The sequence below is a fragment of the Coregonus lavaretus genome, assembly GCF_964263955.1.
Source record: "Coregonus lavaretus genome assembly, chromosome: 13".
NCBI lineage: Eukaryota > Metazoa > Chordata > Actinopteri > Salmoniformes > Salmonidae > Coregonus > Coregonus lavaretus.
In genome coordinates, this window is record NC_140000.1 from 20,090,131 (window position 1) to 20,230,229 (window position 140,099).

A 140,099-nucleotide genomic window follows, 5' to 3' on the forward strand; every position below is an offset into this window, starting at 1 on the left:
AAAATTTATATTTGCCATAATAAAACCATAATAAAAATAAACCATAAAACAGTTTATATTTGCCATAATAAAACCATAATAAAAATAAACCATAAAACACAATATACAATATAAAGGACATGAATACATTAAATACATTGTCTGACATTTTGGCTAAAGGCCTGGTTTGGAATTCAGCATGTAGATATAGCTTTTGAATTCAGCATGTAGATATAGCTTTTGAATTTATGGTGTTATTATATGACCATGAATGCTCAACGACACATCGTGTTCCCTCCAGCTCCAGATATTTTTAAAGGTCTGTCTCCACCAAAAGCTCCTCCCAATAATCCTTGAAGAACATGACATTGGAAGAGTTCTGACAAAACTGCTTTAGCCCAGGCCAGATACTGGGGTGCACATAGGTATAGAAGATGAGATATCCACTCAAGCATGAGAGCAGGTTTCTAAGCTGTGCCAGGAACACAGCACAGACTGAATAAAGGCTGTGACCAAAGATGTTGTTAAAATGGAGGGCAACGTGGTGGTAGGGCACTGGGTATGGTATGGTGCAGAGACTGAGGGCATTGGGCCTGAGTGGGCAGTCTCTACCCAGGTCAGCCCCCTCCTGTGAAGCACTTCCAGGTTGGCCTCCACCAGGCAGTAGGTTTGCAACCACATTTGTGCTCAGCACTGCTTTTTCTTCCTCTGCTTGGCTCAGAGTCACTGGGTTGAAGGCCTCAGCCTTGTACTCTTGTTCGAGTCTCTGTTGTAGTTCCTCAAGGAAAGGTCCTATTTCACCTACCTCACAAAACAAACAAAGAATGCCCTGCCACAGACACAATAGATGCGAGGCAATTCAAGTGAGTAGGCTATTTCAGCTCATGATACATTGCATGATGCTTGTCCATACATAGAATGAATTATAAATAACAGAACTAGAGAATATGTTATATGTCAAATAACTGGACCTCAGAACTGTGGCCATCAAGGACTGCAGTTGTGCACGTCCCTGCCTTATACAAACCACACTGGCATGCGAGCTACGTAGGCCTACCTCTTTGGCCAACAGGCGATATCTGGACAGTTTTTCAGACGATGAGTCGTCTCCTCGGCACAGTCTTCCGGCAAGTGACCTGTGGAAAGTGACTGCAGACATAATCTGTCATATGTCTCTGGATGGCACCAGTAATCCCCTGGCCACGCACACTTGGAGCCACCCAAAACCCTTGCACCACAATGGTCTCCCCAACATCCACCAGCAGGACAGACTAACGCCACCTACAGGGTAAAGGGAATGATAGAATTTCACAAAGGTGCATTCAAGATCGCAACATTTGGCTGCCGTTTCCATTGTTGATCAATCAATCAACTACAAAGAATGGTGAGACAAAAATATCAGTGCCTATTGGAAGTAGATGAGGGCAAAGAGAGCAGTGAACACATACAAAGATTGACTCACCACCCTGCTATCCATTTTTGCAAGGAACACCAACCGACCAGGCTCTTCCAACCATGTAGTCCAAGCCATCAAAACTGCTTTGAGATATCCATGACCTTTTCAAAGTCGCTCTCGAGCCAGACAGAACTCCAGACCGTGTGACATACTTTCAGATGTTGCCTTATCTCCTGGTTTTGCTCTATCCTGCAGCAAAAACGTCTCATTAGAGAATGTTGCCAAAAGTATAGGCCTTTGCACATTTTTGTTGCTGAATCTGCGAATGAAAACACAATTTAAGAACTCAATACAATAACGTAACTGATCCTTTCCAGTATTTCCAGTTTCATCTCTAATTCACTACTACCTTGTGCCTCCAAAGTATTCACACCCTCTTCTGTTTTTTTATTGGTAAATTGCCCTGCCCAATCAAAGGCGCAAAGTGGGAGGGACTTCGGAGTTATTTGACGCTTATGAACTGCACAACGTCGGTGTAAATGTACTGATTTATAAAAGAGACATGTTTTTGCATTATGGCATAAGTAAGATACAGAGAGAAATCCACCTACTCTATCAGTTAGTGATTTTAGAGCCAACGGTTACGCTTAGGCGACGCACATGCGCCGTGTTAGTATGGTTATTCGCCCTCGGGTATGATTGACATAAGAATTGCCAGCTGGATTTTCGGGAGAAATGCGTCTGACACTGGTTGATCTTTAAACACTACTCGTCTGCATTTTTCTACTCACGTTGGGCCTACTATTGTTGTAATGCACTTGAAGTAGACCTATATATATTCGGAAGAGTCATCGCTTCTGAAAACAGCAGCAGACAAGTAAGTTGTTTGTGGTGACATGAGGCTATAGTCGGAGAGTACAATGTAACTCTTGTTTATCCGGCTTGACAGGGAAGGGAATCCTACACACGTCGAGGTATAGTGTCAAACTCAACATCTAATACGAACCAAGAAGTCAATCGTTTACGAATGTTGAATTTTAATGGTTAACTTTATTGAAGTTCCGCCATTTAATAGAGTGAGATCATTATCTGAACACTTGGCTGAAATATGCAGGCAATAGCCTACAATATATAAAACATACGTATAGACAGACTATAGTTTATTATAGACTACTGGTGTGGGTCACGTGCTATTATTATTTCTGCTAGCCTAACTAGTAGGCCTACATATTAAATATGAGGCCAAAAAATGGTAAGAGTTGTGATTTTATGAGGGGTACAATTGCTATTGAGAAAGCCTATCAGTTTTTAATGCAACTGTGTGTGTGTGTGTGTGTGTGTGTGTGTGTGTGTGTACCAGGATGCTGATATCCTCTTGCGAAAGGACTCCCACTGATCAAACAGTAATAATAGAAATAGCTCCACCCTTTAACAGCTCTCTGAGCAGTTGCCACACCTTCTTCATACTTTATAAATCTTCACTTACAACAACATAGATATGAGTTTCAAACACATCAATAGCAAAGAGTTGTAATATTGACAGTGCAATAAGAGAAGTACTCAAAAGTGAACTGAATTTATAAATATTTTGTAATACTTCTAACTGCTGTTTTGTTTCTTCTAGGACATGGATGTAGAGAATGGAGAGCTGTTTTTCGGACACAAGGAGGACAGTATGACAGGGGAGAGTTGGGGACTGGAAGGGCCATTTTCTTGCTCTGATGTCATCTATGCTGGCTCTGAAAAACCCCTGGATGAATGCACGGTAGACCCCCAAAGTGTACGGATGGTTTCCCAGTATGACTAGTTGTACAATATAGTGAGCCAAGTTGTAAAGACCTGGGGCTATATTTACTCAATTTTATTTATTAATACATTATTAACATGTAATAATGTATTATACCCATTTGCTTAAAGTATTACAACATTTCTCTCCATATGTTACAGGGTCTAAACGATAGCGAGCCAGAGGATGTGCTTTATGCCATCAACCCAAATGACGTCTTCCCTACCAGAGCCCCAGTGGAGACCTCCTCAGAGAGCGACAGTGGCATCTCCGAGGAACCCTGCTCCGAGAGCCCCTTTGCTGCCACAGTGGACCCCTCTCAGGCCCCTGCAACTATCTATCAGGTGGTCTATGACATCAGCACCCTGGCCAACATCAAGACGGAGCCAGAGCAGCATAGTGTCGATGTCATTTCCATAGAACTGGGTGAGTGTGTGTGTGTGTGTGTGTGTGTGTGTACACTAGCACGCGCATCTGTGTATGTGAGTCCATGTGTCCATGTGCCATGTGCCTCCCGAGTGGCGCAGTGGTCTAAGGCACTGCATCGCAGTGCTAGCTGTGCCACTAGAGATCCTGGTTCGAATCCAGGCTCTGTCGTAGCCGGCCGTGACCGGGAGACCCATGGGGCGGCGCACAATTGGCCCAGCGTCGTCCAGGGTAGGGGAGGGAATGGCCGGCAGGGATGTAGCTCAGTTGGTAGAGCATGGCGTTTGCAACGCCAGGGTTGTGGGTTCGATTCCCACGGGGGGCTGGTATGAAAAATTAAAAATAATGTATGCACTAACTGTAAGTCGCTCTGGATAAGAGCGTCTGCTAAATGACTAAAATGTAAATGTAATGTGTGTTGGGTGGGAGTTTACTCTCTTTTCCTATGTCTTCTGCTACAGATGAGTGGAGTTCTCAGATGTTGATCTCGGAGTCCTGTGTCGTCAACGAGTTACCCCTAGTATCTGCTGGGAGATTTGACCATGGTCACCTTTCTACCCCCTCAGCTTCCACCTCCAGCCCCACCAGTCCAGACAGCCCGCTGGTGAGACTTAAAAGGGGCAAATTTACTCTAAAATCAGCGTTTGTCAGAATGGGGAAGATAGGCACAATAAGAAGATAGTGGGGAAGGGGGATTGTTAGTCTGAGACCCCAGGTGGTTGTTCAAGTGTCTCTTTTTGGGATTATGGCGGTGTGGATTATAAACACAATGTCCTCTTCTCCTGATCAGCTTTACCCCGACCTCACGCTGACTGAAGAGGAGCAGAAACTGCTGAACCAAGAGGGGATCTCTCTGCCCAACAACCTGCCCCTCACCAAGGTCAGACACTCGCACAGTAGATGGTACACTATTCTATGTACCCCAAAGTCATTACTCCCCTGCTTGCCCTTGGATTACATTACTTTTGCATGACAACTTTGACATGACAAATGACTTCGTTGTATATTTTATTTATTTATTTATTTAGCTCTGAGTTGAATTGCATCTAAATGTACTGGACTGAATTCCCTTCTAGGCCGAGGAACGGATTCTGAAAAAAGTTAGACGCAAAATACGCAACAAACAGTCAGCCCAGGACAGCCGTCGCAGGAAGAAAGACTATGTAGACGGGCTGGAGAGCAGGTGAGGCCTGAGGCTTCTAGTAGGCTCCATGAAAATTGGACCCACCATATAGTCCATGGTGGATAACCTCTATAAACAAGTCACTTGCATTTCCTTACCATTTTCACTTGTGGTAGAACAGCGAGGCATGTGCAGTAGGAAGTCCTCACAATGTGTCCTTCTGTTCTATTCTGCCACTGAGTTATTGTTGACCCTCCCCAATGGGGCGACACTGTCAGACAGTAGGAATACTTTTCTGTCAGTGACCCTTGGTATTGTCTGTGTCTCAGGGCAGTGGCTTGCTCAGCCCAAAACAAAGAGCTGCAGAGGACCGTGGAACAGCTGGAGAAACACAACATGTAAGTCAATTGGCTAACATCCCCTTTTTGCACTGATGATGCTCAATGATGATGTTCGTGTCTTGTTTGTTCAGGTGTTTTTATAATATCTCCATGCACAGGTCTCTCCTGGCTCAGCTGCGCAGACTACAGTCTCTGATCAAGCAGACGGTCACTAAAGCAGCACAGACCAGCACCTGCGTCATGGTGAGATCAACATGTCTTTCCTCCATGCCTTTGGGTACTTTCAGGGTGATCTTTAAAAAAGTGAATTGAACGTGTGTGTGTTTTTTCCAAACAGATTATCATCTTCTCTCTGGGCCTCATCATCTTCCCAAGTTACAGCCCCTTCCACTGGGGTGCCACATCCATAGAAGAGGACTATACACCAAAAGGGGGTTAGTTATCCAATTAGGAATTTATAATAGATTTTTCTTCTGAAAACTATGAAAGTTAAATAGCCTTCCCTCTTCTTTACCATTTCAGTTATCTCCAGAAACATCCTCACAGATCCTGCTTCATCTTTGCAAGCTGCTGAGGATGTGGACAACCATATCATTCAGCCTGAGTCCCTACCCGTTTCCCGTGACCTCAGTCAATCAGATCCCCCGGATGCTTCCAGAATACTAAAGCAACCAATAGAAAGTCCAGAAATCACTGACATTGAGGGTGTGGCCCTGGAGGAGAGCCAACCAGGGAACAGCTCGACTCTGGTTGACGGGCAGACTGAACCCCTGGGCCTGGTGTCAGCAACAGGAAAAGGGAGCACAAGCCTTGACCCCACCAAACCAGCCCACGCTGATGAGATGTAGACAGTGTTGATGAACTAGTTTGACATTCCATTTGCTTTATTGTGCTCTTCAAAGCTCCTTGCATTCGTTATGGACAAGTCCAATATGCTGCCCCATTACCACATTGGTTTTCAACCAGACCCCTTTGGGTGCCTTAAATGCCTAACCATTGCCTTACTCTTTTTTTGTGCTGTGGTGCAAGCAAGGTTTAATCTGGGATTCGGTGGAATGGTCCTCAAAATGGGTTACATTTTTTTTGACTGTCTTGACTTTTCTATTTAAGTACCACTTCTTAATGTTTGTATGGTAAAGGTTTCAGTACATTTCCAACTTTGAACTCCGAGGAGTTAGTTAGCACATCCTGTGGGAAGGATGAAGGTTGTTAGATTGTAGCTGGAAAAACACCACAGATATGTATATATTGTTTTGGCTATCCATACTTTAAGCAGGTCTTGGTGTACACCACACACACACTCATTGAAAGTGAGCCTATACCGATGTATTATGTTCTGGACTAACTACCTACTTGTGTGTACAGTAACATGTTTGTGAAACTGCCTAGCTAGTTTCTGACTGGCATCTGTGCTCAATGTAGTTTGCAGCTCTCATAACTGAATGCTGAGAGACTCATTTTGCACTGTAAGCAAACTGTCATATCTTTTGCGTGTGCTTAAAAATGTCCTTTGGCCCTCATTCGGTTAAGAGATAAACAGTGTGTACAATCCAAACGTCCTTATCTTAAGCATGACATTGTGGTCCAAATGTACACTCTTCACAGAACTTGCTATCCTAATTTTAGTGGTTTCTGGTATCCTATTTTATGTGCTTTACTTTATATTTATTAAATGGGAACAATACTGTTTTTGCTTTATAGTAATTATATAGCCTACCTGAAGTTTGACTATTCAGAGCATTTAAGAAATCCATGAAAACATTTAGTGGGTCAGGTAGTCCACAGCAGTAAAAACTGGTGATATTCTTCCCTGTGTTTTGCAAGCCCTACAGTATGTGGAAACTCTGAAATACTTTTGGCCACATGGTATCAATTCACTTGATCAGCAGCTTACAAGGGAATGGGTGGAAATGCAGAACAAGCATTATTTCAAATGGTGGCACAATTAAGTTCTCTCCACATTGTTCAGGGTATTGACCAAGTACACTATGGAGTAGTAATTACAACCACATTATTAGCACGTAAATAATCACCAAAACATCAACAGCAAATTCAGTGGTGTTGCTTAAAATGATAAGCAGCACTACTTTGCATTATTTATCTTTGCCAATTAGTTTAGCATGGCCCAGTGCCCCAGGTGGTTGGAGATTTCACTTAAAGATGGCCTCCAGCGATTTTGAACTTTTACTGTTGAAAAGAGATATCCCAAGTATAAATGCAGTAAAGTACACACACTTGAGGGTGAAAAAATAACGTTTTGAGCAAAATATTGTTTTTTAGGCACAACTGCAAACTTTAAGGAGTAGGGCATTCAAGGAGTTGGTCTAATGGGAATCCGTGATGTCATCGGCCTCCCCCCTTGCTTTAGAAACAAGTGCTGTCACGACTTACCTGGAGCCCCTATTGAGATGTGCCTTTTGTTATGGAAATCAGGTGTTAAGTGAGATGACAAGGAGCCTGAAGTGCCACTTTAAGGACGAATTGAATGGTCTAAAATGTGCAAACTCTGATCACCCAGGGCACTGGGCCATGCAAAACAAAACAAACCCGCCCATTGTGTCACACATGGCATTCTCATGGTGGACCCGTCATTGGTGCATGCAAACGCTCTCACACTTTAGCCACGCCCACATATAATTCACTAACCCGTACAGTAGGTGGCGGCAATACACCTTATATGATGTAGTCTGCCATAAAATCCAAAGAAGAAGAAGCCACTGTCAAGGGTCGTTGGATGACTCAGAACACTTTCGAGTCGAGGAGTTTACTGAGGACGCACGTCCAAAGACCCGCAGATCAGATTGCGACATAATGGGCGCAGACAGCCAGTAATTCTCGGAGGAGAAATGGTGTCCGTAGACAATGCAAGAACTAGATGTATGTCAGGAGAAATGCAGTACTATCATAAGGAGAGTTATATTGGAATACGGAGGAGGAATGGAGGGGAAAAGAGGCATAGGAGGTCTAAGAGAGAGAGAGGGAGGAAGAGGGTGGGAATGAGAATGAGTATGAAAAATGTATGCACTCACTAACTGTAAGTCGCTCTGGATAAGAGAGTCTGCTAAATGACTAAAATGTAAAAATGTTAATGAGTCAGTTAAAAATGGCGGGGAAAAGGGAGATTGTTAAAGCAGAATGGTAGAAAGTTTAAGCAGAGTGAGTTGAAGACAGGAGGAGAAATGGAAGTGAATGAGGGCGAGGTATTGGAGGTGGTAGGTGTGGTGAAGTTATCGGAGCCCGAGGTTTGCACCAAGGGTCAGGATAAAGAGGAGGCTGTCCTTTTGGCTGATCCATTTGTGGTTTCAGGGTGGGTGAAAACAGAGTTGGGTGCTGTGGAATCGGTGAGGGTAACCAGAAGTGGTCTAGTGATAATTGTTTGTGTTTCTGCTGGTCAGAGGGAGCAGGCGCACCGTGTTAAACGAATGGGAGCAAGAGATGTGAATTGTTTTGCTCTCAAGAAAAGGGCGCCATTGAAAGGCGTGATTACTGGGGTAGCAGTAAATGTGAAAGCTGACCAACTGAAGGGGAAGATTCCCAGTGTTTTTGATGCTCGTCGTTTGGTACGACGCAGACAGGGCTGAGAAACAGAAGAGTCATTGTCTGTTCTTTTGAGTTTTGATGTTGAGTCTTTGCCTGACAAAGTGATGTTAGGATATATAAGTTATCCGGTACGAGCTTTTGTGCCAAATACATTACGTTGTTACAGGTGTCAAGCTTATGGGCATGTGGCAGCAGTGTGTAGGAGGGAGGTGTGAGAAGTGTGCAGAAGGGCATGAGACAAAGGAATGCGTAACATTGGGGAAAGTAGTGGTATGTGTTAATTGTAGGGGTGCCCATGGGGCTGGGGATCTGAAATGTCCCATGCGAGAGAGGCAGGTTGAGGTTTCCAGGGTTAGAGTAGTGCAGAAGTTGTCATATGCTGAGGCAGTGAAGAAAGTAGAGGAAGATTGGTCAAGGGGGAGGGATCCTGAGAGGAGTGGTGTGAGTAGTAGACCTATACCAGTACAGTGGGATAAACCAAAAAGTGATATATGTTTCAGTAAGATTGGATTTTTGGCATTTATAGCAATGGTTATCAACTGTACTGCAGGGATGGAATGTAAGTCGCAGAAAATAGAGGTTGTGGTGGCAGCTGCAGAGAGGTATTTGGGTGTGCGAGACTTGACATCAGAAGAGTTACAGGGTGTGTTAAGTGGCGATGTCCTATCATTTCAGGCTGTTGGCCTGAAGTAGGACTAAATAGATTTAAATAGTGGAGTATGTTTTTTTTGTTTAAATCAACAAAAAAAATTGTGAGTGTAGTGTTAGATGGTAAGGTATTATAATTATAATTATTATAGTATTTATAAAGCAAAGTATAAGGGAGTTATACTCCAGTCTAGTCGGTGGTGGTAATGCAACATTTATTGGATGCCAACCGCTGATAAACCTCATCGAAGAAGATGGTGGAACTGGATGTTCTGTTTGAATCAGATGGGGCGTCGAGTGGAGATGAGAAGGATTGGATTCAATGGCGAATATGAAAGGAAATAAGAGAAGTAAAGTGGTAGTAAATCCAAGCCTAGTTCTGATTATTCTTTTGGTCGGAGTGAGGGTTTTGGATTGATGGAGTTACCTGGGAGATCCATTTTAAGTCTATGAAAATCGTGGATGCGTTGGAGAAGGTGGCGTTGGTGAGAGTAACAAGAAGTGGGCTTATTTTTATTTTCTGTGCATCAGTAGAAACGGAGCATGCTCTGCGCTTCAAGAAGATATCGGATTTGAGTGTGTGGATCTTCGAAGCAGGGCGCCTATCAAGGGGGTTATGTCTGGGGTGGCGCTAGAAGTGAATGCAAAGGATATACGTGAAGAATTGGATCAAGTGGTTGGTGCACACCATCTGAGTGGAAGAAAGGAATGGTAGTAGGAGTAGAGACACCAGTGGATATTCATTGTCAACAGAGGGATCCTGACATGTTGCACGTGGACTCTGTTTGCACGTGGACTCTGTAGCGTTTATTGCATTGGTTATCAACTGCACAGTGCAAACAAAGAGAAAATCTGAGAAAATAGGCATCTTTGTGAGTATGGCTGAATGTTTTTGGGGACTTATGGATTTTAGGCATTACAAGGAATCCTGTCAACTAATGCTTCATCCTCATAGGCCCCTGAGGCTGTGTAGGGATGTTATTTGAACTGTGACTGAAGGAGTGGGATGGTTTTTTTATTTGGTTATTGTATTTTGTATGATGTCGGGGTCCCCCCCACACACACACCTTTCCCGCAATATAATATTTTTGTTTCACTACCACTTAAAGTCAACGGTAGTTATTCCTGTAAATCCACCATGGCTACTCCCGCCTCCAGTAGTTGATCTAGAAGTGTTGGAGAGACTACAGAAAGATAGGGAGGGTGTTGATCCATCTGATTTCTTTAATAATAATAAGCCATTTAGCAGACGCTTTTATCCAAAGCGACTTACAGTCATGCGTGCATACATTTTTTTTTTGTGTATGGGTGGTCCCGGGGATCGAACCCACTACCTTGGCGTTACAAGCGCCGTGCTCTACCAGCTGAGCTACAGAGGACCACAACTGTGTATCAGGATTTTGTGGCCATTTACACAGATGGTTCAAAAGATCCAAGGACAGGACGTACTGGGTCAGCATTTGTAGTGCAGGAATGTGGGGTGGAAGTACGGAAACTTATTACAGATCATCTGGCTGTATATATACGGCGGAGCTGATGGCCATACTGTTGGCCTTGCAGTGGGCGGAGGAAGTCAAACAAGACAGAGTAGTTATTTGCTCTGATTCATGTGCAGTGTTAATGAGTCTCCAGTCCTTTAGCTCACGTAGCAGACAATACCTGCTTTATGAGGTGCTACAAACCCATGGCAGGATTAAACAGATGGGTATACAGATAAGATTTACTTGGGTCCCAGCCCATGTGGGGGTGGAGGGGAACGAGGCAGTAGATGAACAGGCTAAACAAGCACTTAGTAGTGGGGATGTTGATGTTAAAGTTTCAATGAGCAAGGCAGAGGCAAAAAGTCTGATATACAGTGATGGTGCAGAGGTGGCAGGAGCAGTGGGATAGAGATAATAAGGGAAGGTATTTATTTCAAGTACAGAGGAAAGTTGGGGAGGGGAGGACGGCAGGAAGGGACAGAAGAGAGGAGGCTATTTTTACAAGATTAAGGGTGGGACACAGCCAGTTGAATAAGACATTAAATGTGATAGGAAAGCATCCAACAGGAAAGTGTGATTATTGTCAGGAAACAGAGACCGTGGAGGATGTATTGCTACAGTGTGGGCAGCAGGGACGGCCTGTTCAATAGGGCGATATGGGCGACGCACTGCCAAACGGGAAAAGGAAGGGATTTTTTTTCTAATCAATTATATCACGGCAACAGTAGTTATCAGTGTTGTAATCTGATCTGACTGCCACTAAATGTCAAATCAGGCTAAAGTCGTGCTTCAAATGGCCCCGCCCGTTTTTGGGCGATTTCAGTCAGGTTGAAAATCGCCCAGAAGTCTCTCATAGCCTGTCATGTAAAATCTATTTTTTTCAAATTTCAAAGCTTTCAATACATTCTCTATGGGTGTCTGTGGGCTTGCACTTACGCGCTTTCGTCATACGTGACGTAACCATGAACGTAACTAAGCAAATAGCGGCTAGCAGCGTCTCTTTGCGACCTGCAGTGTGGCGTTATTTTATGTTTTTAATTTGTACACTTAGTTTACAAACATTCTGCCAACCATGGATTTCGAGTGGTGGGTTTTGGACTGATCTTGTTGATCGTGTACATACCCGCTACGAACGGACTAAATAATGAAAACGTTGCTGGCAGCGGAATCCAATACAGAGACTTGGCTGGATGACAGAGTCCCGGACAGAGAAGTGGAGCCGGCCGGCTTCACCCTGGTCGGAGCGGACCTCGATCTGACAGTCACAGGGAAAATCGATCCTGGTAAGAGAGCGACTCTGTACCCCCGAGCCCCGACATTGAACTGCTTTCTGTGTCACTGTGACCTTACTATCTGCCCCGTGAGTTCCCCCAATTGTTTGTTACCGTTGTGTACTGTTGATAATCACAAGTTTACTGGAGAACTGAGACCAAGTAGAGACTTTGGACAGGGTGGATATGCACAAGATTTTAGTCAGACCAAGCTATAACATTATATATTTACTACGACAGTACATTCAACCAAAAGCTAATATAACAAAGGCATCAGAGATTATTTATAATCTGTCACAGAAACTGGAATCCATCTCCCCAGATCAGTCAATAAATGCTTCTGGTATTGACTTATATGCTGCCCCTGTCTTCATGTTGTTGCTGGACATATCTTTTTTAAAATGTGTGTAGGTCACCTAAATCATCAGAAAAATTGCCCCTCCTGAGAATTTTTTCAGGAGCCGCCACTGGTGGGCAGTATCAGAGGGAAAGAGAGAGGATGAGATCTAGTATGAGGGAGAAGGGGATACAGGAAATTAGTTTAAAGAGTATATTGAGTATAACGTCATTAGAAATAGTCTCAAATATTTTGTTATCTTTTTTAAGAGCAACGGGGCTGGCAGGTAGGATTTAGTTTCTCCGTCTCTGGCCCACACTCCAGTACAGTAGGTGGCGGTAATGCACCACAACGTTGGATGCCAACCGCCGATAAACCCCACTGAAGAAGAAGCAGAAGCCACTCCCACTAGCAAACAAACGCAGCAGGGTAGAACACTTTTAGCTGTAGAAGTGCACATTTTCAATATCGATTTCAAGGAAGTTTCCACAACGTCTCACACAATGAGGTAAAGATACATATTTTTACACGTATGTGATTTAGATAGCTTACAATAATAAATCAACAAACGCATTTCACCACGCTAAAACACTAGTTAAAACTTTCGCTCGAGGTGTTCTAGCTAGCTAACGTTAGCGCCGTAAGCGTAACGTTACCTCGTGTGGTATACAGAGTTTAGGGGACTTGCTAGCTATTGTGCCAGAGCACGCCCCTTACATGTTTATTAATACACTTTGAACGTCTTTTAATGTTACATCATACGTTGCTTTGCGTTAAACCCTTTGAATCAAGTTTATGAATGTGTTGTCACTTCTTAATTTGCCAGAGGCGAGAGGGGTCGAGGCCGTTTTGGGGCTCGCGGTGGAGGACCTGTACCAGGGTAAGCTCCTTCTGAACACCACACTGAACATTACAAAGGGTGCGCCCTCATTAATGTTAGAGGTAAATTATATTTCTAATCAAAACAACTCAGGGAATGCATTGAAATTCGAATGCATTTGGCTTTTAGTAAATTCATCTGGAAAATGGCCCTGTGTTTATAGCCTGTATGATCTCCTCCGTTTGTAGTTTTCGCCTATTTATCCCTCACATCCCCTTTGACCTCTACGTGGTGAGTATGCTTGTTCAATCTTAAAGAAATGCTGTATGTTGATGTATTGAACCTCAAAGTTGTGGTTAATATTCCCATCCTTGAGCTTCCACACTTCGTTCTCACCATCCTGCTCCACAGCACTCTTTAGATGCAGAGTTTCCTTCTACTCGAGATAGTTGGACTGATGGGAAGATGTTGCTACTTACATAATACAACATAATGACTGAGATTATATTTTTACCATCATTGTGTTAATAAATATATATTTCCCCTTGTCTCAGTGTGAAATGGCCTTCCCTCGCCTGAAGCCGGCCCCTGACGAGACAGCCTTCAGTGAGGCCCTACTGAAGAGGAACCAGGACCTTGGCCCCACCTCTGTTGAACAGGTCTGTGACTAAGCACACGTGTTTACATGACCGTTTACTATTTTAGACATGCTCACAAGTAGCAGACTGTACAACTGGAGTAATTCATGTGAGGTGGCCTGACCAGACAGTACAGCACCAAGCACTTTTTTTAGTTGTGTGTCTGTAATAAGCTGGGAACAATATCACATTTACATTTTAGTCATTTAGCAGACGCTCTTATCCAGAGCGACTTACAGTTAGTGAGTGCATACATTTTTCATACTGGCCCCCCGTGGGAATCAAACCCAAAACCCTGGCGTTGCAAGCGCCATGCTCTACCAACTGAGCTACAGGAGGCCACTTATGTTGTTAATGATCGCTTTCCTGCCCAACTAGATGTGCAGGCACTGCATTGCATCAACCAATGGTTGCATGCCAAGTCAATCGACAGGGCATCAGATTGCTATATCATATGATGTGGTTAGTTGATATGTTATATACTGTAATGGGAATTTCCATGTGAACAAAAAGGAAAGCAGTATTGGATAAAATATATCAAAAATCAATCTGGTTTATTACAAGTTGCAAAGGGCAGACACCTCCAGAACAGGCAGCAGAGAAAATGTCTAACAGGCCTTCTCTGAGAAGGCCCTTATATATTAATCACACAGCACCGAATGTTCTGTAAACACCAGCCCGAGAGGCTTGTAGGAAGTCACAACATCAGGGTTGTATATTGATTACGTCTTGCAACGGAAACCGTTTACCTTTAAGCAGCAAATGGAACGAAATGAGGGATCTACCTGAATTTGTCCCAATAGAAACTAAATTTCCATTTGGAGTAAACGGTTTCTGTTGCAAAACATTTTCTGATCCAACCATTTTATGCGAATAAAGTACGTGACGGATAAAAATGTCACGACAGGCCTGATGGAATTACGCTAGACAAGGTGGGATGTTTTTGTGTCGGTTAAATTAAGTATGCAAGATATGGTGGTGGAAATGCCTTTATGAGCAAATATTGATATAATAACCATCATATCGAAGTAAACTGGGAGTCACGCAATGATCTTGTGTGTTCCTCTCACTACGACTCGGGAAAGCATGCAGTTTATTAGGCTACAGATGAAATAAGTTATGACGAACTTCACAGGGTGGTGAAGTGCACAGTAGTGCGCTTGATGTTCCTTTCTAAGAATTATTGAGGGTCTTATTCTGATGACATGATGATCGATGCTTGGCTGCCGTTTGACAAATGAATTTATCTCTCATCGTGTAGGTAGACTACCCGGACTGTATCTGCGAGCTGTTGTCTAGAGCGCACGTGCCAAGATCAGAGATTCGCTATTTAACGCAACATTTCTTCTTACAAAACCATCAGTAGAGTTGAAAATGAGATGGAAAACCATTGAACTTGTATCTTTTTGTTCAGTACATGGGAATTGAACCAAAAGTTATTTTTATGTGCACTACGTCATCACGCACAGACTGTTATCCGCAACAAGTCAATTTGATGGAAACACATCTCTGGTGAGAAAATTGGTTTTGTTTTTATGCAGTTTTTGCTTAAATCTGTCGCCAATCGGATGGAAGCATAGCTACTGTCACAGATATATTATCAGTGTCCTCGAATCCAGTCTGGAGCCAAACTTTACACAACATTCCATACTTGACAGACATTTTATACAGGTCAAAGGTAAGAACATTAATTAAATATGATACTTAAACATCCATGGTTAACTCCTTTTCACTTCCCCAAGGGAATGCATCTGTCTGCATTTCCCCGCAGATACAATCATGTTTATTACATATCAATCCATATCAACAGTAAATCAAATACAGGAAAATAGGCGTTGTAAGATCTGGCATGTGTCTGCAATGTTTTTGGGCAGGAACTGTTGTGGCAGTGATGCGGATTGCAAGTGCTCAACAAGTTGTGTGTTTTTATGGCAGTTTGATTTCAGACACTTGGTGGCAGCACTGCTCCAAAGTTTTATGGCGCCGTATGTGTTACTTCACTCCAGCTGTGTGCTTCATAGACCAGTGTTTCTTAACCTGTTTTGAACCAGTGTCTAGGATGACCGCAATTAAACTAGCACATTAGAACTGCCATCAGACAGCAGTTTTACCCTTTCTCTCTTTCTTCTAGTCATCCATCTTGTCACTGGTCACCAAAATCACCAACGTCATTGACAACTTCATCGTTTCAGCTGGGGCTGATGAAGTGGTACGTACTACAGTGTCACATTTTGATCTCTTACCAGAGAAATAGTTTGGTAAATCCACAAATGCAGGGATGAGGGAATGCCAAACAAGTTAGTTGAGTTGAATGTGACATTGTTTTCATTCAAACTCTAGGAAATTGAGGAAATGAGACAGGTGGGCTCCTACAAGAAAGGCACCATGACAACAGGACACAATGTTGCTGACCTTGCTGTCATTCTCAAGATATTGCCTTCTGGTAATTTTTTACCTAAATGCATTTCCAATATCACTATTACTTGATACACTATTACTTGATAATCACTACTCGGAGGAAATGGGTTCGTGGATGGAATAGTAATTTGACTTTCTCCCAGTGGAGACAGTGACAGCTCTGGGAAACAAGGTGGTGGAGACCCTACGCACACAGGACCCTTCAGAAGGTAATGCACGTCACTTTTCTTTACATTATCATCAATCTTTTCACATACATCGCCCCTCAGATCTGATGCAATTATGCACGATTTTAGGTCTGTGTTTCCAAGATTATGACATTTGTATTCTACAGTATATGTTTAAATATGTTTCCCTAGTACTCTCCATGCTGCCCAATGAGACAGGCTTTGAGATCAGTTCGGCCGACGCCACCGTGAAGATCCTCATTGCCACCGTGCCCCACAACATGCGCAAGCTAGAGCCGGATGTACACAGTACGTACAGTACAGCAAGGATCAACAGTCACGCACTTACGATGGACAGGGGCGATGAAGGGTGGATGGAGGCAGCCAGAGATATGGGGATGGTTTAGCTGTTAACCTTTCACCTCTACTGTCTGTACCCTCTGATCAAAGAAGTCAGCAGCTGAAATATTGTTATTATAGTGGACATGGGGGACTAAAACATCAATGTCAACAGGTTTAGCCAGATATATTGATTGATTTTGGCTGCCTCCCTTCTCCACAGTCGATATAAAGCTCCTGCAGAACTCCCTGGCTGCAGTTCGCCACGCTCGCTGGTTTGAAGAGAATGCCTCCCACTCCACGTGAGCTGCCACTGCGAACACACACCCACACTTGGCTTCATCAGTAGTTTTTTTCTTCTTCTTAATGGTCAATTTTGGAATGAAAAGAGAACAATGGAAATATTGTTGATGTTAAATGTACCTATCCAAACATATCAGTTTGTGTCTTGAGTGTGTGCGGTCTGGTTCTGGCCTATCAGGGTGAAGGTCCTGGTCCGTTTGCTGAAGGACCTGAGGACCCGCTTCCCAGGGTTTGAACCCCTAACCCCCTGGATGTTGGACTTACTGGTGAGCCCCATGCACGGCTTTCTGCATACAACATACACTCAATTTATCGATTTATGTCTGTCCTGACCCTATTTAAGCAAACTGGTTGTCTTCATTGGAAAGTTTGTGTTGAACCTGCATAGGTGTAAAAAGCACTCCCATATGTTAGCCAGTGTGTGTGTGTCCTCATTACAGACTTCAGTGTGGGTGTACTATTTTGATTTACTGAGCCTCATGTAGTATGCCTGCCCCTGACAAGCTTCATTTGGAGGAGAGGTTTTGGTCTGCTCAGCAGTTGGATACGCACTCAAGGGTCTCTAGGTGTAATTTATTACCCAAGCGAACTGCACTTTACGTGGCCAAAGAAATGGCCAGCCCTGCTATTTTAGCGTTGACACAACAGTCAAAATGCACAAGATGCTGCCTGCCTGCTAAGTCTGTTTTTCCGTGGTGAAAATGTTAGGTTTCTCTCTCTCTGTCCAGGGTCACTCTGCAGTCATGAACAACCCCAGCAGACAGCCACTAGCCCTCAATGTGGCCTTCAGGCGGAGCCTGCAGATGCTGTCATCAGGGCTTTTCCTGCCTGGTTCAGCTGGGATCACAGATCCCTGTGAGAATGGACACTACCGTGTATTCACTGTCATGAACCTGGAGCAACAGGTACTTGCCTACTGGCCTCTCTCCATATCCATTATATTTAAATGTTTGTTCATTTAGCAGATGCTCTTATCCAGAGCAACTTACAGGAACAATTAGGGTTAAGTGCCTTGCTCAAGGGCACCTCGCAGATTTTTCTCCTATTCGGCTCTGGGATTCAAACCAGCAACCTTTCACTTACTGGCTCAACACTCTTAACCACTAGGCTACCTGATCCTGCACTTTCTGAATGTAATCTTGAATTATTCTGTTTGAATTCAGTTTTTTTTGCTTGTCTAAGCAGTAATCTGCAAGACTGTAGTCGTGGCCTAATTTGTAATACTAGGGTATCAAACAATACATTTGCAGTGTGTTCTCCACATTATACCAAGATGCTGACCATAATATTTTCTCTGTCCAGGACATGGTGTGCCTCACTGCTCAGACCCTGGTGAGGTTGCTGTCTCATGGCGGCTACATGAAGATTCTTGGTCTGGATGGAGACGCTACACGTAAGTCAACTCACCTGAACATGGGGCATTTACAGCAACTTTGTTAGTGATTAAACTTTCTCCCCCACACACGTTTACCTGTTCGGTCCTCTCTGGTCAGATCTGGTGATGGAGTCGTCCACGTGGGATGGAGTGACAGTGAAGCCTTCTGAGAAGGCATATGAAAAGATGCCTGAGTTGGAGGATGATGGTGATTGTGATGGTGATGGTGATGCAGAAATGGAGAGCATGGATGCTAAAGAGGGCATGGACGCTAAAGAGAGCATGGACACTAAAGACTAATTGTGGTAAAGGGCTTTTTTCAGTTTGTCATTCGACTGTGTTGAATGGTCCCCCTCTGAGGAGGGATGAGGATTTATTTTTTATTTTTGTACGGTCTCCTACCTGCGCCCAGTTTAATAAGGGCTTGCTTTGTTTTCAGACAAACCTGATACTAGGGACACAAGGTGTGGCTTCCAATGTTTAATGTTTCATCATTTCATATCAAGTCTTGTTAACATAAATTGAACTATTTTCTCTTGGCTTATTGTATGTCAAATATTTTGATTAAATCAAATGTTTTATTGACATTTCTGATTTCTGTTGTCACTCCCAATTGATGGTGCTCCAGTGTACAGTTTCTCTGAGCTGGCTGTCAAAAAGAGAGATCATGTCAGTTTGGTATCTGAAGATACTGAGCAGCCAGTGGAGACAAGACCATCTGGACTATTTCAGACAGCGGTGGTGTTGTCAGTAATAACTGGGCTTTAATCAATGAACCCAATTACGGAGTCCCTTGACTGCAGAACTGCAAAATGTCAATCAGTTAGAGGAGCTGTGAAGGGAAGGGGAGGCTGCTAGCGCTCAGCAATTAAAACCCAATGCTGGCTTATAATTCAGGTGTTCTCTGGCTAGATGGAGATATTGATCGAGCCATGGCTGATAGAATATCATCTATTTTGTTTGTTATGATGAGTTTTCAGATGAGTGGACAAAATACTATGCTATTGGTATGAAATCTTGAAAGAAGTATGTCTTAGCTCTTTCGTAAGCCGTTAAACTCCAGGATTTATTCTACCCCACATAGTGAACAGAGCTTTTTCAATATTTTAACTTTTCCTTGAATAATTCAGCTGAATAAACATGCCATAGTTATTGTTGATTCTCCAGCTGACTAACCACATCATCTTCAAATGGAATGTTGCAAGTTGCAACTGTGGTATTGGAGTACTTGTCCTCAGACGGCAGAGGTTTAAACTTTTGCATCCTTGTGAGTGTTTCAACCATTCTGAGAAAAAACATAGCTGGATAGACTACTTTTGTATCAAAATAAGAAAAGTGTTTGCTCAATGTCAGTGGTACCAATTGTTAATAATTGGCTCTTGGACCTTCACTATGGTTAGCTTTTCATAGGGCTGTTGATTTGCGGTATCCTTTTACACACGTACACGGGTTGAAAATGCCAGATTTGGACACTGATAAGTGTCTAAATTGGAACGCAGTGGCTATACAGTAACATGCTATACGTGCCATCAGTGCTCTGGCTCTGCGCTTCACAGTTCTATGGGTTTTGACAGACAGCCGTTCTGAATTTGAGCGCAGTGCAGGTCAAGATGTTGCCCACATCCCTCCCGCTAATTGGGCATCTTTTGAATTTATTTTGCCATAATGTATTTTGAAAGATGAGACGTTGAGAATTATAATAAATACAGCTTTGATGTCATACAAGCAAGCCAAACACCCGTGAGTATAAATGGGCACTTCACATTACCATGTAAAACTCATGTAATATACAGTGTCAATGTTTTATGATCGCTATGTTTGATGTACAGTTACAAGATGTTATTGCGTTATACCCTGGGTTGTACTGAACAGAATGAGTCCATGTTTGTTGTATTGTGAAGAGAATATGCCCCGGACCACGCATCTGAATGCACTCATGACTCCATTCTATGCTTACCAATTACAACCTGCTTCTCTGAATTGCCTTGTGAAAGCCTAACACTGTAAGGTTATTTTATCATTTTGCTAGCCATGATTGCAATAGAACAAGCTTTCAAATTATGCCCACCTGAATCAGATTGCGATTTATAATGGGCCGTACTTTGATTGCGTAAACAACAGTAATTGTGAAAAGGCTATCCCGTTACTATGGCACTGCCTGCTGTAGCAGAACCATTCTGATTAGAATAGAAAAAAAGTAAAATAACTGGAGGCAACAACAACAACAAAATCAAAACCCCTTTGTCGTTTTGAAGCTGATATTTGATGAGCTAAATGAGTGTATATAGGCCTAGGGCTGTGACTGTCATGGAATTTTGGATGACGGTTATTGGTCAGCCAAATGACCATGGTCACAATTATAATCATGTGAATAGTAACAAACATATATATATATTTAATACGCACATTCTCTCCTCCGTGCTGCTGTAGGGAGGGGGTGTTACCTAGGCAACCAAATACTTGTTTGCTACAATACCTTGTTTGTTTCAGCAAGGCGCAACAAAGTTTCATCATATTGCAAAGGGTCAGTGTTACTGCGGAAACTGACTCAACCGCCTGAATCTCCGGCCTTCAGTCAGCTGTTCTTTATTTTATTTATGACCGTTATTTTATTTTCATGACGGTCTTCAACCATAATCGTCGGTTACTCGATTATACTGTAATTGTGCCAGCCTGTAAATAAAATATCTGATGCTTTTCAACAAACAAACAAAAAAACGGACATCTCATCCCAAGCTTTTGAAAATGGCGGTATGCTATCATCATGGAGCCGTGACTGTCCTCGTACATACTAGCCTACATTCCTGTTTCCATCAGGTTAGGTCTCAAACATTCTGTAATGGAATGAAAAATGAATGCTTTGGTTCAAGTACAATTTTTCGCAAAGTTGATTATACTACTATTTATTTTGTAGTGCCTGCTGGTTTTGTGACCCTAAATTAGTTTCTTAAACTTAAAACTGAGTCATTTATCTTTTTTATTTCAAAAAGTAGGATATCTTTCCAATCTAATACAAGAGTTACTGATGGTCGTGTTATTGAGTATAGTGTGAAATGTGTATTCTCATAACAATACAAAAAAAATCATGCAGCACACAAAGAAGATGAGAGAATGTCAAATTCACTCAACAGCAAGCATTGGCCTCATGCCATTCATGTTTTATTCAGGGACACTGATGAGCATTCAGGGACACTGATGAGCATCTTGCCCTGAGCCGATGGGGAGGGTATAGAATGTGCATTTAGCTCACAACTTGCTGAGTCAGATTGAGTAAACTGAGTCGTTTTTTCACTCGGGAACTATTTTCTTCCCTCCCAGTCCTGTCGGCAACAGTGAGACGTAACAGAAACCTCATTTGCAGCAGGGAATACTGGTGTCGCAATGCCATATTCATTTTGCCAACGAAGTAATCTGTTCATGCTGCACAAAATGCACCTTATATGAGCTTATTTTGTGGTGGTCTTCTGGAAAACGGCCACCCACAACTTTTATAACATGACATCTTTAGTCTTCCACTGGCAGCCCGGTGAATGTGAGATGGTTATTTATATAGATCTAATTAATTACATATATACTATAGATATCTTGGCTGTACTGGGGGGTACTCCTATTTATCCTAAAATAGCCCAATACTGGAAACAACAGTACATTAATAAATGCCAAAGCCGCACTTAGTTTTGCTTAGCATGGAGCCCTGAGGAGTGGTGCAGTAACCTGTTGTTGGGTACTCCTTCCTCTGCTTTCCCTGATAAGGAGAGAGGGCTGCAGGGCTAGAGGGCACCAGAGAGAAAGCTGACATTTATATTTTAGTCATTTAGCAGACGCTCTTATCCAGAGCGACTTACAGTTAGTGAGTGCATACATTTATTTATTTCATACTTGACCAACTCCCACACTTTGTTAACCCACTAATGGGCCTCCCTCCCCACCACTTACCCTTCCCTTGCACGGACTTCTCTGTTTTAGCAAAACTGAGGAAGGAAATATAATGCAGGAACAGGTAGATAAAAATTGTGAGGAAAATCAACAATATTAACCATAGATTAAAATGAAATGGTATTCATAAATAGCTAGGTTTCCATCCAATAGGTGAGAGATTTTCATGCAAATATTCTAAAATCTGCATAAAGAAAATATGCGCATTTTCCCACCAGTGGTGTGTTTCCACCAAACGGACTTGTTGCGGATAAAATATCAGTACGTGATGACCTAGTGGACCCAACATTTACTTTTTCACTTACGTTTTCATGTACCGAATAAAAATTGAAAGTTCAATGTGTTTCCATCGCATTTTCAATTCTACTGACAGTTTTGTCACAAAAACTGTTGCGTTAAATAGCAAATGTGCCTACTCTTGTCTTGACACGTGCACCCTAGCCAACAGCTCGCAGATACAGTGCGGGTAGGCTAGTCTACATAATGAGATTATTATGGATAAGAGCAATTATGGATATTATGTCTCCCGAGTGGCGCAGTGGTCTAAGGCACTGCATCGCAGTGCTAGCTGTGCCATTAGAGATCCTGGTTCGAATCCAGGCTCTGCCGTAGCCGGCCGCGCCCGGGAGACCCATGGGGCGGTGCACAATGGCCGGCAGGGATGTAGCTCAGTTGGTAGAGCATGGTGTTTGCAACGCCAGGGTTGTGGGTTCGATTCCCACGGGAATAAAAAAAATAATGTATGCACTCACTAACTGTAAGTCGCTCTGGATAAGAGCGTCTGTTAAATGTAAGAGCAAGAATAGTTTTATTTGTCAAATGGCAGTCAAGCATCGATAATCATGTCACCAGAATAAGACCCTCGATATTTATTGGAAAGGAGCATCAAGCTCATCATCGTCCGCTTTCACCACCCTGTGAAGTTCTTCCAAATGTATTTATTCTGTAGTTTAATAAACGGTATTGTTTCCCGAATCATAGACCACCCGCCATATCGTTGCGTGACTCTAAATTTGCTTTGATATCATTGTTAGGCCTATTATATCAATATTTGCGCATAATGGCGTTTCCACCGCTATTTCTCGCATACTTAATTTTACAGACACAAAAAGATCCCACAATGCCGAACGAACAAATTATCTGTCGGCATTTATAAAATTGTACCCAAACTTCCTGTTTCCATCAAATCTGTAATGGTCCTCTGTAGCTCAGCTGGTAGAGCACGGTGCTTGTAACGCCAAGGTAGTGGGTTCGATCCCCGGGACCACCCATACACAAAAATGTATGCACGCATGACTGTAAGTCGCTTTGGATAAAAGCGTCTGCTAAATGGCATATTATTATTATTTTTTTTATTCGGTATGTCTACTCGCATAAAAACTGTGGATGTAAACGTGCTTACAGCGACAGAGGAAAGCACATTCATGATTTCGCTAGTCTGTAGTGGAACAAGACAAGGTTTTCTTGTTCCCGGTTGGCTCTGATTTAAAGGTCATGATTAAATATTAAATATTCAGTAATCAAGCAAGTGGAAAGGGTATAAAGAAGCGTCTGCTAGACTGTGCTAGCACAAAATACAGTGCCTTGACTTTTTCCACATTTTGTGTTACAGCCTGAATTTAAAATGGGTTAAATAGAGATTGTTTGTCACTGGCCTACACATTTGTCACTGGCCTACACATAATACCCCATAATGTCAAAGTGGAATTATACTGAACAAAAATATAAACGCAACATGCAATAATTTCCACGATTTTTCTGAGTTACAGTTCATATAAGGAAATCAGTCAATTGAAATAAATAAATTAGGCTCTAATCTATGGATTTCATATGACTGGGCAGGGGCGCACCCATGGGTGGGCCTGGGAGAGCATAGGCCCACCCACTTGGGAGCAAGGCCCACCCACTGGGGAGCCAGGCCCAGCCAATCAGAATGAGTTGTTCCCCACAAAAGGGCTTTATTACAGACAGAAATACTCCTCAGTTTCATCAGATGTCCGTGTGGCTGGTCTCAGACGATCCTGCAGGTGAAGAAGCCGGATTTGAAGGTCCTGGGCTGGCGTGGTTACACATGGTCTGCGGTTGTGAGGCCAGTTGGACATACTGCCAAATTCTCTAAAACGACGTTGGAGGCGGCTTATGGTAGAGAAATGAACATTCAATTCTCTGGCAACAGCTCTGGTGGACATTCCTGCAGTCAGCATGTCAATTGCACGCTCCCTCAAAACTTGAGACATCCGTGGCATTGTGTTGTGTGACAAAACTGCACACTTTAGAGTGGCCTTTTATTGTCCCCAGCACAAGGTGCAGCTGTGTAATGATCATGCTGTTTAATCAGCTTCTTGATATGCCACACCTGTCAGGAGGATGGATTATTTTGTGCGCAACATTTTAGAGAAATAAGCTTTTAGTGCATATGGAACATTTCTGGGATCTTTTATTTCAGCTCAAATTAATAAAAAATGAAAAGCTCAAATGTCTTGAGTCAATAAGTATTCAACCCCTTTGTTATGACAAGCCTAAATAAGTTCTGGAGTAAAAATGTGCTTAACAAGTCACAAAAGTTGCATGGACTCACTCTGTGTGCAATAATAGTGTTTAACATTATTTTTTGATTGACTACCTCATTTCTGTACCCCACACATACAATTATCTGTAAGGTCCCTCAGTCGAGCAGTGAATTTCAAACACAGATTCAACCACAAAGACCAGCGAGGTTTTCCAATGCCTCGCAAAGAAGGGCACCTATTGGTAGATCAGTAAAAATTAAAAAAGCACACATTGAATATCCCTTTGAGCATGGTGAAGTTATTAATTACACTTTGGATGGTGTATTAATACACCCAGTCTGTCAGCGTCTGGGTGAAGTGGTGAAACGGAATCAGGCGCAGGACACAGAACTGAGAAAAGTATGGCTTTACTAAACACAAAGTAAACCATAACAAACCCTCCACGCAGGGAAGAGCAAAACAACAGCTCAACAGACGACGTAACAATGAACAATCACGCACAAACCCAGGAGGGAAAACAGAGGTAATATAGGGAAACCAATAAGCCTAATGAGTAACAGGTGTGAATAATAAAGACAGGCCTAGTGTGACACAGAAACATCGATCGGTGGCAGCTAGTACTCCAGTGACGACGAACGCCGAAGCCTGCCTGAGCAAGGAGGAGGGGCAGCCTCGGCTGTATCCGTGACACAGTCACTACAAAGATACAGGCATCCTTCCTAACTCAGTTGCAGGAGAGGAAGGAAACCGCTCAGTGATTTCACCATGAGGCCAATGGTGACTTTAAAACAGTTACAGAGTTTAATGGTTGTAATAGAAAACTGAGGATGGATCAACAACATTGTAGTTACTCCACAATACTAACTTAAATGACAGAGTAAAAAGAAGGAAGCCTGTACAGAATACAAATATTCCAAAACATGCATCCTGTTTGCAATAAGGCACTAAAGTAATAGGATAAAAATAAATGGAATAGAGCTAAGCACAGGCAAAATCCTATAGGAAAACCTAGTTCAGTCTGCTTTCCAACAGACACTGGGAGACAAATTAATCTTTCAGCAGGATAATAACCTAAAACACAAAGCCAAATATACACTGGAGTTGCTTACCAAGACAACATTGAATGTTCCTGAGTGGCCTAGTTACAGTTTGGACTTGAATCATCTTGAAAATCTATGGCAAGACTTTAAAATGTCTGTCTAACAATGATCAACAACCAACTTGACAGAGCTTGAAGAATTGTATAAATAATAATGTGAAAATATTGTACAATCCAGGTGTGCAAAGCTCTTAGAGACTTACCCAGAAAGACACAGCTGTAATCACTGCCAAAAGTGATTCTAACGTATTGACTCGGGTGTGAATACTTACGTAAATTAGATATTTCTGTATTTCATTTTCAATAAATTTGCAAAAATTTCTAAAAACATGTTTTCACTTTGGCATTTCATTATGGGGTATTGTGTGTAAATGGGGGGGGGGGATATTTAATCAATTTTGAATTCAGGCTGTAACACAATGTGGAATAAGTCAGGGGTTATGAATACTTTCTGAAGGCACTGTAAGTGTGGATATGTTCTCAAACCACAGCCTTGGAGGGTAATTTAGGGAGTGAAGAATTCTGGGTGAGAATTCAATAATGAGTGTGTTAGATATAGGGGAAATAAAGGGAAATATAGAAAGAGGAGAGAAGAGAGAAGTGTGTGTTAATAGATTACAACTGTTGCATCCTGTTAAGTTGTACTTTCTCTGCATTTTACATGTGCTCTGTCCCTGCATGTCTGTAAGTGGGCAGGGCAGAGGCAAGGGAAACCGACATGGCACAGCACTGGTTTAATCTTGGCCACAATTTTATTTATTTTACTCATTTAGCAGACGCTCTTATCCAGAGCGACTTACAGTTAGTGCATACATTATTTTATATTTATCATACTGGCCCCCCGTGGGAATCGAACCCACAACCCTAGCGTTGCAAACACCATGTTCTACCAACTGAGCTACATCCCTGCCGGCCATTCCCTCCCCTACCCTGGACGACGCTGGGCCAATTATGCGCCGCCCCATGGGTCTCCCGGTCGCGGCCGGCTACGACAGAGCCTGGATTCGAACCAGGATCTTTAGTGGCACAGCTAACACTGCGATGCAGTGCCTTAGACCACTGCGCCACAAGGGAGATAAACCACTTGGTTCAAAGCCAGTTCACTGGCAAATGTGATTTACGAGGGGCATCTCCCTTTCTTGTTTTTCTCCAACTCTATAATGATTTTTTTATTTGCCAAAGGAATTTGTTGAGTTTATTGATCTGTAAACTGCTGTTGGGTAAGAGGGCATAGAAGAGAGGAAAGATAAGCCCTAGAGAAAGAATAACACAAAAATGTGAGGGGGAAGGAAGACACTGGGCTCCCTGCCTGTGCCATTAAACCCCTACAACTTATCCAGAACGCTGCAGCCCGTCTGGTGTTCAACCTTCCCAAGTTCTCTCATGTCACCCCGCTACTCCGCACACTCCACTGGCTTCCAGTTGAGGCTTGCATCTACTACAAGACCATGGTGCTTGCCTACGGAGCTGTGAGGGGAACGGCACCTCCTTACCTTCAGGCTCTGATCAGACCCTACACCCAAACGAGGGCACTACGTTCATCCACCTCTGGCCTGCTAGCTCCCCTACCTCTACGGAAGCACAGTTCCCGCTCAGCTCAGCCCAGTCAAAGCTATTCGCTGCTCTGGCACCCCAATGGTGGAACAAGCTCCCCACGACGCCAGGACAGCGGAGTCACTGACCACCTTCCGGAGACACTTGAAACCCTACCTCTTTAAGGAATACCTGGAATAGTATAAAGTAATCCTTCTACCCCCCCCCCCCCCCCCCAAAAAAAAGTGGTTGTCACACTGGCTATCATAAGTTGAATGCACCAATTTGTAAGTCGCTCTGGATAAGAGCGTCTGCTAAATGATGTAAATGTAAATGTAATTGTGGTGAGGAAAAGACTATGCAGGATTCTACAGCTCTTCAGGGAACAGAGGAAGGATTAGAGCGGCCACAATGTTCATGGCTTTCACATGGGAATGTACATTCTGTAAATTTTTCACTCAAAATTGCATTTTGCTTCACCTACACAGCTTGCTTCTAATGAATATATGTGTGTACGGGGCCCTAGCTTTATTTAAAATAGAATATCGGAAGGAAATTACTGTTATAATCTGCCCACGCCAGATCTCAAGAAATGTCTCTCTGCTATTACATATGCCTGATGATGAAGGAATGGCAGCAGATTGTCAGTCAGTCACCAAGCAACGCTTTTGTCCTGACACACAATGAAGATGGGTGGAAAGCATTTTTGAAAAGGTATGACGATCACACATTTTACATGAGTGAGAGTTATGACTTGACATGCACACAATAGGGAAAGGGGGATACCTAGTCAGTTGCACTCAACCGAAATGTGTCTTCTGCATTTAACCCAACCCCTCTGAATCAGAGAGGTGCGGGGGGCTTCCTTAATTGACATCCACGTCATCGGCCCCCAGGGAGCAGTTAACTGCCTTGCTCACCTTGCCGGATCGGGGTTTCGAACCAGTGACTGGCCCAACGCTCTTAACCGCTAGGCTACCTGAGGCTGAGAGAAAATGTTGCAGTTTTAAAGCTAATAGCCTTACTGATTTAAAGCTAATAGCCATACTGATCCCACGGTGAGGGATTCAGCTCAGTGGCAGTTTGACCATGAACTACTGCACCAATCAGTGAGGTCAGGTGGGGTAGAGATTGGGCGCTCATACAGCACAGCTTGTGCCTGCTGTCTCACGCCTTCAGACATCAGGGCTGGATTACCGAATGGTAATCGTAGGTCGGGGGCCCCCAGATAGCATATAATAGCAAAATGTGTAGCATTGCAGGAAATTAGCTTTAAAACTACAAAATGTTCTCTCAGACTCATGGCAAAATGAGTAGAATAGCAGGAAATGTACTTTAAAACTGCAAAGTTTTCGCTCAGCCTGATGGTAAAATGTAAAAGCATGAGATGAGCTGTAAAACAGCACTTTTTTTCTTTTAAAGCACAACATTTTCTCTTAGCCTCATGACAAAATGTGAGGAATAGCATTGTAAAACTGCACATTTTTCTCTGCACCATGGCAATATGTGTTGAAATGCAGGAAGTTAGCTGATTTCCTGACCCCCTCAGTGGGCCCCTGGAGGTCATTGACCCAGTGCCCCAAATGCCTTAGTCTAGGGGCCCTGATCATGGCCTTCACATGTCACAAACAGTTGCTCTCAGAAAATATATTCGCCCACTTCATGAGTAAGGTTACCTGCACACAATGAGATTGTTGTGGATAGTCAGATTAATATAATAGTTCAATTAAAACGTTAAATTAGTTAACCTATATGCTTTGCAATAACGATTTCCCCTAATAATCCTGTTTACATGGACACATCTGAAATCAGACTACCTGATGGCACTCTGATAAATGCAGAAAATCGCCACTCAAAATAAACGTTCTACCACAGCGACCGTGTTATTTTTGGGAAGCATATTTGATTCTGAGTTCGGACATATAAAGTTTGTATGTGAAAACTACTAAAACGCATACATTCAGTTCTTCCGAACTCACTTCACTCGCGCTAAAGAGGGAGGCTCGCTCGGCTGGTGTTGGCACATCCCCAGATCAAATACACAGCTTTAACGCCGATTTTCATGACTACATGTCCTAATAATTCGAAAGATTGCTCAGAAAACCTGGTGTTTTAATCGGCGTAAGTTTACTTCGATTTTGACCTTACGCCGATTAAGATAAACAGAGTAAGGTGTTTACATGACTATTGCATAATCTGCCTACTGCCATAACCAGTTCAATATATAATTATTACTGTACATGTAAACGTACTGTGTGTGTGCAACCTGATATACATGTTCAACCCCCGATATTTTAAGAGACAAATGCATGCACTCAACAACTGCTATAATTTCTCTCAACATAGACTGTTGGACATGCTTTTAAATACAGCTCATCTATGGTAGAATAATTTACCACTGTGCTAATTGCTTGAGAATAAATATTTGTATAGATCCACTCCTCCTCTCTCCCGTTCTCTCCCTCTCCTCCCTCCGGCTCCAGTGGAAACGAAAGCCTGCCCCTCCTGTGTCTGAGTGAGACACACACACACTTTCATACAAGCACATACACACTATTCCAGCGTCAGGCAGTCAGTCTCTACTCGGACTGGCCAATGCTGCATCAGGCTAACCATTGCAACACTGAAATAGACAGACAGAGTACAAGGAATACTGGTATGAGACCAGACATACACACACAAACAACAGGGGGTCACAAACACAGGGATGTACAGCTGTGTGATGAGCCGGACACACCCTCAGACCAGACGAAGGGAGGCATAGTGTGTGTGCGTGTTTCTTTGACCTGTGGCTGTAGAGGATTGTCCGGGTGTGTGACGGCACACTGCTGTCGTCCTCTCCTTTTCCTCTACCTGATGCTGTGGGATTTCCTAACCCTGGAGTTCAACAGCTGACCCATGCAGGCCTGGAATCAGCTTCCCTGAGTTGGGGACCTGCAACAGTGCTAAAGGTGTTGAGCTGTGCTGGTGCTTTGCTAGCCTTTCCTTGGAATATTTTCAAATTCAGGCAAAAAGTTACATCTTCTCATGCTACAACTATGAAACAACATGCACCTTCTCTGCAGAGATAGGCTACTATGTCTGACACAGCAAATCATCAAGGACTGTCTTTGCTTAGCCTAAAATAATTGAATCAGGAAAGCCAAAGTCAACTGTGTCCAGTCTGTTTACTTTGGTAATAAGAGGTGGGAGCTAGCACATCTCAAATGACTGACTGTGGCTGTGTATTCATTCTGTGATTCTCCAATCAATTTTTTTTCTGGTTTCTTTGTGCGCAACTAAAAGGGAAAAAACTTAATTGACGTTTTCTTTTGTAGATATCCCCAGGTTTTGTGAACCACGCGTTGCCTGTTCGCGGGTTTCGCGTGCGCATCAGCACCTCTGCGCAAACACCAGCTGATATTTTCCTCAGTAACTGACAGTCACACATGCCAAGACCTCGGCATAAACCAGAGCTGGACATGGAGGGAGAAAACTCAATTTAAGGTAATTTTATTGTATTTAGGCAAATGTCAAATATGTTTTTGTAGCTGCAACACATTTTAATTCATGTTAAATTATTTCGGCTACAGCCAGACAGTGCACCACATGATTTCCCAAAGGACTTTTGAGTGTATGCTATTATGTGAGCACAAATATTTAGGCATAATATAAGGCTAATAGCTTTACAAAACCAGGTATACCGTCCTTATAACGTTTTAAGGTTTTGTTATGTATACATTTAGACGTTTTAAATCTTTGTTATCTACTAGAAAAAGCCTTTATCTGATTTCAGACATCCGTTTTATCATAACCCTAAGCATCCTATTACTCAATTGTTTATGTTTTTGATAAGATACTTTATAAACAAGATGTAGCCTATAGCTTCAAATGAATCAAAGTAATTGCCCTCTGACTCAACACTGTTAGATCTAGCCTACATACATGTGAAAATGGCATGCAATCCACCTTCGATTATTGCTCCATTGTTTAAGTATTTGTTGGTGTACCAGGCTTTGATGCTAAACAAATCTCAATGAGTGCAGTTAAACAGTTAAATCAATGCATATCTTGTCAGGTGCAAGCTTAATGGTCTACCAGTTTGATAACAGCAACTAACAACCATGTAGTTGTCTAGGAAAGTTCACCTTCACTATAACTTACTAAAGGGAGCTGTGTGACAAGTATTTTGTCACACACGTTGCTATTCTTCGATGCATGGTTAATTATTACGTTTATATTCTCAAATTCTGAGTATAAATCTGATTTGAGGGGACAGAACTGCCCATGTTAAACTTAGTAACTCCAGTCTGGGATAAGGGAGTCACTCTCTCATAGATGTTCTATAGCATGGCAGTGCAAAGGCCACTCAAACGTGACATGAAGAAAATTGTTTGAGGGAATTCAGCTGTGACGAAGCAAAACAGCTCTTTGAACAGAGTTGAACAGACATGAAGAGACTCCAACCTGAGCCTTTCATGTGTGTGTGCAAATGTCTCCCTATATCTCCCTCTTTAGCTCAACAGGATAAATAATTAATAAAGACGTTATTCAGCAGCCTAGCAGGATGAGGATGGAGGGAGAGAAACTGTTGCTGGTTCTTCTTCTGCTGCTGGGCGTTTGTCTCCAGTGGGTCCAGTCTGGCAAGTCCTCCCGGCACCGTGATTCACACCGACACCCCAGAGAGCACCGGGACCATCGGCAGCACCGAAACATCACGCTGGCCATCATCCTACCACAGAGGAACACTGCCTACCCCTGGGCCTGGCCCCGTGTGGGTCCGGCTCTGGACCGAGCCATCAACACCATCAACGCTGACCCGGCACTCCTCCCTGGTCACCACCTGGGTTACGTGTTTGAGAACAGCGAGAACGAGGAGGGCATCTGCTCCGAGTCCATCGCCCCACTTATGGCTGTTGACCTCAAGTTCGCCCACGACCCCTGGGCCTTCATCGGGCCGGGCTGTGACTACACCTCCTCCCCAGTGGGCCTCTTCACCACCCACTGGGACATCCCCATGGTAACGGCGGGCGCCCCAGCCGTGGGCTTCAACGGCATCAACATGTACCCATCCATCACCAACACAGGCCCCACGCACAAGAAGCTGGGCAAGTTCGGCCTCCATATCTGCAAGCACTTTGAGTGGAAGGAGCAGGTGCTGCTCATGTTCAGTGACAACAAGAAGGATGACCGGCCGTGCTACTTCGCTGTGGAGGGGCTCTACACAGAGCTGCACGTGAACAACATCACCTCGGTGGACCTGGTGTTTGAGGAGAACACTGGACCAGTCAACTACTCTGACCTGCTCCACAACATCAAGCAAGATGGCCGAGGTGGGTCCCGATATTCACTACACTTTATTCACAGCTTTATATTCTACATATTGTGAGAGCAAATCCAATAATGTTCAGTGGGGTGGCACAGTGTCTTTTCGTATACATTTCTCCCTGGAACTTATTTCATTATGGTTAGGCTTGTCAGCCTAAGAACAGCCTAAAAAGAACATTCTTGGAGCATGTTATTTATTCAGCCTAAGCCCTCGTGACATAGATTTATTTGAATTTGTTGACACAGCTGTACAAAAATAGCTAAACTGTATGTGCTTGTTTTCACATTTACGATTGTGTGCGTGTGTGTGTCTCACTTATTACCTATGAGATTTGTTGGCTCCTGATTCGTAGCAGCATGGCTTGTTAAGCGTGGATATTAGCTTTTAATCCTTACTGCAGGGCATGGTCGCGCCGGCAGCCTGAGCAAGAATTATGAGCTCAATCGATGCTGTGCAGACTAGACAACTCACTGCTGCAAATGGCCTGTCCCCAGGACAGACAGAGATAATAAGATCTGCATCATTAGATGATACAGCAGTTTTATGGACCCCCTCAGATGTTTTCCCGCACGTCATGTATTTTGGTTCAGTTTACCCTTTTGCTGCCTTTGAGGAAATGGGCACAGTGAGTACAAGGCAAATATCATTAATTGCTACTCCAATCTATCACTTTCTTTGCAAAGTCAAGTGAGTCAACAAATAGATAGATAAGCCTCTCGATTGGTTCCCTATGAGCTTCCCTCTCCCGTTCCCACACGGGTATAAAAACATCTCCAGAGAAGACATTTATTAACAGAGGTCAAGAGCCATGCAACCTTATAAGGGAGCTGCAGTCAACATATCAGATCTGTAGGTATTTCCTGCTAAACAGACTCCGTTATTGGTCTAATTACCCTGGCCCTTTGCTTTTTGTTGTTCTGCAGTTTATCATATTTAACCAGAGGTGAGCAAATTATGGACTTGGTCAAATTAGGGATTTGTTCAAACAAAACTGGTCATCCATGTTCTGGAACAGATACTAAATATGAGTTTCTGTTCAACAAGAAAGCATGTGTGACTTACCATGTAGTTTCTTTATGTTTTCACACTGTGAACTTTGTTGTTTTGGTTACATGGATCCAAATGTGTGCTTTATGGAGGGCCAGAAGACTGTTGTCTTTGGCTTATTTCAAATTCACAGGCAACAGGGTTTGATTGATTAGGGCTTTTAGTTAAGGTTGTCTGACTGAGATCTGGTAGAATGGCCACACTAATTGGAAAAAGGACATGAGACCAGAGCTGATTGTAAAGCTGTGTGTTTCGATGGAGTGCAGTTGACCTGTGTGTGCAGACCTTATGAGCTGTTTTATGTATTTAGGTTAAAGGGGCAATCTGCAGTTGCTACATCCATGTTTGGACTTATAAATTCATGATATGTACCCATTGATTCTTGAAGAATATAACTTATAAATGCCTCATGAGCTTAGTCCAACTGCCGTACCCCATTAGAACCCACAATACAAGCTTGTTTTACTCTAATGTTTGTAAACAAAGTAAATATAAATTATATAGCCTCAAAACTTGGTTAAATCTATTATTTTGATATCATGGATGGTCAGTCCTTGCATCCATAGCTCTGTCTATGAATTTAAGAGTGGTTACATTTCTCCAGACCTACCCTCAGCTTTGTACCGAAACAGGGGCCGGAGACGACTTTATTGTTTTAACTACTGATTGCCACTTTAAAGTGTCTGTTTAGCATTAACAGTCGGGAAATGTTTAACCCAAAGACTGTCGTAGACATATTCTTTTTATTGCTCATACACCTGCCTGTGAAAAAGCCATCATAGGGGATGCAACGTTTCAATAAATATCATTAATATCTGAGTAAAAAGGCTGTTTCCTGAATACAACCTCCACCATGGCCCAGTTAGGAATCAAAAGAAACTAAACTCCCACGGTATTTATCAGCAAATCTCCTATGCTTGAAACAACCATTTGTACAACTCCATTTAGCAGAATACCCATGGAAGAGTTATAGTGGAAATATGACTGACGAGAAAAAACGAAGTCATAAAGTAGCAAGTGGAACAGTATATGGGAGTACAAAAAGACTTCCTGATTATGTTTCTGATTGTAACTCTGTTCTGTCAAAGCACACAATCAGCAGCTGATTTACATGTTGTTGTGGTAGTTGTCAATTTGTTTCAGAACAGCAGATGGTTTGAGGATCAGATGGACCTGCTTTATATTAAGATTTCATGCATTGCTCTTCTCCATATGTAGAAACTATTTTCACAGCTCAGAGACAGATAAAACCACAACACCAACACTCATCTCAACCTATAGTTGGAGAGAGTGAGGGGCAGGAGTGCTCAATGTGCAAAAGAAAAGGTGTATGAGTGTATGTGGTGTGAAAAGATAATGTAACACCCCTTCCCCCCAGTCCACCATAACACATAGACACACATCTATCACACTCACCAGCAGTGCTGTGACCTTTTCCTCAGCACTCATCAAGAGAGAGGAAGCCTTTCACAATATGTCCCCCCACCTCACCACCCCCTGCCGCCATCCCCAGGGACCAATAAATAAATACGCACACCATTATGATGAGGAAATGACGCCAGAGGTGGTTTGCATGCTGCAGGGACCTCAGTCTGTTGTTTGGGTGCATTCATTGTCTCACCAACTGTTGCTTTGCTCAATTGCCCCTTTTACTGAAAAATAACATGGCTTAGATTGTTTTGGACTGGTTTCATTGTTGCTTCAGGGGCCTTAACAATAATCCAGGAGAAAAAGACTGAAAGTGTGGTCTCTCATATCTCTTTGTGTGTGTGTGTGTATGTGTGTGTGTGTGTCTACACCCAAAAATTAAAATGTTTTAGATATCTCCTGATGTGGTTTAAGCATTGTTGTGGACTTAGAACAGAGATGGGCAACTGGCAGCCGCATTTGAAGGCGATCGGATCAATCCCCCCCCATTATTTTTTTTTTTTTGGAACTCAGTCGAGGTCTCAACTTACTGTTGCAAATTAGAATACTATAATATGGTGCAATTTCGAAATATGGTTGTGGATCAGCAGTTTTTCTCTTGTTTTGTAATTCACTGATAGTCAGTCAATTATTATTATTTTATTTTTTAAATTCATTTAGCAGACGCTCTTATCCAGAGCGACTTACAGTTAGCAGACGCTCTTATCCAGAGCGACGTACAGTTAGTGAGTGCATACATTATTTTTCATACTGGCCCCCCGTGGGAATCGAACCCACAACCCTGGCATTGCAAACGCCATGCTCTACCAACTGAGCTACATCCCTGCCGGCCATTCCCTCCCCTTCCCTGGATGACGCTGGGCCAATTGTGCGCCACACCATGGGTCTCCCGGTCACGGCCGGCTACGACAGAGCCTGGATTCAAACCAGGATCTCTAGTGGCTTAGACCACTGCGCCACTCGTCAGCTAAAATAATTTTAGATTGCTAAGTTAGTTTAGCGGTCAGCTATCTAAATTTGTTACACATGGATGTGGGTGTGCAGACCCGTAAGCAACCTGCGTCCCCTCATGACGAGTTCAGATTTTTTGTGGCCCCCACCCCCATCAAAGTTGCCCATCCCTGACTTAGAACATCCAGTTTTGTTGTTTTTGTATAATAAAAAATTGATTTTGAGAGTGAAAACCTGAAAATAGGGAATACAAAATGGAGAAAAAGGAATTTGGGAAAAACTAAACGGAATTAGGCAAAAAATGAAACAGATTTTATAGGAACCCTACAGATGCGCTGGGAAACCCCTTGAGCTGATTGAGCACTTTGACCCCCTGTTCCAGCTCCCTTCAAAATAGGATCCTTACCAACCCACCACCGCTACACTGCAGGGAGCAGGATGGAGATGGTGGTGCATTGAATATAGTTTAAATAACTAAATGTTGGTAACTCATCATAGAACTTGTAGAAGAGCTAAGCCCAGTGGACTGGGTGGGTGTACATGGGGAGTGAAATTTAATAAGGGGCCATTTGCTGAAATGTCAACAAGATTTTGTCAGCAACAAAACAAAAAAAATCAGCCTTTTGTTTCCCCCAAGAGTCCTTTCACTAGCACAGCATTTATCAGATGCAATAAACATTACCATAATTACAATAATTTATCATTATGTTTTTATGAGATAATCTTATACAGAAAGGAAGAGCTGATTCTTGTGAAGGATTTCCTCCAGTCCACTGGTCATACATATTTTAACAGTCGACTGCACTTCTTGTCAGTTCTTTTGGTGTTAATTCCTTAAAATGTACCTGTTAATGTTATTTCCTGTCAGAAATAATTTTTCTGTGACTAACAAATCGCTGTCTCTGTGATGGTAGCATAACAGTGTTGCTTCCGTCCCTCTCCTTACCCCAACCTGGGCTCAAACCAGGGACCCTATGAACACATCGACAACTGTCACCCAGGAAGCATTGTCCACAAAAGCCGCGGGCCCTAGCAGTCACTAATTGAACGTCATTTCACATAGGCTACAGTAGGAGTAGTTCTCCTCTGAGGAGGTAGGTCCACATAGACTAATCAATTAATGCTGTGTGTGGAAGGAGCATAGTTTATTTCAGGACAGCTCTGTTTGGTTAGCTGTATTTAACATCTGGAGTAGTAATCTTCCCCACATCTTGTGTGTGTGTTAGTGTGTCTGCCATCTCTATCAAGCAAAAAGCAACCCAATTGACTGCACGAAAAGAAAAGAGCAACAGCCAAAAACATTAGTCAAAGTCTACTTTGTTGAAATGGTTGGACAGAACACAACAAGACATTTATCAATGTCGTAACCTTTTTGCACAATATTTGGTATTATGAAAGACCAGATTGGTTCTTCTTTAATTTCAATCAATTTGGGGCATTTATCAACCTATATTCACACACAGTCCTGACCTGAATTTAAAGTGTCTGAGGTGACATAGAAAAAGTGTGAAAGTGACTTTTCATTTGGACTTTGATATTAGCAAATGTATTTGAGCAAAGGTCAAATGAATCACTAAATCATGGACCCATGCGGACACTGCTCTCCCCTTGCCATCTCCGCCCTACCTCCATCTCGCCCTTCTCTTTGCTCTCCTCACCCTCACCCTCCCCTTGGTATGTTAATCAGTTCTATTTTGGAACGGCTGTTCTAATCAAGGACAGTGTAGCTCCACAGGGGGTTCAGTATCAGTCCCATTCATCTTATTGATGAGAAACTCTCTCTTCTGGCAAAGCCATACAGTAAAGAAAATCACTTCCAAAGAGAGACGATCAAGTTCTTCTTTTCCTTTTCCCTAACACTACACACACCCACATGCCCAGTGATTACATAACTTGTATAGCTTAGTGAGAGTACAGTATGTGAGTAGAAAAACCATACACTGCGTATCCAAAAGCAATCAAATCAAATCAAATCAAATTTTATTTGCCACATGCGCCGAATACAACAGGTGTAGACATTACCGTGAAATGCTTTCTTACAGCCCTTAACCAACAATGAAAATGACAACAAAAATAAAACAACAACAACAAAAAAGTGTTGAGAAATAAAGTAGGGAGGCTATATACAGGGGGGTACCTGTGCAGAGTCAATGTGCGGTGGCACCGGCTAGTTGAGGTAATATGTACATGTGGGTAGAGTTAAAGTGACTATGCATAAATAAAAACAGAGTAGCAGCAGCGTAAAAAGATGGGGTGGAGGTGCAAATAGTCCGGGTAGCCATGATTAGCTGTTCAGGAGTCTTATGGCTTGGGGGTAGAAGCTGTTGAGAAGCCTTTTGGACCTAGACTTGGCGCTCTGGTACCGCTTGTGAGATGTGTTGTTACCTACCCTTACCAACTGGGGGTGGCCCGTCAGGAAGTCCAGGATCCAGTTGCAGAGGGAGGTGTTTAGTCCCAGGATTCTTAGCTTAGTGATGAGCTTTGAGGGCACTATGGTGTTGAACGCTGAGCTGTAGTCAATGAATAGCATTCTCACGTAGGTGTTCCTCTTGTCCAGGTGGGAAAGGGCAGTGTGGAGTGCAATAGAGATTGCATCATTTAACAGAGTAGCAGCAGCGTAAAAAGGATGGGGTGGGGGGGCAGTGCAAATAGTCCGGGTAGCCATGATTAGCTGTTCAGGAGTCTTATGGCTTGGGGGTAGAAGCTGTTGAGAAGTCTTTTGGACCTAGACTTGGCACTCCGGTACCGCTTGCCGTGCGGTAGCAGAGAGAACAGTCTATGACTAGGGTGGCTGGAGTCTTTGACAATTTTGAGGGCCTTCCTCTGACACCGCCTGGTATAGAGGTCCTGGATGGCAGGGAGCTTTGCCCCAGTGATGTACTGGGCCGTACACACTACCCTCTGTAGTGCCTTGCGGTCAGAGGCCAAGCAGTTGCCATACCAGGCGGTGATGCAACCAGTCAGGATGCTCTCGATGGTGCAGCTGTAGAATTTTTTGAGGATCTGAGGACCCATGCCAAATCTTTTTAGTCTCCTGAGGGGGAATAGGCTTTGTCGTGCCCTCTTCACGACTGTCTTGGTGTGTTTGGACCATGATAGTTCGTTGGTGATGTGGACACCAAGGAACTTGAAGCTCTCAACCTGTTCCACTACAGCCCCGTCGATGAGAATGGGGGCGTGCTCAGTCCTCTTTTTTTTCCTGTAGTCCACAATCATCTCCTTTGTCTTGCATGGCTTATTAATCATTAGTTGAGGAAATGTACAGCACCCAATTGCTTGAGGAGATAGGAGCACTCAATTCATCCCAATGGGATTACCTGTCTATAAAGAAAGGCCTATACACAGTTCAAAGAATATTGCACTACCTGCGAAAGGGAGGGGTGATTTTCAATTACCTTTCATGGTGGCAGATCTTTGTAGAGATTGTAGAAAGTGTTGATGAGCGAGAGAGTTTTGGCAGTTGAGCTTGTTATCCCAGTGTTAAGAGGGACCTGTAACTCTGTAGGGTTGTTGACATCACCCTTGCCTCGACATGACCCCTTCACCCCATAGCTTGGACTTCCCAAAAGGGGTGACGCAAGACCCTGGAGCTTCCATCTCTTCTAGCTCACCTCCTCCTGTCGCCATGGTTGCCGAGGCAGAAGGTGGCCATGCTGAACTAAACTAGCCACAAGGCCGTGCCCAGCCTTTCCCTTTCCTCCCCCTCAGCCCCCTCGGCCCTGTCCATCTGGCATTAGTTAAACATTTATATCCTGGAGAGGCAAGGAGAAGGAGGGGAGCCAGACATGTAGGCCTATAGTTTGCCTTGGAGCCGGGGGGAGATGGTAGTGGTGATGGGGGTGGTTGGTTTTAGATTTGTTGGTTTGCATGAATACACACAGACGAGTCAACACACATTGAGTTATCTTGGTGAGTTCAGGCCTGCTGTTCATCACAGGTGGAGTCTGGGGTCCTGGGAGGGACGGAGGCTGCTTCTTCCGTAATGGTTCAGCTTTGAACAGACTCATATCCTAGTTTAACATCTAACAAAGCTTTTTATTGTTAGACATTGTATAATTGGATGTTTGCTGTATGATGTTGGATATACACTCTTAGAAAAAAAGGTGCTATCTAGAACCTAAGAGGGTTCTTCTGTTGACCCCATAGAATAACCCTTTGAAGAACCCTTTTTGGTTCCAGGTAGAATTTTGTGTGTGTTTGTATCAGTATATATCCATCTAAAGCTTTTGAAATTGCCTTTTGTGTCATCAGATAAACAATACCATATTTCTGGTCAGATCCCTGCAGGCCTAAGCTGCGATACAAGAAGCTTTTGCTGATCTCATCCCACCTTCCAAGAAGGCCCTATTGGGTTTGCTTTGTGTGCTGTGGCTATGATGGCAAATGAAGCCAAACATAAATTCAGTAGGAATGGGTTGATAGTAGCCACAGTCTAAAATAAGTATAGTATCTCAATAGTGTTCACTTAGAATTCTAGTTTTGATTGGATTGTCAACTAACGTGAAATGAACCAACATTTTAACCATGCAATTGGATTTAGGTTAAAAGTTGGGTGAAAAAAATACAAAAAATCCCGAAATACCTTTACGTTGATGACTTTTTGCAAAGTAGTTTGTTGAAAGGACGTGAAAACAACGTTGATTCAACCAGTTTTTGCCCAGTGGGATTGTGACTGCATGGACCCATAAGGGGGTCACTTGGAGTGAAGTACACAGACGATACTGGTACATCAAAGATCCTACTGGTGCATTTCTTCTTGTTTAATGTGGCATCTTCGGGTCCCCATACACTAGTCTTCTTGCTTTCATCCAAAGATCCCAATAGGTATGCCCAGCAGCAATGTTTCTAGGTAATATCCCGCATAACTACGTTAATTGGGATTCACTTCCACTATCTGCATATCGCAATTTGTAATTGTAATGCAATTAGATCATGTAATGTTTAATCAAGAACCAGGGAAGTCTGCTGTCTCTGTCACTTGACTGTGGAATTGTCTATGTGTGTTCAGGAGGAAGTTGACAGCTCCTACATCACAGTAATTCAAAGACTTAATCAAGTGTCTTTGTTTCTCTGGAATGTTTTAGGAGATTACACGGACACAGTGGGATTGGTTATGTTATCCCTCACCAATTCCTAGGAAAGGAAGAAGTTGTGTGTGGTTGTGAGAGACAGAGTAAAGAGTGCTACAGAATTCAAAGCGGAGAACATACATCCGTGACTTGATAACAGCCAATTAAATTAAGTTTGTAAATAAAAATAAATAAAAAGGTCAGTCTGTCGCTACTGAAGTTAAGAAAAATAAATGAAGGTGGAGGGAGAGAAGGAAATGGAAAAAGTAAAAAATGTTCTTATTCCTTCCTTTCATCACCCTCACTCTCCTCCTAACACCCCCCTCATCTCCCAAATTCACCTTCTGCTAACCTTCTGTGAAGGTAAGAAAATCAAACAGGATGGTGTGACAGACATTCTATTTGCTATCTCCGCCTCACTCTTGCTCTCTCACCCAGTCGTCATGGTATCAGCTGGGCTGTCCACAGTGTAACCACTACATCATCAACTCTTCTGAGGTTGGAAGTTCAAAGGAAGTGTCAGACCGCCTGAAGATGATAGTGGAAGCGTGTGTGACTTTGCACTTATCAGGCATGAAAGGTATGTAAAGATACAGTGTTTGCTCTGCCTGGTGCCGGGATCAGGGGTCAGGCCTGGGCTTTGCCCCCTTTTCCATCCACTCATTTTGCACATCGGGTCAGCATTCATAACAAAAGCAGGGGTGTCAACAAATGTTATATATCTTTGTGCCACTAGAAGTTGAGTGTGGCACCAAGCCACTGGTGGCGCCATTGTTTGGAGGGTATCCGGATGAAGATGGAGTCTCACCAGAAGGAGGGCACTCAGACCCTTCTTATACTTGTACGTCTCCTGAGTCCAGGGAGACCAGGGAGATCCCTTTTAGTCCCCCTAGGTTTGTTGGTTTGGTTCCACTGCTCACTTCCCGACCAGGGCCATTAAACCCTGAAACAATAGAGCCGCCAGGACAGGAAGTGCGTGCTACAGGAATGTCATCACGCCCCTGGAGACTTCCTGTGCCACTCTTCCACTCCACACGGTACCAGACCAGACCACAATAAACTAGATAAGACCCTAAGTAGATCATAACACAAGAACCCATCAGACTAGACCAGCCCAGAACACAATACACTATGACACGTTAGAATAGACTAGACTCTGTAGATTTGACCAGACTAGTTCAGCCTAGACCTAACTGTACTAGAACAGGCCACACAGGATCACAGCAGCACAACCTGCCTATGGGGTATAGGGCTAAAGGGTTGTTTTTGGACCAGGTAAAACTAACACAATGGTGCACAGAGAATGCTGAACACGGTGTGACACCCACACACACTTACAGTGTGCTGCCGTGGCAGTGCCAGGTACTTGGCAGCCTGCAGTAATTACCCAGGCTAATGAAGGGTCTGACCGAGGCAGTTAGCCTCTGGCTGGGAGCAGAGCTGATCATAGCTAATAGAGCCCTGTTTCAGATCACTGTCTCTGACACACCGCCACAGGCACCACTATACCCCAGCACAATTAGCCTGCGGGCTAACACTGAGTGTCCCCCCTCCTTTCTCTCATTACCCCTATTTACAGTGTCTTCAGAAAGTATTCATACCCCTTGATTTATTCCACATTTTGTTGTGTTAAAGCATGAATTCATAATGGATTAAATAGATTTTCTCTCTCACCCATCTACACACAATACCCCATAAAGACAAAGTGAACAAATTTTTTGAAATTTAAGCAGATGTATTGAAAATGAAATACAAAAAGATCACATTTACATAAGTATTCACACCCCTGAGTCAATACTTTGTAGAAGTCTTTTTGGGTAAGTCTCTAAGAGCTTTGCATACCTGGATTTGTCTTGAAAAAATTATTCAAGCTCTGTCAAGTTGATTGTAGATCATTGCTAGACAGCTATTTTCAAGTCTTGCCATAGATTTTCAAGACGATTTAAGTCAAAACTGAAACTAGGCCACTCAGGAACATTCAATGTCATCTTGGTAAGCAACTACAGTGTAGATTTGGCCTTGTGTTTTGGGTTATTGTCCTGCTGAAAGGTGAATTCGTCTCCCAGTGTCTGTTGGAAAGCAGACTGAACCAGTTTTCCTCTAGGATTTTGCCTGTGCTTATAGCTGTATTCCGTTTATTTTTATCCTAAAAAAACTCCCTAGTCCTTGCCGATGACAAGCATACCCATAACATGATGCAGCCACCACCATTCTTGAAAATATGAATAGTGGTACTCAGTGATGTGTTGTGTTGGATTTGCCCCAAGCATGTTTTGCAGTATTACTAAAGTGCCTTGTTGCAAACAGGATGCATGTTTTGGAATATTTGTTATTCTGTACAGGCTTCCTTCTTTTCAATCTGTCATTTAGGTTAGTATTGTGGAGTAACTACAATGTTGTTGATCCATCCTCAGTTTTCTCGAATCAGAATCATTAAACTCTATAACTGTTTTAAAGTCACCATTGGCCTCATGGTGAAATCCCTGAGAGGTTTCCGTCCTCTCCGGCAACTGAGTTAGGAAGGACGCCTGTATCTTTGTAATGACTGAGTGTATTGATACACCATCCAAAGCCTAAATAATAACTTCACCATGCTCAAAGGGACCATCCAAAGCCTAAATAATAACTTCACTATGCTCAAAGGGATGTTCAGCGTCCATTTTTTCTTCTTCTACCAATCGGTGCTCTTCTTTGCGAGGCATTGGAAAAACCTCCCTGGTCTTTGTGGTTGAATCTGTGCTTGAAATTCATTACTCGATTGAAGGACCTTACAGATAATTGTATGTGTGGGGTACAGAGATGGGGTAGTTAAATCATGTTAACCACTATTATTGAACACAGAATGAGTCCATGTAACTTATTATCCGATTTGTTATTTTGACTCCTGAACTTATTTAGGCTTGCCATAACAAAGTGTTGCTCTGTTTAAATGATGCCTTTTAAGATGCTTGTTGAATACACTTGAAAGAAAATTGACATATTACCATACATGCTAAATTGCTCATTCATTTACAATATTGTTTTTATTCCTACATGTATTAGACAGGTCTATAATTTTAATTCAGGACCTTTGGTTGTTGTGTGTTTTGCAAGAAAAAACTATATTTTACCATATGTGCAATAACTATCATTACACTCCCTATGTCTTTACTCTCTTCTTTTTATAACCCCCCCTCTCTCTCTCTCTCTCTCTCTCTCTCTCTCTCTCTCTCTCTCTCTCTCTCTCTCTCTCTCTCTCTCTCTCTCTCTCTCTCTCTCGCTCTCTCTCTCTCTCTCTCTCTCTCTCTCTCTCTCTCTCTCTCTCTCTCTCTCTCTCTCTCTCTCTCTCTCTCTCTCTCTCTCTCTCTCTCTCTCTCTCTCTCTCTCTCTCTCTCTCTCTCTCCGTAGTGGTGTTTGTGTGTTGCTCTCCAGACACGTTCAGGCAGCTGATGGTTCACTTCCGGCGGGCAAGCCTTCCTCAGGAGGAGTTTGTTTTCTTCTACATCGACATGTTTGGACGCAGCCTGGACTCCCAGAATGCTCAACCCTGGGCCAGAGGGGACCAAGATGACCTTGTCGCCAAGGAGGCCTTCCAGGTAAGCTTTGGATCAGAGTCAAGTGTATCATCTCATTCCTCATCTCATTCCAATCATTACCTTGGAAACAGGTATCTGCTGTATTCTCCACTGACTTACACAGCAGGCCCTGAAGCAATCATATTTTGATGTCCCTATGTTTCCCCATGGTTGTCATTGGTGTTAAGTGTGCTGCCAGGCAGATGAGATGACAAATCTAATCTTGTTTTTTCATTCTCTCGCTGTGAAGTACTTTAATTTTCTTCTCAATTCCCTAGTGAGTAACAGACTCAGTCTCCAGCGAGGGGAAGAGAGGCAACGTGTTGATATCAGTCTCATCTCACAAAGCCTGAAAGAGCAAAACAAAAATTAGGGGCCATATTCAATCAAAACGTATTGCATGGTTTAGAGATGTGGTTGTTTTCAGGTATATTGTATAGGGCATGAGGTTTGAAAATGTAACTGATGCACGTACTGTACATCAGCGGTGCACAACGTACGGCCTAATGGTGGGTCGTGGTCATTTTGCTTAGGTTGACAAAGATTTTAAGTGGGTCCTAATGCAAAATGGTCTGGGAACCAATGCCATAACCCATACTTATGAATACTTCTCTCACTGCTGTGTTTTTACAAGTTAGCCTTCTCAGACCTTAGTTTTCTGCTTGAATGAGGTTGGGCCTGTATCTACACAGACTGGAGGAATGGGAGGGAGGAGATAAGATGATTTGATTAAAGTTATTGGGTGTTTTGGAGGATGTGTTGTGGATGACTGGTCACATTGACAACCTATAATAGAGCAACTAGGCTCTAATAACAGTTGCCTGTTTATAAAAGGGACGGGCCTGGGAAAGAGGAACATACTGTTAATTTCTCACACTGAAGGGGTGTTTCTCACACCTGTGGTTCATTCATTCATTAGCAGAAATTGATAACCTGATTTTCTGACCCCATCATATGGTATAATTCTGTATAATTCAGTGAAACCTTTGTCTTATGAATCACAATCTGTCTTTTTCTTTGTGTCTGTCTCAGAGTGTGAAGATCCTGACGTATAGAGAACCACAGAACCCTGAATATAAAGACTTTGTGAGGGACCTGAAGACAGATGCCAAGAGAATGTTCAACTTTACGGTGGAAGACTCACTGGTAAGAGGCTGTAGAGTGTGGGTGTGTGTGGGTCTGTGTGTGTGTATGTGGTGGGGGGGGGGGGGGGCTCTCTTGCAGGAAGACAGTGGGTGGTCAAGAGGACGAGAACTGAAATGAGAGAGATAGAAAAGGTTATAGGCAGGAAATAAGAGAGAAGAACGTGCAGAGAGAGAACAAAGCAGAGGAAGAGCATGTGAAAAAGGAGGAGTGACTCAGTTTGCACAGAGAGAGAGAGGAGATTGAGATCAAAAGGGGTATTTAGAAAAGAAGACAGAACTTGATCTCAATGTGGCACAGACTTGAGGCGATATGAAGGAGAAGACGTATGCTAAGGCAGATCTACACTACAAAGAATAAAGCTCTGTATAATAATCTATACACTGAGTGTACAAAACATTATGAACATGACATAGACTGACCAGGTGAATCCAGGTGAAAGCTATGATCCCTTTATCACTTGTAAATCCACTTCAATCAGTGTAGATGAAGGGGAGGAGACAGGTTAAATAAGGGTTTTGACAATTGAGACATGGATTGTGTATGTGTGCCATTCAGAGGGTGAATGGACAAGACAAAATATGTAAGTGCCTTTGAACGGGGTATGGTAGTAGGTGCCAGGCGCACTGGTTTGAGTGTGTTAAGAACTGCAACGCGGCTGGGTTTTTCACGCTCAACAGTTTCCTGTGTGTATCAAGAAAGGTCCACCACCCAAAGGACATCCAGCCAACTTGACACAACTGTGTGAAGCATTGGAGTCAACATGGGCCAGCATCCCTGTGGAACACTTTTGACACCTTGTAGAGTCTATGCCCCAACAAATTGAGGCTGTTCTGAGGGCAAAAGGGGTGCAACTCAATATTAGGAAGGTGTTCCTAATTTTTTGTACACTCAGTGTAGGGCTATCATATTATAGAGAACATCTCATTATGAAACATTTGATTGAGCCACATCTGACAGGCAAAGCAACACATACAAAGAACTAGCAGTAGTACTAGTTCATTGGTGTTTGCACATCTGAGAGTGTGTTTGTGGGTAAAAAGTGAAGATGGAGAGGCTAAAACAAGGTGACGTGTTGCGCTAAGTAGGCTTATACGTAATTGGCTCGCGTGCAATGCCTGGACGATTGATTCAATTTAATTGGGAAGAAAATGCTAATTTAGTTAGTGGAGCTTATCTTCTTATTATGTTCCTTACAAAGGTGCACAATGATGATATTCTACACACTTCTGCATCTGAATCACTGGTGTCTTGTTTAGGAGATGAGAGAGAGGGAGAGACACACACACGGGCGCACACACACACACAGATTGGCACGATACATCCACCTATCCTCAATATGGCAGATTGACTGTATTCAAGTCCATCTTTCATCTCTGACTCTGGATGGAGGTGTGTGTCCTTGCATGCATGTGTGGGCGTTGGTGTCAGTGACAATTTAGACTTCAGGAGGGGACGCAAAACAAAAACAAAGAGCTTGACAGGCCACGTCATCTAACTGCCCTCCCCCTTCCATACACACACATCCTGAATTGTACGTCAGGGCTTCTATTCCATCCCCGGGAGGAAGGGAGGCTCGCCATCTCTCCTGGTTTCAGACAGGGCTGTCTGGCACCCCTCACAAGCCGATTAATCACTTGTAGCAGACAGCTAAGTGCAGATAATGTGATAAATAGACAGGTCTGACTCTGGAGGATGAGAGAGAGGCACAGAGCATGAGAGCTCTGGCCTGGTCTACCGGGTCCTCATTCACCCTATCTGAACATTGTGTCTGTACATTTCCAATTGATGCAACTGAACTGAGTGAATTGTCTGAGTGGGTTATTGTCATCATATTCCATTCTGTGATTGACGTGCACAGTTCTTTTGTTTTGGGGCCATTGTTTTAGATTAGTACGCATGATGGAGAGATGACAAGATGGAAGAGGAAATTGTTTCTCAGGCAGAATTGTGAAATGAATAAAGGGGTTGAAATAGGTACAGAAATGATAGGATGGTTGGAAGAAATAGAAAAGTGATATTAACTTGAAATATATCAAACACTGTAAAGAAGGTGGTAGAAGAGGCAAGTAGTTAGCAGATGTTGGGGATGAAGTTCTGCTCTCCATGGCAGTGGCACAAATATAGCTAGACATACGCAGTAGCTTTCTAATTATAGAAAATAATATCTAATGGATGAGGGTAATAGATGTACTATTAATACATGTGTGATCTAAGAGATCTCATAAAAAATACAACAGGTGATGATAGATTTAATAAGAGCTGCTGTACTATTCTACAATTTCCTCTTGCTGCCCTGCAGATGAACATCATCTCCGGAGGGTTCTACGACGGGCTGATGCTGTACACCCACGCCCTGAACGAGACCATGACCTCGCCAGAGGACAGACCTGTGGGGAAGACCGTAACCAGGAGGATGTGGAACCGCACCTACAACGGTCAGTCCACTCTACGCATCTCAGTTCATAACCAGGAGCTTTATTCAGTTGAAACAGGGGTTAGAACGGTTCTAGGGGTTCTGGAACATGTGTGAACATGTTTTCAGTCCAGCACTAGCTCTGTGCTCTGTCTCTGGTAACTACAGTGGTCTGCATTTTGTCACAGAGACAATTTCAAAAGGTTTGTGTGAAAACAAAATTTTCCATGTCACTGGATTAACTGAGCTCTGGCTTACGATCTTTTGTCAGTTTCTACCTTTAAGGAGGTGGTTCTGTAACAACAACACATTCAATGTCTTCCTTGCAATTTCTCGGTAGATTAATTATTGAGTGCTTTGTGGCAGAATGAGAGAGAACCAGCACGATGCAACACCTTAACAATCCTCGCTATTGACAGAAGGTCACCTATTGGGTGCGTTGTGCCTTTAAAATGAGATGTACACCTCTTCAAGAGCTCTTCAAGACAAAACATTGATATTTTAGTTGCAGGCCATAAGAAGTCATATGGCTCTCAAAAGCCTGCTGGACACGTACACTACATGACCAAAAGTATGAGGACACCTGCTCGTCGAACATCTCATTCCAAAATCATGGGCATTAAATGGAGTTGGTCCCCCCTTTGCTGCTATAACAGCCTCCACTCTTCTGGGATGGCTTTCCACTAGATGTTGGAACATTGCTGCGGGTACTTGCTTCCATTCAGCCACAAGAGCATTATTGAGGTTGGGCACTGATGTTGGGCGATTAGGCCTGGCTCGCAGTCGGCGTTCCAATTCATCGCAAAGGTGTTGGATGGGGTTGAGGTCAGGGCTCTGTGCAGGCCAGTCAAGTTCTTCTACACTGATCTCGACAAACCATTTCTGTATGGACCTTGCTTTGTGCACGGGGGCATTGTCATGCTGAAACAGGAAAGGGCCTTCCCCAAACTGTTGCTACAGAGTTGGAAGCACAGAATCGTCTAGAATGTCATTGAATACTGTAGCGTTAAGATTTCCATTCACTGGAAGTAAGAGGCCTAGCCCGAACCATGAAAAACAGCCCCAGACTATTATTCCTCCTCCACCAAACTTTACAGTTGGCACTATGCATTGGGGCAGGTAGCGTTCTCCTGGCATCGCCAAAACCAGATTTGTCTGTCGGACTGCCAGATGGTGAAGCGTGATTTATCACTCCAGAGAATGCGTTTCCATTGCTCCAGAGTCCAATGGCGGCAAGCTTTACACCGCTCCAGTCGACGCTTGGCATTGCGCATGGTGATCTTAAGCTTGTGTACGGCTGCTCGGCCATGGAAACCCATTTCATGAAGCTCCCGACGAACGGTTATTGTGCTGACATTGCTTCCAGATGCAATTTGGAACTAGGTAGTGAGTGTTACAACCGAGGACAGATGATTTTTACGCGCTATGCGCTTCAGCACTCGGCAGTCCCGTTCTGTGCGCTTGTGTGGCCTGCCACTTCGTGGCTGAGCCATTGTTGCTCCTAGAAGTTTCCACTTCACAATAACAGCACTTACAGTTGACCGGGGCAGCTCTAACAGGGCAGAAATTTGACGAACTGACTTGTTGGAAAGGTAGCATCCTATGACGGTGCCACGTTGAAAGTCACTGAGCTTTTCAGGAAGGCCATTCTACTGCCAATGTTTTCCCATGGAGATTGCATGGCTGTGTGCTCGATTTTATACACCTGTCAGGAATGGATGTGGCTGAAATAGCCAAATCCACTAATTTGAAGGGGTGTCCACATACTTTTGTATATATAGTGTAGGTTTACACCAGTGGCGGTCGGTGCCGTTTAAGATGAGGGAGGACGATAATTTTTTTTAATGAGCATGGCATTATTTATATTACAGCATATTAGATGACTGTCATTCATATTCCCATTCAACCAGCTCAATGTAACATTGATAGGTTTAGGCTACTACATGATACTCTAATATTCCCTACACCCATCATGAGGTTGCTGCAACCTAGCCTATGAATTAAAGTTTACAACGTAGGTGCACAGGTCGAGATACATTTTAGTAATCAAGGTGACAGACATCGACACATTCAATACAGCTCTGCACAATCTTGCCTGCATCTACAGTGGGGAAAAAAAGTATTTAGTCAGCCACCAATTGTGCAAGTTCTCCCACTTAAAAAGATGAGAGAGGCCTTTTCATCATAGGTACACGTCAAATATAACAGACAAATTGAGAAGAAAAAAATCCAGAAAATCACATTGTAGGATTTTTAATGAATTTATTTGCAAATTATGGTGGAAAATAAGTATTTGGTCACCTACAAACAAGCAAGATTTCTGGCTCTCACAGACCTGTAACTTCTTCTTTAAGAGGCTCCTCTGTCCTCCACTCGTTACCTGTATTAATGGCACCTGTTTGAACTTGTTATCAGTATAAAAGACACCTGTCCACAACCTCAAACAGTCACACTCCAAACTCCACTATGGCCAAGACCAAAGAGCTGTCAAAGGACACCAGAAACAAAATTGTAGACCTGCACCAGGCTGGGAAGACTGAATCTGCAATAGGTAAGCAGCTTGGTTTGAAGAAATCAACTGTGGGAGCAATTATTAGGAAATGGAAGACATACAAGACCACTGATAATCTCCCTCGATCTGGGGCTCCACGCAAGATCTCACCCTGTGGGGTCAAAATGATCACAAGAACGGTGAGCAAAAATCCCAGAACCACACGGGTGGACCTAGTGAATGACCTGCAGAGAGCTGGGACCAAAGTAACAAAGCCTACCATCAGTAACACACTACGCCGCCAGGGACTCAAATCCTGCAGTGCCAGACGTGTCCCCCTGCTTAAGCCAGTACATGTCCAGGCCCATCTGAAGTTTGCTAGAGTGCATTTGGATGATCCAGAAGAGGATTGGGAGAATGTCATATGGTCAGATGAAACCAAAATAGAACCTTTTGGTAAAAACTCAACTCGTCGTGTTTGGAGAACAAAGAATGCTGAGTTGCATCCAAAGAACACCATACCTACTGTGAAACATGGGGGTGGAAACATCATGCTTTGGGGCTGTTTTTCTGCAAAGGGACCAGGACGACTGATCCGTGTAAAGGAAAGAATGAATGGGGCCATGTATCGTGAGATTTTGAGTGAAAACCTCCTTCCATCAGCAAGGGCATTGAAGATGAAACGTGGCTGGGTCTTTCAGCATGACAATGATCCCAAACACACCGCCCGGGCAACGAAGGAGTGGCTTCGTAAGAAGCATTTCAAGGTCCTGGAGTGGACTAGCCAGTCTCCAGATCTCAACCCCATAGAAAATCTTTGGAGGGAGTTGAAAGTCTGTGTTGCCCAGCGACAGCCCCAAAACATCACTGCTCTAGAGGAGATCTGCATGGAGGAATGGGCCAAAATACCAGCAACAGTGTGTGAAAACCTTGTGAAGACTTACAGAAAACGTTTGACCTGTGTCATTGCCAACAAAGGGTATATAACAAAGTATTGAGAAACTTTTGTTATTGACCAAATACTTATTTTCCACCATGATTTGCAAATAAATTCATTAAAAATCCTACAATGTGATTTTCTGGATTTTTTTCCCTCATTTTGTCTGTCATAGTTGACGTGTACCTATGATGATAATTACAGGCCTCTCTCATCTTTTTAAGTGGGAGAACTTGCACAATTGGTGGCTGACAAAATTTGTTTTTTCCCCACTGTAGCTGATCTAGGGTGTAATCATTAGTCCAACAGTTGCAAACAAGAGTTTCTATTGGACAAATTCAGGTATGTTTGTCCCCGTTTCGTTCCGTTTGCTTCCATTTAAGAAACATTTTTCAACAGAATATGTGGAATGAATACACTCCTGATCACCGCAAACACAGTTCACTTTCAAAGCAGCCACATACAGTACCAGTCAAAAGTTTGGATACACCTACTCGTTCAAGGATTTTTCTTTATTTTATCTATTTTCTACATTGTAGAATAATAGTGAAGACATCAAAACTATGACATAACACATATGGAATCATGTAGTAACCCAAAAAGTGTTAAACAAATCAAAATATATTTTAATTTTAGATTCTTCAAAGTAGCCACCTTTTGCCTTGATGACAGCTTTGCACACTCTTGGCATTCTCTCAACCAGTTTCACCCGGAATGCTTTTCCAACAGTCTTGAAGGAGTTCCCATTTATGCTGAGCCCTTGTTGGCTGCTTTTCCTTCACTCTGCGGTCCAACTCATCCCAAACCATCTCAATTGGGTTGAGGTTGGGGGATTGTGGAGGCCAGGTCATCTGATGCAGCACTCCATCACTCTCCTTCTTGGTCAAATAGCCCTTACACAGCCTGGAGGTGTGTTGGGTCATTGTCCTGTTGAAAAACAAATGATAGTCCCACTAAGCGCAAACCAGATGGGATGGCATATCGCTGCAGAAAGCTGTGGTAGCCATGCTGGTTAAGTGTGCCTTGAATTGTAAATAAATCACTGACAGTGTCACCAGCAAAGCACCCCCACACCATCACACCTCCTCCTCCATGCGGAGATCATCCGTTCACCTACTCTGCGTCTCACAAAGACACGGCGGTTGGAACCAAAAAGCTCAAATTTGGACTAATCAGACCAAAGGACAGATTTCCACCGGTCTAATGTCCATTGCTCGTGTTTCTTGGCCCAAGCAAGTCTCTTCTTCTTATTGGTGTCCTTTAGTAGTGGTTTCTTTGCAGCAATTCGACCATGAAGGCCTGATTCACGCAGTGTCGTCTGAACAGTTAATAATAATAATATGCCATTTAGCAGACGCTTTTATCCAAAGCGACTTACAGTCATGCGTGCATACATTTTTTTTTTTGTGTATGGGTGGTCCCGGGGTTCGAACCCACTACCTTGGCGTTACAAGCACCGTGCTCTACCAGCTGAGCTACAGAGGACCACAGTTGATGTTGAGATGTGTCTGTTACTTGAACTCTGTGAAGCATTTATTTGGGCTGCAATTTCTGAGGCTGGTAACTAATTAACTTATCCTCTTCAGCAGAGGTAACTCTGGGTTTTCCTTTTCCTGTGGCGGTCCTCATGAGAGCCAGTTTCATCATAGCACTTGATGGTTTTTGCGACTGCACTTGAAGAAACTTTCAAAGTTCTTGACATTTTCCATATTGACTGACCTTCATGTCTTAAAGTAATGATGGACTGTCGTTTCTCTTTGCTTATTTGAACTGTTCTTGCCATGATATGGACTTGGTCTTTTACCAAATAGGGCTATCTTCTGTATACCAACCCTACCTTGTCACAACACAACTGAAATTCCACAAATTAACTTTTAACGAGGCAAACCTGTTAATTGAAATGCATTCCAGGTGACTACCTCATGAAGCTGGTTGAGAGAATGCCAAGCGTGTGCAAAGCTGTCATCAAGGCAAAGGGTGGCTACTTTTTTGTTACTACATGATTCCATATGTGTTATTTCATAGTTTTGATGTCTTCACTATTATTCTACAATGTAGAAAATAGTAAAAATAAAGAAAAACTCTTGAGGTGTGTCCAAACTTTTGAATGGTACAGTACATACAGCATGATCCCTTTGATCACACACTTGGCATTGTGTGCCCTGTGTAGCTCAGTTGGTAGAGCATGGCGTTTGCAACGCCAGGGTTGTGGGTTCGATTCCCACGGGGGGCCAGTATGAAAAATGTATGCACTCACTAACTGTAAGTCGCACTGGATAAGAGCGTCTGCTAAATTACGTTTTTTTTTTTTTATGATTGTTAGATATTAATGATTGTTAGATAATTCCTTCTCACATCTATGCTCCTCCTCTCACTTTTTAAAAATTATTTTAACTAGGCAAGTCAGTTAAGAACAAATTCTTATTTACAATGACGGCCTACACCGGTCAAACCCGGACGACGCTGGGCCAATTGTGCACCACCCTATGGGACTCCCAATCACGGCCGGTTGTGATACAGCCTGGAATCGAACCAGGGGGTCTGCAGTGACGCCTCAAGCACTGAGATGCAGTGCCGTAGACCACTGCGCCACTCGGGAGCCCGACTTCAGTGCACAACCTGAGTAAACCCACTACAATCATGTAGTACAGTATACAGTTAGCAAGCAGTTTAGCAGTTTCATCGGCGGGCCCCGGTGGCAATAAATTAATAAAACCAAAAGCTTACCTTGACTTGGAAGAGTTCCAGTGTTGAAATGCCAACAAAGTAACATAGCATCCCTCTCTGTTTGAGCCGGGTGTTTGAGTAGGCTGAACTAGCTAGTTGCATTGGCTAGCTAAGTAAGTGAAATTGAAAAAAATAAGAAATATAGCTATCTCTCGCTCTCTCGCTCTCTCTCTTGCATCACCTTCATTTTTGAATAAATTAATTTGTTCAAAACGGTTGCAACTATTGGCTTTCTCTCTCTTTGAGTCAACTACTCAACACATTTTATGCACTGCAGTGCTAGCTAGCTATACCTTATGCTTTCAGTAATAGATTCATTCTCTGATCCTTTGATTGGGTGGACAACATGTCAGTTCATGCTGCAAGAGCTCTGATAGGTTGGAGGACATCCTCCGGAAGTTGTCATAATTACTGTGTAAGTCTATGTAAGGGGGTGAGAACCACCAGCCTCCTAGGTTTTGTATTAAAGTCAATGTACCCAGAGGAGGACGGAAACTAGTTGTCCTCTGGCTACACCGTGGTCCTACCCTACAGAGTGCTGTTGAGACTACTGTAGACCTTCATTGCAAAATAATGTATTTTAATAAATTATTTGGTGACGTGAATATATTTAGTAAAGTTATATCGAAAAAATATAACTTTTTTAAATGTTTCACTATTTTTATTTTTATTAAATTCACAGAGGAGGATGGTCCTCCACTTCCTCCTCTGTGGAGCCTCTACTGGTTTCACTGTAGATACCATTTATGTCAGATGTTATAAGGTGGGAATAGGTTTAATAACTGTGGACATGTCCTTTGTGATGAAGTTTTGCCAAAAACAGAAATCTCCTCAAAGCAGTTCAAGAGAAAATATTAAATGGAAAGGATCAATTAGCGGGCCATGGTTGTGTCTTTTGGCCTTTTGAAGACAGGCAGATGTTTTCTCTATGTCTCTGCAAGCTCTTGAAAAATAAAGAAAGAGCACCAGAATGAAACAAAAAATGCCAACATTATGAAACATGTTATTGAACAGCCTTCTTCATCTCCGCTGGCAGCTGGTTCGTAGCCAAGTCAAGGTTTGTAGCGGAAGTCAATTCATCTTCACGTTCGGCTTCGAGCAAACACATTCCCGGACGCCGCAAATGGATGTGGAACATGTGCATTTCTAAATGAAAGCATTTAATCATCCTTTTATTCATCACAGACCTAAGAGAGTATAGGATGAAAAACACATCTGCATCCTGTAAGGTGACCTTTGTCCTGTGCACCTAAAGTTGATGAATATGACCAATCTTCTGTTTGTAAAACTTCCATAAAACCCAGCACACGCAACCCAGTGACAACTTAGGTGATTGATGAGGTCGTATAACGCTCAACATGGAGTAGACAAAGCTACATCTATCGTTCATAACACATACATTGTCATTTTTACCAAATTTTGGGCTGAAGAGTTAGACACAGCATCTTACTTTCTGAGGAAGGCCTCCATTGTATTTCCTGTGCCAGTACCACCCTCCCCCCAAACGCACACACCTCACTGACTAAGCCATAAGGTTAAGTGTGTTTACCCAGACTTGTGGGTTTAACAAGTGTTTGCATTACTAATGGCCGAAATAGAAGATGGTGGTCTCAAAGCTTGTAGCAGGTTGTCATCACCCCTTCTGTCCCAGTCGTAATCCTTTGTGAGGGACCTGAAGACAGATGCCAAGTCCTAGCAACCTCTGTTTATTGGGATTTGAGGGGAATTAGAATTATTGGGGTGGGGCTGTTGATCTGATGTTTGTTTGGCTGGTCACAGAGTCAAGGGGTCAGAGAGTCAGATTATGTGTGAGGTCACAGGAGACAGTGAAAGGTGCTTGACTCCAAATCAAAGGTAACAGCAAGAACAAATACGTTGAATCATTGGAACAGTACACATACTTGAGGAGGTGACAAAGTCATAAGGGACATCTCATCAGGTAAGTACCCTGGTTGTTTGCTCTGCACTCCTCTCTCCTTCCCTCTTTCACCCTGCTTCCCCATTTCCCTTTTATTCCCTCCATCTGTCCTCCATTACTGCCCGCCTGCCCCCTCTTTTTCCTTTAATCTCCTTGGCTGACCCCTCTTTACAAACGGCTATCCTTCTCTCCTCAATCACTATGAGTTGGACCAGAGCACACAAACAACAGAGATGAACACTTCAGACAGCCAGTGGGAGGGCAGAGCCGGCAGCAGCCAAAAACAGATGGAGTCTCCTCACGCTGATTCTGTTAGCCCAACCAAACATAGGCAATGAAAGGCTGAGGGGTTTGTTTGGTTGCATGCGAGGGGGGACAATGCTTCTTTTTTTTTTTTTTTGCTCACACCGGTGCAAACTGTAACGTAAGCTGTTTGGTACCTTTAGTTAATTGTTATGCTTCCGATTCAGTGCTTTTTAGTTATATTCTGTGTTGTTTTGTTTTGTTAGAAAGTGAAGGCAGCTTTAAGTCAGTATAGTGAAATACAAAACCTTCATCTGAAACTTGACTTCAGCAGTTCAACTATAGTATATGACTCATATGAGTAATTGTACGTTGTAAACTTGTGAAAGTGTGTGAAAAAAATATTTCAGTGACAGAGGTGGATGTCCTGCTGTGTGTGCCAGCTTGTTAATGCCAGTCACCCTATCTTTTCTATCAGTCATTGTCCTTACTCATAATTATTCCTTCACACCTTCTTCTTGTTTCATTATTTCCTGGTCTAGCGCTCCTCTCCTCTGCTCTCAATCCTCTCCTCTGTGAACAGTTCTCTAATTCCATCCCACGGGATCTGCCTTCCTCTTTTTCCTTCCTCCTCACTTCACCAATCTGTCCATATTTTCTCTCTCTCTTATCAAGGTGTTCCTCCTCACTTCACTGCTCTGTCAATCTCTGTCATATTTTTCCTGTCCCAACGTGTCTTATCCTCCTGAACTCTTATTTTACCCTCTTCTCTCCTCTCTGTCTCCTCTAAACTCTCTGTCCTTTGCCATGGAAATATCTCATTTCTCTTTTGGCTGTCATGTTACAAAAAGTCCCCCTGGAAAAAAAGAGGAAATCCCCAAAATAGGAGAGAAATCTAATCAGGCGAAACCAGAGCTCCCGTGGCCGTGTCAACAGCAGCCATCTCCCTCAATCTCCCTCTGACGCCAGCCTCCACCCTCCGCTCATCCCTCTATCTCTCTCTGTCCATCTGTCTCCACCTCCCTCGCTTTTCCCTTTCTCTCCCCACCATCCATCACTCATTGTCAGTTTTCTCTGCCCCTGACTTCTGTGCAGTGGCCCTGGTCACTTAGGCAGCTGGTATTTCCAACAGTAGGTCTGGCCTGGGTCGAGCTGATAATGAGCTGTGTGAATCTGAAGCCTTGTCATCAGAGCCACAGTGGAGCACAGGGCTGGAGTGTAGAGTGCACTGTAGAAAGGAGACAGGCAGACAGGTGGGCAGAGGGGGATAGGAACAGATAGAAATAATGAATAACTCTTGTGCTTGTGCACTTTTGTTAATCATATGTCCTGAAACTCTATAGCTACATGGTACATGGTATGCCCCCATTGTCCCAGAAATATTTGGTAACTGGAGGAACTTGTCAATGCTATTAGTGGGCAACGGATTGCCTGTAAAAAGGATTGACAGACCATACAGATCTTAGTCTAATAGCATTTAGCGTTCGAGACCCTTTCATGTCATTCATAACTACAGGTCTTGCTCTCTATTCTCTCTCTCTCTCTCTCTCTCTCTCTCTCTCTCTCTCTCTCTCTCTCTCTCTCTCTCTCTCCCTCCCTCCCTTAATCCCTCCCTATCTCTCCATCAGAGGCTAAGGAAAAATCCCACGATGAATCTAGATGAATAATGAATACTATACATTATTCATAAGTAAGTCCTAGAATAGTACATTTTCATTTTTTCCATCCTTAGTAACCTATATATTTGATGAAACAACTATGTTTCTTTGATGACTGTTGTTGACTGATGTGATAAGGTTCAAGGTAAACAAAGTAAACACATAGATAGCTGTACATTTTTGGACATGACAACAGGTGTGTGCCATCCTTAGTTAGCTAGGCAGGGGCTGTTATGTATGCAGAACACACTTTGAACCAGGGACATAAGCCGCAGGTGGTTTGCAGACTGCCAGACATTGCACGTCTGCCTGGGTAGAAGAATGCCATAGTTATTTCACAGTAAATGTAATTATTTAAAGGAGAGGTGCTTGTGGGGAGGCGTTAAAAGCATTCCAAAAAAGAATTCTAATTAACCAATGAATTTTCGGACGACTAAGTAGAGTGAACAGAAAACAGCCTGCAAGTGAACCTCCTGGTCTAGCTGATGCAGAGCTGCAATATCATATCACACTACAGTGAGTGTACAATAAGGTCAATATTTGCATATACTGTATGTGACAGGAGTGCTCCCACTTCACGTTTAGCAGCAGTGATAATAAATACCCAATACATCACCTATTCCCATGTGTTCACTCTTTAGCTAAGAACAAAGGCTGTTTATGTGGCTCTAATGGAGCTCTATCAGCACCTGCTCTCATGGCTTCACAGCAGCTGGGGATTGTAATCACCTGGTTGGCACCATGCATATCCATAAACAACACTGTGACTCGGTGGAAAATCAAATGGTGCAGTGACACTTCCACTGTGTACTTTGTTAACGGTTGTTGTTATTCATAAGAGGATGTTCTGTGCTTTCCCCAGATTTAAAGTCAAAGTACTTTCCAGTTATGCCCTGAATCAGAGAAGTGTTTGATTGTAGGTTTCATTAACGTCTAGGGGCGCACTGCGACATCCTGCATTGTGTTGCTAATCCTCCCTCCGTGTGCCCTTTTCAAATGCCTTGACAGTTGCCTTGTGCATTTATCGACCAGAACCCTCAAAACCACAACATGCCACTAATGTGGACTCACCTCTGGGTTTTCATGGACATTTTCTTTCAGACACTTGACCTTTTTTTTCCTACCTCGTCAAAATGTTTCTGGAACCTTTTGCTTGACTGTGAGATCTTCTTGTTATACCTCAACACACAGAGGACCAGATGAAAATGATGTGCATTGTGCAGTCTTGGATGGAGGGAGTTGACACTTGATTTAGGAATAGGCAGCCCAGGAGCAATGTGCCTGGTGACTTCTCACCCAGGTTAGCCGTCAGTACGGAACAGCTCATGCAATGTTTTTTCAATCAGATGTCAACTTCCTCCATCAGGGGCACACTGCTGTGCAAATCAAACATACTTGGAAAGGTGCAGTGTGGAAACTGATTCCCGTTTTAGTTTAGGTAATTACAAGGATTTGAACAGTGAGGGGAATAAGATGAGACAGACAGACAGGATGTTTTACTGTTGTTGATGATATATGAATTTACATCATGTACAAAGATAGATACAGTACATGAAGAGAGGCAGCCAGTATAGACCTTATAAATAGAGAGAGGGAGAGGGAGGATGTAGAAATGGAAGGATCAGGTTACAGCTGCTTTCCTCTCTGACTTCTGTTCCATTAACTAATGGGCCTGGATGGGTGAGAGAGATTCAGCCACTTTAGGAGGACAGTGGAAGGTGTATAGAAGATGCTTCTTCATGATTGAAAACAGCATGTTTTGGCAATACAGCCTTCATCAGATATACTTCCAATACACATCACTCATGAGGTTACATCAATATAGTCCATTTAGACTTTTAAGAAAGCATACAGGTAGTTGTAATTTACCAAACTATCACACTAGCTATCAAGCTACTGCACTGTACCGTAGCTCACAATGTGCCACCTTTCTCCACATGCTCTGAACACCTGCTCTGATTGCTAGCACATTGTGCAAATGCCCCCCGTGGCTCTGTTCTTTGCAGCACAATTAAAGTGCGTCAGCGCTACCAGACTAATACAGCTTCTGCTGGACTGAGCCTCCATCACTGCAGCCCACTGAATTCAGCCCTCCCCCCAACCATTTCCATTCAAGGTCTAAGAATTATTAAAGAGTTATTAATAAAGAGTAAGACAGCAGTAAGAGGTTTGTGAGGCTAAGAAAAATGGATGGATGGATGGACGGACAGAGGGATGGTTAAAGGCCACATTTATTTTTACTGTAAATGTGTCTCCATTGTTCTATATCCTTCCCATACCTAGTTTGCCTTAACATAGACAGACCAGTCAGGGCCCATCCCCCAAAGATGTGCTACTCCCAATTCCTGGAAGTCGTGGTGACGTCACCCACATAACACACACATGACTCATTGGTCAATGTTAAGTGTATAATGTTCTATTAAATAGGTACAAAATCATGACTTCACTCTCCTTATTTCCACACCTTAACCTGTCCCAGACAACCAAACACCATGCAGCCCCCCATGTAGATGCTGGCCAAATGTAATTTTCCCAGACCAACCACAAGTTTAATTATTCTCTGACCACTGCCTGACTGTGTGTGTGTGAGGAGGGCAATAACGTCTGTGGGAAAATGTGTGTTCTTGAGTATGTGCGTTTGTGCACGCGTGCATGCTACCATATCTTCTGCATCTCCCTCTAGCCGATAATCCGTCCCATATCATAGCACATCTCTCGGGCCCTCTCTCCTCTGATTAGAGGGATGATGCCTGTATATTTCTTTATTACTAGGATAACCCCATTTGGATTGGACATTTCCATGCCGGTAATGGCGTCACCTGTCATGTAATTTCTCCCTATAGACACCTCTTTCCATTCACACTCAATATGGAATGGCTCTCAGACTATTATCTGCACCTCCAAATCAACCCTGGGCTGTTGTCTTAGCCGGAAATGAAAGTCATGTCCATACAAGATGGCCATCTACTAGATTTATTAGCAAGATAGCCCAGCTATATTACTGTCATTATGGATGAATACTTTTGGGTGGACCTGGGGTGGACCAACTTATTCTGTTTGTGTTTGCGTCTGTGTATCTCCACCACCACCATTTGAAGTGAAGTTGTTGGCATGACCAATGTTTGTTTTGAAAGTTATGGCTGTTTATTTGTTACATTTGAGATGTTGTTATGGTTGTTCTAACTTGCTCAATGGTTGAGATTTGTTTTCCGGTGTCAGCTAATTGGGACGACCTCAAATGTAAATCTGCTCTCGTTTCGTAACGACAGTAATAATTTGTAGTAATTATCGTTACCCGCTGAGCACTTTGATGATTATTTTCATCCCTGGACTGGATATGGCTCCTCTCTCTTTCTGGTCCTCTCAACAGGTGTAACAGGCCTGGTGCAGATAGATGAGAATGGGGACAGAGAGACAGACTTCGCTCTCTGGGACATGACTGACACCAACACCAGTGTTTTCCAGGTACTGAACACACACACATCTCTCTCTCTCTCTCTCTCTCTCTCTCTCTCTCTCTCGCTCTCTCGCTCTCTCTCTCTCTCTCTCGCTCTCTGTCTCTCTCTCTCTCTCTCTCTCGCTTGCTCTCTCGCTCGCTCTCTCACTCTCTCTCTCTCGCTCGCTCTCTCTCTCGCTCGCTCGCTCTCTCGCTCTCTCTCTCTCGCTCTCTCTTTCTCTCTCTCTCTCTCTCTCTCTCTCGCTCTCTCTTTCTCTCTCTCTTTCTCTCTCTCTCTCTACCTCTCTCTCTCATACACTAAGGCTCCTCATCTCTTTCATTCTGCCAGTGCTCATAAAGCTGACAGCCTGAGTCTGTGTGTTTTGGAGATGTGAAAATAAAACTAGATGTACTTCAGAGGCATTAACATCTGGAAGAGAAGAGCTCTAAAGTTCAAAGAAAGACCTCCATGACTCCATTACCACTACAATATACCATCTGCTGTCTCTACAGTTCATAGAAAGACCTCCATGACTCCATTACCACTACAATATACCATCTGCTGTCTCTACAGTTCATAGAAAGACCTCCATGACTCCATTACCACTACAATATACCATCTGCTGTCTCTACAGTTCATAGAAAGACCTCCATGACTCCATTACCACTACAATATACCATCTGCTGTATATACAGTTCATAGAAAGACCTCCATGACTCCATTACCACTACAATATACCATCTGCTCAGGGTGAGGGTAAATGGGGCAACAACTATATATAGCTATAGCATACAGTAGTAACAAACCCTATTTAATCCTACATATAATTGAATATGTAATTTCATCCACCCAGTGCCAATGTGTTTGTCTTATGTAATGACAGAATGATATATATTACAGTTTTTCTCGATTGCTAAGACACATTTCTTGAAAGCTGCTCTCCTTTTCTCTTAACTGTGAACACAAAACCCAATTTTCAAGCTACATTCACAAAACCTCAGACTCTTCTTGCAAAACCAAACTTTCACCTCAAAACAGTTCAATCTGTGCTCAAAACTGAACTATGTTGTCAAATCGTGCCCCGAGTCAATCAAAATTAAAAACACTACTGAACATTCACTAAACACTACGTAGAAAAATAGAAAACACAATGCTCAGGACATGAAGCTGGAGAAATAAATGTTTATTGTTCACTGTAGGCTAAATGCATGTTGCAAAACAAAAAAAAACTGTGCATTTAGCACTTGTACAAAAAGACAAAACAGAAATCTTGTGCATTTACATGTAGCACTTGTAAAAACAAACAGAAATCTTATGCGTTTGCCACTTGTGTACAGGAAGCCCATGTAAAAATAAAGTACAAAAATATACAAATAAGTGCATTACTCAGCCACAGCATCATGTCTCCGTACTGGGTCAGGCCACAGGACTTCATCCACATCACAGGCCACATTTTGTCTGGCCAGGCAACGGGGGAAAAAAAACCTGGCATGCCGTATCCAGGCTTGGCATGCCTCCACACCTATGTCACCACAGGCAAGTCCCATGGCTTGCAGGAGATTTACCCTGGTGTAAGGTTGGCGTTCATATACCTTCCACCGCCATGAGGAGAAGAATTCCTCAATGGGGTTTAGGAAAGGGGAGTACGGTGGAAGGCAAAGATTGATAAAACCTTGGTTCATATTGTACCACTCTCTAACCTGGAGGGCTCTGTGAAAACTCACATTGTCCCAAACAACAACATAGATGGGATGCTCATCCTGCTGCCCTAACAAAGCATCTCGCATGTGATTGAGGAAAATGAGGAGCTGGTGAGTGTTGTAGGACCCCAGGTTGGCATGATGGTGGACAACCCCATGATTGCTGATGGCAGCACATAATGTGACATTGCCACCACGCTGCCCAGGAACACCAACAATGGCCCGATGGCCAATCACATTACGGCCTCTCCTTCTCCTTTTGGTGAGATTAAACCCAGCTTCATCCATGTAGATGTATTGATGGGGTCTTTCCATTGCATCCAGTTGAAAAACCCTCTGTAGAAATAGATATAGTTTTGTAAGTGATACGGAAAAAGTGATTTAGGCCACTACAGTAAATCACTACTTAGAGCAGGGGTGTCAAACTCATTTTAGCTCAGGGGCCACATGGAGGAAAATCTATTCCCAAGTGGGCCGGACCGGAAAAATCATGGTATATATATAACTTAAAAACAACAACTTCAGATTGTTTTCTTTGTTTTAATACGATCAACATACAACATAAAGCTGGAGCCTGAGGACAGTGTGTCCAAAATAGTACAAGCACAACATCACTATTAATCATAAAACACGTCAAGTTTATTTGAAAATTCTAAAGAAAAAGAACACACAAACACACTGTCACGCTCGTCTAATGAGGACCAATGTGCAGCGTTGAAGGTGAACATCTTTTATTAGATAAATGATCACACGATCAAAATAACAAACGAAAACGTGACGTCTACAGTTGAACACAACCCAACGAGAACAAGAAACCACAAACACAACGTGAAAGACAGATAGTTAAATATGGCTCCCAATCAGAGACAACGAGCCAACAGCTGACACTCGTTACCTCTGATTGGGAGTCACTCAAACAAAGAAATACAATAACCTAGACCCACAACAAAACATAGAAACTAACACCCTGGCTCAACATACGAGAGTCCCCCGAGCCAGGGCGTGACAGTACCCCCCCCTAAAGGCGCGGACTCCGACCGCGCCAACGAAACACAACAGGGGAGGGACCGGGTGGGCACTCCGCCTAGGCGGCGGATCCGGCTCCAGTGGAACAGGCACGTGCCGTGCCGGACCGACGACGCACACCACTGGCTTGGTGTGGGGAACAGGCACGGGCCGTGCTGCACTGACGACGCACACCACTGGCTTGGTGTGGGGAGCAGGAGCGGGCCGGACAGGGCTGACGAAACGCCCCACAGACTTGGTGCTGGGAGCAGGAATGGGCCGGACCGGGCTGGCGACGCGCACCACAGACCTGGTGCGGAGAGCAGGAACGGGCAGAGCCGGGCTGACGAGACGCACCACAGACTTGATGCGGGGAGCAGGAATGGGCCGGACCGGGCTGGCGACGCGCACCACAGACCTGGTGCGGAGAGCAGGAACGGGCAGAGCCGGGCTGACGAGACGCACCACAGGCTTGATGCGGGGAGCAGGAATGGGCCGGACTGGGCTGGCGACGCGCACCACAGACCTGGTGCGGAGAGCAGGAACGGGCAGAGCCGGGCTGACGAGACGCACCACAGACTTGATGCGGGGAGCAGGAATGGGCCGGACTGGGCTGGCGACGCGCACCACAGACCTGGTGCGGGGAGCAGGAACGGGCAGAGCCGGGCTGACGAGACGCACCACAGACTTGATGCGGGGAGCCGGAACGGGCAGAGCCGGGCTGACGAGCCGCACCACAGACTTGATGCGGGACGCATGGATGGGCCGGACTGGGCTGGCGACGCGCACCGCAGGTTCGGTGCGGGGAGCAGGAATAGACCGGACCGTACTGGGGACACACACCACTGGCTCTACACCGGGATCTGGAACGGGCCGGACCGGACTGGCAACACACGCCAGTACCTCTCGCCGTGCCTCCACACCTTCCATCCCCTCTTCTACCAGTGGCCCCCGTAACCCGGCGGCCTTCTCCGGCAACCCACTGGACCGCTCTATCGCGGCCTCCTGCTGGTCCGACGTCGTGAGCCCCCCCCTAAAAATTTTCGGGGCGTCTCTCCTACCCGTGGCCCAGGTCTCCATGTCCCTCGCCAGCCTCTCGCCCTTCTGCCATAATGTCAAGCCCTTCTCTTCCTCACTCGGCTTGACCCAGTCCAGGAGGCGAAGGAGATCTGTGAGGGATCTCCCTGGCGATGGCTCCTGGACACGCTGCTTGGTCCCATCTTGGTGGTTTCTTCTGTCACGCTCGTCTAATGAGGACCAATGCGCAGCGTTGAAGGTGAACATCTTTTATTAGATAAATGATCACACGATCAAAATAACAAACGAAAATGTGACGTCTACAGTTGAACACAACCCAACGAGAACAAGAAACCACAAACACAACGTGAAAGACAGATAGTTAAATATGGCTCCCAATCAGAGACAACGAGCCAACAGCTGACACTCGTTACCTCTGATTGGGAGTCACTCAAACAAAGAAATACAATAACCTAGACCCACAACAAAACATAGAAACTAACACCCTGGCTCAACATACGAGAGTCCCCCGTGCCAGGGCGTGACACACACAATGCCTCAGTGATTAACAGAACTGTTTCACAGATCACAGAACTATATCAGGGTGTCATTTCTCAGGCAGAAATGTAGATAAAAATAATGAAATCCTGTTCCCCAAACAAGTGCAAGAACCACAGAGTCAAGAATAGGTTAAATATACAAATAAAATAAAATCAATTAAAAACAATAGCACATCAACATAAAAACATATAAACATAAATCTGAAAGCGTTGCTCAAACTCCCGTAACAGTCCAGTTATTTTATCTTTGAACCGCTTCATGTCTGCCACATGTTGGGTCGCGCACACATTTTTCAGACAGGGGAAGTGAGCTGCATCACCACCGGCAAGTTGCGTCTCCCACAATGACAGCTTCAACTTGAAAGAACGTATGCTGTCATAATACTGCGTGACAACCAGCTGTTTGTTCAAGTTATTCAGGTGCTCTGTAACATCCACCATAAATGCAAGGTCCGGCATCCATTCTGCGGAATGAAATTCTAACACTGGTTTGCCCTTTTCTTCCATGAACTGTTCAATTTCTTCTCGTAAATCAAAGAAACGCCTCAGCACAGCACCTCGGCTTAACCATCTTACCTCAGTGTGGTATGGCAGGCCATAGATGTGGTCTTTCTCTCTGAGAAGGCTGTCAAACTGACGGTGATTCAGGCTTCTGGATCGGATGAAATTAACAGTTTGGATGACCACCTTCATGACGTTATCCATCTTTAATGACTTGCAACACAAAGCCTCCTGGTGCAAAATACAGTGAAAAGTCAAAAAATCACGTCCTCCATTTGCAGATTGCACTTTCTCTCTGAACTTTGTCACAACGCCTGCTTTTTTCCCGATCATTGAGGGCGCACCATCTGTAGCCAGGCTGACAGCGCGGGACCAGTCCACTCCGACCCTGTCCAGCGCGCCGACGAGTGCGGTAAAAATATCAGCTGCTGTCGTTGTATCTGTCATCGGCACCAACTGCACGAACTCCTCGGTGACGGTCAATGTGTCATCAACTCCGCGGATGAAAAAATGGCCAGTTGTGCAACATCTGTAATGTCCGTGCTTTCATCAATTGCAACCGAAAACGCAATAAATGACTTTACTTTTTGCTTCAACTGGCTGTCCAAATCCACTGAAAGATCGGAAATCCTGTCTGCAACTGTGTTTCTTGTCAGGCTGATATTTGCAAAAGCCTGCCGCTTTTCAGGGCACACAATCTCCGCTGCCTTCATCATGCATGTTTTTACAAATTCACCCTCACTAAATGGTTTTGAAGCCACTGCGATTTCATTAGCAATGAGGTAGCTAGCTTTCACTGCAGCGTCACTGATGTCTCGGCTGTGAGTAAACACAGACTGCTGTTTCTTCAGACCCGCCAACAGTTCATTCACCTTCTCTCATCTCCGCTGTCCTTGAAAGTTGTCATATTTGTCGGCATGAAGACTCACATAGTGGCGACGAAGGTTATATTCTTTCAGCACTGCAACATGCTCTGAACACACCAAACATACAGCTTTCCCATTCAATTCCGTGATTAAATAGGATGACCATTTTTCTTGGAACACTCTGCACTCTGCGTCCACTTTTCTCTTTTTTGACATAGACATATTGGGGCAATGAGGGTGCCAAAGCACATAATGTTAAAAGTAGAAGCCGTAATAAATATCGCGGGCAAAACAAAGTAGCTCATTGGCTGCACGTGCTTGACCTACTTGCTCTGCCCCGGTATAAACAGTTTGCTTGCTTAACACAATTGCTATTGCGCCATCCAGTGGACTCAATTGGAACAGCAGTTTATTTTATTGAAAAATTGCAGCGCATTTTTATACTTAAAAAAAAAAAATCATCTCGCGGGCCGGATTAAACCCGTTTGCGGGCCTAATCCGGCCCGCGGGCCGTATGTTTGACACCCCTGATTTAGAGTAATCAACATTGAATGTGTCTGGATATATGCCAACCTGTACATACTGGAATCTTTGCTCTTTGACTCTGTCTGAGTTGCGATCAAAGGGCACTCTGTATAGCTGTTTCATGCGCAGTCTGTTGCGCTTGAGGACACGATCAACAGTAGAGAGGCTGACACTGTTGATACCCTCAACATTTAAATGGTCCTCAATGATCTTCTGCTGAATTTCGCTCAGTTTAATGGCATTGTTCTCACGGACCATATCAACAATTAGGGTCTCTTGGTGTGGGGAGAACATACCTGTCCTCCCACCCCCATGTGGCAGTCTTTCAATTCTACAAAAAGAGAACATGGAGTTACAAAAAATATACATGGAATACTAGGCCTACAAACAGTTAGACCAACCCTCCATTACAATACTACAGTACATTGGTACAGTGATGTACTGAAACATATATTTACTTACAGTATACTGTGGTACAGTATATAGTATGTCATACAGTAATTGCTGTCAACATTTACATACTGTACTATAATGTCAAAAAAAGGTAATTACCTGTTCTCTTCTCTAAATCTTCGGATTATGGTGGACACAGTGAATCTACTGATGTTTGGTTGTACCCTTTGTTCAGCCTCCCTCATGCTCATACCATGGACAAGAACATGGTCAATCACAGTAGCTCTGATTTCATCAGATATTACTGTTCTTTGTCTTCGCTGACCACCTCGACCTCCTCTCACACGAACTCTTCCTCTCAGATTTCTATCCATTATAGGGCCTCACAAACCAGTGCTCTCTGAACTGGCTTACTGTATATGTTCCCTCACATCATTAGCCACAAGTGTGATCAATTTTGAGTTGTTGTGTTCAAGTGGTGACACCTGTGCTCTAATTGTGTTTGACTTTTGTCACCTGTGCTCACCATTATGCAGCACGGGTGCATCACAATGAAAATGTGTTGGCAAGTTATGTCTAAACAGGTGAAAAGTGCTTATGGTTTTGCCAAAAGAGTGATTGATTCAATCAGTGGGTTCAGGCAACTGAGCATTTGGTTCAGACAATAGGGTTTAGTGTTTTAGCAATTGAGAAAAACTGTAATTGGTGGCAAGCCACTCTGAGGTTAATGACCGACTCATCCAGCGAGAGCAAGAGTGTGTACATGTACATGTTTGGATGTGCGCTTTCGTGCGTGTGTGTGTGTGCGTGTGTGAACAGGGAGAGAGAGTGGATGCTTTTCACCCATTGAAACTCGTTTTCCCATTATCACCCTATGCTAATGACTTGCATTGAGAGAGAACAATGTGTCAATCTTGCCCACCTGCTATCTCACTGTCTAAGAGGACCACAATGAAAAGAAGCCTTCTGGCTTTATTCTGTTTTTCTCCTCTAAAATGTTTCATGTATGTAATGTTGTCTGTTTCTGGAACAGCCTACTACTTTAAATGATCTGAGAAATTCAATCAATCAGTGTGTGGCATGTTATTTGTCTATAACATCAGACATGTAATAGTAAGTTATACTGTGTTCCTTGCCAGATTGTGTTGGTGTACAACGGCTCTCAGAAGAAGCTGAAGGCCTTGCCTGGGATGGACATCCAGTGGCCAGGGGGCGCTGCTCCTTTAGATGTGCCCGTCTGTGGCTTCAAGAATGACAACCCAGCCTGCCTCGCACGTCAGTGGGCCCCGTCTGTCTCTCACTCACATTTGTATCTACTACCCCCCATAAAATGTCTTAGTTTGCATGACGTAGCAGAAGTTATAGTCGCCATAACCAGTCAAACAGCTTATGATGACTGACTGTACACTGTCATGCAGTGGCTGTATTGAAGGAAAACACGGGACCATAACAATGCTTCCCGTCTCTTTTTGCAGGAACCATCACAATCCACCAGATGGTCACAATTGTGGTGTTCTTCATCATTATCATCATCCTCACCATTACTGTCTTCATATACAGGTGAGTGTAGACAGGCCAGTTCAAGCTCAATCAGCAAGTATGCACAGGGCCTAGGATCTACAGGAAGTGTTTTATGTCATTACATTTATAGCATTGTTCACATATCTAAAAGAGCAATCTGTCATCGCTCTCTGTCTTTCACACACACGCACACACACACACACACACACACACACACACACACACACACGCACACACACACACACACACACACACACACACGCACACACACACACACACACACACACACACACACACACACACACACACACACACAGGAAGCTGAAGCTTGAGAATGAGTTGGTGGCTCAGCTGTGGAGGGTCTCCTGGGAGGATATTCAGATGAGCAACATGGAGAAAGTGCTGCGAAGCGCAGGCAGCAAGCTCACTCTGTCCCTGGTGAGTCCACACTCACACGCACGCTTGTAACAACACACACACACACACACACACATTTCATAATACACACAGTCATGCACAAAACTGACCCCATCCCACCTTTTGCTTTATTTACAGAGGGGCTCCAACTACGGCTCCCTATTAACAGGAGATGGAAACTTTCAGGTGTTTGCCAAGACAGGCTACTACAAGGTAAGTTTGTGTGTGTGTGTGTGTGTGTGTGTGTGTGTGTGTGTGTGTGTGTGTGTGTGTGTGTGTGTGTGTGTGTGTGTGTGTGTGTGTGTGTGTGTGTGTGTGTGTGTGTGTGTGTGTGTGTGTGTGTGTGTGTGTGTGTGTGTGTGTGTGTGTGTGTGTGTGTGCATGCATGCCTGCGTGAAAGAAAAGTAACCTTTTAATGTCAACTGGATTGAATGCATAATGTTTTCTCTGTCTTTCAGGCGAACATTGTGGCCATCAAGTACATCAACAGGAAACGCATTGAGCTCACCAGAAACGTGCTGTTTGAACTGAAACATGTGAGTCCCCATGAGGTTGTACTGTGACGTGTATATACTCCAGAATGCATATGTACATCAGAGAATAGCTCTGTCCCTAAATGTGTAAGTCACATGGTGTCCTTTCCTTCCCTCTCCAGATGCGTGATATTCAGAATGAGCACCTGACCCGCTTCATCGGAGCCTGTATTGACCCCCCCAACATCTGCATCATCACAGAGTACTGCCCTCGGGGTAGCCTGCAGGTAGCAACCCCTCACCACAACTCCACTATAAGATAGACCACTGACCCATTAGAAGTCTATGGGCAACATTTTCCTTGTCTAAACGCTGTGTGTGTGTGTGTGTGTGTGTATGCATATGCGTGCATGTGTGTGTGTTTCATCCTTCAGGACATCATGGAAAACGAGAGCATCACACTGGATTGGATGTTCAGATACTCTTTAATCAACGACATTGTCAAGGTAACCACTGCTATACACACTCTCCTGGTTATCTTTCCATGTGTCACCTTCAATCGACATGAGAAAACACATTGGCATCATTCAACAAGTGAATGTCCATATGCTTTGCCAAACATTTTTAGACTAAAGCTCATTAAGAATAACTCATTTATCTCTCTCCTTTTGACTATCCCTCTCTCTTTTCTTTCTATATTTTACCCTCTATCCCTCCCTCCCCCTCTCTTTACCAGGGCATGGCTTTCCTCCACAACAGTGTCATCGTCTCCCACGGCAACCTGAAGTCGTCCAACTGCGTGGTGGATAACCGCTTTGTGCTGAAGATCACCGACTACGGCCTGTCCAGCTTCCGCACCGAGAGCAACAAAGACGACGCCCATGCCTACTATGCCCGTGAGTCACCTGGCTCTGCAGGAAATTGCCCTTTAGACACAGATCTAGGATCAGCTTAACCTGCTCAAATCCTTACCTTAACCCTAAGAGGGTGAAATACGAAACAGTGTCTGTAGGCAACTTAATTCTACTCTTAGTCAATTTGTCCATCTATGTGTGTAGGGAAGCTGTGGATGGCCCCAGAGCTTCTGAGGTTGGAGAGTCCCCCTCCATGTGGCACCCAGAAGGGGGATGTCTATAGCTTTGGCATCATTCTCCAGGAGGTGGCGCTACGCCACGGAGCGTTCTATCTGGAGGGGGAGCCCCTCAGCCCCAAAGGTAACACACACATACACACACACACTCTCTCTTTCTACATAACAGACATTTGTGACCGTCCGGCACGATTCGATCCTGTGTAACAAAATTTGACATTTTGTTTTTTACATTGGATAAAAGTAGAGACTCAGAGCTAGAAAAAATTATATAACACACTGCAGTTGAGGAACAATGGGAAAGTAATTCTGAAGGTGTACACCAACTAACCAACTAGGTTCAATGTTAGCTAGCTAGCTAACGTTAGGCTATAACTAGCAATGCAAATTGATTTTCTAAGATACTAATAATATTACTACACAGATCATACACGTAACGTTAGCTAGTTTCCTGAAACGAGTCACATTTGTGCTCTCATACACTTTTGGTCATATGCACGCTTATTTGCACATAAACACAGATGTATTATAAAAGAACGCGATAATACCATTGTTGCTGAGCAAATTATACCCCAGATTGTGTCCAAGATAAACAGTGTTTGTATGATTCTTCCATCAAAAGCAAAACAAACAAACCTAACAAGCTTCCTTCCCGTCAAGGCTCTGTGGTCTTTGCTGACTGAATTATTGCCGAGGAGCAAAGGCAATTAGAGCAACTCAAAACAAAAGCTGTTATTCTTCACATTGCACCCGCAAGTCTGATGACTCAGGAAAAGCTCTGTAGAAAACACAAACCTATCAAAAAACACATAACAGCTCCAGTGACTCAACAAAGCTACAGTATGTATTTACATTTTACTCCATGTGAACATCTGTATTCTTTATATTTCAAGGTTCCTCCTTGACTCTGCTCACAAAAAAAACATGACATCAAATTCAACAAATGAAGTGTAGACCCCCAGATATTGACACAACCCAATGGTCATTTCAGAGCAACTGACCAATATGCCACAATGTTAAAATGGAGACATGTAAAAGTTTTGCAATTGCAACCATTTGGCAACTTAAACTAGGGAAAGTTCATTAATTTGTCAAACACGCTCCCAAAAGTGACAGAGTTGTTGCCTCCTTTTCTGTTTTGCACCACACTTACTACCCTTTAGCCTACTGTAAAGATATGGAGGACGAGAGCTAATGTCCCTCTCTGCTTTGTATTAAGGATAGTTAAACGCGCGCAAACACTTGTAGGGACAAACACACAGATGCTTTATTTAACACACACAAATATTCCTTCCACTGTTTTCTGTGTCTCTGGCTTGGAGTAAAGCAACACACTTTTAATAAAATATCAGATTGTAAGTACACAGCTGCAACCAAGATATTTCCTTTTCATTTGAGCAGGGGTGTGTGATTCTTTAGAATTGTAGTTAGTTTGGGAACTACAATCTGTCCTAACTTCCTTCTCTAGAAAATTGTAAAAGAAAGAGAAGATTGGATTTCTACGGATCAGCAATAACAACTGCTGTTGTGCTCCCAAGTTAAGCCTCTTTCACAATGTGTTGAGGAGAGAACCTTGCTGTCACCCATGTCTGCCAACCACCACTGATCAGTGGATTCGTTTTTTTCCTAAACCATAATTGCATGAAATTGTGCAAAATGTTAGAAGATTGAACGTGATTGTGGTCGATTGCAAGAGAGAAGAAAGTGTTTGTATTTGCTCATCAGAGTGTAACACTTTGTATTGGCAGATAGCAGCTGTTGTGTGACAGAAATAAAATGAACTGAATTAGAACCAGAGCATGCCATTTATGTCACTGAAACCACTTTATGGTCTTAACTCAATTAGACTGCATGGACTGCTTTTGGGTCTATACATGTGTGTGTGTGTGTGTGTGTGTGTGTGTGTGTGTGTGTGTGTGTGTGTGTGTGTGTGTGTGTGTGTGTGTGTGTGTGTGTGTGTGTGTGTGTGTGTGTGTGTGTGTGTGTGCGTGCATGTGCTTGCATGCTTAATTTTTTTCTGAGTGAGGGCAGAAATAGGGGAAGAGGGTGAGAAATGATAAAAGTGTGAACGAGAGGATAGAATAAAGAAAGATTGTGAAAGCATAGATATGAACACAATGGAAAGGAAATTGGACTGGAATCTCTGAGAAGATGAAAGCGGAAGGAATGACACTAGATAGAAAATATGACATTTCACCATCTATAGGAATGCTTTATACACTGAAAATATTAAGAACTCCTACCTAATATTGAGCCTCAATTCGTCGGGGCATGGACTCTACAAGGCGTCGAAAGCGTTCCACAGGGATGCTAGCCCATCTTGACTCCAATGCTTCCCACAGTTGTTTCAAGTTAGCTGGATGTCCTTTGAGTGGTGGACCATTCTTGATACACACAGGAAACTGTTGAGTGTGAAAAACACAGCAGCGCTGCAGTTCTTGACACAAACCTGTGCGCCTGGCACCTACTACCATACCCTGTTCAAAGGCACTTAAATATTTTGTCTTGCCCATTCACCCTCTGAATGGCACGCATACACAATCCATGTCTCAATTGTCTCAAGGCTTAAAAATCCTTCTTTAACCTGTCTCCTCCCCTTCATCTACACTGATTTTGAAGTGGATTTAACAAGTGACATCAATAAGGGATTCACCTGGTCAGTCTATGTCATGGAAAGAGCATAATGTTTTGTACACTCCCCTTCTTCCTCTAGAAATCATGGACCGGGTGGCTCTGGGTGAGTGGCCGTGCCTGCGGCCTGCAGTCAACCCTCAGATCCACAGCCAGGAGCTGGGCCAACTCATGCAGCGCTGCTGGGCAGAGGAGCCCACCGAGAGGCCCGAGTTCAACCACATTAAACTGCTGCTGCGCAAACAGAACAGGTGGGTGTAGGGGGGTGGAAGTGGGGAGAGTGAGTGAGTGTTCGTTGATGTCATTAATGTCTGTGGGTCTCATTTTACATTTACCTTTTAGTCATTTAGCAGACGCTCTTATCCAGAGCGGCTTACAGTTAGTGAGTGCATACATTTTTCATACTGGCCCCCCGTGGGAATCGAACCCACAACTCTGGCGTTGCAAGCGCCATGCTCTACCAACTGAGCTACTCCAAAAAAAGAGTATGACTATATCTGTGTGTGTGCGTGTGTGTGCGTGTGCGTGTATGTGTGTGTGTGTAGGGAGTGCAGCACTAACATCCTGGATAACCTGCTGTCCCGTATGGAGCAGTATGCTAACAACCTGGAGGAGCTGGTGGAGGAGAGAACCCAGGCCTACCACGAGGAGAAACGCAAGGCTGAGGCTCTGCTCTACCAGATACTACCACAGTGAGTCAATGCTATACACAAACACACACACACACAGTAAGTCAATGCTATACACACACACAAACACACACAGTGCGTAATGTTACCGTCTGTACCTGCAGTTCAGTGGCAGAGCAGCTAAAGAGAGGGGAGACGGTGCAGGCCGAGGCCTTTGATTCAGTCACCATCTACTTCAGTGACATTGTGGGCTTCACAGCCATATCAGCTGAGAGCACACCAATGCAGGTGAGAGCACGAGCACATTGTGACACTACTCCCACAGTGTGACAAGTTACAAAGGTAGACCTTACAAGGGAGGCCATAGTCAAACCCAACAATTCCCATTCTGCTCTAAAGTTGTTTTGCCCCTTTAGGTTGTGACCCTGCTCAATGACCTCTACACCTGTTTCGATGCCATCATTGACAACTTTGATGTTTACAAGGTAACATTATATTTCTCATCAATGTGCAGATGAAGGAAAGGATAAGAGGAGAGGAAGCCTCTATTGAGATGCTCCATTAGGACACACACTGACCTCCCTGCCCCTGCTGTCTCTGTGGCGCCCCCAGGTGGAGACCATCGGCGATGCCTACATGGTGGTGTCCGGCCTGCCAGTGAGGAACGGGAAGCTACACGGCCGAGAGATCGCCCGCATGGCCCTGGCTCTGCTCAATGCTGTACGCACCTTTAAAATACGCCACCGGCCTGACCAGCAGCTCAAACTGCGTATCGGCATCCACAGCGGTGAGCGGCACGCGATGGTCACATACTAACAGACACAGTGATGATATACCAATTTCAGTTGTGTGATTGACCAATTCACTCCACTCTATATTCAGGCCCGGTGTGTGCAGGAGTGGTGGGGCTGAAGATGCCACGGTACTGTCTGTTTGGAGACACAGTCAACACCTCTTCACGACTGGAGTCCAATGGAGAAGGTAAGCCGCCGAGTAGTCATACAACATGTGGGTTTTAAATCAGGGATTCAAGTTCCACAGTCCCGCTGGTTTTTATATCTCTGTGATAGTTAATTGATTGATGAATGATTGCTCCCCTCACCTTCTCTCCCTCACAGCGCTGAAGATCCATGTGTCTGCGGCCACGCGTGACGTCCTGCAGGAGTTCAACTGCTTCCAGCTGGAGCTGAGAGGAGACGTGGAGATGAAGGGGAAGGGGAAAATGACCACCTACTGGCTACTGGGAGAGAGCAAGAGCAACGAGTCAACGAGCTAAGGGGACGAGCCAAGGGAAGGAGGGCAGGAGGCCAGGAAACCATCAGTCAGGAGGATAGGGATGAAGGTCATGAATGAAGAAGTGGTAGAGGCAAACGTCAGCAAATAATGGGAACCACTGATTGAAGTTCTGGAGCAAGTGAACAAATGAAGAGGCCTGGTGAATGAATGAGGTGGGGAGGGGGGAGGAAGATGAGGAAGAGGACAAGGAAGGAGGAGAAGGAGGATGTGGAGAACTTTCTTCACTTTATCCCTCCTGCACTCGAACATCTAGATTCTAAGGACATATAGAAAGCTACATGCTCTGAGAGTGTGTGTGTGATGTTCTGTGTATAAGTTTGTCCAGTTTTATTTCGATGTTGGAGGTTTTGGATGCAACACTGATGGTATTTTAGATCGGATGAAAATAAATTGGTTCACAAACAAACCTTTACAGGAGGTTGTGGATATTGCTACCTGATGGTCACATTATGTAACTGTTTTTTGAATATTTTATGAGTACACTGGGCACAGACGTCAGTTCAACGTCTAGTTATGATTTAAATGTGGTTGAGTTGTCAACTAATGTGAATTCAACGTGAAGTCAGCAACAAATGTCACTGTGTCATTGGATTTAGGTTAAGAGTTGGGTGAAAAAAATACGAAATGCCCTTACATTGATTACTTTTTGCAAATCCAATCAGTTTTCCACGTTGATTCAACATCAACACATACATTTTTGGGGTTGAAATGACATGGAAATTACGTTCAAACTGCTGTTGGCCAGTGGGATTAATCATTTGATTAATTTCCATGGTAGTGTTTGTGATCATGTATCCCCAGATCCCAACCACAATAACTGAGCCTACTCTGGAGTTGAAATGACTTGTGTTATATGTGTGTGTGTGTTTCTAATGTCTCATATCAGTGTATATGATTTGTCTGTTTACAGTCATATCAGTCTTATTATTTTGTACAATACAGATGTTGTTTATTTCTCAATAGATTACTTTTCTATTGCCTAAAGGGCAATTCACAGAAATGCACTTAACAAACATCCTCTTACTCTGGTGAAATAAAGTCAAGCATCCCACTTCTTTGGCACCATATACAATTTCATTATTCTCATGTACAATTGCCTATGAATCTGTGTAATATGATTCAGTGTTATGCATTATTGTTGTTAGTGAAACATACAGCTGAGCTTACATCATACACATTGAAAGTGGCATGACTTTGATCAGGACAGGTAACTGCCAAAATAATGGAAACACTTGAGTAAATGATGGATACGAATTATATTGATAGCAGGTGCTTCCACACAGGTGTGGTTCGTTAATTAAGCAATTAACATTCCATCATGCTTAGGGTCATGTATACAAATGCTGGGCAGGCCATTATTTTGCTACCATGGCTATGCCCCCCATAGGATGACAATGCCCCCATCCACAGGGCACGAGTGGTCACTGAATGGTTTGATGAGCATGAAAACGATGTAAACCATATGCCATGGTCGTCTCAGTGACCAGATCTTGACCCAATTGAATACTTATGGGATATTCTTGAGCGTTTTCCACCACTATCAACAAAACACCAAATAATGTAATTTCTCGTGGAAGAATGATGTCGCATCCCTCCAAAAGAGTTCAGGACACTTGTAGAATTTATGCTAAGGTAAATTGAAGCTGTTCTGGCTCAACACCCTATTAAGAGACTTTATGTTGGTGTTTCCTTTATTTTGTCAGTTACCTGTATTGAACAGTAATTGAAGACTGGTAACTGTTTTCTGCTGGAAAGACAGGCTCTTGACAGAGGCAAGCTTTATGAAAATTGTGGATGGACAGCTGGACACACAGGCTCCTGATTTCCTCAATGGATTTGTCTGAACTGCTACTCTGAAAACACCCCTGGAATAAAATGAAGAGGTCATCAGGAAACTCTTAGAAATGGTACACACTGAGAACCTCTATAACTTTGCAATAACAAACCGTGTCGAAAGGACTAAATGAATTATGGGGTAGATGTGTATAAAGTGCCATATTTTGGTTTAGTGTTCACAGTAAGCTTTGAGTTTGAGATTAATGGAGAATGGTATTGTTTTTTTTTGCGTATCAAGCCAGCAGTGTTCATCTGTTGAACAGATCAATAATGTCTGTAAGACCTCATATATCAGCCTGTTGACATGTATTTTCTCCTCGTGTTTTTCGGTTTGAATCAGTAAATATGGTATATGTGTATTAGTGGCTGTTTTAGTTCTGTGTGTCCCTATCAGTGGTAGCGTGTATGTAAGTGTATTCACTATTCAGAGCGTGTGTGAGAGGAGGGTAAAAAAATCAGCCACCTTTACAAGTCTTTAACAGGTATGTTTTCTCCACCAAACTCTTACATCACTTACCGAATGTCATTTAAACTATATCTGATCCCCACTTTCACTATCAATTATCTTTAGATTACTTAATTAAACCCTCCTCTAATCCAGGGCAGCCTAGACAAAATGAGCAATACTGTAGTTTAGCGTTCTTTCTCCCTGTCTCTCTCCCTCTATTCTCTTTCTCAGTCAATCATCTCGGACTGACTAATCTCTCTCCCCAAGGATCAAATGTAACCCTTTCCTTTAGATCATAGCCCAAAGGTGGATATTAGGATAAGCCTTAAACTGTAACCTGTCATCCATCATAAGGTAATGTAGTCGTTATCTAATGAGACTTGAAGCCTGTGAAGTATGTGTTTGATCTCTGTAACATCAAGTGCTTGAGTGAAGTAGAAAATGTATATAACTGTTTCTATTGTAGCTTTGAAATACAGTACTAAACATTATTTTACTCGATTTCATTGAGCTTGCTTGTTGTTTGACTCATTTCAACTGTCATATTTATTGGGGTAAAAACTCAAATAGACCATGTAAAAATATATATATTGTTAATGCATTCATTTCTTCAAGTCAAGAGCATGGGTAAGTTTGCACAGAAGGAAAAGAGGCCATATAGTAGGACAGTATACTGAACAGTGTGTTCAAATGTTTGTGAAATGTATCTGGGAACCCTGGACAATGTTGTGGATTGAAAGAACAGCATTATTATTTATTTTGACTGTAATATCTCATATGGCACATCATGGGCGACTTTTAAAAACGAATTTCCTGCAATTCTACAAAGTTTGACATGACTTACTATGCCTCTCTTGAGGGGTATATGGAGGGGTGTTTTGAAAACACAGTATAAGTGGAAGCCTCATACCCAAATAATACTCATACCCAAATAATGTTGTTGACTCCTATACTTGTATTTGTGGCCAAAGCATACATCTGAGAAGAAAAAAAACACTTCAAAAACCCACCTCAAACTTATATCTCAAACAGACTGTTTCCTAAATACTTGCTATTTCCCCCTGAGGAGGATGAGTTGGCCAATCAGTGGTCTATTGGCATGAATAATTTTAATGACCGGTATATGCCCACACGAGGACGACGAATCGACCTGTTCTGATATTGGGGGCATCCCCGGTGGCAATTTCGCTTATGTGGCACATCAACAGTCTGACGCCTGGATCCCTGTCCCCACAATGTTGTCGCTCTGCACAAATGGAGCGTCTCTTTTCGCCGACCGCTGACTGCGGTACATTGTCCGAACTGAAGCCAGGCGCTTCTTGAATAGTCGCTTTATTTGTCTATTCCACCGGGAACCCAGTGGCAGAGATCCGGGATGATCAGTGTCCAGACAGAGATGCGCAGAATGTGGATCGTTCTCCGACTGACTTGAGGCGAAACGGTGAGTTGACGCCGCGTTGTACGAAAAGGAGTGCGCTATCCTCCTTGCGCCAGGGATGTTAAAAAAATCTGATAGAGGGCTTTGGGTCTGAGTTTTAGTCGACGAGGGTGTGCTGGCCCATTGTGTCCCGTTGATCATGCAAGGCTGTGTCAAGTCATCTTTGAAAAATAATGACTCCCTTCTTCGGACGCAGGGGCTTTCGCCCAGAGTGAGGAAGCCATATGGCGTTGTGATTTTGGGTAAATGCGGAAGAGACATTGCCGCCCGTGTCGTTGGATCCACCAAATCTTCTCTTACCATGTATTGATGCTCCGGGATAGGACCGTCGTGATTCAGTGCTCGACAGAAGACAGATGTGGAGCGCGGCAACAGTGGAATTGTATAGCGACGTGGGTAGACCAGCGCGCATCCTTTCCGGTCCCTAGGAGTTTGCAGACATCGTGCGTGGCGCGCCTGTCCCAGGGGCGGAATGGTAAACTTTGGGATGCGGTCAGGTGTCATCACCATGTCCTTTAAATATATATGTTTTGTCTTTGCAGCCGTCTGGGTCGGTTGGAGTCGCAGTTGCGTTGACATTTCCGATTTTTCTGAATGGGATCCGATTACTTTTACGCACATCAACTTTTATGCACATCCACTTTTACGCACATTCAGACGGCGTTAACGAAGCCAGTAGACCTCACTGTTGGCCTGCTGTAGCTTATCGTTTGGAGAAGAGAATGCCACTGTTTTACACTTGCTAATCTTTTTCTGTTGATTTAGTGTAAGACTTGAGGACCATATTCGACTGCAGACTAGACAAGGAATGAAGGAGTGTCCAATTTCTCGGAGATATGCTTCTGAAGTGACAGATAAAGCAGTGCCCATATATTTAAATTACAGGTATATCACATGCCTCAATGGTTCCCATGAACTATCACCTACTTCCTGACGTCAATAAACGGTGTCTTTTTCAGTCAGTCAACATCTGAACTGACCCCTCCCACGGGGTTGTCTAACATATGCCCTTGCCATACTGAAGTTAACTTTATAAGCACCCCTGTGCATTCAAATCATCAATGACACTGTCATAAACCATTATTTTATAAGTGCTAAAAGATTACGAAAACGTTCAACCATTAATCGTGTTGATTAATGGTTTATAGAGCACAAACAAAACCTAACTAGGTGGTCCTCTGTAGCTCAATTGGTAGAGCATGGCGCTTGTAACGCCAGGGTAGTGGGTTCAATCCCCGACACCACCCATACGTAGAAAAAAAGTATGCACACATGACTGTAAGTCTGCTAAATGGCATATTATTATTATATCAAGCATTGAAGATTTTATCAGCAGTATAGCTCTAGGATGGTTACATTACTACATTACATGTCCAATGGGCAGCTCTCTCTGGCTGTTGTTGCTAAGAATAGTGAATCAAAACTGATGACTGTTATGTCAAGTTTTTGTTACCAACTTTATTTGTTGCAATCTTCAAGTTAAGAACTATTCTTGCGTGCATATGTGTGATCGGCTATGTGGCTGGGTGCAAATACATATGAGTAAATATCAATGACTCTCAACTTCTTCTGGCTGGGAGGGATATTGAAGAAGCTTTTGGATGAGTTGAGTTCTACTCGTTCCAGCTGGCTGTCTGCTCTTTTCGGTCCCCTTCCAGATGCCTCTAAGGTACATGTTCTTTCTCCTTCCATCTGGCTGGCTGTTCTCTTTTGCCCCTTGTTGCTAGCCGCCTTATCTGATGTACGGACACTCTGGCTGGCTGTTGTCTTCAGTCCACTGCTGCCATGGGCGGGTTTTGTCCCCTGTCGCAACTTGATGAGCTTGAGGATCCATTTAGGCCTCTGCAGCTGGCTCCATTTCTTTTCCATCTCCTTTCTTTTCATTTCTTTCTTTTTGATATCTTCCAATCTTTTAATTTCTTTATTTTTTATGTTGTTCAGCTGCTTCTCTGTCAAGGGGCAGCCAATCTTCCTCAGGATCATCCTGATTTCATTGGGGTTACTGGGGTCAACAAGCAGGATGGACTCATATAGGACTTTAGCCTTTTGGGGCTTTCGGGGGTGGTACAGGTCAGCAGTAGCGCTGTGAGTGGCTTTTCCCTTTGAGCCAAAAGATGGAGGTGTGGCTTCGCTGTTACCCCTGGAGACCAGAAACTTGACCTCTAGGCCTCTGTCACTTTGGAGCCTGGGGTTCCCTGACTTGTATGCTATGGATATCTGTAAATTGGAGAGAGCATATTCTGAGTTTACAAACAAGTTGAATTGACACTAAATACATTAATATCTTGATTTGGAAGGCTGAGGGTGAACTTTGACCAGTACTGAACATTATAAAGCACTTTTTTAGAATGGCTTTAACAGGCAAAACCAGTCCACTTTGACTAACATTTTAGGATAAAAGTAGCTTAAACGTGTTTATTGTAAAGAATACAATACTAATACTCACAGTTTCCATTTCAGGCATTCATATGTAGAAAATTTAATTTTTAAAAAAGCTTTCAATGGAAGTTTGCTGATAAAAGCAGTTATTTTAAGTTTCATCCGTAGCTATGTTTATTCTATATTCATATACTTTGTTGGTGCTTCTCCAAGGATTCTGGAACGATGCATCATAATCGAGGTGCGCATAGATAGATTTTTGGAGCATCCATTCCTAGTAGCTCGCAGCTTTACTGTCATATGGTTGGTTTCAGATATCAAGGTGCAAGATTATCCAGATCCCTCCAAATAAATAACATAAATAGAGTAATGTTTTGGGGTATTTTTTTTCTTCTTCTTTTTTTTAACAAACAACCACGACAAATAATCTAATAAATAATCTAAGTGCGTGTGTGTGCATGTGCGCAATTGTTAATGTTTCCTCCATCCATAAAAACCACAACTGTAAGAAAACAACTTGAAAGATGTGTGTGGTTAATAACACAAACATTTACTGTAGGATGCTGAACCAACGTGAACTGAATGGCATACCACAACCATTTCACTGCCGATAGCAGGCCTACGGTACTTGAGGTAGGATCTGTAACGCTATTGGAAAATTAACTGGGGATGGATTCATGTGTGACACGCGGGAAAGGGCGCTGTAAAGATTTGCTTAGCTCGCTAGCTTCTCATGGCACGAAATGCCGATTTGCGGGTAAGTGATACCAATAAAGTTACTACATTGGAAAGGTCAATGTACTGACATCCTAGAAAAGTCGGGCGTCCAGTTTCGAGACACACAAGGTTACTTGTTCACAAATATAAGTCGTTAGATAGCAAGCTAATAACAACAACACAAGCTAACTAACGTTACCAAACATCTACATCAGGGTCATTAGCGTGACTTGTATCATAAGATTATTTTAGCTACTAAGAAATGTTTTATATATCTGTGTTGACTTGGTTGTGCTTTTTATACTCTAACCTCAGCGCAACCGAGAAAGTGGCACAACTAGCCTGCTAACTTGGCTAGCTAATAACAGCTAACTAGATAGTAGCTTGGATTTGCACACAAATGAGACACAGCTAGCTGTCTTACTCGGCTATATTAATTTTGTCTCGCTAGTAACTACTGCAAATGTTTCATCCTATTGTCTTATTCTATAACAAAGTACATTTTACAGTCTGCTAACGTTAGACCCCCTCATGTAACTGTAACGTTAAGCTGTTGTGGTGTTCTTTCAGGCCTCGAAGCATGAAAGGCCAGAAACGCAAATCGAGCACCCCAGAACCACGGCCCATGCGTTCTAAAGCCTTAAAGAGGGATGAGACAACTTGTGCCCCCCAGATCTCCAATGGTGGTCCACTCTGCACTCTCTCTGTTAACAGACATATCTCCATACCCACCCCAGCTAAGGGAAAGGGCTCTGGGATGACGGTCCCAGATGGGCTGTCACCAAGGAGGAACTCTCCCAGGTTCAAGCAGAAGCCTGTTGCTTCAGGTATGGAGGGATGAGAAAGGGAAGGGGGAATGGAGAACTAGAGGAAGGAATGACAAGTAACACATAGTGTGTGTTGCGGAGATATGAAGGGATGTGGGAGTTTGTGTGCAGGGGAATTTCATTGGTTTTACATGCTTCGGTGGTGGGAATGTGATCAACTCCTATCTCATGGAGTATTCATCAGTCTGAATACCTGTACTTGGCTGGTTGGTGGGGAATTTCTCATTGTTAAATCTTTGTTTGTTTTGTGTCTGCTGCAGGTCAGCTTATGAATGGGGAGGATTGTCAGCGATCTCCCAGCCCCTTCGAGGCAGAGGAAGAGGACACAGGACTGGGCCTGGTAATCACCTTAGGTGAGCTTCTCAACTCTGCTTCTTGTGACACGCCAAATAGACAAGACCAATTTCCAAAAACAACCCCCCCCCCAAACATTTTATTTTGAATAGTAGAATACACATGTTGCCCTTTCGAAATTTGGTTGTGCATCAGCAGTATTTCTCTTGTTATGTCAGTCACTGACAGTCCCTCAATTAGCCCATGTCAGCAAAACATTTTTTGACTGGTAAGTTATTCTAGCCAGCTATCTAAACTTGTAGTAATCATGGGCCTCCTGTAGCTCAGTTGGTAGAGCATGGCACTACGGGGGAGGGGCAGTATGAAAAAAAAAATATATATATATGCACTCTGGATAAGAGCGTCTGCTAAATGACAAAAATGTAATGGTCAAATTAACAACCTGGGGAAATTGCAGGAAATTAGCTATAAAACTGCAAATTGTTCTCTGCCCCATGGCATTTTTTAAAAAATTGCATGAAATGAGTTATTAAATTGCTCAATCTTCTCTCCGCCCCATGACAAAATATGTAGAATTGCAGCAAACTTGCTTTCAAACCCCTTGGCAAAATGCTTTCACACCCCTTGGCAAAATGTGTGGAATTGCAGGAAATTAGCTCTCTCCGCTGTCAAGTGGGGGGCCGCTAAAATGTTTTGCTCCCAACAAAATGTCACTTAGTGTCCCCAAAAGGCTAGGGCCTGCTCTGACTGCATGTGTGGGTATGGATGTTGGTACGCAGACCCGCGAGCCACTGCAGCCCCTCATGAGGAGTTCAGATTTTTTTGTGGCCCCCACCCCCATCAAAGTTGCTCATCCCTGCTCTATAGGAAGTGGACATACCCACCATTTTGGAAACACTGAATCAGATTTGTAGTGTATGAGAATTGGATTTCATGTTTCTGTTTTGATGTGCACAAATTCATTACTTACTTCTGTCTGAAGATGGAGAGTATTGTGGGGGCCAGAGGCTGATGACGAGGAAGAGCAGCTCAAAAATGAAGAGCGCTTTAGACAATGGGCAGGATGAGGGACACTCTGTGGCTGGAAAAAGGTCGTCGGAAGATTCATCCAGTGACAGCGAGGAGGATGAGTTTGAGCAGCTGGATATGGATCTGGAGAGGAAGTCACACCAACACAACTTGACCTCGGTCAATGTCCGGACCATCCTCCACGTGAGTTAGCTTGAGTCTCAATCCAGGCAAAAGAGGGGTTAATGCTAACTGCCAAGTACTAATGTTAGTGTTGAAAATGTTTGACTGACACTTGTGAATGTTGCCCTCAGGAGGTGATAACCAACGAGCATGTAGTGGCCATGATGAAAGCAGCCATCCAGGAGACGCAGGACCTACCCCTATTTGTGAGTGTCAACTTACAGCAAGTAATACTGACAGTACAACTCAGAAATTGGTTGCTAATATCACTTGGGAGTTGCATGTTTTAAATAATTTCTCTCTCCTCTTCCTGAATTCAATGTTGTTTTTATCTTCTATTTGCTTCCCTCAGGAGCCCAAGATGACCCGCTCCAGACTGAAGGAGGTGGTAGAAAAGGGGGTGGTGAGTGTCCAGTAACACAACTTGCAGCAACCTTTTAATATTTTTTCCTGGGTGCATCTCAATAGTCTAAAGTGGCTTCCTCTTCTCTTGCAGGGCATCCCCACCTGGAATATTTCTCCTATCAAAAGGGCCCTTGAAGTGAAGGTATGTCCCTGTCACACATAGCGCTAGTGTCATGTCAAATATTTTCTGTGAGCAAAGTCCTTTATTACTCCTCACTATTGTGTGTAGTCTCTGTTGCTTTGTCTATCTCTGTTTCGCTCTTTCCCACTTTCATCTCACGCCCTACTTTCTCCCCAGCCCCCCCAGTTTGTTGACATCCCTCTGGAGGAGGAGGAGGACTCCTCTGATGAAGAGTACTGCCCCGATGAGGATGAGGAGGATGAGACTGCAGAGGAGGTGTGGAAAAGCTCCATCTCTGCTCCGTTAGTCAATTCATTTTTGTTCCATCAAAAGTGTGTGCTATATGACTAAGATGTCATGCCTGTGACTTTGTTGTTTCAGACGTTTTGGAGCGACGTGGACAGCACAGCCTCGTCCCCACGATGTGCCCGAGGGGTGTGTGTGTGTGTGCGTGCGTGTGTGTGTGTGTGCGTGCATGTGCTTGCATGCTTAATTTTTTTCTGAGTGAGGGCAGAAATAGGGGAAGAGGGTGAGAAATTATAAAAGTGTGAACGAGAGGATAGAATAAATTGGGAGGGAGAGATAATGGAAAGATTGTGAAAGCATAGATATGAACACAATGGAAAGGAAATTGGACTGGAATCTCTGAGAAGATGAAAGCGGAAGGAATGACACTAGATAGAAAATATGACATTTCACCATCTATAGGAATGCTTTATACACTGAAAATATTAAGAACTCCTTCCTAATATTGAGCCTCAATTCGTCGGGGCATGGACTCTACAAGGCGTCGAAAGCGTTCCACAGGGATGCTAGCCCATCTTGACTCCAATGCTTCCCACAGTTGTTTCAAGTTAGCTGGATGTCCTTTGAGTGGTGGACCATTCTTGATACACACGGGAAACTGTTGAGCGTGAAAAACACAGCAGCGCTGCAGTTCTTGACACAAACCGGTGCTCCTTGCACCTACTACCATACCCTGTTCAAAGGCACTTAAATATTTTGTCTTGCCCATTCACCCTCTGAATGGCACGCATACACAATCCATGTCTCAATTGTCTCAAGGCTTAAAAATCCTTCTTTAACCTGTCTCCTCCCCTTCATCTACACTGATTTTGAAGTGGATTTAACAAGTGACATCAATACGGGATTCACCTGGTCAGTCTATGTCATGGAAAGAGCATAATGTTTTGTACACTCCCCTTCTTCCTCTAGAAATCATGGACCGGGTGGCTCTGGGTGAGTGGCCATGCCTGCGGCCTGCAGTCAACCCTCAGATCCACAGCCAGGAGCTGGGCCAACTCATGCAGCGCTGCTGGGCAGAGGAGCCCACCGAGAGGCCCGAGTTCAACCACATTAAACTGCTGCTGCGCAAACAGAACAGGTGGGTGTAGGGGGGTGGAAGTGGGGAGAGTGAGTGAGTGTTCGTTGATGTCATTAATGTCTGTGGGTCTCATTTTACATTTACCTTTTAGTCATTTAGCAGACGCTCTTATCCAGAGCGGCTTACAGTTAGTGAGTGCATACATTTTTCATACTGGCCCCCCGTGGGAATCGAACCCACAACTCTGGCGTTGCAAGCGCCATGCTCTACCAACTGAGCTACTCCAAAAAAAGAGTATGACTATATCTGTGTGTGTGCGTGTGTGTGCGTGTGCGTGTATGTGTGTGTGTGTAGGGAGTGCAGCACTAACATCCTGGATAACCTGCTGTCCCGTATGGAGCAGTATGCTAACAACCTGGAGGAGCTGGTGGAGGAGAGAACCCAGGCCTACCACGAGGAGAAACGCAAGGCTGAGGCTCTGCTCTACCAGATACTACCACAGTGAGTCAATGCTATACACAAACACACACACACACAGTAAGTCAATGCTATACACACACACAAACACACACAGTGCGTAATGTTACCGTCTGTACCTGCAGTTCAGTGGCGGAGCAGCTAAAGAGAGGGGAGACGGTGCAGGCCGAGGCCTTTGATTCAGTCACCATCTACTTCAGTGACATTGTGGGCTTCACAGCCATATCAGCTGAGAGCACACCAATGCAGGTGAGAGCACGAGCACATTGTGACACTACTCCCACAGTGTGACAAGTTACAAAGGTAGACCTTACAAGGGAGGCCATAGTCATACCCAACAATTCCCATTCTGCTCTAAAGTTGTTTTGCCCCTTTAGGTTGTGACCCTGCTCAATGACCTCTACACCTGTTTCGATGCCATCATTGACAACTTTGATGTTTACAAGGTAACATTATATTTCTCATCAATGTGCAGATGAAGGAAAGGATAAGAGGAGAGGAAGCCTCTATTGAGATGCTCCATTAGGACACACACTGACCTCCCTGCCCCTGCTGTCTCTGTGGCGCCCCCAGGTGGAGACCATCGGCGATGCCTACATGGTGGTGTCCGGCCTGCCAGTGAGGAACGGGAAGCTACACGGCCGAGAGATCGCCCGCATGGCCCTGGCTCTGCTCAATGCTGTACGCACCTTTAAAATACGCCACCGGCCTGACCAGCAGCTCAAACTGCGTATCGGCATCCACAGCGGTGAGCGGCACGCGATGGTCACATACTAACAGACACAGTGATGATATACCAATTTCAGTTGTGTGATTGACCAATTCACTCCACTCTATATTCAGGCCCGGTGTGTGCAGGAGTGGTGGGGCTGAAGATGCCACGGTACTGTCTGTTTGGAGACACAGTTAACACCTCTTCACGACTGGAGTCCAATGGAGAAGGTAAGCCGCCAAGTAGTCATACAACATGTGGGTTTTAAATCAGGGATTCAAGTTCCACAGTCCCGCTGGTTTTTATATCTCTGTGATAGTTAATTGATTGATGAATGATTGCTCCCCTCACGTTCTCTCCCTCACAGCGCTGAAGATCCATGTGTCTGCGGCCACGCGTGACGTCCTGCAGGAGTTCAACTGCTTCCAGCTGGAGCTGAGAGGAGACGTGGAGATGAAGGGGAAGGGGAAAATGACCACCTACTGGCTACTGGGAGAGAGCAAGAGCAACGAGTCAACGAGCTAAGGGGACGAGCCAAGGGAAGGAGGGCAGGAGGCCAGGAAACCATCAGTCAGGAGGATAGGGATGAAGGTCATAAATGAAGAAGTGGTAGAGGCAAACGTCAGCAAATAATGGGAACCACTGATTGAAGTTCTGGAGCAAGTGAACAAATGAAGAGGCCTGGTGAATGAATGAGGTGGGGAGGGGGGAGGAAGATGAGGAAGAGGACAAGGAAGGAGGAGAAGGAGGATGTGGAGAACTTTCTTCACTTTATCCCTCCTGCACTCGAACATCTAGATTCTAAGGACATATAGAAAGCTACATGCTCTGAGAGTGTGTGTGTGATGTTCTGTGTATAAGTTTGTCCAGTTTTATTTCGATGTTGGAGGTTTTGGATGCAACACTGATGGTATTTTAGATCGGATGAAAATAAATTGGTTCACAAACAAACCTTTACAGGAGGTTGTGGATATTGCTACCTGATGGTCACATTATGTAACTGTTTTTTAAATATTTTATGAGTACACTGGGCACAGACGTCAGTTCAACGTCTAGTTATGATTTAAATGTGGTTGAGTTGTCAACTAATGTGAATTCAACGTGAAGTCAGCAACAAATGTCACTGTGTCATTGGATTTAGGTTAAGAGTTGGGTGAAAAAAATACGAAATGCCCTTACATTGATTACTTTTTGCAAATCCAATCAGTTTTCCACATTGATTCAACATCAACACATACATTTTTGGGGTTGAAATGACATGGAAATTACGTTCAAACTGCTGTTGGCCAGTGGGATTAATCATTTGATTAATTTCCATGGTAGTGTTTGTGATCATGTATCCCCAGATCCCAACCACAATAACTGAGCCTACTCTGGAGTTGAAATGACTTGTGTTATATGTGTGTGTGTGTTTCTAATGTCTCATATCAGTGTATATGATTTGTCTGTTTACAGTCATATCAGTCTTATTATTTTGTACAATACAGATGTTGTTTATTTCTCAATAGATTACTTTTCTATTGCCTAAAGGGCAATTCACAGAAATGCACTTAACAAACATCCTCTTACTCTGGTGAAATAAAGTCAAGCATCCCACTTCTTTGGCACCATATACAATTTCATTATTCTCATGTACAATTGCCTATGAATCTGTGTAATATGATTCAGTGTTATGCATTATTGTTGTTAGTGAAACATACAGCTGAGCTTACATCATACACATTGAAAGTGGCATGACTTTGATCAGTACAGGTAACTGCCAAAATAATGGAAACACTTGAGTAAATGATGGATACGAATTATATTGATAGCAGGTGCTTCCACACAGGTGTGGTTCGTTAATTAAGCAATTAACATTCCATCATTCTTAGGGTCATGTATACAAATGCTGGGCAGGCCATTATTTTTGCTACCATGGCTATGCCCCCCATAGGATGACAATGCCCCCATCCACAGGGCACGAGTGGTCACTGAATGGTTTGATGAGCATGAAAACGATGTAAACCATATGCCATGGTCGTCTCAGTGACCAGATCTTGACCCAATTGAATACTTATGGGATATTCTTGAGCGTTTTCCACCACTATCAACAAAACACCAAATAATGTAATTTCTCGTGGAAGAATGATGTCGCATCCCTCCAAAAGAGTTCAGGACACTTGTAGAATTTATGCTAAGGTAAATTGAAGCTGTTCTGGCTCAACACCCTATTAACCCTCCCGTTGTCCTAGGGTCAAAATGACCCGCCACTGTGTTGAACCAACTTTATTTAATTTTTATATTTTTTGGATCATTTGTGAGAAGGAGGCAGTAATACTTTCTTTAAAGTCTCACTGCCTCCTTCTCACAAATGATCCCAAAAATATAAACATTTAATAAAGTTGGTTCAACACAGTGGCGGGTCATTTTGACCCTAGGACAACGGGAGGGTTAAGATACTTTATGTTGGTGTTTCCTTTATTTTGGCAGTTACCTGTATTGAACAGTAATTGAAGACTGGTAACTGTTTTCTGCTGGAAAGACAGGCTCTTGACAGAGGCAAGCTTTATGAAAATTGTGGATGGACAGCTGGACACACAGGCTCCTGATTTCCTCAATGCATTTGTCTGAACTGCTACTCTGAAAACACCCCTGGAATAAAATGAAGAGGTCACCAGGAAACTCTTAGAAATGGTACACACTGAGAACCTCTATAACTTTGCAATAACAAACCGTGTCGAAAGGACTAAATGAATTCTGGGGTAGATGTGTATAAAGTGCCATATTTTGGTTTAGTGTTCACAGTAAGCTTTGAGTTTGAGATTAATGGAGAATGGTATTGTTTTTTTGCGTATCAAGCCAGCAGTGTTCATCTGTTCAGAAGTGTTGAACAGATCAATAATGTCTGTAAGACCTCATATATCAGCCTGTCGACATGTATTTTCTCCTCGTGTTTTTCGGTTTGAATCAGTAAATATGGTATATGTGTATTAGTGGCTGTTTTAGTTCTGTGTGTCCCTATCAGTGGTAGCGTGTATGTAAGTGTATTCACTATTCAGAGCGTGTGTGAGAGGAGGGTAAAAAAAATCAGCCACCTTTACAAGTCTTTAACAGGTATGTTTTCTCCACCAAACTCTTACATCACTTACCGAATGTCATTTAAACTATATCTGATCCCCACTTTCACTATCAATTATCTTTAGATTACTTAATTAAACCCTCCTCTAATCCAGGGCAGCCTAGACAAAATGAGCAATACTGTAGTTTAGCGTTCTTTCTCCCTGTCTCTCTCCCTCTATTCTCTTTCTCAGTCAATCATCTCGGACTGACTAATCTCTCTCCCCAAGGATCAAATGTAACCCTTTCCTTTAGATCATAGCCCAAAGGTGGATATTAGGATAAGCCTTAAACTGTAACCTGTCATCCATCATAAGGTAATGTAGTCGTTATCTAATGAGACTTGAAGCCTGTGAAGTATGTGTTTGATCTCTGTAACATCAAGTGCTTGAGTGAAGTAGAAAATGTATATAACTGTTTCTATTGTAGCTTTGAAATACAGTACCTAAACATTATTTTACTCTATTTCATTGAGCTTGCTTGTTGTTTGACTCATTTCAACTGTCATATTTATTGGGGTAAAAACTCAAATAGACCATGTAAAAATATATATATTTTTAATGCATTCATTTCTTCAAGTCAAGAGCATGGGTAAGTTTGCACAGAAGGAAAAGAGGCCATATAGTAGGACAGTATACTGAACAGTGTGTTCAAATGTTTGTGAAATGTATCTGGGAACCCTGGACAATGTTGTGGATTGAAAGAACAGCATTATTATTTAATTTGACTGTAATATCTCATATGGCACATCATGGGCGACTTTTAAAAACTAATTTCCTGCAATTCTACAAAGTTTGACATGACTTACTATGCCTCTCTTGAGGGGTATATGGAGGGGTGTTTTGAAAACACAGTATAAGTGGAAGCCTCATACCCAAATAATACTCATACCCAAATAATGTTGTTGACTCCTATACTTGTATTTGTGGCCAAAGCATACATTTGAGAAGAAAAAAAACACTTCAAAAACCCACCTCAAACTTATATCTCAAACAGACTGTTTCCTAAATACTTGCTATTTCCCCCTGAGGAGGATGAGTTGGCCAATCAGTGGTCTATTGGCATGAATAATTTTAATGACCGGTATATGCCCACACGAGGACGACGAATCGACCTGTTCTGATATTGGGGGCATCCCCGGTGGCAATTTCGCTTATGTGGCACATCAACAGTCTGACGCCTGGATCCTTGTCCCCACAATGTTGTCGCTCTGCACAAATGGAGCGTCTCTTTTCGCCGACCGCTGACTGCGGTACATTGTCCGAACTGAAGCCAGGCGCTTCTTGAATAGTCGCTTTATTTGTCTATTCCACCGGGAACCCAGTGGCAGAGATCCGGGATGATCAGTGTCCAGACAGAGATGCGCAGAATGTGGATCGTTCTCCGACTGACTTGAGGCGAAACGGTGAGTTGACGCCGCGTTGTACGAAAAGGAGTGCGCTATCCTCCTTGCGCCAGGGATGTTTAAAAAATCTGATAGAGGGCTTTGGGTCTGAGTTTTAGTCGACGAGGGTGTGCTGGCCCATTGTGTCCCGTTGATCATGCAAGGCTGTGTCAAGTCATCTTTGAAAAATAATGACTCCCTTCTTCGGACGCAGGGGCTTTCGCCCAGAGTGAGGAAGCCATATGGCGTTGTGATTTTGGGTAAATGCGGAAGAGACATTGCCGCCCGTGTCGTTGGATCCACCAAATCTTCTCTTACCATGTATTGATGCTCCGGGATAGGACCGTCGTGATTCAGTGCTCGACAGAAGACAGATGTGGAGCGCGGCAACAGTGGAATTGTATAGCGACGTGGGTAGACCAGCGCGCATCCTTTCCGGTCCCTAGGAGTTTGCAGACATCGTGCGTGGCGCGCCTGTCCCAGGGGCGGAATGGTAAACTTTGGGATGCGGTCAGGTGTCATCACCATGTCCTTTAAATATATATGTTTTGTCTTTGCAGCCGTCTGGGTCGGTTGGAGTCGCATTTGCGTTGACATTTCCGATTTTTCTGAATGGGATCCGATTACTTTTACGCACATCAACTTTTATGCACATCCACTTTTACGCACATTCAGACGGCGTTAACGAAGCCAGTAGACCTCACTGTTGGCCTGCTGTAGCTTATCGTTTGGAGAAGAGAATGCCACTGTTTTACACTTTCTAATCTTTTTTTTTCTGTTGATTTAGTGTAAGACTTGAGGACCATATTCGACTGCAGACTAGACAAGGAATGGAGGAGTGTCCAATTTCTCGGAGATATGCTTCTGAAGTGACAGATAAAGCAGTGCCCATATATTTAAATTACAGGTATATCACATGCCTCAATGGTTCCCATGAACTATCACCTACTTCCTGACGTCAATAAACTGTGTCTTTTTCAGTCAGTCAACATCTGAACTGACCCCTCCCACGGGGTTGTCTAACAGATGCCCTTGCCATACTGAAGTTAACTTTATAAGCACCCCTGTGCATTCAAATCATCAATGACACTGTCATAAACCATTATTTTATAAGTGCTAAAAGATTACGAAAACGTTCAACCATTAATCGTGTTGATTAATGGTTTATAGAGCACAAACAAAACCTAACTAGGTGGTCCTCTGTAGCTCAATTGGTAGAGCATGGCGCTTGTAACGCCAGGGTAGTGGGTTCAATCCCCGACACCACCCATACGTAGAAAAAAAGTATGCACACATGACTGTAAGTCTGCTAAATGGCATATTATTATTATATCAAGCATTGAAGATTTTATCAGCAGTATAGCTCTAGGATGGTTACATTACTACATTACATGTCCAATGGGCAGCTCTCTCTGGCTGTTGTTGCTAAGAATAGTGAATCAAAACTGATGACTGTTATGTCAAGTTTTTGTTACCAACTTTATTTGTTGCAATCTTCAAGTTAAGAACTATTCTTGCGTGCATATGTGTGATCGGCTATGTGGCTGGGTGCAAATACATATGAGTAAATATCAATGACTCTCAACTTCTTCTGGCTGGGAGGGATATTGAAGAAGCTTTTGGATGAGTTGAGTTCTACTCGTTCCAGCTGGCTGTCTGCTCTTTTCGGTCCCCTTCCAGATGCCTCTAAGGTACATGTTCTTTCTCCTTCCATCTGGCTGGCTGTTCTCTTTTGCCCCTTGTTGCTAGCCGCCTTATCTGATGTACGGACACTCTGGCTGGCTGTTGTCTTCAGTCCACTGCTGCCATGGGCGGGTTTTGTCCCCTGTCGCAACTTGATGAGCTTGAGGATCCATTTAGGCCTCTGCAGCTGGCTCCATTTCTTTTCCATCTCCTTTCTTTTCATTTCTTTCTTTTTGATATCTTCCAATCTTTTAATTTCTTTATTTTTTATGTTGTTCAGCTGCTTCTCTGTCAAGGGGCAGCCAATCTTCCTCAGGATCATCCTGATTTCATTGGGGTTACTGGAGTCAACAAGCAGGATGGACTCATATAGGACTTTAGCCTTTTGGGGCTTTCGGGGGTGGTACAGGTCAGCAGTAGCGCTGTGAGTGGCTTTTCCCTTTGAGCCAAAAGATGGAGGTGTGGCTTCGCTGTTACCCCTGGAGACCAGAAACTTGACCTCTAGGCCTCTGTCACTTTGGAGCCTGGGGTTCCCTGACTTGTATGCTATGGATATCTGTAAATTGGAGAGAGCATATTCTGAGTTTACAAACAAGTTGAATTGACACTAAATACATTAATATCTTGATTTGGAAGGCTGAGGGTGAACTTTGACCAGTACTGAACATTATAAAGCACTTTTTTAGAATGGCTTTAACAGGCAAAACCAGTCCACTTTGACTAACATTTTAGGATAAAAGTAGCTTAAACGTGTTTATTGTAAAGAATACAATACTAATACTCACAGTTTCCATTTCAGGCATTCATATGTAGAAAATTTAATTTTTAAAAAAGCTTTCAATGGAAGTTTGCTGATAAAAGCAGTTATTTTAAGTTTCATCCGTAGCTATGTTTATTCTATATTCATATACTTTGTTGGTGCTTCTCCAAGGATTCTGGAACGATGCATCATAATCGAGGTGCGCATAGATAGATTTTTGGAGCATCCATTCCTAGTAGCTCGCAGCTTTACTGTCATATGGTTGGTTTCAGATATCAAGGTGCAAGATTATCCAGATCCCTCCAAATAAATAACATAAATAGAGTAATGTTTTGGGGTATTTTTTTTCTTCTTCTTTTTTTTAACAAACAACCACGACAAATAATCTAATAAATAATCTAAGTGCGTGTGTGTGCATGTGCGCAATTGTTAATGTTTCCTCCATCCATAAAAACCACAACTGTAAGAAAACCACAACTGTAAGAAAACAACTTGAAAGATGTGTGTGGTTAATAACACAAACATTTACTGTAGGATGCTGAACCAACGTGAACTGAATGGCATACCACAACCATTTCACTGCCGATAGCAGGCCTACCGTACTTGAGGTAGGATCTGTAACGCTATTGGAAAATTAACTGGGGATGGATTCATGTGTGACACGCGGGAAAGGGCGCTGTAAAGATTTGCTTAGCTCGCTAGCTTCTCATGGCACGAAATGCCGATTTGCGGGTAAGTGATACCAATAAAGTTACTACATTGGAAAGGTCAATGTACTGACATCCTAGAAAAGTCGGGCGTCCAGTTTCGAGACACACAAACACACAAGGTTACTTGTTCACAAATATAAGTCGTTAGATAGCAAGCTAATAACAACAACACAAGCTAACTAACGTTACCAAACAACTACATCAGGGTCATTAGCGTGACTTGTATCATAAGATTATTTTAGCTACTAAGAAATGTTTTATATATCTGTGTTGACTTGGTTGTGCTTTTTATACTCTAACCTCAGCGCAACCGAGAAAGTGGCACAACTAGCCTGCTAACTTGGCTAGCTAATAACAGCTAACTAGATAGTAGCTTGGATTTGCACACAAATGAGACACAGCTAGCTGTCTTACTCGGCTATATTAATTTTGTCTCGCTAGTAACTACTGCAAATGTTTCATCCTATTGTCTTATTCTATAACAAAGTACATTTTACAGTCTGCTAACGTTAGACCCCCTCATGTAACTGTAACGTTAAGCTGTTGTGGTGTTCTTTCAGGCCTCGAAGCATGAAAGGCCAGAAACGCAAATCGAGCACCCCAGAACCACGGCCCATGCGTTCTAAAGCCTTAAAGAGGGATGAGACAACTTGTGCCCCCCAGATCTCCAATGGTGGTCCACTCTGCACTCTCTCTGTTAACAGACATATCTCCATACCCACCCCAGCTAAGGGAAAGGGCTCTGGGATGACGGTCCCAGATGGGCTGTCACCAAGGAGGAACTCTCCCAGGTTCAAGCAGAAGCCTGTTGCTTCAGGTATGGAGGGATGAGAAAGGGAAGGGGGAATGGAGAACTAGAGGAAGGAATGACAAGTAACACATAGTGTGTGTTGCGGAGATATGAAGGGATGTGGGAGTTTGTGTGCAGGGGAATTTCATTGGTTTTACATGCTTCGGTGGTGGGAATGTGATCAACTCCTATCTCATGGAGTATTCATCAGTCTGAATACCTGTACTTGGCTGGTTGGTGGGGAATTTCTCATTGTTAAATCTTTGTTTGTTTTGTGTCTGCTGCAGGTCAGCTTATGAATGGGGAGGATTGTCAGCGATCTCCCAGCCCCTTCGAGGCAGAGGAAGAGGACACAGGACTGGGCCTGGTAATCACCTTAGGTGAGCTTCTCAACTCTGCTTCTTGTGACACGCCAAATAGACAAGACCAATTTCCAAAAACAACCCCCCCCCCAAACATTTTATTTTGAATAGTAGAATACACATGTTGCCCTTTCGAAATTTGGTTGTGCATCAGCAGTATTTCTCTTGTTATGTCAGTCACTGACAGTCCCTCAATTAGCCCATGTCAGCAAAAAAAATGTTGACTGGTAAGTTATTCTAGCCAGCTATCTAAACTTGTAGTAATCATGGGCCTCCTGTAGCTCAGTTGGTAGAGCATGGCACTACGGGGGAGGGGCAGTATGAAAAAAAAATAATATATATATGCACTCTGGATAAGAGCGTCTGCTAAATGACAAAAATGTAATGGTCAAATTAACAACCTGGGGAAATTGCAGGAAATTAGCTATAAAACTGCAAATTGTTCTCTGCCCCATGGCATTTTTTAAAAAATTGCATGAAATGAGTTATTAAATTGCTCAATCTTCTCTCCGCCCCATGACAAAATATGTAGAATTGCAGCAAACTTGCTTTCAAACCCCTTGGCAAAATGCTTTCACACCCCTTGGCAAAATGTGTGGAATTGCAGGAAATTAGCTCTCTCCGCTGTCAAGTGGGGGGCCGCTAAAATGTTTTGCTCCCAACAAAATGTCACTTAGTGTCCCCAAAAGGCTAGGGCCTGCTCTGACTGCATGTGTGGGTATGGATGTTGGTACGCAGACCCGCGAGCCACTGCAGCCCCTCATGAGGAGTTCAGATTTTTTTGTGGCCCCCACCCCCATCAAAGTTGCTCATCCCTGCTCTATAGGAAGTGGACATACCCACCATTTTGGAAACACTGAATCAGATTTGTAGTGTATGAGAATTGGATTTCATGTTTCTGTTTTGATGTGCACAAATTCATTACTTACTTCTGTCTGAAGATGGAGAGGATTGTGGGGGCCAGAGGCTGATGACGAGGAAGAGCAGCTCAAAAATGAAGAGCGCTTTAGACAATGGGCAGGATGAGGGACACTCTGTGGCTGGAAAAAGGTCGTCGGAAGATTCATCCAGTGACAGCGAGGAGGATGAGTTTGAGCAGCTGGATATGGATCTGGAGAGGAAGTCACACCAACACAACTTGACCTCGGTCAATGTCCGGACCATCCTCCACGTGAGTTAGCTTGAGTCTCAATCCAGGCAAAAGAGGGGTTAATGCTAACTGCCAAGTACTAATGTTAGTGTTGAAAATGTTTGACTGACACTTGTGAATGTTGCCCTCAGGAGGTGATAACCAACGAGCATGTAGTGGCCATGATGAAAGCAGCCATCCAGGAGACGCAGGACCTACCCCTATTTGTGAGTGTCAACTTACAGCAAGTAATACTGACAGTACAACTCAGAAATTGGTTGCTAATATCACTTGGGAGTTGCATGTTTTAAATAATTTCTCTCTCCTCTTCCTGAATTCAATGTTGTTTTTATCTTCTATTTGCTTCCCTCAGGAGCCCAAGATGACCCGCTCCAGACTGAAGGAGGTGGTAGAAAAGGGGGTGGTGAGTGTCCAGTAACACAACTTGCAGCAACCTTTTAATATTTTTTCCTGGGTGCATCTCAATAGTCTAAAGTGGCTTCCTCTTCTCTTGCAGGGCATCCCCACCTGGAATATTTCTCCTATCAAAAGGGCCCTTGAAGTGAAGGTATGTCCCTGTCACACATAGCGCTAGTGTCATGTCAAATATTTTCTGTGAGCAAAGTCCTTTATTACTCCTCACTATTGTGTGCAGTCTCTGTTGCTTTGTCTATCTCTGTTTCGCTCTTTCCCACTTTCATCTCACGCCCTACTTTCTCCCCAGCCCCCCCAGTTTGTTGACATCCCTCTGGAGGAGGAGGAGGACTCCTCTGATGAAGAGTACTGCCCCGATGAGGATGAGGAGGATGAGACTGCAGAGGAGGTGTGGAAAAGCTCCATCTCTGCTCCGTTAGTCAATTCATTTTTGTTCCATCAAAAGTGTGTGCTATATGACTAAGATGTCATGCCTGTGACTTTGTTGTTTCAGACGTTTTGGAGCGACGTGGACAGCACAGCCTCGTCCCCACGATGTGCCCGAGGGGTGTGTGTGTGTGTGCGTGCGTGTGTGTGTGTGTGCGTGCATGTGCTTGCATGCTTAATTTTTTTCTGAAATAGGGCAGAAATAGGGGAAGAGGGTGAGAAATTATAAAAGTGTGAACGAGAGGATAGAATAAATTGGGAGGGAGAGATAATGGAAAGATTGTGAAAGCATAGATATGAACACAATGGAAAGGAAATTGGACTGGAATCTCTGAGAAGATGAAAGCGGAAGGAATGACACTAGATAGAAAATATGACATTTCACCATCTATAGGAATGCTTTATACACTGAAAATATTAAGAACTCCTTCCTAATATTGAGCCTCAATTCGTCGGGGCATGGACTCTACAAGGCGTCGAAAGCGTTCCACAGGGATGCTAGCCCATCTTGACTCCAATGCTTCCCACAGTTGTTTCAAGTTAGCTGGATGTCCTTTGAGTGGTGGACCATTCTTGATACACACGGGAAACTGTTGAGCGTGAAAAACACAGCAGCGCTGCAGTTCTTGACACAAACCGGTGCTCCTTGCACCTACTACCATACCCTGTTCAAAGGCACTTAAATATTTTGTCTTGCCCATTCACCCTCTGAATGGCACGCATACACAATCCATGTCTCAATTGTCTCAAGGCTTAAAAATCCTTCTTTAACCTGTCTCCTCCCCTTCATCTACACTGATTTTGAAGTGGATTTAACAAGTGACATCAATACGGGATTCACCTGGTCAGTCTATGTCATGGAAAGAGCATAATGTTTTGTACACTCCCCTTCTTCCTCTAGAAATCATGGACCGGGTGGCTCTGGGTGAGTGGCCATGCCTGCGGCCTGCAGTCAACCCTCAGATCCACAGCCAGGAGCTGGGCCAACTCATGCAGCGCTGCTGGGCAGAGGAGCCCACAGAGAGGCCCGAGTTCAACCACATTAAACTGCTGCTGCGCAAACAGAACAGGTGGGTGTAGGGGGGTGGAAGTGGGGAGAGTGAGTGAGTGTTCGTTGATGTCATTAATGTCTGTGGGTCTCATTTTACATTTACCTTTTAGTCATTTAGCAGACGCTCTTATCCAGAGCGGCTTACAGTTAGTGAGTGCATACATTTTTCATACTGGCCCCCCGTGGGAATCGAACCCACAACTCTGGCGTTGCAAGCGCCATGCTCTACCAACTGAGCTACTCCAAAAAAAGAGTATGACTATATCTGTGTGTGTGCGTGTGTGTGCGTGTGCGTGTATGTGTGTGTGTGTAGGGAGTGCAGCACTAACATCCTGGATAACCTGCTGTCCCGTATGGAGCAGTATGCTAACAACCTGGAGGAGCTGGTGGAGGAGAGAACCCAGGCCTACCACGAGGAGAAACGCAAGGCTGAGGCTCTGCTCTACCAGATACTACCACAGTGAGTCAATGCTATACACAAACACACACACACACAGTAAGTCAATGCTATACACACACACAAACACACACAGTGCGTAATGTTACCGTCTGTACCTGCAGTTCAGTGGCGGAGCAGCTAAAGAGAGGGGAGACGGTGCAGGCCGAGGCCTTTGATTCAGTCACCATCTACTTCAGTGACATTGTGGGCTTCACAGCCATATCAGCTGAGAGCACACCAATGCAGGTGAGAGCACGAGCACATTGTGACACTACTCCCACAGTGTGACAAGTTACAAAGGTAGACCTTACAAGGGAGGCCATAGTCATACCCAACAATTCCCATTCTGCTCTAAAGTTGTTTTGCCCCTTTAGGTTGTGACCCTGCTCAATGACCTCTACACCTGTTTCGATGCCATCATTGACAACTTTGATGTTTACAAGGTAACATTATATTTCTCATCAATGTGCAGATGAAGGAAAGGATAAGAGGAGAGGAAGCCTCTATTGAGATGCTCCATTAGGACACACACTGACCTCCCTGCCCCTGCTGTCTCTGTGGCGCCCCCAGGTGGAGACCATCGGCGATGCCTACATGGTGGTGTCCGGCCTGCCAGTGAGGAACGGGAAGCTACACGGCCGAGAGATCGCCCGCATGGCCCTGGCTCTGCTCAATGCTGTACGCACCTTTAAAATACGCCACCGGCCTGACCAGCAGCTCAAACTGCGTATCGGCATCCACAGCGGTGAGCGGCACGCGATGGTCACATACTAACAGACACAGTGATGATATACCAATTTCAGTTGTGTGATTGACCAATTCACTCCACTCTATATTCAGGCCCGGTGTGTGCAGGAGTGGTGGGGCTGAAGATGCCACGGTACTGTCTGTTTGGAGACACAGTTAACACCTCTTCACGACTGGAGTCCAATGGAGAAGGTAAGCCGCCAAGTAGTCATACAACATGTGGGTTTTAAATCAGGGATTCAAGTTCCACAGTCCCGCTGGTTTTTATATCTCTGTGATAGTTAATTGATTGATGAATGATTGCTCCCCTCACGTTCTCTCCCTCACAGCGCTGAAGATCCATGTGTCTGCGGCCACGCGTGACGTCCTGCAGGAGTTCAACTGCTTCCAGCTGGAGCTGAGAGGAGACGTGGAGATGAAGGGGAAGGGGAAAATGACCACCTACTGGCTACTGGGAGAGAGCAAGAGCAACGAGTCAACGAGCTAAGGGGACGAGCCAAGGGAAGGAGGGCAGGAGGCCAGGAAACCATCAGTCAGGAGGATAGGGATGAAGGTCATAAATGAAGAAGTGGTAGAGGCAAACGTCAGCAAATAATGGGAACCACTGATTGAAGTTCTGGAGCAAGTGAACAAATGAAGAGGCCTGGTGAATGAATGAGGTGGGGAGGGGGGAGGAAGATGAGGAAGAGGACAAGGAAGGAGGAGAAGGAGGATGTGGAGAACTTTCTTCACTTTATCCCTCCTGCACTCGAACATCTAGATTCTAAGGACATATAGAAAGCTACATGCTCTGAGAGTGTGTGTGTGATGTTCTGTGTATAAGTTTGTCCAGTTTTATTTCGATGTTGGAGGTTTTGGATGCAACACTGATGGTATTTTAGATCGGATGAAAATAAATTGGTTCACAAACAAACCTTTACAGGAGGTTGTGGATATTGCTACCTGATGGTCACATTATGTAACTGTTTTTTAAATATTTTATGAGTACACTGGGCACAGACGTCAGTTCAACGTCTAGTTATGATTTAAATGTGGTTGAGTTGTCAACTAATGTGAATTCAACGTGAAGTCAGCAACAAATGTCACTGTGTCATTGGATTTAGGTTAAGAGTTGGGTGAAAAAAATACGAAATGCCCTTACATTGATTACTTTTTGCAAATCCAATCAGTTTTCCACATTGATTCAACATCAACACATACATTTTTGGGGTTGAAATGACATGGAAATTACGTTCAAACTGCTGTTGGCCAGTGGGATTAATCATTTGATTAATTTCCATGGTAGTGTTTGTGATCATGTATCCCCAGATCCCAACCACAATAACTGAGCCTACTCTGGAGTTGAAATGACTTGTGTTATATGTGTGTGTGTGTTTCTAATGTCTCATATCAGTGTATATGATTTGTCTGTTTACAGTCATATCAGTCTTATTATTTTGTACAATACAGATGTTGTTTATTTCTCAATAGATTACTTTTCTATTGCCTAAAGGGCAATTCACAGAAATGCACTTAACAAACATCCTCTTACTCTGGTGAAATAAAGTCAAGCATCCCACTTCTTTGGCACCATATACAATTTCATTATTCTCATGTACAATTGCCTATGAATCTGTGTAATATGATTCAGTGTTATGCATTATTGTTGTTAGTGAAACATACAGCTGAGCTTACATCATACACATTGAAAGTGGCATGACTTTGATCAGTACAGGTAACTGCCAAAATAATGGAAACACTTGAGTAAATGATGGATACGAATTATATTGATAGCAGGTGCTTCCACACAGGTGTGGTTCGTTAATTAAGCAATTAACATTCCATCATTCTTAGGGTCATGTATACAAATGCTGGGCAGGCCATTATTTTTGCTACCATGGCTATGCCCCCCATAGGATGACAATGCCCCCATCCACAGGGCACGAGTGGTCACTGAATGGTTTGATGAGCATGAAAACGATGTAAACCATATGCCATGGTCGTCTCAGTGACCAGATCTTGACCCAATTGAATACTTATGGGATATTCTTGAGCGTTTTCCACCACTATCAACAAAACACCAAATAATGTAATTTCTCGTGGAAGAATGATGTCGCATCCCTCCAAAAGAGTTCAGGACACTTGTAGAATTTATGCTAAGGTAAATTGAAGCTGTTCTGGCTCAACACCCTATTAACCCTCCCGTTGTCCTAGGGTCAAAATGACCCGCCACTGTGTTGAACCAACTTTATTTAATTTTTATATTTTTTGGATCATTTGTGAGAAGGAGGCAGTAATACTTTCTTTAAAGTCTCACTGCCTCCTTCTCACAAATGATCCCAAAAATATAAACATTTAATAAAGTTGGTTCAACACAGTGGCGGGTCATTTTGACCCTAGGACAACGGGAGGGTTAAGATACTTTATGTTGGTGTTTCCTTTATTTTGGCAGTTACCTGTATTGAACAGTAATTGAAGACTGGTAACTGTTTTCTGCTGGAAAGACAGGCTCTTGACAGAGGCAAGCTTTATGAAAATTGTGGATGGACAGCTGGACACACAGGCTCCTGATTTCCTCAATGCATTTGTCTGAACTGCTACTCTGAAAACACCCCTGGAATAAAATGAAGAGGTCACCAGGAAACTCTTAGAAATGGTACACACTGAGAACCTCTATAACTTTGCAATAACAAACCGTGTCGAAAGGACTAAATGAATTCTGGGGTAGATGTGTATAAAGTGCCATATTTTGGTTTAGTGTTCACAGTAAGCTTTGAGTTTGAGATTAATGGAGAATGGTATTGTTTTTTTGCGTATCAAGCCAGCAGTGTTCATCTGTTCAGAAGTGTTGAACAGATCAATAATGTCTGTAAGACCTCATATATCAGCCTGTCGACATGTATTTTCTCCTCGTGTTTTTCGGTTTGAATCAGTAAATATGGTATATGTGTATTAGTGGCTGTTTTAGTTCTGTGTGTCCCTATCAGTGGTAGCGTGTATGTAAGTGTATTCACTATTCAGAGCGTGTGTGAGAGGAGGGTAAAAAAAATCAGCCACCTTTACAAGTCTTTAACAGGTATGTTTTCTCCACCAAACTCTTACATCACTTACCGAATGTCATTTAAACTATATCTGATCCCCACTTTCACTATCAATTATCTTTAGATTACTTAATTAAACCCTCCTCTAATCCAGGGCAGCCTAGACAAAATGAGCAATACTGTAGTTTAGCGTTCTTTCTCCCTGTCTCTCTCCCTCTATTCTCTTTCTCAGTCAATCATCTCGGACTGACTAATCTCTCTCCCCAAGGATCAAATGTAACCCTTTCCTTTAGATCATAGCCCAAAGGTGGATATTAGGATAAGCCTTAAACTGTAACCTGTCATCCATCATAAGGTAATGTAGTCGTTATCTAATGAGACTTGAAGCCTGTGAAGTATGTGTTTGATCTCTGTAACATCAAGTGCTTGAGTGAAGTAGAAAATGTATATAACTGTTTCTATTGTAGCTTTGAAATACAGTACCTAAACATTATTTTACTCTATTTCATTGAGCTTGCTTGTTGTTTGACTCATTTCAACTGTCATATTTATTGGGGTAAAAACTCAAATAGACCATGTAAAAATATATATATTTTTAATGCATTCATTTCTTCAAGTCAAGAGCATGGGTAAGTTTGCACAGAAGGAAAAGAGGCCATATAGTAGGACAGTATACTGAACAGTGTGTTCAAATGTTTGTGAAATGTATCTGGGAACCCTGGACAATGTTGTGGATTGAAAGAACAGCATTATTATTTAATTTGACTGTAATATCTCATATGGCACATCATGGGCGACTTTTAAAAACTAATTTCCTGCAATTCTACAAAGTTTGACATGACTTACTATGCCTCTCTTGAGGGGTATATGGAGGGGTGTTTTGAAAACACAGTATAAGTGGAAGCCTCATACCCAAATAATACTCATACCCAAATAATGTTGTTGACTCCTATACTTGTATTTGTGGCCAAAGCATACATTTGAGAAGAAAAAAAACACTTCAAAAACCCACCTCAAACTTATATCTCAAACAGACTGTTTCCTAAATACTTGCTATTTCCCCCTGAGGAGGATGAGTTGGCCAATCAGTGGTCTATTGGCATGAATAATTTTAATGACCGGTATATGCCCACACGAGGACGACGAATCGACCTGTTCTGATATTGGGGGCATCCCCGGTGGCAATTTCGCTTATGTGGCACATCAACAGTCTGACGCCTGGATCCTTGTCCCCACAATGTTGTCGCTCTGCACAAATGGAGCGTCTCTTTTCGCCGACCGCTGACTGCGGTACATTGTCCGAACTGAAGCCAGGCGCTTCTTGAATAGTCGCTTTATTTGTCTATTCCACCGGGAACCCAGTGGCAGAGATCCGGGATGATCAGTGTCCAGACAGAGATGCGCAGAATGTGGATCGTTCTCCGACTGACTTGAGGCGAAACGGTGAGTTGACGCCGCGTTGTACGAAAAGGAGTGCGCTATCCTCCTTGCGCCAGGGATGTTTAAAAAATCTGATAGAGGGCTTTGGGTCTGAGTTTTAGTCGACGAGGGTGTGCTGGCCCATTGTGTCCCGTTGATCATGCAAGGCTGTGTCAAGTCATCTTTGAAAAATAATGACTCCCTTCTTCGGACGCAGGGGCTTTCGCCCAGAGTGAGGAAGCCATATGGCGTTGTGATTTTGGGTAAATGCGGAAGAGACATTGCCGCCCGTGTCGTTGGATCCACCAAATCTTCTCTTACCATGTATTGATGCTCCGGGATAGGACCGTCGTGATTCAGTGCTCGACAGAAGACAGATGTGGAGCGCGGCAACAGTGGAATTGTATAGCGACGTGGGTAGACCAGCGCGCATCCTTTCCGGTCCCTAGGAGTTTGCAGACATCGTGCGTGGCGCGCCTGTCCCAGGGGCGGAATGGTAAACTTTGGGATGCGGTCAGGTGTCATCACCATGTCCTTTAAATATATATGTTTTGTCTTTGCAGCCGTCTGGGTCGGTTGGAGTCGCATTTGCGTTGACATTTCCGATTTTTCTGAATGGGATCCGATTACTTTTACGCACATCAACTTTTATGCACATCCACTTTTACGCACATTCAGACGGCGTTAACGAAGCCAGTAGACCTCACTGTTGGCCTGCTGTAGCTTATCGTTTGGAGAAGAGAATGCCACTGTTTTACACTTTCTAATCTTTTTTTTTCTGTTGATTTAGTGTAAGACTTGAGGACCATATTCGACTGCAGACTAGACAAGGAATGGAGGAGTGTCCAATTTCTCGGAGATATGCTTCTGAAGTGACAGATAAAGCAGTGCCCATATATTTAAATTACAGGTATATCACATGCCTCAATGGTTCCCATGAACTATCACCTACTTCCTGACGTCAATAAACTGTGTCTTTTTCAGTCAGTCAACATCTGAACTGACCCCTCCCACGGGGTTGTCTAACAGATGCCCTTGCCATACTGAAGTTAACTTTATAAGCACCCCTGTGCATTCAAATCATCAATGACACTGTCATAAACCATTATTTTATAAGTGCTAAAAGATTACGAAAACGTTCAACCATTAATCGTGTTGATTAATGGTTTATAGAGCACAAACAAAACCTAACTAGGTGGTCCTCTGTAGCTCAATTGGTAGAGCATGGCGCTTGTAACGCCAGGGTAGTGGGTTCAATCCCCGACACCACCCATACGTAGAAAAAAAGTATGCACACATGACTGTAAGTCTGCTAAATGGCATATTATTATTATATCAAGCATTGAAGATTTTATCAGCAGTATAGCTCTAGGATGGTTACATTACTACATTACATGTCCAATGGGCAGCTCTCTCTGGCTGTTGTTGCTAAGAATAGTGAATCAAAACTGATGACTGTTATGTCAAGTTTTTGTTACCAACTTTATTTGTTGCAATCTTCAAGTTAAGAACTATTCTTGCGTGCATATGTGTGATCGGCTATGTGGCTGGGTGCAAATACATATGAGTAAATATCAATGACTCTCAACTTCTTCTGGCTGGGAGGGATATTGAAGAAGCTTTTGGATGAGTTGAGTTCTACTCGTTCCAGCTGGCTGTCTGCTCTTTTCGGTCCCCTTCCAGATGCCTCTAAGGTACATGTTCTTTCTCCTTCCATCTGGCTGGCTGTTCTCTTTTGCCCCTTGTTGCTAGCCGCCTTATCTGATGTACGGACACTCTGGCTGGCTGTTGTCTTCAGTCCACTGCTGCCATGGGCGGGTTTTGTCCCCTGTCGCAACTTGATGAGCTTGAGGATCCATTTAGGCCTCTGCAGCTGGCTCCATTTCTTTTCCATCTCCTTTCTTTTCATTTCTTTCTTTTTGATATCTTCCAATCTTTTAATTTCTTTATTTTTTATGTTGTTCAGCTGCTTCTCTGTCAAGGGGCAGCCAATCTTCCTCAGGATCATCCTGATTTCATTGGGGTTACTGGAGTCAACAAGCAGGATGGACTCATATAGGACTTTAGCCTTTTGGGGCTTTCGGGGGTGGTACAGGTCAGCAGTAGCGCTGTGAGTGGCTTTTCCCTTTGAGCCAAAAGATGGAGGTGTGGCTTCGCTGTTACCCCTGGAGACCAGAAACTTGACCTCTAGGCCTCTGTCACTTTGGAGCCTGGGGTTCCCTGACTTGTATGCTATGGATATCTGTAAATTGGAGAGAGCATATTCTGAGTTTACAAACAAGTTGAATTGACACTAAATACATTAATATCTTGATTTGGAAGGCTGAGGGTGAACTTTGACCAGTACTGAACATTATAAAGCACTTTTTTAGAATGGCTTTAACAGGCAAAACCAGTCCACTTTGACTAACATTTTAGGATAAAAGTAGCTTAAACGTGTTTATTGTAAAGAATACAATACTAATACTCACAGTTTCCATTTCAGGCATTCATATGTAGAAAATTTAATTTTTAAAAAAGCTTTCAATGGAAGTTTGCTGATAAAAGCAGTTATTTTAAGTTTCATCCGTAGCTATGTTTATTCTATATTCATATACTTTGTTGGTGCTTCTCCAAGGATTCTGGAACGATGCATCATAATCGAGGTGCGCATAGATAGATTTTTGGAGCATCCATTCCTAGTAGCTCGCAGCTTTACTGTCATATGGTTGGTTTCAGATATCAAGGTGCAAGATTATCCAGATCCCTCCAAATAAATAACATAAATAGAGTAATGTTTTGGGGTATTTTTTTTCTTCTTCTTTTTTTTAACAAACAACCACGACAAATAATCTAATAAATAATCTAAGTGCGTGTGTGTGCATGTGCGCAATTGTTAATGTTTCCTCCATCCATAAAAACCACAACTGTAAGAAAACCACAACTGTAAGAAAACAACTTGAAAGATGTGTGTGGTTAATAACACAAACATTTACTGTAGGATGCTGAACCAACGTGAACTGAATGGCATACCACAACCATTTCACTGCCGATAGCAGGCCTACCGTACTTGAGGTAGGATCTGTAACGCTATTGGAAAATTAACTGGGGATGGATTCATGTGTGACACGCGGGAAAGGGCGCTGTAAAGATTTGCTTAGCTCGCTAGCTTCTCATGGCACGAAATGCCGATTTGCGGGTAAGTGATACCAATAAAGTTACTACATTGGAAAGGTCAATGTACTGACATCCTAGAAAAGTCGGGCGTCCAGTTTCGAGACACACAAACACACAAGGTTACTTGTTCACAAATATAAGTCGTTAGATAGCAAGCTAATAACAACAACACAAGCTAACTAACGTTACCAAACAACTACATCAGGGTCATTAGCGTGACTTGTATCATAAGATTATTTTAGCTACTAAGAAATGTTTTATATATCTGTGTTGACTTGGTTGTGCTTTTTATACTCTAACCTCAGCGCAACCGAGAAAGTGGCACAACTAGCCTGCTAACTTGGCTAGCTAATAACAGCTAACTAGATAGTAGCTTGGATTTGCACACAAATGAGACACAGCTAGCTGTCTTACTCGGCTATATTAATTTTGTCTCGCTAGTAACTACTGCAAATGTTTCATCCTATTGTCTTATTCTATAACAAAGTACATTTTACAGTCTGCTAACGTTAGACCCCCTCATGTAACTGTAACGTTAAGCTGTTGTGGTGTTCTTTCAGGCCTCGAAGCATGAAAGGCCAGAAACGCAAATCGAGCACCCCAGAACCACGGCCCATGCGTTCTAAAGCCTTAAAGAGGGATGAGACAACTTGTGCCCCCCAGATCTCCAATGGTGGTCCACTCTGCACTCTCTCTGTTAACAGACATATCTCCATACCCACCCCAGCTAAGGGAAAGGGCTCTGGGATGACGGTCCCAGATGGGCTGTCACCAAGGAGGAACTCTCCCAGGTTCAAGCAGAAGCCTGTTGCTTCAGGTATGGAGGGATGAGAAAGGGAAGGGGGAATGGAGAACTAGAGGAAGGAATGACAAGTAACACATAGTGTGTGTTGCGGAGATATGAAGGGATGTGGGAGTTTGTGTGCAGGGGAATTTCATTGGTTTTACATGCTTCGGTGGTGGGAATGTGATCAACTCCTATCTCATGGAGTATTCATCAGTCTGAATACCTGTACTTGGCTGGTTGGTGGGGAATTTCTCATTGTTAAATCTTTGTTTGTTTTGTGTCTGCTGCAGGTCAGCTTATGAATGGGGAGGATTGTCAGCGATCTCCCAGCCCCTTCGAGGCAGAGGAAGAGGACACAGGACTGGGCCTGGTAATCACCTTAGGTGAGCTTCTCAACTCTGCTTCTTGTGACACGCCAAATAGACAAGACCAATTTCCAAAAACAACCCCCCCCCAAACATTTTATTTTGAATAGTAGAATACACATGTTGCCCTTTCGAAATTTGGTTGTGCATCAGCAGTATTTCTCTTGTTATGTCAGTCACTGACAGTCCCTCAATTAGCCCATGTCAGCAAAAAATTTTTTGACTGGTAAGTTATTCTAGCCAGCTATCTAAACTTGTAGTAATCATGGGCCTCCTGTAGCTCAGTTGGTAGAGCATGGCACTACGGGGGAGGGGCAGTATGAAGAAAAAAAAATATATATATGCACTCTGGATAAGAGCGTCTGCTAAATGACAAAAATGTAATGGTCAAATTAACAACCTGGGGAAATTGCAGGAAATTAGCTATAAAACTGCAAATTGTTCTCTGCCCCATGGCATTTTTTAAAAAATTGCATGAAATGAGTTATTAAATTGCTCAATCTTCTCTCCGCCCCATGACAAAATATGTAGAATTGCAGCAAACTTGCTTTCAAACCCCTTGGCAAAATGCTTTCACACCCCTTGGCAAAATGTGTGGAATTGCAGGAAATTAGCTCTCTCCGCTGTCAAGTGGGGGGCCGCTAAAATGTTTTGCTCCCAACAAAATGTCACTTAGTGTCCCCAAAAGGCTAGGGCCTGCTCTGACTGCATGTGTGGGTATGGATGTTGGTACGCAGACCCGCGAGCCACTGCAGCCCCTCATGAGGAGTTCAGATTTTTTTGTGGCCCCCACCCCCATCAAAGTTGCTCATCCCTGCTCTATAGGAAGTGGACATACCCACCATTTTGGAAACACTGAATCAGATTTGTAGTGTATGAGAATTGGATTTCATGTTTCTGTTTTGATGTGCACAAATTCATTACTTACTTCTGTCTGAAGATGGAGAGTATTGTGGGGGCCAGAGGCTGATGACGAGGAAGAGCAGCTCAAAAATGAAGAGCGCTTTAGACAATGGGCAGGATGAGGGACACTCTGTGGCTGGAAAAAGGTCGTCGGAAGATTCATCCAGTGACAGCGAGGAGGATGAGTTTGAGCAGCTGGATATGGATCTGGAGAGGAAGTCACACCAACACAACTTGACCTCGGTCAATGTCCGGACCATCCTCCACGTGAGTTAGCTTGAGTCTCAATCCAGGCAAAAGAGGGGTTAATGCTAACTGCCAAGTACTAATGTTAGTGTTGAAAATGTTTGACTGACACTTGTGAATGTTGCCCTCAGGAGGTGATAACCAACGAGCATGTAGTGGCCATGATGAAAGCAGCCATCCAGGAGACGCAGGACCTACCCCTATTTGTGAGTGTCAACTTACAGCAAGTAATACTGACAGTACAACTCAGAAATTGGTTGCTAATATCACTTGGGAGTTGCATGTTTTAAATAATTTCTCTCTCCTCTTCCTGAATTCAATGTTGTTTTTATCTTCTATTTGCTTCCCTCAGGAGCCCAAGATGACCCGCTCCAGACTGAAGGAGGTGGTAGAAAAGGGGGTGGTGAGTGTCCAGTAACACAACTTGCAGCAACCTTTTAATATTTTTTCCTGGGTGCATCTCAATAGTCTAAAGTGGCTTCCTCTTCTCTTGCAGGGCATCCCCACCTGGAATATTTCTCCTATCAAAAGGGCCCTTGAAGTGAAGGTATGTCCCTGTCACACATAGCGCTAGTGTCATGTCAAATATTTTCTGTGAGCAAAGTCCTTTATTACTCCTCACTATTGTGTGTAGTCTCTGTTGCTTTGTCTATCTCTGTTTCGCTCTTTCCCACTTTCATCTCACGCCCTACTTTCTCCCCAGCCCCCCCAGTTTGTTGACATCCCTCTGGAGGAGGAGGAGGACTCCTCTGATGAAGAGTACTGCCCCGATGAGGATGAGGAGGATGAGACTGCAGAGGAGGTGTGGAAAAGCTCCATCTCTGCTCCGTTAGTCAATTCATTTTTGTTCCATCAAAAGTGTGTGCTATATGACTAAGATGTCATGCCTGTGACTTTGTTGTTTCAGACGTTTTGGAGCGACGTGGACAGCACAGCCTCGTCCCCACGATGTGCCCGAGGGGTGTGTGTGTGTGTGCGTGCGTGTGTGTGTGTGTGCGTGCATGTGCTTGCATGCTTAATTTTTTTCTGAGTGAGGGCAGAAATAGGGGAAGAGGGTGAGAAATTATAAAAGTGTGAACGAGAGGATAGAATAAATTGGGAGGGAGAGATAATGGAAAGATTGTGAAAGCATAGATATGAACACAATGGAAAGGAAATTGGACTGGAATCTCTGAGAAGATGAAAGCGGAAGGAATGACACTAGATAGAAAATATGACATTTCACCATCTATAGGAATGCTTTATACACTGAAAATATTAAGAACTCCTTCCTAATATTGAGCCTCAATTCGTCGGGGCATGGACTCTACAAGGCGTCGAAAGCGTTCCACAGGGATGCTAGCCCATCTTGACTCCAATGCTTCCCACAGTTGTTTCAAGTTAGCTGGATGTCCTTTGAGTGGTGGACCATTCTTGATACACACGGGAAACTGTTGAGCGTGAAAAACACAGCAGCGCTGCAGTTCTTGACACAAACCGGTGCTCCTTGCACCTACTACCATACCCTGTTCAAAGGCACTTAAATATTTTGTCTTGCCCATTCACCCTCTGAATGGCACGCATACACAATCCATGTCTCAATTGTCTCAAGGCTTAAAAATCCTTCTTTAACCTGTCTCCTCCCCTTCATCTACACTGATTTTGAAGTGGATTTAACAAGTGACATCAATACGGGATTCACCTGGTCAGTCTATGTCATGGAAAGAGCATAATGTTTTGTACACTCCCCTTCTTCCTCTAGAAATCATGGACCGGGTGGCTCTGGGTGAGTGGCCATGCCTGCGGCCTGCAGTCAACCCTCAGATCCACAGCCAGGAGCTGGGCCAACTCATGCAGCGCTGCTGGGCAGAGGAGCCCACCGAGAGGCCCGAGTTCAACCACATTAAACTGCTGCTGCGCAAACAGAACAGGTGGGTGTAGGGGGGTGGAAGTGGGGAGAGTGAGTGAGTGTTCGTTGATGTCATTAATGTCTGTGGGTCTCATTTTACATTTACCTTTTAGTCATTTAGCAGACGCTCTTATCCAGAGCGGCTTACAGTTAGTGAGTGCATACATTTTTCATACTGGCCCCCCGTGGGAATCGAACCCACAACTCTGGTGTTGCAAGCGCCATGCTCTACCAACTGAGCTACTCCAAAAAAAGAGTATGACTATATCTGTGTGTGTGCGTGTGTGTGCGTGTGCGTGTGTGTGTGTGTGTGTGCGTGTGCGTGTATGTGTGTGTGTGTGTAGGGAGTGCAGCACTAACATCCTGGATAACCTGCTGTCCCGTATGGAGCAGTATGCTAACAACCTGGAGGAGCTGGTGGAGGAGAGAACCCAGGCCTACCACGAGGAGAAACGCAAGGCTGAGGCTCTGCTCTACCAGATACTACCACAGTGAGTCAATGCTATACACAAACACACACACACACAAACACACACACAGTAAGTCAATGCTATACACACACACAAACACACACACAGTGCGTAATGTTACCGTCTGTACCTGCAGTTCAGTGGCGGAGCAGCTAAAGAGAGGGGAGACGGTGCAGGCCGAGGCCTTTGATTCAGTCACCATCTACTTCAGTGACATTGTGGGCTTCACAGCCATATCAGCTGAGAGCACACCAATGCAGGTGAGAGAGCACGAGCACATTGTGACACTACTCCCACAGTGTGACAAGTTACAAAGGTAGACCTTACAAGGGAGGCCATAGTCATACCCAACAATTCCCATTCTGCTCTAAAGTTGTTTTGCCCCTTTAGGTTGTGACCCTGCTCAATGACCTCTACACCTGTTTCGATGCCATCATTGACAACTTTGATGTTTACAAGGTAACATTATATTTCTCATCAATGTGCAGATGAAGGAAAGGATAAGAGGAGAGGAAGCCTCTATTGAGATGCTCCATTAGGACACACACTGACCTCCCTGCCCCTGCTGTCTCTGTGGCGCCCCCAGGTGGAGACCATCGGCGATGCCTACATGGTGGTGTCCGGCCTGCCAGTGAGGAACGGGAAGCTACACGGCCGAGAGATCGCCCGCATGGCCCTGGCTCTGCTCAATGCTGTACGCACCTTTAAAATACGCCACCGGCCTGACCAGCAGCTCAAACTGCGTATCGGCATCCACAGCGGTGAGCGGCACGCGATGGTCACATACTAACAGACACAGTGATGATATACCAATTTCAGTTGTGTGATTGACCCATTCACTCCACTCTATATTCAGGCCCGGTGTGTGCAGGAGTGGTGGGGCTGAAGATGCCACGGTACTGTCTGTTTGGAGACACAGTCAACACCTCTTCACGACTGGAGTCCAATGGAGAAGGTAAGCCGCCGAGTAGTCATACAACATGTGGGTTTTAAATCAGGGATTCAAGTTCCACAGTCCCGCTGGTTTTTATATCTCTGTGATAGTTAATTGATTGATGAATGATTGCTCCCCTCACCTTCTCTCCCTCACAGCGCTGAAGATCCATGTGTCTGCGGCCACGCGTGACGTCCTGCAGGAGTTCAACTGCTTCCAGCTGGAGCTGAGAGGAGACGTGGAGATGAAGGGGAAGGGGAAAATGACCACCTACTGGCTACTGGGAGAGAGCAAGAGCAACGAGTCAACGAGCTAAGGGGACGAGCCAAGGGAAGGAGGGCAGGAGGCCAGGAAACCATCAGTCAGGAGGATAGGGATGTGTCATGAGCCTCTCACTCCACCGGGTTACCACCTTAATTTTCTTCCACTCTGCTCACCACTCTCTCTACTCAGCCTAACTAGCTCCACCTGTCCCTGCTCTGCTCTGCTCTAATTACTCTGCCAGCTGCGCTGCATTACCCACTACCTCTCCCAGTATTTAAGGCCCTGTCTTTCAGCTCTCCGGTGTCAGATCGTCTGCAAAGCTCACACCCGGAACCTGTTTGCTCGCGCTTCTGGCTCACCCTGGTTTTGTGACCCCGGACCTGCCTGATTTTTGGATACTCTTCTGCCCCAGGAGATCCAGACCTGCTTCTGCCATTACGACTCCTGACTACTCTTCAATCCCGGTAACTCTGACCAGCCTTCTGCCTTGCTACTACGTATTTTGGATTTCCCTTGAACTGTACTGCTGCCTTGTTTCATTCCGCCCTGTTGTGTCTGTGTCTCCCCCCCCCCAGGACTTCTGGACCACCCACCACCGGCTTCATAGGACGCATCGCTGCCACTGGGGGGGGCACAGACCCAGCACATTGGACGGGATCCCTGTTACCCCTGGAGCCTTCATTCACTCCCTACTTCCCTTTTCCCTTAAGTTTTAATAAACTTTCTGGTGTGACGCAATTGTGGTCCTCTGGTCGTCTGTCTGAACCGTGACAGTACGATCTGACCATTATGGACTCAGCGCACACTTTCCCCGACATGGAAACCGATGAGCATGAGCAGCAGTTCCAGCAGCAGCAACAACAACTCGCCATGATCATTCAACTCCTCACCAACCTTACCCCAGCCAGTCTGCCCACCAGCCCTGCCCCCGAGTTACCTGCCCCGGTCATTGCAGCCGCTGCTCCGGAACCCAAGATTGGAAACCCCGAGCGGTTCAACGGCGATTCAACCCAGGTCCGGCCATTCCTGACTAGCTGCCGACTTCAGTTCTCCTTGCAGCCAAGGACCTTCGCCACGGAGGGGGCTAAAGTTGGGTATGCCATCACTCACCTGACGGGCCGAGCTCGACTCTGGGGAACAGCAGAGTTCGAACGTCAAACCCCCGCATGTGCAACCTTCGACCTGTTTGCTGAGGAGATGCTGAAGGTGTTTGACCTGGATTCACCAACCGCAGAGGCGTCTCGTGAACTGTTCAGTATTCGACAAGGCAGACGTACAGTCGCAGACCATTCCATCGACTTCCGAACCCTGGCTAGACGAAGTTCTTGGAACACACCATCGTTGGTGGACGCGTTCTTCCATAGTTTGGCTGACTATATCAAGGACGAGTTGGTCTCCCATGAACTGCCTTCCACTCTTGATGAAGCCATCGCACTGACTGTCAGGATCGACAGAAGGATACAGACCCGTCGTCGTGAGAGGGGGCGCCAAGGTCCACCTACTACCGGCATTCGGAGAGATCCGACTGGGCTCCTGTCATCTACTGCCACTCACCCAGGTCAGCTTGATCAGTCTGAGCCTATGGAGATTGGGCGAGCCTCTCTCACTCCTGCAGAGCGCCAGCGCCGCTTCACCTCAAACCTCTGCCTCTATTGTGGAGGTGATGGACATCGTGTGGTAACCTGCCCTTTAAAGGGCCGAAGCTCACCGGGCATAGGGGGAGTCCGGTTGAGTTCAATGACCATCCAGTCCTCCGACCGCAAACCCCTGCTGCAAGTTCACCTCCGCCTCTCTGACTCAACTCACACCCTGGCTGCTCTGGTGGATTCTGGCGCCGAAGCCAACATAATGGACATCAAGCTGGCACGCCAACTGGGACTGGAGAACCTCCGTTTGACACCTCCTATTCCTGCCCGGGCACTGGACGGACACTTACTCGGATCGGTCACTCATGTCACGGCCCCGGTCTCGATGGGTCTGTCCGGAAACCATCAAGAAACTATCCAGTTTCACCTGCTCCCCTCTCCAGGCCAACCCCTCATCCTGGGTTACCCATGGCTCCGCCGGCACAACCCTCAGCTCGACTGGGTGACCGGGGTGATCAGGGAGTGGGGAGAGGACTGCCACCGAACCTGCCTGCTTGCTGCCGCACTACCCCCTCGGCCAGTACCTACTAACTCCGCTCCTGACCTCTCCAATGTCCCAGAATGCTACCATGGTCTCAGAGAGGTGTTTAACAAAGCAAGAGCCACATCTCTGCCCCCTCACCGACCGTACGACTGTGCCATCGACCTCCTCCCTGGAACAGCCCCTCCAAAGGGTCGTCTTTATTCGTTGTCTGCTCCTGAAAGAAAGTCCATGGAGGACTACATCAATGGCTCTCTGTCCGCAGGATTAATCCGTTCATCTTCATCTCCTGCTGGTGCTGGCTTCTTCTTTGTGGGGAAGAAGGACGGATCTCTTCGCCCCTGCATCGACTACAGGGGACTCAACGACATCACAGTGAAAAATCGTTACCCTCTGCCTCTGCTCACCTCTGCTTTTGAGTTGCTCCAGGGAGCCACTGTTTTTACCAAGTTGGATCTCAGAAACGCGTACCACCTAGTGCGGATCCGGGAGGGAGATGAATGGAAAACCGCATTCAATACACCAACAGGCCACTACGAGTATCTGGTTATGCCTTTTGGCCTCACCAATGCTCCTGCTGTGTTCCAGGCTCTAGTGAATGATGTACTGCGGGACATGTTAAACAAGTTTGTCTTCGTTTACCTGGATGACATCTTAATCTACTCCAGAAACCTGTCTGAACACACCCGCCATGTCCAGCAAGTCCTTCATCGTCTTCTGGAGAATTCCCTCTACGCCAAGGCAGAGAAATGTGAGTTTCACGTCAAGACAGTGGCCTTCCTGGGGTACATAGTGGCAGAGGGAAGTATCCAAATGGATCCTGCCAAAGTATCAGCAGTCACTTCATGGCCAGTTCCGGAGAACAGAAAGAAGCTGCAACAGTTTCTGGGGTTTGCTAACTTCTATAGAAAGTTTATCCGGAACTACAGTACCGTTGCTGCCCCTCTCACTGCTCTAACCAGCACCAAGCAACCCTTCACCTGGACCCCAGCAGCCGACAAAGCCTTCAGTACCCTCAAGGTGAGGTTCACCTCCGCTCCCATCCTCCAGATGCCTGATGTGGACCGGCAATTCATTGTGGAGGTGGACGCCTCGGATGTGGGAGTTGGTGCTGTGATTTCTCAGTGGGCTGCGGAGGATAGGAAGCTCCATCCCTGTGCCTTTTTCTCACGTCGGTTGTCCCCCTCTGAGTGCAATTACGACATAGGGAACCGTGAGCTGCTGGCTGTGAAGCTTGCCTTGGAGGAGTGGCGTCACTGGCTGGAGGGGTCCACCATTCAATTTCTCGTTTGGACCGATCATAAGAACTTGGAGTACATCCGCACGGCCAAACGGTTGAACTCCAGGCAGTCCCGCTGGGCCCTGTTCTTCACCAGGTTTAATTTCACTCTGTCATACCGGCCTGGATCACGCAACACCAAGCCAGACGCCCTCTCCCGTCAATTCCAGAAGGATGACACCCCCTCCAAGGACCCTGTGTCGATTCTGCCAAGTCCCTGCATCGTTGCAGCTCTGACCTGGGCTGTTGAGGAACAGGTGCTGGAGGCTCTCCGTAACCAGCCAGGTCCCAGCACTTGCCCAGCTGACCGCCTTTTTGTCCCCGAAGACCTGAGGTCCCAGGTCGTTCAGTGGGGACATGACTCCCGCCTAGCTTGTCACCCTGGCTCCACCCGCACTTACAACCTGCTCGCCCAGAGGTTCTGGTGGCCCTCTCTGAGGAAGGATGTACGGGAATTCGTCCAAGCCTGCCCCATCTGCAACCAACACAAGTCGTCCTGCCAGCCCCCAGCCGGATTGCTGCAGCCCCTGCCTGTGCCCAGACGTCCCTGGTCTCACATCGCCCTTGACTTTGTCACGGGGCTGCCCCCTTCAAGTGGCATGACCGTCATTCTCACCATAGTTGACCGTTTCAGCAAGATGGCACACTTCATTCCCCTCCCCAAGCTCCCAACCGCCAAGGAGACCGCCCAGGTGGTCCTGGAACACGTCTTCCGGATCCACGGACTGCCAAAGGATGTAGTTTCTGACCGTGGTCCACAATTCTCCTCCGCTTTTTGGAAGGAGTTCTGTCACCTGCTGGGAGCCACAGTCAGTCTGACTTCCGGATTCCATCCCCAATCCAATGGGCAGTCAGAGCGGGCTAATCAGGAGCTCGAGAAGGCACTGCGATGCATGACTTCACGCAACCCCCACTCCTGGTCGCAGCAATTGACATGGGTGGAGTACGCACACAATTCTCTGACCTGCTCTGCCATCGGTATGTCCCCTTTCCAATGTGTTTATGGATACCAGCCTCCTCTATTTGCCAGCCAGGAAGAGGAGGTTACTTGCCCATCTGCACTTGCTTTTGCCCGTCGATGTCGCCGCACCTGGTCACAAGCCCGAGCCACACTCCTCAGATCCGTTGCCAGCTACACTACCGGGGCCAACCGTCGGAGAATTCCTGCTCCCACCTACCATGTTGGTCAAAGGGTGTGGTTGTCATCGAAGAACCTGCCACTCAGGGTGGAGTCGCAGAAGCTGGCACCTCGGTTCATTGGCCCATTCCCTATCATAAGAGTGATTAGCCCAACTGCTGTCCGGCTCCAACTGCCTAATTCCCTGAGGGTGCACCCCACTTTCCATGTGTCTAAGATTAAGCCCATCCATGAGAGTCCGCTGGTCCCTGCTGCGCCTTGTCCTCCTCCTCCACGGCTCGTCGATGGTGGTCTGGTTTACACCGTCCGCCGCCTGCTTCGGTCCAGACGGAGGGGTAGGGGTCTCCAGTACCTCATTGACTGGGAGGGCTATGGACCTGAGGAAAGGACCTGGGTGCCAGCTAGTCGGATTGTGGATAGGACTCTCATCACCGCTTTCCACCAACGGCATCCTGATCAACCTGCAATCCGTAGGGGCCGCCCCAGAGGGGTCCCTAACCGTCCTGCCCGCTCGGCTTCCTGTCCTGTGCCTGATCCTGTCTCGGGACCTGTCCCATCTCCCGACCACGGCCCTCCGGCTTCCTCCGAGGATGAGGACGTTCACTCGGACCGTTCGGAGGAGTTCTAGCCCTCCTCCGGCTCCCCTCCTCCCGCCCGGCGTGGTGTTGCTCTTGGGACTTCTGGGGCCGTCCCTTGGGGGGGGGGTTCTGTCATGAGCCTCTCACTCCACCGGGTTACCACCTTAATTTTCTTCCACTCTGCTCACCACTCTCTCTACTCAGCCTAACTAGCTCCACCTGTCCCTGCTCTGCTCTGCTCTAATTACTCTGCCAGCTGCGCTGCATTACCCACTACCTCTCCCAGTATTTAAGGCCCTGTCTTTCAGCTCTCCGGTGTCAGATCGTCTGCAAAGCTCACACCCGGAACCTGTTTGCTCGCGCTTCTGGCTCACCCTGGTTTTGTGACCCCGGACCTGCCTGATTTTTGGATACTCTTCTGCCCCAGGAGATCCAGACCTGCTTCTGCCATTACGACTCCTGACTACTCTTCAATCCCGGTAACTCTGACCAGCCTTCTGCCTTGCTACTACGTATTTTGGATTTCCCTTGAACTGTACTGCTGCCTTGTTTCATTCCGCCCTGTTGTGTCTGTGTCTCCCCCCCCCAGGACTTCTGGACCACCCACCACCGGCTTCATAGGACGCATCGCTGCCACTGGGGGGGGCACAGACCCAGCACATTGGACGGGATCCCTGTTACCCCTGGAGCCTTCATTCACTCCCTACTTCCCTTTTCCCTTAAGTTTTAATAAACTTTCTGGTGTGACGCAATTGTGGTCCTCTGGTCGTCTGTCTGAACCGTGACAGGGATGAAGGTCATGAATGAAGAAGTGGTAGAGGCAAACATCAGCAAATAGTGGGAACCACTGATTGAAGTTCTGGAGCAAGTGAACAAATGAAGAGGCCTGGTGAATGAATGAGGTGGGGAGGGGGGAGGAAGATGAAGAGGACAAGGAAGGAGGAGAAGGAGGATGTGGAGAACTTTCTTCACTTTATCCCTCCTGCACTCGAACATCTAGATTCTAAGGACATATAGAAAGCTACATGCTCTGAGAGTGTGTGTGTGATGTTCTGTGTATAAGTTTGTCCAGTTTTATTTCGATGTTGGAGGTTTTGGATGCAACACTGATGGTATTTTAGATCGGATTAAAATAAATTGGTTCACAAACAAACCTTTACAGGAGGTTGTGGATATTGCTACCTGATGGTCACATTATGTAACTGTTTTTTGAATATTTTATGAGTACACTGGGCACAGACGTCAGTTCAACGTCTAGTTATGATTTAAATGTGGTTGAGTTGTCAACTAATGTGAATTCAACGTGAAGTCAGCAACAAATGTCACTGTGTCATTGGATTTAGGTGAAGAGTTGGGTGAAAAAAATACGAAATGCCCTTACATTGATTACTTTTTGCAAATCCAATCAGTTTTCCACGTTGATTCAACATCAACACATACATTTTTGGGGTTGAAATTACATGGAAATTACGTTCAAACTGCTGTTGGCCAGTGGGATTTATCATTTGATTAATTTCCATGGTAGTGTTTGTGATCATGTATCCCCAGATCCCAACCACAATAACTGAGCCTACTCTGGAGTTGAAATGACTTGTGTTATATGTGTGTGTGTGTTTCATATCAGTGTATATGATTTGTCTGTTTACAGTCATATCAGTCTTATTATTTTGTACAATACAGATGTTGTTTATTTCTCAATAGATTACTTTTCTATTGCCTAAAGGGCAATTCACAGAAATGCACTTAACAAACATCCTCTTACTCTGGTGAAATAAAGTCAAGCATCCCACTTCTTTGGCACCATATACAATTTCATTATTCTCATGTACAATTGCCTATGAATCTGTGTAATATGATTCAGTGTTATGCATTATTGTTGTTAGTGAAACATACAGCTGAGCTTACATCATACACATTGAAAGTGGCATGACTTTGATCAGTACAGGTAACTGCCAAAATAATGGAAACACTTGAGTAAATGATGGATACGAATTATATTGATAACAGGTGCTTCCACACAGGTGTGGTTCGTTAATTAAGCAATTAACATTCCATCATGCTTAGGGTCATGTATACAAATGCTGGGCAGGCTATTATTTTTGCTACCATGGCTATGCCCCCCATAGGATGACAATGCCCCCATCCACAGGGCACGAGTGGTCACTGAATGGTTTGATGAGCATGAAAACGATGTAAACCATATGCCATGGTCGTCTCAGTGACCAGATCTTGACCCAATTGAATACTTATGGGATATTCTTGAGCGTTTTCCACCACTATCAACAAAACACCAAATAATGTAATTTCTCGTGGAAGAATGATGTCGCATCCCTCCATAAGAGTTCAGGACACTTGTAGAATTTATGCTAAGGTAAATTGAAGCTGTTCTGGCTCAACACCCTATTAAGAGACTTTATGTTGGTGTTTCCTTTATTTTGGCAGTTACCTGTATTGAACAGAAATTGAAGACTGGTAACTGTTTTCTGCTGGAAAGACAGGCTCTTGACAGAGGCAAGCTTTATGAAAATTGTGGATGGACAGCTGGACACACAGGCTCCTGATTTCCTCAATGCATTTGTCTGAACTGCTACTCTGAAAACACCCCTGGAATAAAATGAAGAGGTCACCAGGAAACTCTTAGAAATGGTACACACTGAGAACCTCTATAACTTTGCAATAACAAACCGTGTCGAAAGGACTAAATGAATTCTGGGGTAGATGTGTATAAAGTGCCATATTTTGGTTTAGTGTTCACAGTAAGCTTTGAGTTTGAGATTAATGGAGAATGGTATTGTTTTTTTGCGTATCAAGCCAGCAGTGTTCATCTGTTCAGAAGTGTTGAACAGATCAATAATGTCTGTAAGACCTCATATATCAGCCTGTCGACATGTATTTTCTCCTCGTGTTTTTCGGTTTGAATCAGTAAATATGGTATATGTGTATTAGTGGCTGTTTTAGTTCTGTGTGTCCCTATCAGTGGTAGCGTGTATGTAAGTGTATTCACTATTCAGAGCGTGTGTGAGAGGAGGGTAAAAAAATCAGCCACCTTTACAAGTCTTTAACAGGTATGTTTTCTCCACCAAACTCTTACATCACTTACCGAATGTCATTTAAACTATATCTGATCCCCACTTTCACTATCAATTATCTTTAGATTACTTAATTAAACCCTCCTCTAATCCAGGGCAGCCTAGACAAAATGAGCAATACTGTAGTTTAGCGTTCTTTCTCCCTGTCTCTCTCCCTCTATTCTCTTTCTCAGTCAATCATCTCGGACTGACTAATCTCTCTCCCCAAGGATCAAATGTAACCCTTTCCTTTAGATCATAGCCCAAAGGTGGATATTAGGATAAGCCTTAAACTGTAACCTGTCATCCATCATAAGGTAATGTAGTCGTTATCTAATGAGACTTGAAGCCTGTGAAGTATGTGTTTGATCTCTGTAACATCAAGTGCTTGAGTGAAGTAGAAAATGTATATAACTGTTTCTATTGTAGCTTTGAAATACAGTACCTAAACATTATTTTACTCTATTTCATTGAGCTTGCTTGTTGTTTGACTCATTTCAACTGTCATATTTATTGGGGTAAAAACTCAAATAGACCATGTAAAAATATATATATTTTTAATGCATTCATTTCTTCAAGTCAAGAGCATGGGTAAGTTTGCACAGAAGGAAAAGAGGCCATATAGTAGGACAGTATACTGAACAGTGTGTTCAAATGTTTGTGAAATGTATCTGGGAACCCTGGACAATGTTGTGGATTGAAAGAACAGCATTATTATTTAATTTGACTGTAATATCTCATATGGCACATCATGGGCGACTTTTAAAAACGAATTTCCTGCAATTCTACAAAGTTTGACATGACTTACTATGCCTCTCTTGAGGGGTATATGGAGGGGTGTTTTGAAAACACAGTATAAGTGGAAGCCTCATACCCAAATAATACTCATACCCAAATAATGTTGTTGACTCCTATACTTGTATTTGTGGCCAAAGCATACATTTGAGAAGAAAAAAAACACTTCAAAAACCCACCTCAAACTTATATCTCAAACAGACTGTTTCCTAAATACTTGCTATTTCCCCCTGAGGAGGATGAGTTGGCCAATCAGTGGTCTATTGGCATGAATAATTTTAATGACCGGTATATGCCCACACGAGGACGACGAATCGACCTGTTCTGATATTGGGGGCATCCCCGGTGGCAATTTCGCTTATGTGGCACATCAACAGTCTGACGCCTGGATCCCTGTCCCCACAATGTTGTCGCTCTGCACAAATGGAGCGTCTCTTTTCGCCGACCGCTGACTGCGGTACATTGTCCGAACTGAAGCCAGGCGCTTCTTGAATAGTCGCTTTATTTGTCTATTCCACCGGGAACCCAGTGGCAGAGATCCGGGATGATCAGTGTCCAGACAGAGATGCGCAGAATGTGGATCGTTCTCCGACTGACTTGAGGCGAAACGGTGAGTTGACGCCGCGTTGTACGAAAAGGAGTGCGCTATCCTCCTTGCGCCAGGGATGTTTAAAAAATCTGATAGAGGGCTTTGGGTCTGAGTTTTAGTCGACGAGGGTGTGCTGGCCCATTGTGTCCCGTTGATCATGCAAGGCTGTGTCAAGTCATCTTTGAAAAATAATGACTCCCTTCTTCGGACGCAGGGGCTTTCGCCCAGAGTGAGGAAGCCATATGGCGTTGTGATTTTGGGTAAATGCGGAAGAGACATTGCCGCCCGTGTCGTTGGATCCACCAAATCTTCTCTTACCATGTATTGATGCTCCGGGATAGGACCGTCGTGATTCAGTGCTCGACAGAAGACAGATGTGGAGCGCGGCAACAGTGGAATTGTATAGCGACGTGGGTAGACCAGCGCGCATCCTTTCCGGTCCCTAGGAGTTTGCAGACATCGTGCGTGGCGCGCCTGTCCCAGGGGCGGAATGGTAAACTTTGGGATGCGGTCAGGTGTCATCACCATGTCCTTTAAATATATATGTTTTGTCTTTGCAGCCGTCTGGGTCGGTTGGAGTCGCAGTTGCGTTGACATTTCCGATTTTTCTGAATGGGATCCGATTACTTTTACGCACATCAACTTTTATGCACATCCACTTTTACGCACATTCAGACGGCGTTAACGAAGCCAGTAGACCTCACTGTTGGCCTGCTGTAGCTTATCGTTTGGAGAAGAGAATGCCACTGTTTTACACTTGCTAATCTTTTTTTTTCTGTTGATTTAGTGTAAGACTTGAGGACCATATTCGACTGCAGACTAGACAAGGAATGAAGGAGTGTCCAATTTCTCGGAGATATGCTTCTGAAGTGACAGATAAAGCAGTGCCCATATATTTAAATTACAGGTATATCACATGCCTCAATGGTTCCCATGAACTATCACCTACTTCCTGACGTCAATAAACTGTGTCTTTTTCAGTCAGTCAACATCTGAACTGACCCCTCCCACGGGGTTGTCTAACAGATGCCCTTGCCATACTGAAGTTAACTTTATAAGCACCCCTGTGCATTCAAATCATCAATGACACTGTCATAAACCATTATTTTATAAGTGCTAAAAGATTACGAAAACGTTCAACCATTAATCGTGTTGATTAATGGTTTATAGAGCACAAACAAAACCTAACTAGGTGGTCCTCTGTAGCTCAATTGGTAGAGCATGGCGCTTGTAACGCCAGGGTAGTGGGTTCAATCCCCGGGACCACCCATACGTAGAAAAAATGTATGCACACATGACTGTAAGTCTGCTAAATGGCATATTATTATTATATCAAGCATTGAAGATTTTATCAGCAGTATAGCTCTAGGATGGTTACATTACTACGTTACATGTCCAATGGGCAGCTCTCTCTGGCTGTTGTTGCTAAGAATAGTGAATCAAAACTAATGACTGTTATGTCAAGTTTTTGTTACCAACTTTATTTGTTGCAATCTTCAAGTTAAGAACTATTCTTGCGTGCATATGTGTGATCGGCTATGTGGCTGGGTGCAAATACATATGAGTAAATATCAATGACTCTCAATTTCTTCTGGCTGGGAGGGATATTGAAGAAGCTTTTGGATGAGTTGAGTTCTACTCGTTCCAGCTGGCTGTCTGCTCTTTTCGGTCCCCTTCCAGATGCCTCTAAGGTACATGTTCTTTCTCCTTCCATCTGGCTGGCTGTTCTCTTTTGCCCCTTGTTGCTAGCCGCCTTATCTGATGTACGGACACTCTGGCTGGCTGTTGTCTTCAGTCCACTGCTGCCATGGGCGGGTTTTGTCCCCTGTCGCAATTTGATGAGCTTGAGGATCCATTTAGGTCTCTGCAGCTGGCTCCATTTCTTTTCCATCTCCTTTCTTTTCATTTCTTTCTTTTTGATATCTTCCAATCTTTTAATTTCTTTCTTTTTTATGTTGTTCAGCTGCTTCTCTGTCAAGGGGCAGCCAATCGTCCTCAGGATCATCCTGATTTTATTGGGGTTACTGGGGTCAACAAGCAGGATGGACTCATATAGGACTTTAGCCTTTTGGGGCTTTCGGGGGTGGTACAGGTCAGCAGTAGCGCTGTGAGCGGCTTTTCCCTTTGAGCCAAAAGATGGAGGTGTGGCTTCGCTGTTACCCCTGGAGACCAGAAACTTGACCTCTAGGCCTCTGTCACTTTGGAGCCTGGGGTTCCCTGACTTGTATGCTATGGATATCTGTAAATTGGAGAGAGCATATTCTGAGTTTACAAACAAGTTGAATTGACACTAAATACATTAATATCTTGATTTGGAAGGCTGAGGGTGAACTTTGACCAGTACTGAACATTATAAAGCACTTCTTTAGAATGGCTTTAACAGGCAAAACCAGTCCACTTTGACTAACATTTTAGGATAAAAGTAGCTTAAACGTGTTTATTGTAAAGAATACAATAATAATACTCACAGTTTCCATTTCATGCATTCATATGTAGAATATTTAATAAAAAAAAAAAGCTTTCAATGGAAGTTTGCTGATAAAAGCAGTTATTTTAAGTTTGATCCGTAGCTATGTTTATTCTATATTCATATACTTTGTTTGTGCTTCTCCAAAGATTCTGGAACGATGCATCATAATCGAGGTGCGCATAGATAGATTTTTGGAGCATCCATTCCTAGTAGCTCGCAGTTTTGCTGTCATATGGTTGGTTTCAGATATCAAGGTGCAAGATTATCCAGATCCCTCCAAATAAATAACATAAATAGAGTAATGTTTTGGGGTGTTTTTTTTCTTCTTCTTTTTTTTTAACAAACAACCATGACAAATAATCTAATAAATAATCTAAGTGCGTGTGTGTGCATGTGCGCAATTGTTAATGTTTCCTCCATCCATAAAAACCACAACTGTAAGAAAACCACAACTGTAAGAAAACAACTTGAAAGATTGTGTGTGGTTAATAACACAAACATTTACTGTAGGATGCTGAACCAACGTGAACTGAATAGCATACCACAACCATTTCACTGCCGATAGCAGGCCTACGGTACTTGAGGTAGGATCTGTAACGCTATTGGAAAATTAACTGGGGATGGATTCATGTGTGACACGCGGGAAAGGGCGCTGTAAAGATTTGCTTAGCTCGCTAGCTTCTCATGGCACGAAATGCCGATTTGCGGGTAAGTGATACCAATAAAGTTACTACATTTGAAAGGTCAATGTACTGACAACCTAGAAAAGTCGGGCGTCCAGTTTCGAGACACACAAACACACAAGGTTACTTGTTCACAAATATAAGTCGTTAGATAGCAAGCTAATAACAACAACACAAGCTAACTAACGTTACCAAACAACTACATCAGGGTCATTAGCGTGACTTGTATCATAAGATTATTTTAGCTACTAAGAAATGTTTTATATATCTGTGTTGACTTGGTTGTGCTTTTTATACTCTAACCTCAGCGCAACCGAGAAAGTGGCACAACTAGCCTGCTAACTTGGCTAGCTAATAACAGCTAACTAGATAGTAGCTTGGATTTGCACACAAATGAGACACAGCTAGCTGTCTTACTCGGCTATATTAATTTTGTCTCGCTAGTAACTACTGCAAATGTTTCATCCTATTGTCTTATTCTATAACAAAGTACATTTTACAGTCTGCTAACGTTAGACCCCCTCATGTAACTGTAACGTTAAGCTGTTGTGGTGTTCTTTCAGGCCTCGAAGCATGAAAGGCCAGAAACGCAAATCGAGCACCCCAGAACCACGGCCCATGCGTTCTAAAGCCTTAAAGAGGGATGAGACAACTTGTGCCCCCCAGATCTCCAATGGTGGTCCACTCTGCACTCTCTCTGTTAACAGTCATATCTCCATACCCACCCCAGCTAAGGGAAAGGGCTCTGGGATGACGGTCCCAGATGGGCTGTCACCAAGGAGGAACTCTCCCAGGTTCAAGCAGAAGCCTGTTGCTTCAGGTATGGAGAGATGAGAAAGGGAAGGGGGAATGGAGAACTAGAGGGAGGAATGACAAGTAACACATAGTGTGTGTTGCGGAGATATGAAGGGATGTGGGAGTTTGTGTGCAGGGGAATTTCATTGGTTTTACATGCTTCGGTGGTGGGAATGTGATCAACTCCTATCTCATGGAGTATTCATCAGTCTGAATACCTGTACTTGGCTGGTTGGTGGGGAATTTCTCATTGTTAAATCTTTGTTTGTTTTGTGTCTGCTGCAGGTCAGCTTATGAATGGGGAGGATTGTCAGCGATCTCCCAGCCCCTTCGAGGCAGAGGAAGAGGACACAGGACTGGGCCTGGTAATCACCTTAGGTGAGCTTCTCAACTCTGCTTCTTGTGACACGCCAAATAGACAAGACCAATTTCCAAAAACAACCCCCCCCCAAACATTTTATTTTGAATAGTAGAATACACATGTTGCCCTTTCGAAATTTGGTTGTGCATCAGCAGTATTTCTCTTGTTATGTCAGTCACTGACAGTCCCTCAATTAGCCCATGTCAGCAAAAATTTTTTAGACTGGTAAGTTATTCTAGCCAGCTATCTAAACTTGTAGTAATCATGGGCCTCCTGTAGCTCAGTTGGTAGAGCATGGCGCTACGGGGGAGGGGCAGTATGAAATAAAATATATATATATGCACTCTGGATAAGAGCGTCTGCTAAATGACAAAAATGTAATGGTCAAATTAACAACCTGGGGAAATTGCAGGAAATTAGCTATAAAACTGCAAATTGTTCTCTGCCCCATGGCATTTTTTTAAAAATTGCATGAAATGAGTTATTAAATTGCTCAATCTTCTCTCCGCCCCATGACAAAATATGTAGAATTGCAGCAAACTTGCTTTCAAACCCCTTGGCAAAATGCTTTCACACCCCTTGGCAAAATGTGTGGAATTGCAGGAAATTAGCTCTCTCCGCTGTCAAGTGGGGGGCCGCTAAAATGTTTTGCTCCCAACAAAATGTCACTTAGTGTCCCCAAAAGGCTAGGGCCTGCTCTGACTGCATGTGTGGGTATGGATGTTGGTACGCAGACCCGCGAGCCACTGCAGCCCCTCATGAGGAGTTCAGATTTTTTTGTGGCCCCCACCCCCATCAAAGTTGCTCATCCCTGCTCTATAGGAAGTGGACATACCCACCATTTTGGAAACACTGAATCAGATTTGTAGTGTATGAGAATTGGATTTCATGTTTCTGTTTTGATGTGCACAAATTCATTACTTACTTCTGTCTGAAGATGGAGAGGATTGTGGGGGCCAGAGGCTGATGACGAGGAAGAGCAGCTCAAAAATGAAGAGCGCTTTAGACAATGGGCAGGATGAGGGACACTCTGTGGATGGAAAAAGGTCGTCGGAAGATTCATCCAGTGACAGCGAGGAGGATGAGTTTGAGCAGCTGGATATGGATCTGGAGAGGAAGTCACACCAACACAACTTGACCTCGGTCAATGTCCGGACCATCCTCCACGTGAGTTAGCTTGAGTCTCAATCCAGGCAAAAGAGGGGTTAATGCTAACTGCCAAGTACTAATGTTAGTGTTGAAAATGTTTGACTGACACTTGTGAATGTTGCCCTCAGGAGGTGATAACCAACGAGCATGTAGTGGCCATGATGAAAGCAGCCATCCAGGAGACGCAGGACCTACCCCTATTTGTGAGTGTCAATTTACAGCAAGGAATACTGACAGTACAACTCAGAAATTGGTTGCTAATATCACTTGGGAGTTGCATGTTTTAAATAATTTCTCTCTCCTCTTCCTGAATTCAATGTTGTTTTTATCTTCTATTTGCTTCCCTCAGGAGCCCAAGATGACCCGCTCCAGACTGAAGGAGGTGGTAGAAAAGGGGGTGGTGAGTGTCCAGTAACACAACTTGCAGCAACCTTTTAATATTTTTTCCTGGGTGCATCTCAATAGTCTAAAGTGGCTTCCTCTTCTCTTGCAGGGCATCCCCACCTGGAATATTTCTCCTATCAAAAGGGCCCTTGAAGTGAAGGTATGTCCCTGTCACACATAGCGCTAGTGTCATGTCAAATATTTTCTGTGAGCAAAGTCCTTTATTACTCCTCACTATTGTGTGTAGTCTCTGTTGCTTTGTCTATCTCTGTTTCGCTCTTTCCCACTTTCATCTCGCGCCCTACTTTCTCCCCAGCCCCCTCAGTTTGTTGACATCCCTCTGGAGGAGGAGGAGGACTCCTCTGATGAAGAGTACTGCCCCGATGAGGATGAGGAGGATGAGACTGCAGAGGAGGTGTGGAAAAGCTCCATCTCTGCTCCGTTAGTCAATTCATTTTTGTTCCATCAAAAGTGTGTGCTATATGACTAAGATGTCATGCCTGTGACTTTGTTGTTTCAGACGTTTTGGAGCGACGTGGACAGCACAGCCTCGTCCCCACGATGTGCCCGAGGGGGGTGTGTGTGTGTGCGTGCGTGTGTGTGTGTGTGCGTGCATGTGCTTGCATGCTTAATTTTTTTCTGAGTGAGGGCAGAAATAGGGGAAGAGGGTGAGAAATTATAAAAGTGTGAACGAGAGGATAGAATAAATTGGGAGGGAGAGATAATGGAAAGATTGTGAAAGCATAGATATGAACACAATGGAAAGGAAATTGGACTGGAATCTCTGAGAAGATGAAAGCGGAAGGAATGACACTAGATAGAAAATATGACATTTCACCATCTATAGGAATGCTTTATACACTGAAAATATTAAGAACTCCTTCCTAATATTGAGCCTCAATTCGTCGGGGCATGGACTCTACAAGGCGTCGAAAGCGTTCCACAGGGATGCTAGCCCATCTTGACTCCAATGCTTCCCACAGTTGTTTCAAGTTAGCTGGATGTCCTTTGAGTGGTGGACCATTCTTGATACACACGGGAAACTGTTGAGCGTGAAAAACACAGCAGCGCTGCAGTTCTTGACACAAACCGGTGCTCCTTGCACCTACTACCATACCCTGTTCAAAGGCACTTAAATATTTTGTCTTGCCCATTCACCCTCTGAATGGCACGCATACACAATCCATGTCTCAATTGTCTCAAGGCTTAAAAATCCTTCTTTAACCTGTCTCCTCCCCTTCATCTACACTGATTTTGAAGTGGATTTAACAAGTGACATCAATACGGGATTCACCTGGTCAGTCTATGTCATGGAAAGAGCATAATGTTTTGTACACTCCCCTTCTTCCTCTAGAAATCATGGACCGGGTGGCTCTGGGTGAGTGGCCATGCCTGCGGCCTGCAGTCAACCCTCAGATCCACAGCCAGGAGCTGGGCCAACTCATGCAGCGCTGCTGGGCAGAGGAGCCCACAGAGAGGCCCGAGTTCAACCACATTAAACTGCTGCTGCGCAAACAGAACAGGTGGGTGTAGGGGGGTGGAAGTGGGGAGAGTGAGTGAGTGTTCGTTGATGTCATTAATGTCTGTGGGTCTCATTTTACATTTACCTTTTAGTCATTTAGCAGACGCTCTTATCCAGAGCGGCTTACAGTTAGTGAGTGCATACATTTTTCATACTGGCCCCCCGTGGGAATCGAACCCACAACTCTGGCGTTGCAAGCGCCATGCTCTACCAACTGAGCCACTCCAAAAAAAGAGTATGACTATATCTGTGCGTGTGCGTGTGTGTGTGTGTGTGTGCGTGTGCGTGTATGTGTGTGTGTGTAGGGAGTGCAGCACTAACATCCTGGATAACCTGCTGTCCCGTATGGAGCAGTATGCTAACAACCTGGAGGAGCTGGTGGAGGAGAGAACCCAGGCCTACCACGAGGAGAAACGCAAGGCTGAGGCTCTGCTCTACCAGATACTACCACAGTGAGTCAATGCTATACACAAACACACACACACACAAACACACACACAGTAAGTCAATGCTATACACACACACAAACACACACAGTGCGTAATGTTACCGTCTGTACCTGCAGTTCAGTGGCGGAGCAGCTAAAGAGAGGGGAGACGGTGCAGGCCGAGGCCTTTGATTCAGTCACCATCTACTTCAGTGACATTGTGGGCTTCACAGCCATATCAGCTGAGAGCACACCAATGCAGGTGAGAGAGCACGAGCACATTGTGACACTACTCCCACAGTGTGACAAGTTACAAAGGTAGACCTTACAAGGGAGGCCATAGTCATACCCAACAATTCCCATTCTGCTCTAAAGTTGTTTTGCCCCTTTAGGTTGTGACCCTGCTCAATGACCTCTACACCTGTTTCGATGCCATCATTGACAACTTTGATGTTTACAAGGTAACATTATATTTCTCATCAATGTGCAGATGAAGGAAAGGATAAGAGGAGAGGAAGCCTCTATTGAGATGCTCCATTAGGACACACACTGACCTCCCTGCCCCTGCTGTCTCTGTGGCGCCCCCAGGTGGAGACCATCGGCGATGCCTACATGGTGGTGTCCGGCCTGCCAGTGAGGAACGGGAAGCTACACGGCCGAGAGATCGCCCGCATGGCCCTGGCTCTGCTCAATGCTGTACGCACCTTTAAAATACGCCACCGGCCTGACCAGCAGCTCAAACTGCGTATCGGCATCCACAGCGGTGAGCGGCACGCGATGGTCACATACTAACAGACACAGTGATGATATACCAATTTCAGTTGTGTGATTGACCCATTCACTCCACTCTATATTCAGGCCCGGTGTGTGCAGGAGTGGTGGGGCTGAAGATGCCACGGTACTGTCTGTTTGGAGACACAGTCAACACCTCTTCACGACTGGAGTCCAATGGAGAAGGTAAGCCGCCGAGTAGTCATACAACATGTGGGTTTTAAATCAGGGATTCAAGTTCCACAGTCCCGCTGGTTTTTATATCTCTGTGATAGTTAATTGATTGATGAATGATTGCTCCCCTCACCTTCTCTCCCTCACAGCGCTGAAGATCCATGTGTCTGCGGCCACGCGTGACGTCCTGCAGGAGTTCAACTGCTTCCAGCTGGAGCTGAGAGGAGACGTGGAGATGAAGGGGAAGGGGAAAATGACCACCTACTGGCTACTGGGAGAGAGCAAGAGCAACGAGTCAACGAGCTAAGGGGACGAGCCAAGGGAAGGAGGGCAGGAGGCCAGGAAACCATCAGTCAGGAGGATAGGGATGAAGGTCATGAATGAAGAAGTGGTAGAGGCAAACATCAGCAAATAGTGGGAACCACTGATTGAAGTTCTGGAGCAAGTGAACAAATGAAGAGGCCTGGTGAATGAATGAGGTGGGGAGGGGGGAGGAAGATGAAGAGGACAAGGAAGGAGGAGAAGGAGGATGTGGAGAACTTTCTTCACTTTATCCCTCCTGCACTCGAACATCTAGATTCTAAGGACATATAGAAAGCTACATGCTCTGAGAGTGTGTGTGTGATGTTCTGTGTATAAGTTTGTCCAGTTTTATTTCGATGTTGGAGGTTTTGGATGCAACACTGATGGTATTTTAGATCGGATGAAAATAAATTGGTTCACAAACAAACCTTTACAGGAGGTTGTGGATATTGCTACCTGATGGTCACATTATGTAACTGTTTTTTGAATATTTTATGAGTACACTGGGCACAGACGTCAGTTCAACGTCTAGTTATGATTTAAATGTGGTTGAGTTGTCAACTAATGTGAATTCAACGTGAAGTCAGCAACAAATGTCACTGTGTCATTGGATTTAGGTGAAGAGTTGGGTGAAAAAAATACGAAATGCCCTTACATTGATTACTTTTTGCAAATCCAATCAGTTTTCCACGTTGATTCAACATCAACACATACATTTTTGGGGTTGAAATTACATGGAAATTACGTTCAAACTGCTGTTGGCCAGTGGGATTTATCATTTGATTAATTTCCATGGTAGTGTTTGTGATCATGTATCCCCAGATCCCAACCACAATAACTGAGCCTACTCTGGAGTTGAAATGACTTGTGTTATATGTGTGTGTGTGTTTCATATCAGTGTATATGATTTGTCTGTTTACAGTCATATCAGTCTTATTATTTTGTACAATACAGATGTTGTTTATTTCTCAATAGATTACTTTTCTATTGCCTAAAGGGCAATTCACAGAAATGCACTTAACAAACATCCTCTTACTCTGGTGAAATAAAGTCAAGCATCCCACTTCTTTGGCACCATATACAATTTCATTATTCTCATGTACAATTGCCTATGAATCTGTGTAATATGATTCAGTGTTATGCATTATTGTTGTTAGTGAAACATACAGCTGAGCTTACATCATACACATTGAAAGTGGCATGACTTTGATCAGTACAGGTAACTGCCAAAATAATGGAAACACTTGAGTAAATGATGGATACGAATTATATTGATAGCAGGTGCTTCCACACAGGTGTGGTTCGTTAATTAAGCAATTAACATTCCATCATGCTTAGGGTCATGTATACAAATGCTGGGCAGGCTATTATTTTTGCTACCATGGCTATGCCCCCCATAGGATGACAATGCCCCCATCCACAGGGCACGAGTGGTCACTGAATGGTTTGATGAGCATGAAAACGATGTAAACCATATGCCATGGTCGTCTCAGTGACCAGATCTTGACCCAATTGAATACTTATGGGATATTCTTGAGCGTTTTCCACCACTATCAACAAAACACCAAATAATGTAATTTCTCGTGGAAGAATGATGTCGCATCCCTCCAAAAGAGTTCAGGACACTTGTAGAATTTATGCTAAGGTAAATTGAAGCTGTTCTGGCTCAACACCCTATTAAGAGACTTTATGTTGGTGTTTCCTTTATTTTGGCAGTTACCTGTATTGAACAGAAATTGAAGACTGGTAACTGTTTTCTGCTGGAAAGACAGGCTCTTGACAGAGGCAAGCTTTATGAAAATTGTGGATGGACAGCTGGACACACAGGCTCCTGATTTCCTCAATGCATTTGTCTGAACTGCTACTCTGAAAACACCCCTGGAATAAAATGAAGAGGTCACCAGGAAACTCTTAGAAATGGTACACACTGAGAACCTCTATAACTTTGCAATAACAAACCGTGTCGAAAGGACTAAATGAATTCTGGGGTAGATGTGTATAAAGTGCCATATTTTGGTTTAGTGTTCACAGTAAGCTTTGAGTTTGAGATTAATGGAGAATGGTATTGTTTTTTTGCGTATCAAGCCAGCAGTGTTCATCTGTTCAGAAGTGTTGAACAGATCAATAATGTCTGTAAGACCTCATATATCAGCCTGTCGACATGTATTTTCTCCTCGTGTTTTTCGGTTTGAATCAGTAAATATGGTATATGTGTATTAGTGGCTGTTTTAGTTCTGTGTGTCCCTATCAGTGGTAGCGTGTATGTAAGTGTATTCACTATTCAGAGCGTGTGTGAGAGGAGGGTAAAAAAATCAGCCACCTTTACAAGTCTTTAACAGGTATGTTTTCTCCACCAAACTCTTACATCACTTACCGAATGTCATTTAAACTATATCTGATCCCCACTTTCACTATCAATTATCTTTAGATTACTTAATTAAACCCTCCTCTAATCCAGGGCAGCCTAGACAAAATGAGCAATACTGTAGTTTAGCGTTCTTTCTCCCTGTCTCTCTCCCTCTATTCTCTTTCTCAGTCAATCATCTCGGACTGACTAATCTCTCTCCCCAAGGATCAAATGTAACCCTTTCCTTTAGATCATAGCCCAAAGGTGGATATTAGGATAAGCCTTAAACTGTAACCTGTCATCCATCATAAGGTAATGTAGTCGTTATCTAATGAGACTTGAAGCCTGTGAAGTATGTGTTTGATCTCTGTAACATCAAGTGCTTGAGTGAAGTAGAAAATGTATATAACTGTTTCTATTGTAGCTTTGAAATACAGTACCTAAACATTATTTTACTCTATTTCATTGAGCTTGCTTGTTGTTTGACTCATTTCAACTGTCATATTTATTGGGGTAAAAACTCAAATAGACCATGTAAAAATATATATATTGTTAATGCATTCATTTCTTCAAGTCAAGAGCATGGGTAAGTTTGCACAGAAGGAAAAGAGGCCATATAGTAGGACAGTATACTGAACAGTGTGTTCAAATGTTTGTGAAATGTATCTGGGAACCCTGGACAATGTTGTGGATTGAAAGAACAGCATTATTATTTAATTTGACTGTAATATCTCATATGGCACATCATGGGCGACTTTTAAAAACGAATTTCCTGCAATTCTACAAAGTTTGACATGACTTACTATGCCTCTCTTGAGGGGTATATGGAGGGGTGTTTTGAAAACACAGTATAAGTGGAAGCCTCATACCCAAATAATACTCATACCCAAATAATGTTGTTGACTCCTATACTTGTATTTGTGGCCAAAGCATACATTTGAGAAGAAAAAGAAACACTTCAAAAACCCACCTCAAACTTATATCTCAAACAGACTGTTTCCTAAATACTTGCTATTTCCCCCTGAGGAGGATGAGTTGGCCAATCAGTGGTCTATTGGCATGAATAATTTTAATGACCGGTATATGCCCACACGAGGACGACGAATCGACCTGTTCTGATATTGGGGGCATCCCCGGTGGCAATTTCGCTTATGTGGCACATCAACAGTCTGACGCCTGGATCCCTGTCCCCACAATGTTGTCGCTCTGCACAAATGGAGCGTCTCTTTTCGCCGACCGCTGACTGCGGTACATTGTCCGAACTGAAGCCAGGCGCTTCTTGAATAGTCGCTTTATTTGTCTATTCCACCGGGAACCCAGTGGCAGAGATCCGGGATGATCAGTGTCCAGACAGAGATGCGCAGAATGTGGATCGTTCTCCGACTGACTTGAGGCGAAACGGTGAGTTGACGCCACGTTGTACGAAAAGGAGTGCGCTATCCTCCTTGCGCCAGGGATGTTTAAAAAATCTGATAGAGGCAGTGGCGGTTTTACACGGAGGCCGGGGGAGGCCCGTGCCTCCCTGGAAATGTCCCTGGCCACCCCTGTGGCCCCCCCGTGCTGACCAAATAAAAAATTATGAATTTATAACTATTTTACACGCGAGCGCCAAAAGCGGAACTAATGCAACGCTCTACACGGCAACGTTCTACACGGGTAAATTAGAGTGGCGCACCCGAAGGTCGAAGGTAAGCAAAACGATTTAATATCATAAGTGACTTGTTGTTCTTGCACATAGCCTACATGTTCCTTTTGTTCCTCACACATAAATCAAATCAAGTTTTTAAATGTCTGGTCTCGATTTGTTTAGAAATGTAATCATATCTAAGCAAACTCATCGAAGCAGAAGCAAATATCCAAATGTTAGTAGGCTATCCTTGCTAGGTCTACACAATGTTGTGATGTTAACCACGTAACTTCATCCGTCTTGGCTGTTGCATCGCGATAACAAATACATTTTTAGTAAAGTAATCAACAGGTTATCTGCCAGTGTTAAGTAGGGAGGGATGGTTAGGTAACAAAATGTAATGCATGCCCCTACGTTTTTTCTTCTTCTAATAGTTATCATGAAACGAGGAAGGGACATAAAGTCATTTTTTGCCCCAGCAAACAAAAAAGTTAGAGTTTATGATTTTATTCTTTTGAATTATCTCTGCCAAACATCTATGTACTACAAATCTTCAAGCTCCACAGATGTTTTATGGCATCCACTAAACCTCTTTAGATATTTGTAAATTATACAGTGTGATACCTTTCAACGAAAGTTTATTTTATTTTTTACCAACTATGATTTTTCCTTTTGAAAACAAGCAAAGCAAGAAAAAAAAGAAACAAAATCACTCCAATCATTGCACACTTGTGTCGTTCAGACTTTGCAGGTCCAGCTTTGACATGATGATCTAACTAACACTAATATTGTAACTAATATTGTAACTGAAATATGTATGATCCTATGATGAGCGATTGCTTACTTCCCTTTCACTCTTAAAAAATTACTGAAAAAAAATGTGTATAAAAAGGTATATGTAGTATATGTTTGTTTAGTGAGCATTCATGCTGTCATTTTTTCCTAATGTGAACTATGGTGGAAATGTGCTGTCCTAAATGGACTTGCCCATATATGTTGTAAAGCCTTTTTTTGTACACCTGCTCATCAACTGACAGTGAAGTACACAAAGACACAGACACACACACACACACACAGACACCTGTAATATTCTTGTTTTCATGTTGTTGCTGATATCCATCAGTGTTGTTCATATTGCTACATTGTGTTGACATGATTGTTGCTTTTAAACGAATGTTAACTTAATGTTTATTGTCTGCATCCTATTGGACTACTGGATGTTAATGTGTAACACGTTTCCCTGTTTATGTGCTTTAGCAATACTGTATGTCAATATGGTCATGCTAGTAAAGCCTCTTTGAATTGAATTTCTTTTCTGATTTGGTTTATTTTACCTAAATGGATACAGGGTAGTGTGTTTTGTTTATAAATCACTCAGAAAGTTTTCTTTCTTAAAACAAAATGTGGAATCAACTGTCCACAGTAGTGGGGCTTCCATAAATAGGAAATGGCACATTGTTGTACCCTTTGTTGTATCCTGGAGTTTTGTTCACATTGAATATGAACCCTGTATTTGTACCCTGTACTTTTTTTTTTTTTTTTTTTTTTTCATTTTTATGGCACTATCTCTCTTGCATCTGCACTCTTGTACAAAATACGTGTTATAATAAATGTCATATGATTTTAAAGTAAAATAAAGTTTATAATCTTTGAATATCATGTGTTGCCAGTTTTTTTATGTGTGCCCCCCTGATTAAACACTGGCCCCTCCTTGGCCCCCCTAGTAAAATGTGTCTAGAACCGCCACTGGATAGAGGGCTTTGGGTCTGAGTTTTAGTCGACGAGGGTGTGCTGGCCCATTGTGTCCCGTTGATCATGCAAGGCTGTGTCAAGTCATCTTTGAAAAATAATGACTCCCTTCTTCGGACGCAGGGGCTTTCGCCCAGAGTGAGGAAGCCATATGGCGTTGTGATTTTGGGTAAATGCGGAAGAGACATTGCCGCCCGTGTCGTTGGATCCACCAAATCTTCTCTTACCATATATTGATGCTCCGGGATAGGACCGTCGTGATTCAGTGCTCGACAGAAGACAGATGTGGAGCGCGGCAACAGTGGAATTGTATAGCGACGTGGGTAGACCAGCGCGCATCCTTTCCGGTCCCTAGGAGTTTGCAGACATCGTGCGTGGCGCGCCTGTACCAGGGGCGGAATGGTAAACTTTGGGATGCGGTCAGGTGTCATCACCATGTCCTTTAAATATATATGTTTTGTATTTGCAGCCGTCTGGGTCGGTTGGAGTCGCAGTTGCGTTGACATTTCCGATTTTTCTGAATGGGATCCGATTACTTTTACGCACATCAACTTTTATGCACATCCACTTTTACGCACATTCAGACGGCGTTAACGAAGCCAGTAGACCTCACTGTTGGCCTGCTGTAGCTTATCGTTTGGAGAAGAGAATGCCACTGTTTTACACTTGCTAATCTTTTTCTGTTGATTTAGTGTAAGACTTGAGGACCATAT

At 44.0% G+C, this 140,099-nt stretch overlaps 7 protein-coding genes across 19 annotated transcripts; all 7 read left to right on the plus strand.

Moving 5' to 3' along the window:
- Positions 1–1,883: 1,883 nt before the first annotated feature.
- Positions 1,884–6,738, plus strand: LOC311139912 (cyclic AMP-responsive element-binding protein 3-like protein 4). Of its 2 annotated transcripts, none has more exons than XM_084174909.1 (10): positions 1,884–2,252; positions 3,000–3,155; positions 3,323–3,587; positions 4,049–4,191; positions 4,378–4,467; positions 4,664–4,770; positions 5,040–5,108; positions 5,210–5,294; positions 5,389–5,485; positions 5,574–6,738. In XM_084174909.1, exons 2-10 carry the CDS (start codon positions 3,003–3,005, stop codon positions 5,897–5,899), a joined length of 1,335 nt encoding a protein of 444 aa, XP_084031035.1. In that variant the 5' UTR covers positions 1,884–2,252; positions 3,000–3,002; the 3' UTR covers positions 5,900–6,738. The 2 variants fall into 2 exon arrangements, with proteins under 2 accessions (XP_084031035.1, XP_084031036.1); XM_084174910.1 differs by having other exon boundaries at positions 2,067–2,252; positions 3,000–3,140.
- Positions 6,739–12,725: 5,987 nt separating this feature from the next.
- LOC311139192 (interleukin enhancer-binding factor 2 homolog) lies at positions 12,726–18,975 on the plus strand. Its single transcript, XM_084174087.1, has 13 exons — positions 12,726–12,836; positions 13,155–13,208; positions 13,397–13,439; positions 13,703–13,807; positions 15,918–15,995; positions 16,127–16,229; positions 16,348–16,413; positions 16,564–16,680; positions 16,934–17,012; positions 17,192–17,279; positions 17,742–17,918; positions 18,316–18,406; positions 18,507–18,975. Exons 1-13 carry the CDS (start codon positions 12,832–12,834, stop codon positions 18,686–18,688), a joined length of 1,188 nt encoding a protein of 395 aa, XP_084030213.1. The 5' UTR covers positions 12,726–12,831; the 3' UTR covers positions 18,689–18,975.
- Positions 18,976–30,830: 11,855 nt separating this feature from the next.
- On the plus strand, positions 30,831–76,829 carry LOC311140645 (atrial natriuretic peptide receptor 1-like). Its single transcript, XM_084175790.1, has 22 exons — positions 30,831–30,952; positions 31,964–32,778; positions 44,657–44,844; positions 45,856–45,969; positions 48,269–48,404; positions 61,727–61,821; positions 69,500–69,635; positions 69,836–69,920; positions 70,199–70,319; positions 70,437–70,511; positions 70,757–70,834; positions 70,954–71,058; positions 71,206–71,277; positions 71,508–71,667; positions 71,830–71,985; positions 74,575–74,743; positions 75,038–75,184; positions 75,286–75,409; positions 75,538–75,606; positions 75,734–75,908; positions 76,004–76,102; positions 76,240–76,829. The coding sequence occupies exons 2-22, from the start codon at positions 32,013–32,015 to the stop codon at positions 76,395–76,397; spliced, it is 3,228 nt and encodes a 1,075-aa protein (XP_084031916.1). The 5' UTR covers positions 30,831–30,952; positions 31,964–32,012; the 3' UTR covers positions 76,398–76,829.
- A 6,366-nt stretch (positions 76,830–83,195) lies between these two features.
- Positions 83,196–89,543, plus strand: LOC311140851 (atrial natriuretic peptide receptor 1-like). 4 transcript variants are annotated; one of them, XM_084176120.1, is made up of 16 exons: positions 83,202–83,275; positions 83,806–84,062; positions 84,323–84,415; positions 85,339–85,568; positions 85,679–85,753; positions 85,900–85,950; positions 86,044–86,094; positions 86,251–86,349; positions 86,455–86,508; positions 87,289–87,457; positions 87,752–87,898; positions 88,000–88,123; positions 88,252–88,320; positions 88,448–88,622; positions 88,718–88,816; positions 88,954–89,543. In XM_084176120.1, exons 9-16 carry the CDS (start codon positions 86,496–86,498, stop codon positions 89,109–89,111), a joined length of 954 nt encoding a protein of 317 aa, XP_084032246.1. In that variant the 5' UTR covers positions 83,202–83,275; positions 83,806–84,062; positions 84,323–84,415; positions 85,339–85,568; positions 85,679–85,753; positions 85,900–85,950; positions 86,044–86,094; positions 86,251–86,349; positions 86,455–86,495; the 3' UTR covers positions 89,112–89,543. The 4 variants fall into 4 exon arrangements, with proteins under 4 accessions (XP_084032245.1, XP_084032246.1, XP_084032244.1 ...); XM_084176118.1 differs by lacking the exon at positions 86,455–86,508 and having other exon boundaries at positions 83,205–83,275; positions 86,251–86,375; XM_084176119.1 differs by lacking the exons at positions 87,289–87,457; positions 87,752–87,898; positions 88,000–88,123; ... (2 more) ...; positions 88,718–88,816; positions 88,954–89,543 and having other exon boundaries at positions 83,196–83,275; positions 86,455–86,679.
- Positions 89,544–96,167: 6,624 nt separating this feature from the next.
- Positions 96,168–102,517, plus strand: LOC311140746 (atrial natriuretic peptide receptor 1-like). 4 transcript variants are annotated; one of them, XM_084175960.1, is made up of 16 exons: positions 96,168–96,241; positions 96,780–97,036; positions 97,297–97,389; positions 98,313–98,542; positions 98,653–98,727; positions 98,874–98,924; positions 99,018–99,068; positions 99,225–99,323; positions 99,429–99,482; positions 100,263–100,431; positions 100,726–100,872; positions 100,974–101,097; positions 101,226–101,294; positions 101,422–101,596; positions 101,692–101,790; positions 101,928–102,517. In XM_084175960.1, the coding sequence occupies exons 9-16, from the start codon at positions 99,470–99,472 to the stop codon at positions 102,083–102,085; spliced, it is 954 nt and encodes a 317-aa protein (XP_084032086.1). In that variant the 5' UTR covers positions 96,168–96,241; positions 96,780–97,036; positions 97,297–97,389; positions 98,313–98,542; positions 98,653–98,727; positions 98,874–98,924; positions 99,018–99,068; positions 99,225–99,323; positions 99,429–99,469; the 3' UTR covers positions 102,086–102,517. The 4 variants fall into 4 exon arrangements, with proteins under 4 accessions (XP_084032086.1, XP_084032084.1, XP_084032085.1 ...); XM_084175958.1 differs by lacking the exon at positions 99,429–99,482 and having other exon boundaries at positions 96,171–96,241; positions 99,225–99,349; XM_084175959.1 differs by lacking the exons at positions 100,263–100,431; positions 100,726–100,872; positions 100,974–101,097; ... (2 more) ...; positions 101,692–101,790; positions 101,928–102,517 and having other exon boundaries at positions 96,174–96,241; positions 99,429–99,641.
- A 6,630-nt stretch (positions 102,518–109,147) lies between these two features.
- Positions 109,148–115,157, plus strand: LOC311139737 (atrial natriuretic peptide receptor 1-like). 5 transcript variants are annotated; one of them, XM_084174667.1, is made up of 12 exons: positions 109,148–109,215; positions 109,754–110,010; positions 110,271–110,363; positions 111,286–111,515; positions 111,626–111,700; positions 111,847–111,897; positions 111,991–112,041; positions 112,198–112,296; positions 112,402–112,455; positions 113,236–113,404; positions 113,727–113,873; positions 113,989–114,103. In XM_084174667.1, exons 1-12 carry the CDS (start codon positions 109,202–109,204, stop codon positions 114,006–114,008), a joined length of 1,260 nt encoding a protein of 419 aa, XP_084030793.1. In that variant the 5' UTR covers positions 109,148–109,201; the 3' UTR covers positions 114,009–114,103. The 5 variants fall into 5 exon arrangements, with proteins under 5 accessions (XP_084030793.1, XP_084030797.1, XP_084030794.1 ...); XM_084174671.1 differs by lacking the exons at positions 112,402–112,455; positions 113,727–113,873; positions 113,989–114,103 and having other exon boundaries at positions 112,198–112,322; positions 113,236–113,346; XM_084174668.1 differs by lacking the exons at positions 113,727–113,873; positions 113,989–114,103 and having other exon boundaries at positions 112,402–113,320.
- A 12,565-nt stretch (positions 115,158–127,722) lies between these two features.
- On the plus strand, positions 127,723–134,096 carry LOC311139738 (atrial natriuretic peptide receptor 1-like). Of its 2 annotated transcripts, XM_084174672.1 has the most exons (16): positions 127,723–127,802; positions 128,341–128,597; positions 128,858–128,950; positions 129,871–130,100; positions 130,211–130,285; positions 130,432–130,482; positions 130,576–130,626; positions 130,783–130,881; positions 130,987–131,042; positions 131,821–131,989; positions 132,294–132,440; positions 132,554–132,677; positions 132,808–132,876; positions 133,004–133,178; positions 133,274–133,372; positions 133,510–134,096. In XM_084174672.1, the coding sequence occupies exons 8-16, from the start codon at positions 130,832–130,834 to the stop codon at positions 133,665–133,667; spliced, it is 1,047 nt and encodes a 348-aa protein (XP_084030798.1). In that variant the 5' UTR covers positions 127,723–127,802; positions 128,341–128,597; positions 128,858–128,950; positions 129,871–130,100; positions 130,211–130,285; positions 130,432–130,482; positions 130,576–130,626; positions 130,783–130,831; the 3' UTR covers positions 133,668–134,096. The 2 variants fall into 2 exon arrangements, with proteins under 2 accessions (XP_084030798.1, XP_084030799.1); XM_084174673.1 differs by lacking the exon at positions 130,987–131,042 and having other exon boundaries at positions 130,783–130,907.
- Positions 134,097–140,099: the final 6,003 nt, after the last annotated feature.

Excerpts from the sequence above, each read along its gene's own strand:
- LOC311139912 (XM_084174909.1), top strand. The coding sequence starts at position 3,003 with ATGGATGTAGAGAATGGAGAGCTGTTTTTCGGACACAAGGAGGACAGT. Across the intron at positions 3,588-4,048 it reads TGTCATTTCCATAGAACTGG|ATGAGTGGAGTTCTCAGATG; the intron begins GTGAGTGTGTGT and ends CTTCTGCTACAG. Across the intron at positions 5,295-5,388 it reads AGACCAGCACCTGCGTCATG|ATTATCATCTTCTCTCTGGG; the intron begins GTGAGATCAACA and ends TTTTCCAAACAG.
- LOC311139192 (XM_084174087.1), top strand. Across the intron at positions 15,996-16,126 it reads CAGCTGGGGCTGATGAAGTG|GAAATTGAGGAAATGAGACA; the intron begins GTACGTACTACA and ends TTCAAACTCTAG. Across the intron at positions 16,230-16,347 it reads TCTCAAGATATTGCCTTCTG|TGGAGACAGTGACAGCTCTG; the intron begins GTAATTTTTTAC and ends ACTTTCTCCCAG.
- LOC311140645 (XM_084175790.1), top strand. The coding sequence starts at position 32,013 with ATGAGGATGGAGGGAGAGAAACTGTTGCTGGTTCTTCTTCTGCTGCTG. Across the intron at positions 69,636-69,835 it reads CAACCCAGCCTGCCTCGCAC|GAACCATCACAATCCACCAG; the intron begins GTCAGTGGGCCC and ends CTCTTTTTGCAG. Across the intron at positions 76,103-76,239 it reads ACTGGAGTCCAATGGAGAAG|CGCTGAAGATCCATGTGTCT; the intron begins GTAAGCCGCCGA and ends TCTCCCTCACAG.
- LOC311140851 (XM_084176118.1), top strand. The coding sequence starts at position 86,300 with ATGAAGAGTACTGCCCCGATGAGGATGAGGAGGATGAGACTGCAGAGG. Across the intron at positions 87,899-87,999 it reads CTCTACCAGATACTACCACA|TTCAGTGGCGGAGCAGCTAA; the intron begins GTGAGTCAATGC and ends CTGTACCTGCAG. Across the intron at positions 88,321-88,447 it reads ACAACTTTGATGTTTACAAG|GTGGAGACCATCGGCGATGC; the intron begins GTAACATTATAT and ends TGGCGCCCCCAG.
- LOC311140746 (XM_084175958.1), top strand. The coding sequence starts at position 99,274 with ATGAAGAGTACTGCCCCGATGAGGATGAGGAGGATGAGACTGCAGAGG. Across the intron at positions 99,350-100,262 it reads AAAAGCTCCATCTCTGCTCC|AAATCATGGACCGGGTGGCT; the intron begins GTTAGTCAATTC and ends TTCTTCCTCTAG. Across the intron at positions 101,098-101,225 it reads CTGAGAGCACACCAATGCAG|GTTGTGACCCTGCTCAATGA; the intron begins GTGAGAGCACGA and ends TTGCCCCTTTAG.
- LOC311139737 (XM_084174667.1), top strand. Across the intron at positions 112,456-113,235 it reads CCCCACGATGTGCCCGAGGG|AAATCATGGACCGGGTGGCT; the intron begins GTGTGTGTGTGT and ends TTCTTCCTCTAG. Across the intron at positions 113,874-113,988 it reads CTCTACCAGATACTACCACA|TTCAGTGGCGGAGCAGCTAA; the intron begins GTGAGTCAATGC and ends CTGTACCTGCAG.
- LOC311139738 (XM_084174672.1), top strand. The coding sequence starts at position 130,832 with ATGAAGAGTACTGCCCCGATGAGGATGAGGAGGATGAGACTGCAGAGG. Across the intron at positions 131,043-131,820 it reads CCACGATGTGCCCGAGGGGG|AAATCATGGACCGGGTGGCT; the intron begins GTGTGTGTGTGT and ends TTCTTCCTCTAG. Across the intron at positions 132,877-133,003 it reads ACAACTTTGATGTTTACAAG|GTGGAGACCATCGGCGATGC; the intron begins GTAACATTATAT and ends TGGCGCCCCCAG.